Raw genomic sequence first — 123,781 nt, 5'->3', positions numbered from 1 at the left:
GTTTTTTGGTTAAAATGTGTAAATTTTTTCATACGTCGAGGAGTCTCATGCAACGTGCAAACTAGATAATTTTGATATCTGATTTTTTTTTTTTAAGAAAATAAATGTCATCTATGGAGAATAGACATTATCCAAAAGAATCTTAATTATTGTAGAGTTAAGAAAAGTTAAAATAGACGTTATCTATAAGAATATTAATCTTAAACTATTTCATATTACTCTATGCACATGTATAAATAGGCATATATTCATTATATAAAAGATATGTCTCTAATATTGGCTTAAATACGACTTTCATAATTTTTAATATATGATTTAAGTATTAGAGTGTTTGCGAGGGGATTTTCCCATACCTTCTGATTGTTTTCTTTCTTGCAGATTCTGACAGTTTGACAACAATATTCCCAGTAAATAAATTTATTATTGTATATTGACGACAATAACAATAGAATTTGTTTGGTTTGATTTTTTAATAATTTTGTTCAGTCTTTAATCAAAAAATTAGACTCAATAGAAATCGATACGATTCTTAATTTAAGCTTTTAGGTCCATAAATTTGACTCGAACTAAAGCGATAAATATATATATGAATAAATTAAAAATATCTAATATAAATACATAAATATTCAATTTTTTATTAAGTAAGAGTACATTAATAGAAAAATCACAAAACTGTCTACAATTAACCATGGGCACACACCATGCAAAACACAAAGACAACAAAACCAACAACTAGAAACACCCACAAAAAAACCAAACTATAAAATACCATGTTCAACAAATTAAAACAAAACGCATATTATAATTAAGAATAAACTTGAAACTCTTAACCTCACGTTAGATTGACCACTAAACCGGTAGAGTCCTATGTTGCTCTCTCAATGGTATTGTTCTTCTTTCGCTCTTTCTTCAACTAAAACTTGAATTTTATAAGAATATATCTAGAACTTGAACTTTCTATTATATTTGATATAGAATTCTTCTTCTTTTCACGATCTCTTTTTGTGAATTTAACATTCAATATTATTGGTCATATTTTGTTAATTTATTAACAATTTATTTAAAGTAAATTGTTAATTGTTATACAATGTGCTTAGATATAAATTATTTATTGAACATCATATTATTTTATTTTCAAGATTTATGTAAAAATTTTAAAATTAATAAATTATCATATATATTAATTGGAACCAAAGACAAACCACATTATTTTTATTAGATTAAATTGATTCGATTCTAAGTCTAATATTTTTTTTAACCCACTCATTTGCACCTCTACCTATGCGATCATTTAAACAAATTAAGTTGAAATTATGCTATCATTTTAAAAAACTACATGAAAAGACAAAGAAACCGTGTGAAATCATTGGTTGCCACTGTGGCCCAATGTGATTGAATGATGCCATTAACGCAATAATTAGACCTTGTAATATCATAGAAGTTTTATTGCCATAAACCTATTTGCATTTCATCAATGCTATACTCACGACTTGACAAATTGACGCGAAAGACTTATCGAGGGACGGGTGTTTAGAAAGATTAAAATGTCATTACTTATTTTGTAAATTTGTAAAGTGAGCCATTACTTTTCTCTTTCCCCTCTCATTTCCTATGGTCGATCGCCCTTCGCCTTGCTGTTATCTCCTCGTTATCTCGCTACCATTGTTTCGTTGTCTCATCTTGCCAATCGTCAATGCATCATTCAATTGTCGGCGAGGCGAAGGGCGGTCGGCAATCACATTGCAGCCACGGGAAGGGAGGAAGGAAAAAGTAGGGCAGTGACCCACTTTGCAAAGTAGACGAGGGTATTTTAGTTTTTTAACCCCTATTGGGTAGCCCTTTCTGTCCACCTGTCTGGTTCTATAGAAGAACCCTTATCGTGAATTTATATATGTCACATCAATTTGTGAAAATTATTTATTAAACTTATTTATGAATTTAACATTTTTCTATCCAGATCAAGCAACTAATCATTATAATAAATATATTTTATTTTTATATAATGTATATTTATTATATCTTATTTTTAACGTTTGAATAATTTTATTAGTTAATAATAAATATATTATATTTTAAATTATTTAAAAATAAAATATATTTATTACGAATTAACCATTGGGACAACATTACCCACAAAACTTTGAATGAGATTGAGATTGTGGGGGGTTGATGATCATATTGGAGCTGATTTACTGTTTTAGTCAAAATGATAGAATCTTAATGATAACTTTGCTATTTTCTTTCATTTCCCATTGTGAGAAGGGCAAAGTTTACTTTCTTCCAAACGCCTGTGTTGTACGGTCATTGCTCCAAGTTAGGGGAAAAGATGAGACAAAGGAACAATAAGAAGAAAGTCAAAAAGAAAAGAAGAGAGAAAAATTTCAACTTGCTAGTTAACTTTGAGTTGTAAGGTAATGATAACACAAGTATCATCATCATCATCATCATCATCATCAATCAGATGGTTGCATCCTGCGGTGAAAATCCCTTCCCCTTGCTATGAATATGCATATTGCTGCTACAATCGCGTCGTTTTCAGTGTACGAACCTCTTTCATTAAAAACGTTGCTTTTACATGCAATATTTTCGTTAATTGCAGTATAAATGAACTATGTTAGATGCATGTCATTTTTGTACATCTTGGACTACATAAAAAAATATTATAACTAAAATATCCCTCGTCTCATATGCGCCTCATGAATAATTTTTTTGTCATTGATACACCTTTATGTAGCCTAAGATGTACACAAAGGTATACCAATAGCATTTTTCTTTATAAATAAATCGTTTTCAAAGTTTTTGTATATTGTGCCTTCAACAATCCACAATTACAAAGTTTTTTTTTTTTTTTATTTGTTGTGTGTGTTCTTTTAGTTAATTTGAATTATGTTATTGTTTGAAGACAATAATAAATTTAGTTAATAAAAACGTCGTCATCAAACTACTTAAATTCTATAAGAAAAATAATGATAAGAGGGTGTAGAGCAATTTCGCGCAAGCATTTTGATGTTTAAGGTAAACACTAGTAAACTTCACAAAAGATAAAGATTTGAATATAATGTTGAAATTAGAATAAAAGTGTATTTCTTTCTTTTTTTTAAATAAGGGGTATTCTATTTATAGAAGAGTATAGGACATTGTGATAAGTATTCTTGATATTCCAAGATCTGTTAGGATTCTCACAAATAATATTTATCCCAATATTCTAAAATTTACTAGGATTAGGATTCTTATAAATAATGTCTATCATAACTTTTTGAAGGAATTTTAGATATCAAAATTATTTTATTTGTGTTTTATTTAAGACCCTCTCAATCAAGGAAAAATTTACTAAACAAGATACAGACCAAAACTTGATTGTGGTCCAAGGTTGTTATAATTGTAAAATCACGAGAGGGTTTTCGACATATAAAATCGTAAAATCGAATGCAATTCAATTTTAAAATCGTAAAATCAAGTGCAATTCAATTTCAAAATCATAAAATCATAAAAATTTTCAATACAAAAAATTATAAAATCGTACTCGTAAAATCAAGAGTTTAATAATCATGTTATGGTCTCTTGAGAGACAATAATAGTTCCTCAATATAAGTCTTTAAAAGATCGTAATGATCTTCCAATCTTCTAATATAATGGTTTCAAAAGACCATAATAGTCTTTTGGGTTTCAATATCTGAGAAACCATCACGATGTCCTAATCTTCTAAAAATATACACATTTCACGTGATATTATTTTTAACCTAAAATATTACTTTAAAATTTTTTAATCTTTTAACGAATTTTTACTTATAACATATCATATTCTTTTTCTCGCATTTAGCAGTTAATAGTTATAATTACATTTAAAATTATAATTTCTAGAGTAGTTATCTTTTATCATAATTATTTCTAACATTTGTTGATATGGTTCCTTCATATACATATGTGGTGGGGTAGCTGTGCATAATCCAAAACCAGCTTGAGAATACGAGAACCGAAGGAAACGGACAAACGCCAAAAATGATTGAATTTTCCTTTATTTTCCCGAGAAAATGATCGCAAAGGAAACAGATAGAGGCCAAAAATGACTGAATTTTCCTTTATTTTCCCGAGAAAATGATCGCATTTTCTAACCTGCGAACGCTTCTTCCATTTCCATTCAAGATCTGGAAAGCATGTGGTGAGGCCAATCCCAGCCCTCTTTTTAAGGCCACAAAATTAATTAAACCCTTAAAGCTTCTCTCGCTCACATTCCTCTCAATTATTCTCACCCAACGTTGATCGAGGGATAATGCACAGTAATTAATTAATCCAACTCAACACGTGGCTCCCATTCCTTGGCCAAACATGGCATTATGCACAAGGATTAGCACATGCCATGTGCAACTTGATTGGTTCATAATTTATTATTATTATATTACTCATACAAAAACAAATAAAACATAATATTACAAACTATCTTGTTTATCCACAATTAAAGGTGACTAAAATTTTGATTTAATCAAAATAATTAAATTAAATTAATTAAAATAGTCGATTCAATTATTTCGATTTTAACATTTTAGCTAGTTCGATAATTAAACTGACAGAATATATTCACTACTATTCACAATTATGAATGATTGTGTATTGTGAAAATTGTTTTCAAATAAATAGTCTCAAAACAAATAGAAAAAATAAAAGTTGTAACTTGTCACTTGTGATCACATACTCCATGACCTATTGTATTTCATGTCATGTCACAGGGATTTTTCTGTCAATTTTTTTTTAAAAACAAATCTATTAACTCATGAAGCGTAACCATTTTAATTGTGTTTGTTATACGTTATTCTTAATAGACAACATTCACTACAACAAATTTTGAATTAAGAGATATTTAAAAATGTTTTAATAGATAGTTTATTGGGGCATTTTAATTATTAGGGTATTAATAATAATGCCTCGTGTAACTGTGCCCCAAAAACGTATTAAGGCACTTACAAATGCTTCAAAAATAACTATAAATTTAAGTTTGTTGCGACACTTAAAAATACCTCAAAAATCACTATAAATTTATTTTTCATATCCCCCACAAGGCCATCTCTTAACTCTAACTTACTTCTCCCTCAACTTGAACCCTGAACATTTCCTTTTTCTTACACACGCGTGACCACTTAATCTACACATTATCTTATTAATATATGTGCCTATGTTTATTTTATAGTATATCTAAGTTTCATTAGAATTATTTTATTTGGGCACTTAAGATTTGTCTATTATGGCACTTTGTTATAGTGTCTTGTTAGAATTATTTTAATGGGGCATTTCAAAAATTCTACCCTATTAGATTTATCTATTAAGACACTTATATTTGTCTATTAGGGCATTTCATTGTCGTGCCTCATTAGAGTTATTTTATTGGGACACTTATTTAAATTTTGCCTTAAAATGATATTTTATAGGGCACTTAATTGTTGTGCTTTATTAAAGTTATTGTATTGGGACACTTTCTTAGATTATGCCTTAAAATAGTATTTTAGAGGACACTTTTTAAAAAATGCCCTAAAAAAAATGTCTCAACAAATCATTTTTGTTATAGTGATTGATTCTTATGATTATGTGTTGATTATAACATCCTTATATCACTTATTCTTTGGAGTTCATTGTAAACTTGAAGATTAATTCAAACTAAAGGATTAATTCAATTTTGATTATTTTGTTTTGTTCTCTTGGACCTAATGGAAAATATATTGGCTTTGGGTGAAATTATTTAAATATCTCTTCTTAAAACTGTTTAGAAGTGACATATGTCTCAAGTCACTCATGTTTGGGTCAAGCAAAATGAATACTCGAAATTATTGATTTAAGTCATGATCTAACTTAAATATATTAAATTCGAGTAAAAGACTTGACCCAAATAACTAGATTCAAATCTCAATTCGAGTCCAAATCTCCACCATCTCTTGTCATGAGCTAACTCATGGGTTGAGATCATGTTATCCACGTTGCGTGATCATGGCCCTCCACAACTCTAAAATACGCCTATACAAGAGCACAAAGTCTAAGAAGCAAATATATCACTTATTATATATCATTATTTTTTTTTCGCATCTAATGCCAACTTGATTGTTGGAGGAGGACACTTGAACTAAGCCCCATCCTTACAAGTTAATCAAGTCTTAAACAATTTCGAAGTTGAGGAACAACTACCGAAGGCGTTTAACTTTAAACAAACTCGATGGTGATCGGCTCACACTATGGTTAAAAACCTAATTGAGCCCTATTGTTTGTTAATATGTTTTTGTGTTATGCAGCTTGAATTATAAATTTGTAATTGTTATTTTATTCAAAGTTTAAATGGGTTTTTATAAATCTTAATATATGTATATATTTTGGTTTATTATATGTTTTAAATTATAAAATTTTATTATAATTATATAAATCTTGAAATCGACACTCAATCCAATCAAACTCAAATTAAATTAGGTTAAATTGATTCCATGAATGCAAATGCTATTATGACATTTATTCGTGATATTTTTATAATTTAATATATTGTATTTGATGAAATATTATAAAAAAAGGTAAAACTATTAATCATTATTGAAAATCAACCAATCTCATATTGTCACGTGTCTTTATTTACAAATAACAAAGAGATAACATGTCTCATTTCATCCAATTCAAATTTAAACAATAATATTGACAAAAAATATTTCTCGAATCATAATCTCGAAGGATTCGACCCTTATCGACATAACACAGAATAATCAAACTTGAAAACCTCAAAGGTAATTTTGGCTTGAAAGATTTACTGACAGTTCAAATATTTAAACTCGAGAACCTTTGAGATAATTGAAGAATTTAACTTCTATTAGTTAAGTTCAATACTATTTTTATCTAATCCAATGAATTAATTGTCACCTCAAAATAATCGAACCTAAAAATATTTGAAATAATTTTAAATATTTTAGCTCATGTAACCTATATAGAGAATGAACCCCCAAAAATAAATTAACATACTCAATATTTATTATATATTTATTGTTCATTTATTTTATTAACTCATAGTAAGAGAATTAATTAGCTCTTTATAAGTGCTCGCATGAAGACACAATAGTCGTCGTCGGTCTCAAGTATCATAATAAATATTAAAAATAATTGTCCAAACAAAATAGACGTGTCAGAATCGTCCCTATGCATTTGTTTCAGTGACAACTCGTCCATTATTCCTGCGTGTCAAACTCATCCCCTCCCGCCCAAAACAAAAGCCGCCTTAATAATGCAACAGAGACCCCTAACAGTAACAGTAGGCCCATTAATCATTCCAAATTATTTTGGGTTACAAAATAATAAAATCTGAGTAACAAATTTTATTGGTAATGTGTCTTTTGGTGTATTTGTATTATGGAAATGTTTTTCGAATGTTGAAATTATTTAGTTTGCGCGTTGTGCATGAGCCCCGACTAGAGAAAAATTACACCTTTTTAGTTTAAAAAATTATTTTGACATTTTAAACTTTTTAGTCTTTTAATGAGGTTTTATTTATGACATAATAGTACTTGTATTTTATTTTTGATTCATATACTTATCGAAAAAAATTTATACTAAGAAGAGAAAAGAAAATTGATGTGATAAAATTTCTTTGGGCCTATTAATGTCGACCGTTTCGCCACGTTATTGTGGAGAAGAGGAAGGTCAAAACTTGGATCGAATCCCCTTGTCTTTCAAAGAAATAAATACGTTGACTGTATTGGAAAGATGTTTTGAGTACTTAGAAAATAACCCTTCCATTATGCTATTTAAGAAGTCTTTTGTTATTTCGAGCTCACTTACAACATAAAGTTGGAAGATAATTTCTAATATATTCAAAATATACGAAATTCTTATCAAATCCATAATCTCATCTCAAATTATGGAAAAGAGTTGTATTGAAATTTAATTCAAATAGATAATTGTATCACAAATCATAATCATTATCTTAACTGATTATGATTATCACAAGTTTATATAAGGGAATCCATAGTTCTCTTGATAAATCAACCAACAAGGAGGCATCGACGACTCGAGCAATTCATTATAAAACCTCATTATAATAGATGTAAAACTAACTAGTAAATATCAACATTTTACTCTTAACATTCATTTTTCTTGATAAGTTCCTAACTTAAGTATTAAAGAATATTTTTAAGAATGTTATCGAATAATCTTAATGATTGTTTATGAAGAACTTTCACTCTATCGACATAATTCGTAAATTGATGTACAAAATATACATATTTATTTAATGCAAATTCTAACCCATCAAACCCCAAAAAAAATTTGAAGATTGGGTTTGGTGCAACAAGTCTAGAAGGCAGGGCATGTGGATGTGGGCAGTCCAATATGAAATGTCAGAGTCTAAAGTAATTGGGTAGGAGACATGCAGCCCTAGACGTTACATTTGAAATGAATCTCTGATGGGACAAATTGTCCAGCCACTGGCTGATGGGGGTGGATTACTATTGCAAGGATAGAGATGATTTCACCCTTGCTAGAGGAAGGGTGAAAGTGAATTTTCATCAATTTGGTTGGTTAGTTTAAGTGAAAAATTAAATTTATAATTAATGTTAATTGAGTCCACCCACTAGAATAAAATGTCACTTTCACCCTCTTTTTGTCAAAGGTGAAAGTGAGGGTTTAAATTTATTTATTAACAAATGTTTAGATTTAGAAATCAGTTGAAGGATGTGATCTTGATATGGGTAATGCCAAATCCATTCATTGCAAATCATAAATCATATATTATTGTGAAAAAAAAAAATTATTATTATTATTATTATTATTATTATTACTATTGTATTTATTGACATGTGACTCAAAATGTATTGGCCAGTCAAGTATAGTTGGGTTTGTTAATTTGAAGCCTAAGCCCCAGTTTCTTGCTATTGTATTTTATTTCCAACCGTATCTCTTGTCCTTTGTATATAAGGTTTGTATTTGACATTCCAAGAGTCACTGTTCAATGTGTGTAAAACCCTAAAACAAATAAAGAGAGATCGAGCAAGAAAGGAGAAGAAGAATTGTGCACACGCAAAGCTCAAATCGGCAATTAACGATAAGAACAGACAAAGAACCGTAAGGCGTTTTCGATCTCTATTTTTCACGATAAATGTGTATCACTTGAGGCTTTTCTTTGTGAGAGAGATTAGTAAGGTATGAGTGCTGGGTTGCTCGGGCTTTGGAGCATTGTACTCTGTATAGTTGTCTTGTTTTGTTTTGGTTTCTCATGTTCGAAGGTCGTGTCGATCTTGTGCATGTATTCTGTAAATCCGTTGTTCATTTATCTTTTAGTAGATTGTCTAGAGGAGAAACGCTTGTCGTGAGTAAAATTTAATTTGGATCCGAACATATATATCTCTTGTTCTTGTGTGTGTTGTGGATGTTTTTTATTTTATGTTTCGTATTCGATATTGGTACTTCTCTTAGTGTTAGTTGTGTGACTATGTGATTGGTTGACATGTATTATCAACAGTATCTTATAATTTATTTTGAAAGTATAGATATTTATTGTCATTTAACTTTAATTGTTTTACCATTTTATATTTAAACAAAATAACGTTACACATACTCTATTATGTTTTATTTTTCTCAAACAAAATCATATTTTCAGATTACTTTTCTTACTCTCACATTATGTTCCGTTGTATATTAATCTTAATACTACTCGATCTCAATTTTTCTAAGCCACTAGAATCCCAATCGACCATTAATGACAATATGACAAGTATCATCGTCTTAAACATTGATTTATGAATAACAAGTTCTAATCTTTATTTTAAACAAACATATACGATGTACAAAAACATCTTGGGAGCACCATTTTGATGTTTTCAAAACGTTTTCGTTTTCGAAATGTCAAAAAATATTTTTGGATTAATTTTACAAATTTAAAAAAGTTTTGGTATTGTTTCATAATATTAGGAAAATATTAAAAACGCATTCTGGTTTTTGTCCACAAAGAGGTTAAAAACGAAAAAAAATTATCTCTAACTCAAAATTTTTAAAAAAATTATTTATTTTTAAAGATGTGAGTAAAATTTTAAATTTATTATTTATATTATGTTTATTATTTTTTTAATTAATAAGTCATAGTTTATGGTTGATGGAGCTCATGTTTATATTTATTTGAATATATTATAAAATTTATATTTATTTTTTTATTAAATAACTATTTTTATATTTACAATTATTTTTATTTTTATTTTTTAAAAATATCATCTTCCATTTTCATTTCATACCGGATTTGTTTCGTTCTCGTTCAATCTAGACGAACAGTTAGACTATGTACATAAAACTTATAATATTTCATATTTATTAATGTAAAGCTCGCAGCCCCATTTTTAAAATCTAAGATTTGAAATTCTGAATTGAGCTGAAGGATGCAGTTCCTGCTGATGTATGATTATGGTTGGGCAGTTAAGTTAGTTAAGAATATATAATAGATTCCATGTCCATCAATAGATCAGAATCCTATGTCACATTTGATCACCATATCCCAGAAAGTAAGCAATCTCAACCACCTCAAGCAACTCCATGCTCAGATCATCCGCAGCCACCTTCACGGCCGCAGCCTCTGGGCGGCGCAACTCATCGGCCACTGCGCGCGCCTCCGCGCGCCGCCGCCTTTCACCCGTCTCATCTTCGACTCCGTCCAGCCCCCCAATGCCGTTGTATTCACCACAATGCTCAAATTTTACTCCCAAATGGGTGCCCACGATGATGTGGTCGCCCTCTTTGCTCAGATGCAAAAATGTGGTGTGACGCCGGATGTGTCTGTGTACCCCATCCTGATCAAATCGGTGGGTAAGGCGGCCATTGAGTTCCATGCTCATTTGCTGAAAATGGGTTATGGTTATGATTTTTGTGTCCGGAATGCAATCATGGATATGTATGCAAAATATGGTGCCGTCGAGGTTGCACGTGAACTGTTCGATGAAATCTCCGACAAGAGTGTTGCTGATTGGAATTCGATGATTTCTGGGTACTGGAAGTGGGGAAATGAAATGGAAGCTTGCAGGCTGTTTGATTTGATGCCCCAGAGGAACGTCATCTCTTGGACCACAATGGTGAGTGGGTATTCAAAGATGAAAGACTCGAAGAGTGCAAGGAAGTATTTTGATAAAATGCCTGAGAAGAGCGTTGTCTCGTGGAATGCCATGATCTCTGGTTATGCTCAAAACGGGCTGGCAGAAGAGGCTATGAAGCTGTTCAATGAGATGGTGGATTTTGGGGTTCGGCCAGATGAGACAACTTGGGTTGCTGTCATTTCATCGTGTTCGTCGCGCGGTGATCCTTGCCTTGCAGAATCGCTTGTCAAAATGCTGGACAAGAAGCACGTCCGGATGAACTATTTTGTCAAGACAGCCCTTCTTGACATGCACGCAAAGTGTGGAAATTTTGAGAGTGCAAGAAAAATTTTCTTCGCCCTGGGAGTGCATAAGAACTCTGTCGCTTGGAATGCGATGATTTCAGCATGTACACGCATTGGTGATTTAACTTCGGCTAGGGAGCTCTTCGACAGGATGCCTGACAGGAACATCGTGTCGTGGAACGCAATGATCGCTGGCTATGCTCAGAATGGACAATCAGCTATGGCAGTTGAACTCTTCCAAGAAATGGTCAGAAGAGAGGACTTAAAACCAGATGAGGTAACTATGCTTAGTGTCATCTCTGCCTGTGGACATCTTGGGGCTTTAGAGTTAGGCAATTGGGTTGTGAACCTCCTTACCAATAACCAAATAAGGTTAAGCATCTCAGGATATAATTCCTTGATTTTCATGTACTCCAAGTGTGGGAGAATGGAAGATGCCAGAAAAGTTTTCAATGGAATGGAGAAGAAGGATGTTTTTTCCTACAATACATTGATCACAGGGTTTGCAGCCCATGGCCATGGCACTGAAGCCATACAGCTAATGTTGAGGATGAAAGATGAAGGTCTTGACCCAGATCGCGTGACCTATATTGGCGTCCTGACAGCATGCAGCCATGCAGGGTTATTAGATGAAGGCTGGGAAGTCTTTAAATCGATCAAAAATCCAGAAGTAGATCACTATGCATGCATGGTCGATTTGTTGGGTCGGGTGGGGAAACTGGATGAAGCAAAGACACTGATTGAAAGGATGCCGATGGAGGCTCATGCAGGAGTCTATGGAGCCCTTTTAAATGGCAGCCGAATTCACAAACGAGTGGACCTCGGGGAGCTTGCTGCACGCAAACTTTTTGAGCTGGAACCAGGAAATTCAGGGAACTATGTTTTGCTTTCAAACATATATGCTTCTAAAGGAAGGTGGGAAGATGTTGAAACAATCAGAAGAGCAATGAGAGAAGGGGGGATTGGGAAGACAACTGGATGGAGCTGGGTGGAGTATGGTGGTAAGATGCACAAGTTCATAGTTGGAGATCGATCGCACAAGAGATCGGATGAAATTTACCAGTTACTGGCTGAGTTGAGGAAGAAGACGAGGGCTGTTGGATATGTGGCTGATAAGAGCTGTGCGCTTAGAGATGTTGAGGAGGAAGAGAAGGAAGAGATGGTGGGCACTCACAGTGAGAAATTGGCCATTGCTTTTGCTCTGCTTGTTAGTGAAGCCAACACAGTGATCAGGGTAATGAAGAACCTGAGAGTTTGCTGGGATTGCCATATGGCTATAAAGATGATCTCCAAATTAGAGGGAAGAGAGATTATTGTTAGGGACAATAACAGGTTTCACTATTTTAGTAATGGGCTATGCTCCTGCAATGACTACTGGTGAGGTTAGGTGTCTGATTTTGATGTTTTGCCTTTCTTTTATAGTTTTATACAGTTCTGAATCCACCCATTATACAGAGGAAATTGAATTATTACTCATTCTGGATCATTTCTAATTCTGATTGGCAACTTACTGGAGATTCTGCAAAGAAGACTATAATCATGAAGGGTAACATCAACAATTAACTAGCAATATTCCTAATAAGAGAGCTACATGATCACAGGCTAATACAATATAAGACTGAAGAAACTAACAGAGGAATGCATGTCCAATCTTGATTGGGGGGTTGGGGGGGGGGGGGGGGGGGGGGGGGGGGGGTGCAAAAGGGCATGTTCAAAAGCTCTGAAACAAAAACACCAATCCCTATAAAATGTCTTGCCAGCAGCTGTTTAAAGCACAATGCCCAACAAACACTGGACAACACAGCTAACATAAAAGACTAACACAAACTAGGACCCAACAACGGATAGTCTAGTATATAATTAGCCTTGGGGACGGGTCATCTTCTTGCCTTGTTTCAACTTGACATGGTGAAGAAGAGTTCTGAACTTTGTCCTGTGGTTTGATTGATATTGTTCTCCACCCTTCGGGGCCTAGATTCTTAAACTCTCGCCCTCTTGCTACTGCAGCTGGGGCACTTATACTGCTTGATATGCTCGGCTTTTGCAGGTGTAATCTTCACACATTTGCCATGGAACCATCTCTCACACACATCACAGCAGATCCAGAATTCATCGTTTGCATAATTATCCCCACAAGCACCACAGAGTGTTGCTCCCTGTTCATCATCTTCTTCTTCCTCCTCCACGCTGTCATTTTCTTCTTTAGGTGGAGGAGATATCTTTACTCCCTTAGGCTGTGATTCAGACCGAGACTGCTGAATAGAAGAAGCCAAAAAGCCACAGATGAAAACTTAAACCCAAAGAACAGGAACACATAGAAGGAATTGCCCTTTTCTTTTTTGTCAGGGAGGGGGATAAATAGAGTACTTACTGTCTTCCCACTTGATTTGCTTTTGCTACTGTTGTGAGCACCAGATTGCTCTTTTGGCTGCTTAACATTTCCTGACACAACTTCAAATACGGTCGGAAGATCATTTATCATCTGGAAAAGCCTCTTCCTGTTAATGCCAATGCCAACAAAGATCAGAAACAATTCAGTTGTGAAAAACCTTTCCTTGATTTTATTTAAAACATACCCAAATTGCATGTTACTTTGTCCTAAATAATGCCACGGTTAGTTCCTCTGGGGTTGAAAATATCTATGCCTCAAAAGTTACCAACCAGCTGGTTTCTATTTTAGGATCTACCAGATTACCAGTAAATGCAATTGCAAAATTTCACCCACTGCTTGTAAACATAAGCACATGTGAAGTCTGTAGTCTTGTGAATTTCAGAAAGTAACACGATAACTTCCGCACTCGATAATCAGCCTAACTTGAGAGAGAGAGAGAGAGAGAGAGGGGGGGGGGGGGGGGGGAATTCATATTGAAGTGAGGTATCTTGTACAGCTAGGGTTCTTATTTCAGACTTCTAAATGAATTCATATTCATATCTTTTCTATAGACATCATCTTACATCATTATGTACTCTTTGTTAATACAATAAGCAATACTCCTCTATCAGGCTCTATCCAAGTCGAAGTACTTAACAAAAAGCTTCTGGTATACATTGATTCCATTAAGAAAAGGACCCTCTTTTGGGATCTCATTTAGAAGAAGCATGGGCCATAAGAAAGTTGGGTCATTTGGAGCAGGATTCTGGAGCAAGACGTGCTAATCAACATGGTCCAGATGTTTAAAAGGAAGAATCAGGAACCATATCAATCCGCTAATTGCAAGCTCAACTTAGTTTATTTTGAACTGTTTGCTAAAGGGCCTGTTTGTTAATAAATCATCAGATCAGAGAAACCGACAAGGCAACGATAGTTGGCAATATGATACACATCTAATTAACATATATTGCACTTCCACGTGCATTATTATTCATAAAACTAAAATAGCCACTTCAAGCTAACTTTTATACATCAGAATTGAATAATTCACAGAGATAACACTAGTTGTCTCCCTGCCCAGTCTGAGAAACAAAATTGAAATTCTATTTCTTTTCTGTAAGGCCATACCACTGGAAGATATGCAGATGGAATCCAACACATGTTCAAGGAATGTACACTGAACGAAATTGCATACATTTACATCAAATGCATAAACAACCCAAATCAAACCCACCAGAAAGAAGGAAAATATTTATCACTCAACATTAGCATCAAATCCCATCGTAAAGTAATTGAACTTGGAGCAAATTTCTTTTTTAATCACGCTTTTATAGGGGACTCAAATTTTACAAATGCAGTTCCATCAAAGATATTAAATAGCACTACATGGTACAGTGTGCCAATGTCACCATTAATCCAATCCTAAACTCAACAGCAGAAAATTTTTGTCTACTAAGGCTGCAAAAAAGTATGAAGTATCTATTCAAGGCTATGTCAAGACCCTAGGGTTTCAGCAGAGAATTAGCGCCAATTTTAGGAAGAATTAGGGCAGAATTTGAGAAAGAGAAGGGAAAACAGAAAGAGGTGGAAGAAACAGGGAGATTGAGAGGGGGAATAGAGGAAGAATGAGAGGGAATCGGAAGGGAGAAAGAGAGGAAGAGAAGCTGGGGATTTGAGAAAAAGAAGGGAAAACAGAAAGAGGCGGAAGAAACAGGGAGATCAAAGGGGAGAATAGAGGAAGAATGAGAGGGAATCAGAAGGGAGAAAGAGAGGAAGAGAAGCTGGGGAAGGAACAGACAGATCAGAGAGAAAGAGAGTTTGGAGAGAGGAAAACAGAAGAATTCAATTGATATTTCTGGATATCCAACTACAACAGCCCTAGTAGCTTTATATAGCTTCTTCAACAGCTTAACAGAAGTAAAATAATTACCCTAATAACTCAATAGAATTAACTACTCCTCCTGAGGGATATTCTGCTACACTCAACCCTACAGTAATCTCTTATACATCCTAGGGTCATGACAGGCTATTTACAAAAAGTAAAACAAAAGGAATAGACGCCCACAAGGAGCTGAACTCTAGCAAACGAGGAAATCACCAATCTCACAAACAAGGGATAAAAAAAATAATTGAACCAAAACACTCAGATGCTAATCAATGAATTCAACAAGCCAAAAATCTAGACACCTGGGGCAGCCAATGTTGGGAAAAACGAGCTTAATATGCTTTTGACTAGAAATCTGCAGAAAGTAAATATTTTTTACTAGAAATCCACATTTAGTCAAATCACATCCACCCACAATGGAGGCATATCATCAAAGCCAAGTACATAAAGAGGCAGTTGACTGCCAAGCTAAAAAAAATGGCGACTTCAAAAACACCACAGAACTGAATGAAGAGAGAGAGAGAGAGAGAGTCTTTTCATATTTCTTTACATTCCTAAATAACAAACTTCTGAAAATAAAACCACTGAATATGAACTGTAGGTGCTTCAATAACATCATTTCATGGAATTCACCAATTAAAGTGCTCGCACAGTTCAGTACTGTTTTATCAACTGTATCTTGATTAACAACCTTTTCATACAAATTACAAGCATTACTTCACTGCACAAGTAATTTAACAGCTGATGAGGCTAAAGTAAATTAAAAATCAAGTACCAGAAGAGACTGAAGCAGTTTTTTATTTTATTTTTTCCCCGGGGGGTGGAGGTATCAAGAGACAACTAAGATTTGTAGAGACGGTTAATAACTAGAATAAACAACAACATATTCTCCATATGTTGTTCCCTCACCCTTGCAAAATAACAGTAGAGAAAGGTGCAACTATCAAATCAATTGTGTGATACATCCATATGATTAAGAAAGTAACTACATGTACATGAGCTTGCTAGAAGTAGAAAGCTGTTGAAAGCTATTGAGGACATCTGAACAATTTAGCTTACTTTAAATAAGTTAGAAGTAGTCTCAGCCTCTAACAAGTGCATATATAAAGAATTAATGAAGATGAAGAGGAGATCTGAGTGTGATGAAACTCTATAAGGGCTATATTCAAGGGTGGATATTTAGGGAAACAGACAACGGACAATGTATTAACTAAAAGTCTGTCTACCTGACAAATGAGGATCCAAAATTTGCATAAGATATAAAATTAAAAATATCCTGTTCACTCCCAGATTAGAAAAGGTATTACCTTTCATTCTTACCAAAACCAAAGCGTGCACCAAAATAAAAGGCAACAGCAAGCAACCATGAATCACTGTGAACTGCAACAAGTGATAACCAATCCTTCTCTTGCATTCCATCCCTAGCAAAGTTTATACCTAAAGCTGGCTCAGGAAGCTCAGGAGGTACCTCCTCAACAGGCAGGTTGACCTCCCATGTCTCATTTGGAAGTCCATACAAACACAGATTCTCTTTTTCTGCAAGAAAAGTATGACATTTCAAGGAGAAAAACAAGTGATAAACCCTTCCTCTAAATATGGAACAACAAAGAACATACTATAACCATATGATGCATCAATGGAAATTCTCAACTTCAATTCTTCAAGCACCATTTTGAGAAATGCCATCAAATAAACACAACCAAACATGACACTAAAGACATAGTACTCAAATGCTGATATAATTCCGTTGTTAATTTTCAATGTTGAAACATAGACATAACATAAAAAGGGAAAATAAATTATAGTGCAGGCAAAATAACCCCAGGGATATTTATATAATAAGAAAAATTTCAGGAAAGTAAAACTCATACCTTTACCATAGGCATCACACTTGTCCTAGCTCTCATATCTGGAAATTTTCTTTGTCACAATAATTACAAAAACACACACACACACACATATATATCTTAATAAAGCTAAAATTGCCAAAGTAGTACGCCTCCTCACCTATGGCCTAATAACAAGATATGTTAGATCCTGACGCATTTGTGCCAAATTTGTGAAAAAAATATATAATAACTTCTTCTTCTCTTTTTTTTTGGTATTTTTATAGAATTTATACCTTACTAGTAAGTAACAAGAGTCAAAATGCATGCTGCTACTAAGATTGTTACCACTGTAGTTCAGAATTACAACTAGTCAATGCCAGTATGTGATTCAGAAACATCCAAGTGTCAAATATATATACATATATGAATCTCAGATAACTGAATTCTCCATTTCAAACATGCACTTTCTGCTAGAATGATAACGGATCATTGAGCAGCTGTAACTACGAGCATGGGCGGAACCATATACTGATATAAATTTAGAATAAAGGTAAGTGTTATGCTTTCCACAGGATAACGGTGAAAATTCAACTGTTTAAATAATTGCTAACCATAAATGAGTGTGGTAAATGATTCGGGTAAATCACACTAAAGGTCACAAAACTTTAGTGTCTTTTGCAATTTGATCACTAAACTTCAATTCTTTGCAAAGTGATCATAAATCTTTAAAATATTTTGCAATATGGTCACTAAAGTGATTTTTTGACAATTTCTTACCAAAAATGCTGATGTGGCAATGGCCACATCATCACCACGTCAGCGCCACATCATCGCTACGTCAGCAATTTGAACTAAGAACCATCAAAAAATCACTTTAGTGATCACATTGCAAAACATTTTAAAGTTTTGTTATCACTTTGCAAGAAATTGAAGTTTAGTGATCAAATTGAAAAGAACACCAAAGTTTTGTGACCTTTAGTGTGATTTACCCTAAATGATTCTGTTCTGAATGTTTCATTTGTTATTGTATAATGTGGATGCTTCTTTGTTTCCCAAATTGACACTCATTTATGGTTAATAATTATTAAAACAGTTGACTTTTCACCTGTATCCCATGGAAAGTGTAACACTTACCTTTATTCTAAATGTATATCAGTATATGGTTCCACCCATGCTCTTAGTTACAGCTGCTCAATGGTCCGTTATCATTCTAGCAGAAAACACATGTTTGAAATGGAGAATTCAGTTATCTGAGATTAATATATGTATATATATTTGACACTTTGATGTTTCTGAATCACATTACGGCGTTGACTAGTTGTAATTCTGAACTACAGTGGTAACCGGCAATCTTAGTAGCAGCATGCATTTTGACTCTTGTTACTTTGTCTTGATTGTTTCAAATATAGTTACTAGTAAGGTATAAATTATATAAAAAAACGAAAAAATATTATTTACCACCCATTAAAAGAACATGGGAATACCGGTCTAAACACAACCAAAATAAGCAGTTAAAATCAAATATCCTACAATATGTTAGCAAATACCAGACATTAACAAGGTTGTCTGATCCCTTCCACTAGTGCCCCCTAGTAAGCACCGAGTAAAGAACAAGAAGCATACAACAACCGCAATTTACTTGTACAAAAAAAATCAGGAAATGGTCCACAGGACAGAAAAGCAGAGCGAGATAGAGTGAGGGCAAAATCTACAAGTACGCGTTTCAACACTTCCCAGCCCAGAGTAAAATATAATCGTAATCTGAATACAACATAAAAACCCAAAATCCCATATTTAACAATATAAAATCACGGTTAATACTCAGAATACACTAATTCAACGTTTCTCATACATAAAATGATACACAGACATAGCGCGTATAGACAGAAATAAGTGATAACCCCGAAGATGGAAAAAATGGAAAAGGATTCTCACCGGGATCGCACTGCTGGTAGAACTTCTCAACTTCTGCACACCACAGCCAGTGAAACCAAGTCCTTGTGATACGATAGAAAGAAAGGAAGATATAATCCAAAAAACAAAGAACAAATCTATAAGTTCAGAGAAGTGGAAAAGAAAACACGAACCAGTAGTGAGAGCCTTGATCAAACCAGCGCGTCTGCCTTTGAAGTCGTTGAACACCTCCTCCACACTCCTCGGTATCGGATGCGGTATGCCCTCCATCTCTCCCCTCTCCTCCCGAATTCAAGCTCGTCCTACCCGTGTACGCCTAGAATAACACAAACCCCTCAAAAACCGGCGCCCAATTTGGCGAATTGCCCGCGAAATCTGACTAAAACGGCCCAATTAGGGTTTCCGAAACCTAGGGCTCCTCCTCCATGCTGCTCCTATCTGTGTGCGCATGTACGCCTAGACACGAACAACAAATTTTCTCGAGAAAGGGTGGGAAAATAAGAGAGAAAATCGAGTGAATTGGGAGCAAGATTAGAAAGAGGGTTTTAGCTGAGCGGTTGCCGCTTTCAGGGCTCGCCTGCCTGCGTCTTTGATTTCTCAATGCCCACGAAGTAGTCTGCATATATACCACCGTCGAGATACAGGCCGTGCGGTGAGCTGACGTGGCTGCACCCTATTGGCCCGTTACAGAATTATTATATTTTAAGTGGGGCTGATTGCGACGGGGTTGCCATGTCGTTCATTTCAAAGCGTCATTGTCTTCTTGTTTGGGTATATTTAATTAATATTTGATTACCCATTAGATTAGGACTAAACGGGGTAATCAAGATACACCTGCTATTTATACATAAAAGGCTACGTAGTGCGTTATTGAAATATAATAAAATAATAAAAATACCTTCACACAAATTACAAAATTATTTCTTTTTGCTTTTAGTCATCTCATCACTCTTCTTCTTCTCGTGGCCCATTCTAACAATCGTTGGTCGTTGTCTGGCATCGTCTCGTATTGATTATTGCTATATTTTCTTTTTCTGCGATCGAAACGAGATAAGACAATTATTAAGATGAGGTGAAGGTGGCGACCAGTCGCCATGAAAAAAAAATAAAAATAAATAAAATAAGAGACGACAAAAGGCATAAAAGTAATTTTATAATTAGTGTAAGGATATTTTAATTATTTATACAAATATATATAAATTAAGGTGTAACCCTCGGTGTATATAAGTAACATTTTTCATTTAAATGTGATCAATTCATTCTTGGACTCCATAGATGTCCAAGTCTATGGGTTAATCTTTTTATTTAACTAGACTGTTTGTAATATGTTTTAATAGTTTTTTAATAATATAGTTTTTTATTATTATAATTTAAGTATCAATAAACTTTTATATTTTTATATAATATTTGTATTCTGAGTTGTTATATACAATTATAAGTAAATCATTAACTTTAATGTTCAAGGTTAATTAACTTTTTCTCCTTTTAGTGATAAGATTATATTACTAAATATATTTAGTATAAATTACATTTATATCTCTTAATATTATGTGAAATCCAATAACCATTCCATTAATTTTAAGAAATTACAAAGACATTTTGTGAAATTAAAATAGAGTATTTGACAATGTTTTTTTTTTTTATCAATCTATAATTTTGTTGTTGTACTTTCATTCATTTTTTATGTGATTATTTAATTTTTTTATTATTTCAATTATACTCACGAACCTAATTTTTGAATCAATTTAATTTATATATTTTGATTTTTTTTATGTGACAAATTAATTTTTTTCGTAATTTTAATTATATCCATGAATCTGTATTTTTAAATTAATTTAATTTTATACATTTTTTATGTATAAAAAAATATAAAGTGAAATGATAAAATATGTATAAAATTTTATTCATGTCAAAGTACAAATGTCAAATTGACTCGAAAATGCAAGTCAATAAATATAATTGAATAATGAAAAATTCGAGTTATTATATGAAAAAAATAAAAATATAATGATTTAATTAATTAAAAAATATAAGTTCAAAAATCTAATTAAATTAACTAAAAAGCTAAAAGGACATAGTGTAAAAATACAAGAATAGAAATATAAGTTTGACCAATGTGTCTCACACAAGGGACAAGATTGTCAACGAATAATGGATTTACTTTGTTCAATTGACTTTTTTTATCAAACAATATACGACACTCTTCTATAATGTAATAATTGACATAAAAAATAAAATCTTATCTCACAAATGATATAGACAATGACAAATCGATAATTTTAATAATAATAAACTTAATTAAATTATCATGATTATAACATTATCATTATTGAATTATCAATGATGAATAGTAACTGGACGATGATCGACCATTAATAATTTTTTTTAATTTTATGTTATTAAAATAATAACAAATAAAAAGATAAATTTGTCAATTCACAATTTGAAGGACAAATATAAATTTATTAAAATTAAAAGCATCATTTTTAATTTACCTATATATTTAAAAAAACTTAAAATTTTAATGACTATTGACGAGATTAACCCATTTTTTCTGCTAACGAGAGAGCCTTGCAGGCAAAACATATTCTCGCCCTGACGGCCGGAGCGGCTCAGCTTCGAAGACCGAAAAGCCCTAAACCCCTTCCCGCTGACAACCGCCACAAAAGTCGATCAACGCCACCACCCGCCGCCGCCGCCGCAACAATTTGATTCTGCTAGTTGATCTTCCCTTGCTCCAATTCAACATCGCGCTCACTTATACGGACACGCGCATTGCGCTCGTTCTATTTCTTTATCTTTTTTACATCTTTCCTGGTGGAGTATAGCCTCAACAAGCAGAAGAAGGTTAACATATGTAGATATCGACTTTAATAACAGCCAGTAGTGAGATGTTTTGTTCATGGATTCGAGCCCTTTCCGCCGTAAAGAGCCGCCCTGGGTTTGGTCTTCGTTCGGGCATCATTACACAACACAGACATGCCAATTATGCAACTGCTCGATTCTACAAAGTCAGAGTATCCCCCAAGTCATCCCTAAATCACGGTCAGTAAATTTACAAATCCCAGTATATTTTTCTTGATAGTTTTAGAAAATGTGTTAAACTGTACGGCGAAATTTTTGGACGTGGTGTTTCATATTTAATTTTTATGATTCTTTAATGTTTAATTTTAGAGAGTGTTGCTGTAAATAACATTGGAAGATCACTTTCGTACTGGGATTATTGCAAGTTGATCTCATGCCGGCAGTATTTCATGATTCAAAATACTGGCGGGTTTTCCACCTTGCCTGCCCAAGAATCTGAAGATGCATCTGGAATGGACAATAAAGGTGGAAGTGATTTGGAAGAATTCTACGTTGATTCAGATGCTGCTGCTTGTAGTGATAAGCCAAAAGTGAGAGGCAACTTTAAGAAGCCTGTTGATTTCACGAAAGTTGATCTCAACTTGCTTCCAACAGTTGTTATTATAGGGCGCCCAAATGTTGGCAAGTCAGCTCTGTTTAATCGGTTAGTTTTTATTCTAGATGGTGCATTTACTAAATTGTTAAAGTTCCCAGTGATTGTTATAGTGATATTAATTTACATGGATTTTTGAGCTTTTATGCTTGGTTGTTGAATAATTTTTGAGGTTCCATATAGCCGTTAAATCACTTGATTTAGGTTTATGATGGTGTAGTTTAATTCGACGGAGAGAGGCTCTTGTGTTCAACACTCCTTCAGATCATGTTACACGGGATATACGAGAAGGCGTAGCCAAATTGAGTGATTTACGATTCAGAGTGTTGGACTCAGCTGGCTTAGAAGCAGAGGCATCTTCTGGTTCAGTTCTCAACAGAACAGCAGAAATGACTGGAAAAGTGTTAGCAAGGTCCCAACTTGTGCTATTCCTCATAGATGCAAGGTAAATTTTATGGTCCTGTTCTAGCTTTTGTGTGATATTATTATTATTATTATTTTTTCATCTTGACCATATAAAAATTAAGGTGCAGTCAACAATTATGCAACGTGAATGGTTAATATTTAAATTCACACAAGCTATCTATTCTCGATTACCCATTGAAGAATGTGGTCCTTTATAGGAATTCTTTCATAGCTTTGCCCTAGCTTCATGGATGAGCATAGTTTTGACATGCTAGCATGCTCAGTTCTTTTGACCCTGTAATGATCCTTTTTCTTGGTCTTTATCATGCCCAGAGATGGGCTGCAGCCCATGGATTTGGATGTTGGGAAGTGGTTGCGCAGACATGCTTCTGGTATGAAGATTATAGTAGTGATGAATAAATCTGAATCACTCGATGATGGTGCTGGATCTCTTGCTGCTGCGGCCGGTGAAGCACACATGTTAGGGTTTGGGGAGCCTATTGCTCTATCTGCTGAGACTGGACTGGGAATGACAGATCTTTACGAAGCTCTAAGGCCATTGCTGGAGGACTATATGCTCCAGGTTCTAAATGGTGAGATACTATCCCAGATAACTCTCCTCACACATGACAAATGTCCATTCTCAATATAAAAGTTTCTGGACACATGTTCTGATCCTCTGTATACTTTCTGGAGTCCTAGTTGGTTTCTCGCTTCTTATTTTTACAGGTGGAACTTATTGTTTATATGAAACTTCACAAAATACAGTATTTTTCATTTCAAATGTTGATTCTTATCCATTGACTTCCTGACATGTCTATGCATATTTGTTAGACAAGGGCAATATACTCATTCTATATGGCCTCAACAGCCTTGGATATATGGTAACATATTTAACATTCCCATATGGGCTAGTGGGATTGCATCCCAACCCTACTAATTACTGGGACTTCTGTGACTATGTAGAAGTCTTGATCTTTTACGGTCACTTCCTAGGAAGCTATTAAGAGTTCCATTATGTAGGTGGTTACAATTGATACTATTCTTTCTGGATGGGTGGCTTACCAGCAGAACTCATGATGTTGTTTTCAGTTGAGGGTTGCCACTGACTAAGTATCATTAGATTGTTGTTGGCTCAGTCTGTGTAAATTTATCTTCACTGGCTGAGACATGAACAAGGTACAAAATGCAATGGCTTGGTTGTGCATGGTCACTGTGCCTACCATGTTTTTTTGCATTGATTGGTTCGTGATTCCTCATCAGAGCGCTAGTCAGTCATCTACAGTATGAAGTCATCAGAAAAGGTGTCAAGAAATTTCATCCTAAGGTTTTTAAGTATTCTATCTATGTGTGCCTCAGAAGATATCAACCATTGGTCTGCCTAGGAAAACCAACCACCTCTACGCTTATAGTGCTCAACAAGTCACCATCACCACTAGCCAGTGGGAATGACAATGAACCGGATATGGACTGGATGCACCTTCACCTATATCCGTACCTATACCCTTTGGGTAATATACTTAGACCCCCATCCCCATCCATATTGGATAATGGTTATCAATTGAATACTCATACTTGCTCAATTTAAATTAAAAGAAAAAGACCATTTATTCATTTATTGTTTGGATTTCTCAAATAAAATTTAGGGTATTGTTGAATGTTGATTTCTAATTTAGCTTAGTAGATATTTTCTGTGAGCCATCCAACACGAGTAGGTGTCGGTTTAGCCAATAGCCAATAATCTTGGCTTAGGTAGGTCGCTTGGGCTTGGCCTTGTATGCATAATGCGCCAGCACTATGCTAAATAAAATAAAAAAAATATATTGATTAATGCAGTTTTGTTTTGAAGATTTACTCCTTTGATTACCATGCCAACTACTGCAATTTTGTTATGTTAAATTATGACATTTCGATGCTTCATCAGCTGAAATTTTTTTGATTAGTTTGATGATGAATGAAACCGAGTATTTCTATCTCACTCTTATTTATAAAACTTGTTTTACTTCTCCTATCTTTGTAGACGGAGATAATCATCAAAATAGCACCTGTGAGGATGAAGAGTCTAAGTTGCCATTACAGTTGGCAATTGTAGGGCGGCCCAATGTTGGGAAGTCAACATTGATGAACACATTATTACAAGAAGAACGTGTTCTAGTGGGACCAGAAGCAGGTTTAACAAGAGATTCAATCAGAGCTCAATTTCAGTATCGAGGGAGAACTGTATACTTGGTAAATATTTCTCTGTTGCTTAATGCTAACATGATTATTTCTGATTGTTGTTCTCCCAGAGCTTACTCAAGTGTACTGACATTCATCTAAGTTGTCTGGATAGATTTAGTGCATTCAAAAGTGCCTAAGTGGAAATTTATGGGGTCTTTCTTCATAAAATGACTGCAACATAGTTCTTGTAGCTGCCTATCTGCAATTGCTTTCCTCCTTTCACCAGGCTTGGACTGTGTATGTGGACTTACCTAAAGCTTTGCAAAATTAGCGGAGCTCTGGGCCTCCTAATGCATTTTTGGAAGTATTATTATTGTTTGTATGAACTTAAAATCTTCAGTCCTTGTCTTGGAGGCCGCAAAGGTTGTGAGGATTCAGTATGAAACAATTAAAGCCTTTTCTTAGCTTTTACTGTTTCCTAAAGTCTGCATCTATTCCTCATTTTTCAGCCTGTTTCTTGATTTGTTATCTGTATTCTCTTTTGAATTTGTTCAAATAATTCGAATAGTCCCATAGTGTTTTAATTCTGTTTCCATTGTTATGTCTGTTCCAGTGACTTGCTGAGTGCAGAGTAGGATGTCACAACCCCAAGGATCCCCAAGGCTATCATGGTCATTATAATAGTAGTTAGTTACATGTATTGCTATATTGTACTCTGGGTTGCTGATAATAATTGTACTTCTCAATTAGATAGGTTGGAACAGCCTATAAATAGGCTGAGGTCGTTAGAGAATGTATGCTTTTGAATTGATAATTGAATCCAGCTTTCCTTCTCCTCAATTTCCCTCTGAACTCCCTCTCGTTTCCCTCTGCTTTCTTCCTAATCTCTCCCCCTCTGTTCTTCTGCAACTCTCCCTCATTTCTGTCCAATTCTCCCTCCAATCCTTCTGTTCTTGGTCTTAATTCTATTGGATCCTTCCTAATTCCAATCCAAACCCTAGGCTAAACCTGAGGTACACGACATAGGATTGACATTTTATGAAGTATCATCTCTCTTTTTCCCTCCCTTGTTGATCCTGGCAATAACTGACAACTAGCTGATTAAAAGGCTGAGATTCCATAATATGTTTAATTCTTTTTTTTTTTTTTATAAAAAAAAAAAATTGAAGTTGTCCTATCAGCTACTTATAACCTCCCCAATATCTAATTAATACATCTACTATTTATTGTTGTTGGCATTTCATGATCAGGTGGACACTGCTGGTTGGCTGGAAAGGACAAAGCAGGAAAAAGGACCATCATCCTTGAGTATTGTGCAATCAAGAAAAAATCTTATGCGGGCCCATGTGGTTGCTCTGGTCCTTGATGCTGAAGAGGTGTGCCATGTCTCTTTTCTTTATTTTTTTGGCTACTTATTGCAATCTAAACTGCAAAATACTTAGCATCAGTAAGTTCATTTTGCTCAAACATGTTTCAGTTATGCAAGTCCACTAAAAACTATAATGGTAGTTGTTCCAGACTTCCAGTTAAACATCAAGCTAACACAGGTATAATTCTATAGTTTCAAAGCTGCAAAAATTATAGAGGGATCAATTTAATGAGCTACACCGTGAAACTTCAAGAGACGGTGATTGACTAAAGATAAAGGAGAGAAACAAAGGCCTCTGAAAATCAATTAGGTTTTATGCTTGATAGATCAACAGTGGCAGCTATCTATTTACTGAGACACTTAAAAGGGAAGGTCCTGAGATAAACAAAAAGATTTGCATTTGACAGAGTTCCTAGAGAAGTCTTGTGGAAGGTGTTGGGAAGAAAGGAGTTTTAATTGGTTATATACAGGTTATTAAGGATAAGAATCATCTAGCTGTAACATGTGTTATTAAGGAGTTTGACTTGTGGTGGAGATACTGAGGCTTTGCCCTCATACAATCTTAAAAAAAGGAGGGGAACAATGGCTTTGCCCCAACTCATACACATATAGCACCGCTAAACAAGGATTTTCCCCCTCTTCCTCAAATTCTCAATGGTTGATATTGTGTCTTGTGCCCTGCACTGAGCAAAAAGATAAAAATTCTTTAATATTGAATCCTAAGTAGTCATCTTAACTGTGCCTTTGTCCATCATCATCTCACAAAGATTTCCAACAGCCTGGATATCGTGCTAGAAGTTTACTCTTTGTTCACTAAGCACCTTAAAAAGGTTGAGTTGGATAATTCTCCCATAATTCCATAGTAGTCTACATATGCTTTGCTCTGCTGCTTGATCTTGCTGTCCTCTTCCTTTGTGTCTTCTACCTTGCAAAACAATTACAATGGACTTGAATAAGCTCATATTTGGCCTTGCCAGGTCTCTTCTTCCTGTGCCAATTCTCCTTTGTTTGCATTCCAGAATGTTTTTTTCTAAGTTGCTCACTTAGTTTTATTCTATTTTTGAACATGGATAGGATTTTCTTTTAATGCAATGCATTTTTTATTTTTCCTACACATGGAATATCAAGTATTAAATTGGTAAAATATATTAATGCTTTTAACTATGGGTTGATGTGTTATACATGCCAAGAATTCACTTTCATGTGAACATAGCTGCTAAGTGGATAAAGTTGTATTCTGGCAGTTATTAGTTAACTGGCAGATTGTATCATCCCTTTGCCCTTTTTTTGTGGTATTGCATATTATACCATAGGAGATATACAATTTTAATATCTAGTAGTTTTTTCCTTTTTTTATTCTCCCGTTTATTGATTAGATTGCAAAAGCTAGGAGGAGTATGAAGCATGCTGAAGTAGTTATAGCCAGACGGGCTGTGGAAGAAGGACGTGGGTTGGTTGTGATTGTAAACAAGATGGATCTTCTAAAAGGGAAGTTACATGAAAATGTAGTTAATGCTGTTCCTGAAGAAGTGCAGAAAGTTATACCACAGGTTTGTTGTTTCCAAAATTCTTATGGGTACTACATACACATCTATCAGTCACATGCATAGCTTTGTTTTGAGCGAGTTGAATCTGTAGTTGTTCAATTTTGATCTACTTCCTTTCTGCCATCTCCAGAGGGAAATTCTTGTTATAATCTTAGTGATCACAGTGCTATCACCTTCTAACAAACATATAAACTACTTTTAATGCCATCTTTTTCTTCTTAATGTGTAATTATTTTACCGTTGAAACTTGTTAGTGGACTGCAATGTGAAAACGGTTTGGAGGATGAGTTGATTTAACTGGGTTTAATGATTAAACTAAAACAGTTCAAGAGCCTCCTTTGGATCACGAGATAGTTTTAATTTCTGAAACTTCTTTTCAGCCATTGATTATGTGATCACCTAGCCTCATAGTTTTGTTTGTATGATTTCTTATACCATCCAGTCTCTATTCTTGTATGGAAACATCAACCTTGTAGTTTTTACATTTCCATTCTCTTTTGCTTTTGTATGTATTCGTGAATATGCAATGAGACAACAGTAATAAAAAAAGAAGAAGTAGGCCCTTAAGGGTTCTGATAGTCGGAATTACCTCTGTTCCGGGCTTCCAGAATCGTATTCTTTATTATCCTGCTGGAGATAAGGTTACTGTTTTGAAATTGTATCCAACTACTCTCTCTCTTTCTCTCTCTCTGACCATTTATATACAACCAATTGAGGAAGTGCAGATTGCCGATTGGTTGTGATGCAAATAATGCAGCCAAATAGCAAAAATGTTAAAAGTCATTTGATTTTTCTTCCTAGGAAGTTCAAACTAGCACCAGTATAAAGCTGTCAATTTTTGTGGGCAAATTACTGTGAACTGATAATAAAGGATGGTATGATTTTTTCTTAACACGGTAATGTATTATGATTAACATTTCATTCACCACAGTTTCAAATTAGGGATCTTCATCTTAATAACCATTACTAGGTGACATACCGTTGGATACTGAGTGGAGCCTTTGCCCAAGAGGGCTGGATTTAAATTGTTAAGCAAATCAAGTTCCCATCGGTTATTGAAGACAAATTCTCCTTGGAGTTCAGCTCCCCGTATCCAATTTGAAGTTATGAGAGAGTAAGCATGACTTCTTGATCCATGTGTTCTTGGACTATGTTTAGAATTTAATTATTTGAAATTAAGGTTTCCATGTATAATAAGATGAACTTGATCTGAGAAGACAATCAACTCCAGAAATCCCGGAGCTTGATTCTAGTCAAGCTTATTTTGAAAGCAATTTGATTGGAAATTGGCTTTGTTAGGTTAACATTTTCTTAGGAAAAAGTATTTAGCGTCACCAGAGCTGGACATATTATTCTTTATATCTACCGTTCTGTCCTCCTCCTTTTCTCCTCTTCCTGACAGTGAAGTAAGCTGATCCAGCGCTGATGCAACTTCTTTTAGGTGACTGGCATTCCAGTTGTTTTTGTGTCAGCGTTAGAGGGAAGGGGTCAAACAGATGTGATGCGTGAAGTAATCAACACCTATGAGAAATGGTGTTTGAGATTGCCAACTGCTCGTCTCAACCGCTGGTTACTCAAGGTTAGTACCACCGACCCTACACTTTTTCCCTGAACCATAACATCTCAAATTGATGCATTGGCTATTGGTGTGGCGTTGCTTGACTCAGGTTATGAGCAGGCATTCCTGGAAAGATCAGGCTGCTCAACCAAAGATCAAATACTTCACTCAGGTGAAGGCTCGGCCACCTACTTTTGTTGCCTTTGTCAGAGGAAAGACACAGCTCTCGGATACAGACCTCAGGTTCTTAACAAAGTCTTTAAAGGAAGATTTCGATTTGGGAGGGATACCCGTCAGGATTATACAGCGGTCTGTTCTTAGAAGTCCCCAAGGCAGCAGCTGTAACAGCAAGAGCAGCCATTCTTCTGGTAAAGTGGCTGACAGGATGGCGTCCGACAAGAGAAGTGCCCTCTGTTAAGAAGGCAACAGCACCAACTCAAAAGGATGCTGACATTATGTTCTATGATACTGTGTTCTTGAATGTTTCTCTGTTTTATATAGCCTTAGGTCTCCGGCATGATATTTTGACAAAAATGTATTCCATTTACATACATTATTTTTAGCAAAATGACGATGCTATTTATATATGATTGAGGAGTATCTATTTGGAGAATGTAACACTTAACTTGTGGTGGTACTTCTTTATGATGTACAAAAACGTTTTGGGAGTGTTATTTCAGCATTTTTCAAATGTGTTTTATACGGAAATGTCAAGAAATATCAAAAAAAAAAAAAAATTGGGCCCTCTTTTGATAATTTTGAAAAAGTTTTGGGACTATTTTTTAATATTAAAAATTAAAAATATAATTTTCATTTAAAAATGTATTTTTGTCCGCAAGAGAATATTGACAAAAAATCAAAAAAAATCCCTTACATTATATAATATAAAAATATAGGGACATTTTTATATTATAATATATAATATGTAAGATATAAATTATATTATATATTAATTTTTATATTAAAAATTATATTTATAAACAAACTTTAATATTTTTTTTTTTACTTATACATTCTCTTTCATTCTTATTTTTATTTTCTTAAAAAATATTATTTCTCTGTTTTCATTTTGTATTATATTCATTTTTCATTTTTATTTTTCTACAATCTAGGTATTTTTTGAGTTTTACATTGAATTTGCGCATCATCACAGTACATAGATAGGAATCAATGAATTTAGGTATTTCTTGAGTTTTGCATTGGATTTGCACACCATCTTGGTACATAGATAGGAATCAATGAATTTGGATGATATTCTTGTGGCTGTTCTTCTGGAACTATTGAGTTTTCTTTTCTTTTTTGAATGTCACCATACCGAGGAAGGCAGCATGTTCTGAATCACACAAATGGATTCAACCAGTATTGATAATTATATTATTTTAATGTAATAAAGTGCTAATATAATTAGTTAAATGCTTAATGAGTGAGTGGGAAAAATATTCTATCGACGAAATGAGTCATTAAATGGTATTATGTTTTTTTATTTGTTTAAAATGAGAAAACACACTAAGCAACACGATAACTGCTCTTATTTTATTAACATATTTTAGTATCTTTTTATTTTTAATAAGATTTTTAGACCAATTTTTTTTATAATTTATTACTATAAAAACTTTATTTTTATATTTGAAAAGTTATTTGTGTCATTATAAGATATTATTTATCGAAGAGTTATTGAGAATTTTTTTTTATTAGTGATTTTAATTGATTGATCTTAACTTGACCTATTAATTATTTTTTTAAACTCTTTTGAATCTAGAATTGAGGAATTTTTAAAAAATGACAAAAATGTTATTCTCTTGATTTCATATAATATTAGAATATATTATGAAACTGAAAAAAAAAGAAAGAAAGAAAGAAAAAGTGACAAATTCAATTGGGGCCAACAGGTTATTTTGGGCCGATATGCAACAACGGGATGGGTTGAGCTTGGCCCATTTCAACTGAGCATGGCCCATTAAATTCAGCTGGCTCAAGCCCAAACATTTGATCGTCTGGCGTACTTGCGCAACACACGGCAGCGGCTCTGCTCTTTCTTCTTCGTAGTGGGATTTAGGGTTTAGATTGCCGAGAGATCGAGAGAAAGAGATGGCATTTGCAGCTTTTGCTTCTAAATCGTCTCGCGGTATGTTGACTCTATACACTATATCCATTGCTTTCAAATGGTTATTAGTATCATTATTTTTTGTATGAATTTAGTAAGGTGATGCGAAACCTGTACATGGATTCGTCTTCGGTAGTAATATTTCAGCTGCATAGCTGTTCTCTTGCGTTTTTTTTGCATAGGAGTAATGGTATTTTCTGTGAAATGTTTGTTTATCGGCCTCAATGGGGTTCGAAGTTGATTGCCTATGGAGAGAGAGAGAGAGAGAGAGAGAGAGAGAGAGAGAGAGAGTGACAGTGTGTTGACTAGTTGAATAGTAAAGCGAGCGACCACCACTTTGTGTAGAGCTTCCACCGGGCCGGGTGAGGGCACGGGTTTGAATTTGGGAGTAGTCGATGTGTAAAAAAAAAAAAAAAAGCTTAGGCTGTCCTTTCTGGATTTCACCCGTCTTGTTAGTCATTGCGGTTGGTTTTATTTCAGTGATAAAACGGCATAAATCTGTCTTGATTTACCGCCTTGTTAGTAGTCATGGTGAATCCGCCGGTTTTCAGGTTGGTTTTTATTTCAGCAATAAAACAACATAATGTTATATCTCTTTTTGGATCAGGATAATGCCAAGCATTGGAAAGAATGATAAAATGAAATGCGGTAATTGGTGGCTTGTAAATGAACCGAGCTGATCAACCTTCATTGGCCCGAGCTCAGTGCGTCTTTTTGTCTGCTAAAGTTTAGGTCTAAGCTCTGTACTTTATTAAGTTTGAGATTGCTTTTTTGGTCTAAGCTAACTGTTGATTAACCTATAGTCAATAAAGAGGCCTGCACAGGAACCTGATTAAGAGTGTGCATTGATGTAGGATTCTTCATCTATTAATTTTTGAGTATATAGAATTGTTCATTTCATTCAAGTATTCCCAAATTCCTTTATTTAGGGAGTGGTGATGCCTGCTGCTCCGAGATGCCTATGTCACCACTTTCTAAGACACCTAGGATATATTAACAAATCATTGGTCGAAACATGTGCACAATATCTCAGAGGTTTAGGCTACATTTACTTGCACCTTCCCCTGCTGAGAAACAGAAGAAAAGGAAAGAAAAAGTGAAATTAACTAAACAGAAGAGTGGGTTGTTGGGCTTATTGGCCAGATGTTCTGATTAAATACAGAAGGCTGTTAATGTAACAATGGTAGTGCATTAAGTTTCCAAAAATTGGTGATGATAAGTTGGACGTAAGCAATTCTGTGATTGATTTAAGCAGTTCACAAATTCAATAAGTCAAAATTTCAATTTTTTGTGTGCATGCGGTTGCCTTTGCAACTATTCAGGGTAGGGTTGTGAATATAACATAGCAACCTACATTGTATTCCATTTTCTATGGGATTGTAAGAACTGTTGCTCCCTTGGATGTTGGCATATTATTGAACCATGTTATACTATGTATTTACATTTTCAATTGCTTCTATATTTTCTCACAATTGCACAAACTGTCCTCTAGAATTTTGTAAGAATTTTCATTTTTTTAAAAAAATATTTATCATGGTATGTTATTCTCTGTTATATAGCATCTGCAAAATATGTTGTTGTGAAACGATTATGATCAGAAATGATTTGTTATACTTGACATTTTTTGTGATCTATATTTTTTCCCAGAACTTTGTGAAATTAAACTACTTGTGCAGTCAGGCTATGGGATTTTTTTTTTGGCATGCATCTTTATATGCCATATAAGAATATTCTGAAAATGGATTCAGGACATTGATAGCATATGTGTCATTATGATTGATGTTGAGATGATGTGGGCACTTCATTTAAATTAAGCAAATTTATGGACTTGGACAGGCAGTTATAATCAAGCTGTGACTACAACTTACCTAATAGTATGAAATTAATGCTGGCCACATTGTGATGTAATTCTAGGGTCTGTTCTTGGTTACGTAATGTTTGGAGTGCAGCTAAAATGCAAATCTGTCAGCCAGATCTTCAGTCAGTTGAAATGTGCTGTTGTTTCTTTTAGCTCGAACAGCATAGGGTCTTATTCCCCCTTTCTCTTTTATTGCACTTTTTCCCTGTTTCCTAATTAACTGATGTTGTTTTGTTCAATTTATTCAACATAAAAATCAGGTGCTCGTTCATTGTTAAGCAGCCTCAACAGCTATACTATTGGTTTACAGAGACCTTCACAGGAGATCACGTGCAGCAGTATATTGTCCCAGGTTAGTGTTTTGGGCTAGTGTGGCTTTCCTCTTTCAATTTTCAATCTCTGTCACATCTCAACGGAAACTGCTAAAACGTCATTAGTATTCTTTTTGCCCCTAGTGTTAACTCACTTTGACACTCCTCAGCTTCAGTTGCAGGCATTCTACTAATGTTTGTTCTGGATTTAACTAACGATGAAAAATTTGCCAGTTTGAGAGTGAGTGGAAACTATGTCATTAAATTGCTATACAACTTTGGAAATTCACTTCCTATCTTATTGTAGAAGTAAGGTTGTTGCCACATGTATAGTTTCTGCAAGTAAATTCCTGGCCAGTTATGAGGTCCTTCTTCATCATTTCTATCCTTAATGCTTTTAATGGTTTGGGCTGTCCAGGCTCGTGTTTAAATTGGATTCGATACTTATTTAGATTCTCTAAATTCTTAAATTGTTACTGCTGAGCAAAGATTTCATGATAAAATTCAGACTATCTTGACCCTGGGCTTACCTTGCCTGGTCAATGAAGGATTAGAGAATCTTTTCCAACAAAGCATGCTCCTTTCTAGCTTTATTTTGAGTTGGACGTTTTAAGCGGTGGACAGCATTTGCAGATACCCATGTTTTGTTTTGAATGTTTACACAATTAAATTTTAAATGAATGATTGATATGCTTGCCACATTTCCTTGTATGTTTCAGATGAAGTCAGTAACACAACTATTATGCTGAAATCACAATAGAACCGAATCTGAATGCCACTTATCAAGCTTCAGAGTCAGACTAGTCATTTTCACTTAAAAGGATGTGAACTGAATTATCTTAGAACATCATATTTTTATGTGAAATTGACAAAGCAGTTCAAAACCGATTTGTTATGAGTTAATTTGGTCTGTAATACTTGAGATATTTTCCAATTGCATTCCCGCAGCAGCAAAGGACTTTCATACAGATGAGGACCAACCTCAAAGTGGTGGACAATTCGGGGGCCAAGCGCATAATGTGCATACAAGCATTGAAGGGGAAGAAGGGAGCGAGGTTAGGCGACATGATTGTTGCATCAGTCAAGGAATCCCAACCAGGCGGCAAAGTGAAAAAAGGCGACGTTGTTTATGCTGTTGTTGTGCGTGCTGCGATGCAGCGGGGCCGTTGTGATGGCAGCGAGGTTAAGTTTGATGACAACGCTGCAGTACTTGTCAACAAGCAAGGCGAACCGATTGGAACTAGAGTATTTGGGCCTGTTCCCCATGAGCTGAGGAAGAAAAAACATGTGAAGATTCTGAGTCTTGCAGAGCATATTGCTTGAGGTATGTAATGTACTTCGTCGTCCTCTTGTTGTTTGGTGCACTTCTTGCTCTCACATTGCCATTCCATTATCGTTTGTACTTGTCAAAGGAGAGAAAGAAGCTTCATGCAGGGTTTGATGGCAATATTCAGCTGAATTTCACAAGCCAAATCTTAGAGGTCGTTTGATTTTGTAGTCAGTTTTCACTTGTTCGTTTTCATACTTTTGTCTTCAGTTTCAGTCCCAAGAATGGGAACTGAACTTTGATTCTTGCTGTCTTAACTGTCAGAAAACATGTAAATTAAAACTAAAAATACTGTTTGATTTTTGATTTTTGACTTTAGATAATAAGAAAAGAGACTCTGTAGATACTTCAGATCTAGTGGTGTCGCCATGGGTATGAGACAAGATAGCCGAACCAAATTGAACCGACTAATTTTGATTAATTTAGTTTGGATTTTTGTTTTATTAAACTTGGTTCGGTTTAGTTTTGATTTTAAAGAATTTGATATTTGGTTCGATTTTTTGAGTTTAGTATTTCAATTTTTAATCGATTATTCTACAAAAAGGACCCCTAGGGTTTATGCTACTTACAGAATTATAATTTTGTTAGTTTATACTCGTATTGTAAATGAAAACCCAAATAGCAAGAACCCAATTGAGTTCACATATGGGAACTCAACCCGAAATAGGTAGTTAAAATGGAAATGGGCTTGGGCTTTAGGAACTTGAGCCCAAGTTTGAATTCTTGCTTAAAACAAAATGTTTGGGCTTTATCTTATCCCCAACCCAAATTAAACCCAATTAGCTAATTCCAACTTTAACCATTCCACCAACTTAGAAACTCTTTGGTTTTTTTAGGTTGCAAAATTAGAAACTAATTTACACTGAATGTAGGATTAAAAGTTAAGGAACAAATCAAGCGGAAAAAGAATTGAAACAGTGTCGGGCACATACAAGACAAAATTTACGAACGTTTATGTCTATGGGTCACATTAGATGTTTCTTATTATTTTTTTTTTGAAAAATTATAATTAAAAGAATTGTGTTCATATATTTATGAACGAAGATTAGAGTAAATAAAACTTCTAAATCGAATTAGGCTCTCCGACATGTTATAAATTGAATCAGACTCTTATATCTTTATGATATGAGATTTCGAATCTCAAATTCATTGTTTGGAAAAATGTAATAATATACATCTATATAAACATATGTGCTTTTGTATGTATATACATATATAAATATACGTGGGTATATGTAAAGAAACATGTATATGATAGGTATAGATACATATATATAATAAGTATACATATACATATACATATATATATGAAAAATATGTATATGTACAATAATGTCATTTCAAATAATTAATAGAATTTGAAATACAAGCATTGTAAATTCTGAATTTAGAATGATATCATTTAAAATTATTCCATCCAAACGCAACCTTAAGGTTATTGCAAAATTTATACTAATTACAAATTCTGTTAGTTACTTGAATTCCACGATTATGTATATATATATTTGAGAAGTTTAAATTACAAAATTAGGTTTAGGAATATAGCAATAATCAACTTGGAAAATTAGAAGCTAATATTGAAATTTCAAACCCATTTAATAGTTACTATTCTTCTAATTTAGGTTCTTCCGGACATACTTAATTCTTTGATTATGTAATTATTTTTTTTATAAATAAGAATTTCATTGAAATTAATTAGAAGAACGTTCATCGCTTGAAGTTAGGGCGTACCCCGAGCCTTACAACAAAATGATCATTAGTATAGATGTAAAGTTGTTTGAGAAATTAATTACTATTTAGGATTATGAGTTTAAATTTTATTAGTGTAGTTAATTTTTATTTTTTAATTAATATACATAGTGAGTATTTTTAAAAAATATTTTATTAATAATATTTCATACCAGCAACAATGGGTGTTTGCTTATATAACAGTATAGATGTTGATGTACACATAACCTACAAAAATTTCAAAAACTTCATTTAAAAGGAACAAAAATGGAGAAATAAATATTATTTTTTTTTATAACGTGAAAAAATTCGAGGGTTCTCTAATATACAGATGGCTTTCAGTCCGAACTATTCTACTTTTTTATAAAACTCACAGTATATTTAGATCTGATGTAAGTGTATAGATAATTTCATCACAACCTGAGACTCGGGGTTTAACCCCTCGGATAGACACATGCGATTATATAGTCTCGCACGGAGACTGAGTCAAACCTATGACCTTGTGATATTTCAAACTCTTGACAGGGGTAGCAGACTGCCTGCACTATCCTAAGGTATTGAAATAAGTATTATGTTAAGCGACAATTCTGCATATGTCGACGAGGTACATATATGTATTTGTAATTAGTTATTCAAATTTTATTTATTTGTTTTTATAGAAAAAACTCATGGATTATTATGTTGCACTTCAATTGGAGTATCTCGTTAGAATCTCATTTCTAAACAATTAAAAGGTAGATGTTAGTTGTTGGTGCACTACATACTTCTATAATTAACAAGGTGTGTTTTCTTAGGATTATATTTGACTGTTTAAGATTTTTTTTTTATAACCCAAGTGTCAAAACTTGCGCTCCACTATTCTTAGGGGAGGTGGGTCTCACCCTAATTCACTTCTACGTAAATTATGGTTTAATTTTCATATAATGTCTTCAGGAAATTTTAAATTTGAAATCTCAGGCATATCCATCATCTACTCTTGTCATTGAAACCACCCGATGTGACTGTTTGGGACTTTTGTAACATGATCATGTATCCGCTCCTAAATGGTCCTAAAGATTTAGATGTAGATTGATTATTTTTGATTTCTTTAATTTCGTATAATACATTATATGTTATCATAAATTAATATATTTTGAGACTCAATACACCTCGATACAACTTACAATACTATTAGGAGATAGTGAAGTGATAGGTCCAACCATAAAAATATAGCAATAAAAAAAAAAGAAGCAATTTGACATGCACGTTCAATGGAGCATAAATCATCATACGCAGTTTAAGTACGTAAGTGTGATTAGGGTTTTAGTGATGTATGATTAACTATATACAGTCAACTATTAGTGTCTTTATTTGTAGTTTTTGAGATCAATAAGCAAACTGCAACATGAATTCAGAGGCAAACATCTACACACACACACACATATATGTATATAGCTGCATTGGATGCTGAAGATGGCAATTGATTCCAGTTGCATGCCAACAGCATAGAAAACAATTAGAAGAGAATTAATGTAATTAGTACTTGAAGGGTAAAGATCACCCAGAATTATATAAGAAATTCTAAACATTAATTATCCACTGATAGTAAAGAAAATCTCCATGTTTGTAACCAGAAGTCATTTCTCTCTCTTTATACATACATATATATATATATGTATATATTCTATTTGAACAATTGAATTTCACACTTATATATAGGTACTTTATATTAAAGTCTAGTAATTTATGATATAAGCCAACAATAATGACATCCTAGAAGTCTTAGGCTTTAACTCCCACGTCTAGCTCAGATCCCAAGGAGAATGTAGCTGCATCTATAGATATAGAGAGAGACGATTGATGTGTGCTCATAATTAATAATCATTCATAAATTAAAAAAAAAAACTGTAAATTTAATTCATTACCTCCTAGGTGCTGTTAATTTCCTAGATATCATTATTTTTGTAATTTAATTTGATGATTCAACACATGCAGTGACAAATTAAAAGGCACTTGCTGGTATTGGTGGCTTGCGGGGGGTTAGTTAGTCCCTAGCTAGCTTGGCTGGTAGGCCAACTAAATAAGCAAAAATGGGACAAGATCTTCTCTGGGTGTCTCTTGTGAATGTTGGCTTTTCTGATGATGGGTCCAACACTCTCTCTGAGGTACCCTTATTTTGTCTCTTTGGGATCAATCATGCCCCGATCATCATTCTCACTCTACTACCAGTTTAAACCCAGACAAATTAATATATATATATATATATCAGTCAGTTTTCCTGTGGATTTTTAATTACTTTTCGACAGATTAATTAATGAGTAAAAAATATGCTTACTAAAGTACTAATTATGTTTTCTGCACCCAAAGGTTTAGTTGTGGAGTGTTTAAATATTGATATGATTCATCAGCAAAGTTGAAGAGGGCTCCATTAAATATTGGTTAATTTGAAGCCTAATTTGAATCCTGAAACGTTGACATTAATTAATTGAAACGAAGCAGCAAGTTCTCATAAACAGTATAGCAGACCCATTGATTAAGAACTAATTAAGCTGGAGAGCAAGACTTACTCATCAGCCCACCAAAATCCTAAACCCTAATACAGCAACAAATTATTAATCTGCAATACCAATGACTGGAAGACCAGCTTCTTAACAACAATACCAGGGTAGAAAAGAGCTTAACTAAATCAGCATTAATCAGATAAATAAATATATATATGCATCTAATTAGTATGTCATATATATATATATCCACTTCATATATCTAGCTAGCTAGATATATATATATATATATAATTACTTGAAAGGGCTGGTGTAGTCTTTGTTACCCTCATCGATCGCGCTCCAGTCCCATAATCGACTGTCCAAGAAGGCAGCCTGAAGCGCGCCTTGCGGCAGTGGCTGTGGCTGTGGCTGTGGCTGCAGAGTGGAGAACTGGGAGCTGGGATTGTAGTAGAAATGCTGCTGCTGCTGCTGATGATGATAATGATGGTGGATTGAGTTACCTTGCTGCTGATGGTAGCTTACCAGCCTGTGGAGCTCATCCACAGAGTTGTAGTTATAATTCTGTGGCACCAAATTGAAATTAGGGTTTGTTCCAGTAAACACTGTGGTGCAATTGGGGATCAGTAATTGCTTGGATTGTTGCTCCATGGAAGCCATTGGTGCCATTTCCATGTAAGAATTATAATTGTGCTTGGAGAGCCCAACATCTGTGCTGCTGCTTCCACTCGTTTCACTCATTTTCTCAGTCGACCGATCATCGGCCACCTGAGAGTTATTAGGCCCTCCAAGAGCTTGGAATGATCTTTCCATGGTGGCTTGGCTGGTCGCAGCATTCTTCATCTTGTCCATCTGGGTGGTCTTGGATGACGATGCCCTCGTCAGGAGCGAGCGAGGCAGCGACAGATGATGATGATCCTCCACCCCTGGTCTCTTGTAGACTCGACACAGCGAAATTTCTGCCTAAAAACAACACAACAACAACAACGAAAACGTATCAAGAATTCAGTCCTTTACTAAGCTTAGTTGGGATTTATTGGAGGCAGCCTTAGGATAATTGAATTGATATCGATCGAATTCAAGATTGTTCTTGTTCTCTTTCGGGTTCTACATAAGATATCATGGAGCTCTAGCTAGGTCTAGAGAAACACTCAAAAATTTCTTTCTTCAAAACCCTTGTGATGAAGTTTATACAAAAAGGGTAATCAAGGGTATACCTTCTGTAATCTTTCGGTTTCATGGTGCGGGAGGCGATATTCGTTCATGATCCAGCTGGTCCGGATGCCTTTGGGAGCCTTGCCGGAGTAGAAAACAAGGGTCTTCTTCAGCCCAATTGACCTTGAATTCTCGCCCCTTATCGTCCTATCAGCTCCGGTTGCCTTCCAGTACCCGGACGTCGTCACCCGGTTCGGCCGATCCCCGTTTCGATACTTCCTGTCTCTGGGCACGTAGAAGAACCACTCCTTCTCCCCAATTGCCGCCATGGCTGATCAAACAATATGAACAATTCATCCAATTCAGGAAAACCCAAAAAATAAGGACTCACTTAGAAGTGGCTTTTGCTCACACAAACAAAAACCTGGTAACTTATAGATTCCTGTAACTCACTATATATAGAGAAAGAAGCAATTGAGAGAGAGAGAGAGAGAGAGAGAGAGAATATGTGTATATATGTGCATATAAGTATATATAGATACCGGGAAGTTCCCAAGGGTCATAGCGATAGAGGTCGAGGAAAGTGATGAGTTCAACGTTGAATCGCTTGCCCTCTACCTTACGGCGAAGGTAGAAGTCGATGAGTTCTTCCTCAGTGGGATGGAATCGAAAGCCGGGCATCACCGTGTCGTGCTCATGCTGATCAATAACATCATCATCTTTACTGAGGCTGGGATCATCTTGCTGGCTGCTGCTGCTCATTGTTGCTGCAATTGCCATACACCTCCTCCTACCTAGCTTCCTTGCAATTATAATTCACCAAGAAACTTACTTTCATTAATTTCTACTGCCTGCCGCACCCCCCCTCCCCCCTCCTCTCTCTCTCTCTCTCTCTAGCTAGGTTTTGGAAAAGATTATAATTATGATGATGATGAGGAGAGGAAGAAGAAGAAGAAGAAGAAGAATAAGAAGACCAAGAAGAAGAAGAAGAAGAGAAAGATCTACATAGTTTTCAGGCCCTACAGGGGAGAAGAGGGTATGCTATGAGATATATGAAGGTGTTTAAGATGAGAAAGAGACGTCTCAAAAATAGGACAGAGTGGCCACAGCCACCCTTACCCTTAGCGGTGGATTTGGAGCTTTCTTAATTCTACCATAACTCTCTCTCTCTCTCTCTCTCTCTCTCATCATTTTCTTTTCCATTTCTATATATTTTCTTGGATCATCTAATTTTCCTTCAAATTTCACCTCACCACCCACTCCAACAATATATATTATAAGATTAAGATTTGCACTTCCAATTAGCCCCATAATTAATTAAGATGCCCTCTCATATTAATTAGTCTCAAATATTAATTAAATAGCGGATATTGATATATATATATAGATGTAGAAAATCGAATGTAACTGTAGTTTTCGTCCATCGATAAGTAAATAAGCTCTCTTTCTTACTTCTGTCTGTTTATGGGCACAGCTAATATTGTGTGAGATTGGATGCTTTGTAATTAACTGCATCTGCATGTGTATCAAGAAGTTTGTGTTCCACAGCTCCCTTCATCCATCGATCCATGATCCCACCAATTAATACATATTCTCAGATTCATCTCTAATTCCATCTCGATCTAAACTGGTTAATTTAGGGACAGAGAAGTGATCAAGTAGAGGTTCGTAAAGTAAACACATCAGCTTGGGGCACCAATTTCAAACAATAGGGATTATTAGACTTAGGATGGCATTTAGAAAATTTTGTAATTAGGGAGACTTGTGATTGTGCACCCGCTAATTTTATTTCTTTTTGTTTTAATGCTAAATAAACTACAAGGGTCGACATGAGATAATTGTCATAATTATGATCATTGGCACCTCTAATATTACACAATTAACATCCACTAATGCATATACTTTGTGTATTGTTAGAGTGATTAGTGGAGGCTAATTAACTTACAACATAATTATATATATATATATGCTTAGAGAGCTTAATTAATTTATTTGTGGTGGTAAATACTAACCCTATACGTATAAGTAATGATTTAATGATGATCTAATTTAGATTGTAATGAAACATAAACTAAAAATAAATACAATACGAAACGAAAATAGGAAAACGTGATTTTTCAAAGAAGTAGGAAACTGAAATGCGTAAGAAAAAAATATAGGGGTATTTTTGTAAATATAATTTTTAATATAAAAAATAATTATTCAATTTAAAAATAAACATAGATTCCATAATGCATTCAAATAAATTTTATAAATAAATTCTAAAAAAAGTAAAATTTTTGACTTAAAGACGAAAAAAATTCAATATTTAACCTCTTCGTAAACGGAGACACATTTTCGATATTGTTTTAATATTATGAAACGGTTCCGAAATGTTTTTTAGGCTTTTTGAGCATTTTGAAAATAAAAACATTTAGAAAACGTTGAAACGGTGTTGTCGAGATGTTTCCGTGCATCATAAGATCTAACAATATTCTTAATAATTGTAATTATTATTATTATTAAAAGCCACATTTGTGGAGAAAAATATTTATGTTTTAGTTTTATAAAATTCTATTAATAACTTTTATGTATCTTGTTTAAAAAATAAAACTAAATCATGTTAACAAAATTTAAATTCATGATCTTTAAATACTAATTAATTTTTCAAATAACTTTAACACTACACCAAGATTGAATATTTTATTTAAAACTTTGCTTAAAAAAAATTGTAATATCAAATGTCACCTAATAAAATTTTAGTTAGAATTTTTATTTTTTTGCATGTCCATTTCAACCGTTACCCTATGATATTTATGTGTATGTGTATTAGGAAAAGGGTAAAATTGATTATTTAAAAGACATGTCGAAAATTAGATCGACTCTACCCATCTCACGACCTCACTTAAGACGTTAGGTATAATGTAGTTGAGAATCTTATTAATGATTCATAGAGTCGAGCTCTCTCAAATTATCATTCAAAAATTTTAGTGTCATTAACTCTTTCATTCTCTAAACTCGACTTAACACGATAAATGACTACACATTTAAGAAAACGTATACTAATTTGACATTAAGGGAGTGTTTGTTAAAATGAGTAAGATAATGTTAGAATACATTCCGGATCAAGATAAGGTTGGAAAACATTTCAAAATTTTTATCAAACTGTTTGTTAAATTTTTTAAAATGAACTGGAGGACACAAATATCTTTTTTTTTTTTTTTCTTATCTATAAAAATTAAGATATACTTATTTTGAGGAGGAGAGATAAGTATATCTTAAAAAGTCAAGATAAGCTTAACAAACATATTAGAAATAATAGAAATATGAGATATATCCCATATCTTAATTTTTTTATCTTATATTTTGATTAACAAATGCAAATTCGAACTCGATGCATAAAACTTTTCATATATATATATAATATACGTGTCTGTATATATGTATAGCTCGGGTAGGGGTGGGGGTGAGGATGAGATTGGAATCCAGTGCATGGATGCGTGTGATTTGGGTGTGCGTCTGTGAGACTATACTGCAGTGCAGAGTGCAGGCATAGTCAAGAGAACCCCGTGACTTCTCTCTCTCTCTCTCTCTCTCTCTATATATATATATATATTGTGTCATAATATATATAGAGATATGTATATATCTCTCTATGAAATTTCACTCATTTTTTATTTAGTCTCTGTATAATTTCAGGGTAAATTGCATTTATTTATATTTTGTAATAAAATAATTAATATATTTTAATTTTTGTTGTCACAATCACTAATTTTTTATTTTTGTTACAAATTAATGCCTCTTTTTAATTTTTAATTAAATTTTGTTATCTAAAACTAACACAACATGTATTAATATGAATATCAATATTTCTTGATAGTGGGGCTTACGTTACTCTTGAACAATTAAAAATTTGATGAACAATTAAAAAAACTAAATTATAATAAAATTTAAAATATAATAATTATGATGATAAACATTAAAATACAATAATAATTTATTTCAAAATGTAACGATAAAGAAATAATAATATAATTTGGCCAAAAATACTTTTTGCCCCTGACGTTTTACGTTTTTTTAATAAAATTTTAAATTTTTCATGATTTTAAATATGTTCCTAAATCGTACAAAATTACTTAATAAGTGATATGCATGCATGTTAACATACGGTGTCTCCTCAGTTTTCTCTCACTCTCTTTCTCTAACGTCTCAACAAAAAGAAGAATTACGTAGATACTAAAAAATTTTCATATCAACACTCATGCGTACCTTGACGCAAGTAAAAATATGCTTTTGGCAATATAATTTACACTATTTTGTATATGTTATTATACACACATACATATATATATATGTATGTATGTATGTACGTAAATTAAGCCACCGCCGCACAAGCTTTAATTTTGAGAGTAGCTTTTTGCATTTATGAATCACCACCACCTTTGAGCGCTCGCTTTCCCCAATTCCTCCTCTCTTTGACCATCTCCATCCATATACATATATATAAATATATATGCATCATCCAGTCACTATTTACCTATACTTTTTTTTCTTTTATAATCTAGGTATCCAGTCTTCCCCCGCCTAATCTTGGAAGAGATTGGCCTTCTCCTCTGATTCAATTTCCAAGTAAATTAGACGTGATCGCAAACTTATACTCTCAAACAAATATCTAACCAATGTTCACTAAATGAAACATTTATACCATCATTAAAAATTGATCCCTCGCCCCTCAAAAAATTTTGAGAATTTTTCCACTTACACATCTCGGAACACCATACCCCTCTCTTTGGTATAGGAAAGGTTGTTGCTCAAAATCAAGAAAAAGCCAAACCATGTCTCCTTAATTATATGTCTATATATACATGCCTTAAAAAAGTGGTTCGGTATAGGAAAGGTTGTTGCTCAAAATCAAGAAAAAGCCAAACCATGTCTCCTTAATTATATGTCTATATATACATGCCTTAAAAAAGTGGTTCGTGGATGTATAAAGAAAGTTAAGTCGAAATTAATGGGTAAATTCATATATTTGTATATGTTTTTTTGTGATTATTTTATTTTTTTATTATTTTAATTACATTCTTATATTTGAATTTTTTAGTTAATTTAATTTTTATACTTTAAATTTTTTTTGTGTGGTAATTAAAATTTTTAATTATTTCAATTACATTCATGTACTTATATTTTCGAATCAATTTAACCCTTATATTTTGTCATGTAAAAAAAAAAAAATGAGATGAGTGAATTTAATTCTTTTTTTTTTTTACACATTAAAGTATAGTGATTAAATTGACTCGATCATGTAAGTATAATGGTATAATTGAAATAACGAAAAGTTCGAGTTGGTACACAAAAAAAATATTAAAGTATATAGGTTGCATTGACTCAGAAATACAAATATAATGGTGTAATCAAAACAATAAAAAATTTAAGTGACCACACAAAATAAAAAAAATGAAACTACAAGGATAAAAATATAGATTTGGCCCAAAATTTATTGACGGCATTTGATAATTATAGTATTAATTATAACGACAAAGTTGTTTTAGGAATCAATTATCATTTTGAAATCGTGAGTTCAAATCTTATTAATATAGTCAATTTTTGTTTAAGCAAAATATATAAAGAGTGGTTTAGGAAAATACATTATGAATAAAGTTTAATAACACTAAAATATAATATGGCATTTACTTATATAATAATAGAGGAAGATATATTACATGCACGAATATTTTGGATTTATGTGGACTTTGTGGAGAAAATCAAACCAAGCTTAAAAAAACATGAAATCTTATACTTACAAATATAATATTTATAAATTGACGTGACATATATAAAATTTATAATAATTTTACTCAAAATTAATAGTAATTATAATTGTGAGCAAATTTGTTGTTAATTTTATATAGAATTATTATGAATTTTATCAATATATGAGAATTATATATCAAATTTGTTTATCAAAATAGCATTTCCATAGAAAAATGGAGTCCTCAATTGTCTAAGTTGTACAAAAACGAAAATGAAAATAGGAAATGAGAAACTAATATGATATGAAATAAAAACGAAAAAATAACACTTCTTTTAAAAAGTAGAAAACTAAATACAAAAAATAATTTTTTTTTATAAATATAACTTTTGATATAAAAAATTATAAAAAATATTTATTCAATTTAAAAATAAACATAAATTCTATAATGCATTCAAATAAATTCCATAAATAAATTTTAAAAAAATTTAAATTTTGAGTTAGAGAATGAAAATTCCGTCTCTAACCTTATCATGAATAGAAACATGTTTTTAAATCAGAAATATATTTTTGATATTTTTTAATAAATATATTTTTGAAATATATCAACGTTTCGATTTAGAAAATGTTTTGAAAATACCAAAACGACACTCTCGAGACATTTCTATATATCATACTCACTTGTAGACCAGCCTTGTAGAAAAAAAAATATCAAGTATTCAATTTTTTTGTTTTTTTAATATAAATAAATTAAAATAAATTATATAGGAAAAGGGAAGAAATAAATGTTCCAAAAATATCAGCTTGACTTGGCAAGACTGCATCAGATATAAGACAAAGGAGAGAATTTTTGTCCTCTTGAGTTGCCCTAGTGATCAGTAAGAAGTAGTGGACAGCCTGAATTTCCATGTTCGAATTCATTTTCTGCGTAGTTATTATGGATTAGATTTAAATTTATCTTTTTTACCAAAAATTGTATGACTGAATGACGGGAGCCCTACAAGAGAGGGCATCCCAAGGAGGGAGAACTTTCGATGAGAACAACTTCCCTTCCTATTACCATTCCATCCCCAATTTTCAGCCTCTTGTACTTTCTAATTATTGTCTAATTGTTATACATATTAAACATATAATTAACCATTCTATAATTAAATTATTTGATTAAACTATTCATTTGTGTCCAAATGTGATGATTTTATGATATTTCATATTTTAATTAATTTTTTATAGAAAATAATATAATTCTCTTATTTTACTCTTAAAATTTTGTTTGTCGCGTATCTTCAATATTTATTCTTAGAGTGAATGGTCGATGACGATGTCACTAATAATTTAACAATTATTTCACTTAGTGCTTGAGGTAAATATATTCTTAATCTTTGCATCAATTAGCTTTCAGAATGTCTAACTTTAAGGATGTGAGATGAATTAGAGAAGAACGATAACTTGAATTATGAGTATGTTTATGCACCAGAAGTGATCATCTTGATGAGTATTTTGGATTGTCGATACAACTATTAATTTTAAACAATCAAAGTCAACATACTCTTTAAAAAAGTTAAATGGATTCATAAAATAACACTAATAAGGATCTCCCCTAACATATATATATATATATATATTCTCTTCATATGAAGAGAACTGTATATGGTTATTGTATATGTCTATTCGTTTGTTTAAATTTTTTAATTTAATTTTTTATTATGAGACTCGGAGTATACCTTATTTGTGGTTGGGGGATATTGAAAAAGGAAAATTACTTGAAGGGAAACCCTAGAAGTCAAGAGAGAGATGAATGTGAATTGAGGGCTGTCCCACTAATTATAAGATTTGGTTCAATTAAGTGTAATTAGGTAGTGTGCTTTACCCAGGGATGATGAGAGTTAGGCGCCTGATTTTCACCAACTTTCTATTTATATTATATATTATTACTAGTGGATAACCCATGCGATGCATGGATATTGTAAAAAAAAAAAAATCGTTAAAGCGAAAATTGTATAATTTAGTAGTTACAATAAATAAAAATTATAATAAAAAAGTAAAAATTAAATAAAATAATCATGTTACAATCATGAGAATACAATAAAAGAATTACAAATTTTAAAAGATTTCCTTATATACATTCAAGGGTAGACGAACAATAAAAAGCACATAACTCTATCCCGAAATCATGTAAAAAATAAACCTAAATTAACATGTAATACAATAAGCAATGCGTAAAAAAATACAAAAATTACACGATAACAGAAAAAAAAAAAAGAATAAATGATAATTAACCTCTTTATTCTAAAATATGTATTCAAGGGTAGACGTTTTTATTTTTAATTTTCACATGTATTTCTCTCATATGTGCGTACCACACGAACCCTTAAGGCCTAATTTTTTCTAGTTGCATTCATATCACTTACTTGACATAATAGTGGTGCCATGTTACATCAGAAGACCAAACTGGATAAAAAAAAAAGGTTAAAATTTACTAAATAAAAATAAAGAATAAGAGAAAATTTAAGAAGAAGAATTGAGAAAGTAGAAGAGAAGAAATGGAAGTGTTGAACGGGAATAAAGAGGAAGAAGAGACAAATATTTGTTTTTTTTTATTAATTTTTCTTCCTTCAAATTCTCCAATTTCTCTCAATTTATCAAATCACATGTCACCATTAAGTTTTCCTTTTTTTCCTACGCTTTGCTACACAATCTGAATCTTACTTAACATAATTTTCAAAACATAAATTTAATTTGTATTTAATTTCCCCAAGTCCAACATATAGCACATCTTCGGAGTAGACCAATGGGAAAAAGGAAAATTAAATAAATGACAATAAACAATTAAGTTGAAAAATAAAATTATGACATTTAAAATTATAAAAAATAAATTTAAATTAATTAAATTGTATGTAAAATAAAAATAATTTAAATAATCAATTAATTATATAAATAATAATAATCAAATTTTCAAAATTGATTAACAATACATGACTTTATATATTTCTCCTAATAATTAATTACCATATTTAAGATAGGTCAAATTTTGAAAGAAGTAAAAACAAAAAAGTTAAAAAATAAAATTATAACATTTAAGTAATATTTAAAATTATAAGAAAATAAATTTAAATTAATTAAACTATATATAAAATAAAGATAATTTAAATAATCAATTAATTATATAAATGGTAATAGTCAAATTTTCAAAATTAATTATCCATGACTTTACATGTTTCTCCTACAATCAATTACCACATTTAAGATAGATCAAATTTTAAGAAAGTAATAAAAAATATAAAGTTAAAAAGTAAATTATAATATTAAAATTATAATATTTAAAAATATAAAAAATAAATTTAAATTAATTAAACTATATATAAAATAAGAATAATTTAAATAATTAATTAATTATATAAATAATAATAATCAAATTTTTAAAATTGATTATCCATATATGACTTTACATATTTCTCCTGACAATTAATTACCACATTTAAGACAGATCAAATTTGTAAGAAAACAACAAAAAAAATAAAGTAAAAAAATAAAATTATAATATTTAAGTTATATATAATATTATAACATTTAAAATTATAAGAAAATAAATTTAAATTAATTAAACTATATAAAATAAAGATAATTTAAATAATTAATTAACTATATAAATGATAATAATCAAAATTTTAAAATTAATTATACATACATTATTTTACATATTTCTCCTAGCAATCAATTACCACATTTAAGACATGCTACATTTTTAAGAAAGCAACAAATAAAAATAAAGTTAAAGAATAAAATTATAACATTTAAGTTATATATAAAATTATAACATTTAAAATTATAAAAAAATAAATTTAAAATAATTAAACTATATATAAAATAAAAATAATTTAAATAATCAATTAATTATATAAATAATAATAATTAAAATTTTAAAATTAATTATCCATGCATGACTTTACATATTCCCTCTAGCAATCAATTATCACATTTAAGACATGTCACATTTTTAAGAAAATAATAAAAAAAATAAAGTTAAAAAATGAAATTATAACATTTAAGTTATATATAAAATTATAACATTTAAAATTATAAAAAAATAAATTTAAATTAATTAAACTATATATATAATTAAATTAAAATAAAAAATTTAATTGGCATTCGGTATTCAATGGTATTACCTGATATCTCAAGAGTTCTCCGGATTTAAAAAAATCTCATTTTTCTGTAATTTATTTCAATTAAAATTTTATGTTAATATTTAAAAATTAATAATATGAATTAAATTTTGTCTCTTCATATATCAACATATTTACACATTCTCCAAACACTATTTAACAATAAAAAAATATATTTACGTGTTTCAAGAACTACACGATTTTCACAAATTTAGACTTAATTAATGACTTATAAAAATTCCATTTTGGGTAAGAAAAAAAATTAAAAAATATAATAAAATATCTAAATAGTAGTTGGAAATGGGCGGGAAAAATTTTGACTGCTGTTTTGTTATAATATATATATAGATTATTGTTATTATAAACAATAATTGGCATACCATGTCATAATATTGATGACATATATATATATATATCTGAAAGTAATTACTCAGGAAGATAAACTTTATTTAATAAATTCACTTTCAATTAAACTTTTTTTTATTAATTTTACATAAATTTATTTAAATCATTTTTAATCTAATTAAAATATTACTTCCATGTTATATATCCATTATTTCTATATATACTTTGATTTTTTTTATTTTTATCATTTCATATGATCCAACCAATCATTTTCATTGGACCCACGTCACGGACCGCCCATGCTGGCCTCCTAAATCTGACGTGGCAATGGGCCATTTATGAAGCTTCTTTCAAACCCCATAAAAATAATATAATTGAGGCTGCGTTTCAATGGAAGAATTTTAAAATTTATTTATTTATTTTCAGGCCGAATTCACAAAAGAAGTGTCTTCGTATCGTATTGGAGTCCCGTCTCCAAATTGGGAAGAACGTAGAACGTATTCTAGTTCGTATCTTCTAGTTATTGTTGAGTTCTAGTCTCAATACATATCTTAACTATTTTATATTTAGCTCTTAATTGGTGTGTAATTTTCAACAACAAGAAGAAAAGGAAAAAAAAATTCAAAGTCCATTACGTCACATTTTTTTCTAAATGAATAATGCATTCGATAGAAATAGCAATAATGCACACGATAAAAATTAGAATATATCTCGAACTGAACATAATATCAAATCAAAACTAAAAAGGGTTCGACCATTCTTCCCCCCCCCCCTCCCCCGGTCGTTCAAATCAAAACTAAAAAAGGTTCGACCACTCCTCCCCCGCCTAAAAAAAAAAAGAAAATTAGAAATAAGAAAACTTTGAGAGCATTCAACCTTGTTCACACTACATCATAAGTTTAATGAACTAATTAATTGCATCTCCTTTTACTCTTTGTCAGAAAAACATCGATTATTTTGTTCCTACTAAACTAATGTTTATTAATCAATATATGAGTTGGAAAAAGTGAGATCGATGTGAAAATCATTTAAAACAAAAGTATTTTTTATTTTATTTATTAAATTTATTTAATAATATTTAAAAAAAAAGTCACGTAACTTTTTATTTAGAATTATTGTGATAAATTTATCTCTCCCCCTCTAATTAAATTTATTTTAAACCTTAAGAATAAGAAAAAATAATATATATGTCCCCAATGCATTTCAAAAAATATAACAAATAATCTGATAAAAATCTTATAATATTTTTTATCCTTATCTTGACCATTTTATATTTTGATACGAAAAATATTTTAATATTATCTTAATATAATTTTATCTTACTCATTTTATTAAACACTATTCAAAAAAAAATAAACCATAGCATAAACAACAAAAGTGATGAACAATTTGTGATGGATGTTGCCACTCCATTTCAGAGCCGACCACAACCCCCAAGAGAGACCTGCTCCCAAACAAATTTACATCACTTTTTAACCTACCAAGATCTATACAATTAATCGTCACTAATAATTGCTTGGATAGAGCAATTATTAGTAAAAGGGTCATATATTATATCTAGAAGTTAGTTGATTTCAGTGGTCATTTTGGGGATTAAATTAATTAGATTAGTTTAGATGAGAGGGGAAGTGGACACTTCTTAATTCCCACATTTGTAACTACATGACTTGAATATTGAAAAACTCTTTATTACCGTTTTACATTTTTTATAAAGCATCTATTAACATTTAAGGTAGCGTAAACGGTCTATTGCATGCATTCAGGAGATTGGGATATCGTGATGTCTTGGATTCGAATTTGTTTCTCTACGAAATTGTACAATTGTTTGTGTCTATTTGAAGGATCAAGACCTTGAGCTTCGGTTTGAAACAAACTTGTCTGTTCACTTGGGGTTGTAGAATAGATGGAGTGTAAATTTTAAAGAGGGTGAGATAGATCTGGATCGAAGACTGTATGTGATCAAGAAGTCGCTCGAGTTTCTCAAGTTACCAAAAAAATAACATTTACTTAAAATACAAATTGTAATTTGCCAAAAAAAAAAAGAAGTGAGACCTATCAATTGATCACATGTAGACAATCGAAAGAGAGGTTTGGCAGATTAGTAATGGTGAGCTGTCGAAGAGTGGAGCTTCCTGATCAGATGTTGACGAGAACTAAGGGTTTGGTCAAGAATAGGGATATCCAGTTTTCTCTATTTCCCTATTCATGTTATGGTTCTTGTCTAAGTTGATGTTAGCCGACTCTTTATTATTTATTATTTTTATATGTGGTTGAATATGATTGTTTTCAAACCTTATTTAGGGATTAAATTTTTGAAGCTATTAATTGGCGTCACTGCAAACCCATTTAGTCAATCCCTCAAACCGCCTTTAGAAAGCTTCCAAATTTCCACAAATCACAAATCATTGTTTCTCTTGTTTGAGCAATACATTGTGCATTACAATATCTTGGTCTCTCAAGTTCATATTAATATATATATATATATATAGAGAGAGAGAGAGAGAGTTTGTTTTGTGTCATTTGTCGTGGTTCATTTCCCACTTAATTTTCAAGTTAACTTTCTGGAGAAAATAAATGGATTATTCATGGTCAAGCTAGCTAGCTAGCTAGAAAGATGTTATCTTTTTTGCTCTTTCTATAAATATAAACTAATTCGATCGAGCAAAGTCAAGCTAAAGGTTACAAAGTTGTTAGACACAGGGAAAATTAGGTCATCAAGAAGAAACTAAACAATTTGTTTTGTGTGTGCGTGTGTGTGTCTATATACATATATATATATATATTAAATCACCTCAACATCCATGAGATTGAAAGTTTGCCAGACAATTAAACATTAAACAATCTTTGTCGACTTTGGTGTCGACATCCAAAATCCTTGAAGGAGATATATAGAGTGGAGATAGATATTTAAACCTCTAGCTAAAGTGATAACATGACATGGCAATGTAACATTATCAAAATATTTTTTTTAAGAAAGCCAATCCAAATTTGTTCTATATATGTTTAAGTCTCAAGTCTTTTAGGGAATGACACGTGCTGTTTCTCCGAGCAAATTCAAGAGATAAATTTTAGTTCTAGAAATAAGACATGTGTCAATGTTAGGATGAAGATTTTGGGCAAATGGGGAGAATCCTATCCCATCCTCATCAAGTCTAAGAAATTCTCTTGAAATCCACGGGATACGAGCTGGGAGATCTTGAAGTCTATTTCAAGTACCTCACCTCCAATCACTTTATCAAAGGTAGAAACCCCTTCCCCTCCCCATACAATACTTCTAACATCTCTAGTTTACTTTTGATCTTTCTTTTATAGAGTTAGTACTTTTTCTTTATTAATTTGAGTGTCAAAAACCAAACCGAGGAACATAGTCTCTTCTCATTCCCTTGCAAGTATAGTTTCCAAGGTTGAAATCTAAAGATGGTATATTTTTTCTTTATAGGTATAGTCCTTGAGGTGCGAATGCTAAAACGGCATGCGACAATCAATCATAGAACCATCATCATTTTTCAACTAATTTTTTCATTTATTGAGATTCAAAAAAAAAAAAAAACACAACAGATAATTAAATGAAATATATTTTTAATCTAATTTAATTAAAAATGCTAGTGGGAAACCAATTTGATACATATATAATTCATATAGAATGAAGTCAAAAGTCCAGAGTTATATCCTTATCACATATATAGCTACCTAGCTAGGCCTTGTCCATTTCTAGCTCGACAAGCCATTAAAGCACCCTAATAGAATAAAATAGCTTGGTTAGGGGCAATTAATAATTGATTTCTCCAAACAAGGTCTAATCCTAATTTGTCATGAAATTCTTATTTATAAAAATATATTTGATAGTTGTATTCGTTGTTTAGAAATACTTGGACTCTCACATGCACCATTTTTAATATACTCAATGCATTTGTATTGTTGTGATATAAAACACAACACATTAGTACATAAATATTGCAAATATTGTACAACGAAAGTGTTACTTGAACACTTATTAATTTTGACACTTGAGGTGATATTTTTCATTAATATATTATACATCTAAATTGATACCACATATAGTACAATACAATACATCAAGATTAAATATTTAATTAACATTTTTAGTTTTATAAATAAATGTCCAGATAACATTTTTTTAGGTAGCATTTATTAAAATGAGTAAGATAAGATTATATCAAGATAAAATTAGAATGTTTTCCGAACCAAGATATAGAATAGTTAAGATAAGCTTGTGAAGCATTTCAAGAATTTTATCAAACTGTTTGTTAATTTTTTTTTAAATGCACTAGAAGACACAGACGTCATTTTTTTTATATCTATAAAAATCAAGATAAATTTATCTGAATAGGGAAGAAACAAATTTATTTATTTGAAAAAACCTTAATAAGAAGTTACGTGACTGCTTTTTTAAAAGTCAGTAGATAATTTAACAAATACAATAAAAAATATTTTATATATATATATTTTATCTATCTCTTAATTAATAAATACTAACTTAAAAAATAATTATAGAAGCTGGTGGACCTATAAGCCCTTTAATGGCTGTGAACAAGTTGAATATCTTCTTGCCTTTGCCATTAAAACTAGGGCGGCATTGTGGGTTGAGAGCTTAATTCTTGGGTATGTGTGTGTGTGTGTGTGTGTTGCTTTGATGATGGCATTCAAAGCGCCTGCAACCAAATGTCAACTAGAATTTCGTGGAAGAATCGTCAACACAATCACATGCCTTATTAATTAATATATATTCTTATATTTGTAACCACTTATCAAAGTTTTTAAGAAAGTGCTGTCCTTTATTTTTCCAACTAGAAATATTATTTAAACACTTCAATTTAATATTATAATTGACATTCTACATTAATCTCTTACATGTCTTTATAAATAGAACTGTGTTACATGTACCGAGAATATGTATAAACTCGATGATTAAATCGGACTTCATCCGATGATGATGAATCCCGACCGGGCTTAATCCGATCGAGCTTGATTCATAAAGCCCAATAGGGTTTCATCCACAAATTAAGCTCGATTAGGCTTGATTCATAAAGCTTAATAGGGTTTCATCCAAAGGCGACAGCAAAAAGGCGATGAGATGGTGCAACGGTGATCGATGCTAGGCGCTATGGCGAGGCGACAACAGGATGCAGTGGTGTTCACGTGAGATGCTGCAACGGGGCGATGACAGGATGCATCAACGATCGGCGAGGCGTGTCGCAAGGCAACACAGAGAGAGGTGAAGACAACGAGATGTGTCGCGAGACGACGTGAAGGCGAAGAAATGAAATGAGGCGGAACTTGCTCGAAGCGGCCATGGCTAAGGAAAGATAAGACAACCAATGGCAAGAATGATGAATTGGTAAATTGGGTGAAGGCATTTTTGTGATTTGACGCCTTTGGCCATTCTCTTGGTAATCTACTTATTTGTACAAATAATATTTTTCTTATGAATATGACACAAAAAATACTACATCAATCTAAAAAATCGCTACAAATATTAAGTTTAAACGTCTAAATAATATTTTTATTTTTAAATATAAATACCAAAGATTGGTGCAATGTAAAAATAAGAAACAAGTTGTGTAACATAATTCAAAAAGGTACGCACTTTACTTTGTAAAAATAGATATCGAAACTCGCAAATATAGTTATATCTTTTATAAGATGATTTGAAACTCATAGAATGTCAAGTACATTTTATTATGGGTTATTATAGCATAAAATAAAAATAGTTATTACAGCCCCTAAGGCGTAGATCAATTGGCAAATGAATAATTATTGGGGTGTTGCTTTTTGAGCCCTCAGATTTCATATTCGAGTCATGATCAAGAGATAGTTTAGTAGACAATGACCAACCATGAAAAATAAAAAATACTTACTACCTTCACATTTGGCGTTGTACTAGGGGTTGAAACCTGCCTACTGGGTTCCTTGATTTATCTCTCATGCTGAAATGGTGGAGCCGAACAGCGATGGGCACTCATGATGGTGCGTTAACAAAAAAAAAAATAATTATTACAACAAAATAGTTGCCATTGTCTTAATTATTTTTATTTTTCAACAAAAAAAAAACTTTCCTAATATATATAATTCTTTTGGGGTGCTTTAGTAATAAAACAAAAGTAAGAAGGTATTATAGCTAAATAATAAAAATAGTTGAGATAATTTTGAATTTTAAAATTATTTTTAAATATCAATAACTAACTATTTTTATTCATAGTAGTGACCTATAATTAACACAATATATCAATACCTTATCATGATATATTTTGCTATAACAATTTTTACACCTAGGGGAAATTAATGTAATTTTCAAAATATTAGGAGCACACGTGTAATTTAGTAAAATTTTAGGATGAACAAATGTAGTTTCCTTTAAAAAAAAAAATTGTGGAAGATTTTCTAGCGCACATATATATGGACGTAAACGAGTCTTCAATACATCTCAATTATTTGTACTTAATATTAAAATAAATATAAAAATAAAGATAGAGATATAATATTTTTTAAAAATTCATTAAAATAGATATTTAAATAGGATGAATCAAGTCTCATTTGCATCTCAACATCTATTTCCTTTATGATCACTTATTCTTAGGCTGATGATAAAAAAAGGTCGAGAGACATAAAACTCTGTTACATAAAAGACTTCGTTTTTTAATCCAACCGATACAATTTAATAAAGTAACAATACTTGATTAAGCTATTTATCTTATGTAAATAATACCATATTTTGGTGTCATAAAACTTTGTCAATAAAGCGTTTTCCTAAGATACATAAAGGTATCGTGCCTAAAAAATAAAAAGTTAGCTACACTCTTATAATTTTTAAATAATAACTAATTTTTCAAACAACTTAATCACTATCTCATTTTATTTACATTTTTGCTTAAAAATAAAATAAAATATAATTATCAAATGCTATCTAATATATTTTTATTTAAAATTATTTATTTAGTTTTTAAGTATATATGCACGCATCTATATATATAGACAATATAGAGAGAGAAGGGGGGATGCAAATTGACAAAAGAAGGGCACAAAAATTGGGAAATAAAAGGAGTAAAATCCAAAAGAAGACAAGATGATGAGTGAGATGGGCCCAACAAACAAGTTGGGTTAGGGCCCATCACCGACCAATGGACTGCGTCAGGGGCCGGGGGGGGGTTGAGGGCTTCGTCACAAAACCGCCCGACCAATGGTTTCTCGACGACGTAAACCACTCGACCGTCCTTTCTGCACCACTCGGCCGTCCTTTCTGCATCACTTCTCCCAACCAAACCCTAATTCTCTTCTCTCTCTCTTTTTTTTATTTTTAATTTTTATTCTTATCATAATTAATATCAACTTTTTAAAAGTTACCTCAGTAAAGTGAATCCCAGTTGACGCATTTGATTCAAACTGCGCTCTAAAACTATCTTTCCACTATATAATTTTCTCGGTTGTCGCCGGAGTTAGGTTTGATTCACATTCAGCATCACTCTCTGAAATGTATTTAGTAGTATTTTGTAGATTCTACGTTTCTTGCTTTTCAAGATGCAGAGTCCTAGTGTCTAAATCTTGTACGTGGTAACTTTTCTCTATTATTTGTATCGTGCTCGAGATATGTCTTAATATTATTTCTGTACAGTTCTGTTTTTTATTTAATATATTTTTAATTATAGAAAAAAGTTAAAATTTTAAAATATTATTTCTATGTTTATTTAAAATATAAAAATAAAATTTAATTACTGAGAAAAAATATAAAAACTAAATGGCAACTACCAATTACCGACATATATATATGTATGTATGTGTATGTATATGTGTGTATATATGTATACATGCTTGTATATATGTGTAAGTGTTGGTCAAATGTTTGGTGGGTTGAGAGCATTTATCTTCTTGGCGGTAGTCAAAGGAAGTTAGGTTTAACATTCAGATATTCATTAAATGATGCTATGGAGGAGCATGTAGATAGATTTAATGTCCAAACCAACCTTAGATGTGGGCTATCCATTGCCCTGCAATACTTTAATTCATCGGGTTAGTTTGGGTTTTATATTAGTTTCGAGTTTATCGTTAGGTTCGTGTGTGTATGGACCCAAACGATTTAATTAAAAAATAAAATTAAACTAAATTAGCCTAATTAATTTGGGTTAAGTAAAATTGGATTTCTTTTTGGGAGATTAGGCATTAGCGTCCAAATTTTATTAAAATTAATTAAAAAATGTTTTAACGTAGAATAATGATAACAATGATTGATTGTTATTTGTGAACAAATTGATTTCTATTTAGCTTTTAGTATTTTAATAAAATAATATTTTGTAAACTATAATAGTTAGATTTGGTTGTGAGAAACGAAAACGGAGAAATGGTATTTAAAAAAAAAGAAATGGAAATATTGGGAAAAGGGTAAGAAAAAATATAAGATTTTTTTTTAAATAAATTTTGTCATTTATTCAAACAAATATAAACACAACTTATTTTTGTCTCTAAGGTGATTGTTTGGACAATAGAGATAAAATTGATTTCGTCTTTCACGTCGTTGTGGAACAAAAGCATGTTCTCAATATTTTTTCAATATTGTGAAACGATTCTAAAATTACATAAACGACAAAAAAAATATTTTTTAGTGTTTTTTGGCCTTTCGGGGTAAGAAACGTTTTGAAATGCCAAACGACACTATTCTAGTGTTTCCGTGCATAAAAAATTGTTGGAAATTACACTCAAAATTAAAATGAATTTATATATATATATAATCAAAAAATCAAACTACAATTAGTGCATGAGTTTGAATTTTCTACATGGAATAAATAGGAAGGGACAAGAATGAACTTAAGAAGCATATAAAAAAGGGCATTGTGAGCTGACAGGCCAGTGAGCAATCACCTCTCATCATATATCATCACCATGATCAATTTAAGGATAATAATTCACAATTTGACCCAATCCTAAGTTTGAGATATACATAAAATATTTATTTTACTAATTAATATTTTAAGCTATAAATAAACGAGTTATTAGGTTGATATAACCCACTTAAAGTGATTTTAATTAAATTTTTAAATTTAAGTTCATCTCAATATTTAATTATGTGTGATATAAAAATGCGAAGCGAAGCGTCGACAAGTTATTAGGTCTTTTAATTGAAGGGCCCATTAAAAACCCTTACGACTAGGTCACTCTCTTCTATCTAGATTATAATTTTTCATAAAATAAGCTATAATTGTTTGCTCTATTAAGAACTACTATACCAATATTAGAAAGGGAGAAGGAGAGAAAATAATTAATTAGAATGTATGAATTTTCTTGTATTGATCCGATTTATATATTAATACTTGCCAGCAATTAATTCGTCAAAGGAAAGATTCAAATAATTATAAATTTTGGTATTTTTTAAATTTTTTAATTATATATTCTATTTTTAGTATTAAATAACAAATTACACTAAATACGACCGCCTTAAACTTAAGGGTGAATTCTAGCATAAGGGGTACCCATAACTCCCTCTTATATTTATAACATACCCTTTTCATATTATATGGCAATTCTCTTCTTTTTGGACAGTACACAAAAAGTATATAACCCTGTGAGCCCTCAAAATCTAAAAGGACAAAAGCATTTTTTTGAAGTTTGAGGGTTAAAATGTAAAAGTTTATGAATAAAAAAAATGTAAAACTTAAGGGTGAATTCTAGCATAAGGGTACCCATATCCCATATCCCCCTCTTATATTTACACCATACCCTTCTCATATTATATGGCAATAATTCTCTCATTTTGGGGCAGTACCCTAAAAGTATGTGATAAACCCTGAAAATCTAAGTAGAGAAGAATGGCCGTGATGACCGGCGGCAGGGGATGTGGCCATGCATGCATTGAATTCACGATGATGAGGAGGAGGAGGAGGAGGAGGAGGACCATGCATGGGCCATGCATGGATGTGGATGATGATGAGTTGACAACCCTCTGACTGAAGACCAGGAAGTTCTATAATATTTGACTCACCAGACTCTGTGTGTAATAACTAGCCCGAAGAAGACGACACCTTTCTGGCTTGTCTCAGTGATCAGTACTTTGGGGGTCATGTGGCCATTCTCATTCATTATGCCACCGCTCATTCATGCCGTGGATCCATGTTAATTATATACATTCTTGACTGTCAGACTGCATGCAGACTTGATCAGACTTCCATATATATATATATATATATACACATCCATTAATACTGTCCCCCCAATTAATGGTTTTTGATTCTTCTGTCTGCAAAGTATAGTTATCTTCTTCTCTCTCGTTAATATAAAGGTTGGATGTAAAGGTGATACGAATTACGAGCTTAACGGGATCATAAAAGTCTATAAAATATATATATATATATATATATTATAAAGAAAGTTGTAGACTTAGAGACCGTTAAGTATTTAGATTAAATTTCTAGTTCTGAGATATATTTTAGAAGAAATTAAAATCCCAATTGAAGAGAGAGAGATACAGAAAAAAAAAATGTATGCGATTGAAAAGGTGAGTTATGGATCTAAAAGTTCCGGCAAAGTGATTAAGGACCCAACTTGATGCAAGTGGTCTCCAACACGTTTTTTTCTGTATGAATATGATGTGAGAAAAGTCTTTTTTTTTTTTTTTTTTTTGTGTTCTTATTTTAATTTTCTTCGTACTTGCTCGAGATATACCCAAATTTAAATTATTGACGTTTTATAGTTTTGTTCTATACGATATCTTTACTTATAAAAAAAAAATCTATATATATAGACATGTAGGCATACCATTTTAAGTAGTCGATACATTTATCTTCTCAAATGAAAATTAAATTATCCCACTCAATTAATCATAACTTTGAGATTTTTTTTATTTTTTAATGAGCCAAAAAATAGGGTGTTAATATTCTATTATACAAAAAATTTTATCGAATTAAATATGATTTTCTTAACTTTACCAATCATTTTCGTTGCCGGTCTAATTAGATTCTATAAGATCCTTTATTACAAATACAATATTTATTCGATTCCATTCACTCTTGTCCCAAGAACTTCTTTTCGATGAGACTAAATTAACTTAATTGTGTAAGTGTGAGAAAGTTCAATAAACAAGGAAAGAGTGTCACGTGAAGCATACGACTTTGCTGCCTCACCTCTAATATATGTACAAAAATGGTTTGGCTTGGGGTGGGTTGACTCTCTGAGTCACACGTACGTACTGATGGAACAATATTAATTCTTATTTTATCATTATCGTTATTATTATAATATAATATTAATTAATACCACACCATGAAAGGGTACTTCAATCATTAGACCTTGCATCTAGACAATACTACAAGGGATGATGGCCCAGATAGGTTAAAAGAAAATTTGAGCTAGATCTGGGCCACAAGGCCCGCAATTGTTGCAGAAACAACTTGGGCTTTTCTCCAAACTGTTGTGGTATACCAACTAATAAGAGGGGCGCCCTGTGACACAAGGCTGGAGATGCCCTTGCTGAGGACACCGATACCATTGTGATACCTTAGAATTGTCCAGTGATAGCACTAAGATACAAACGATCTGGGAAACTTATAATGATAGCACAATATACAAAGAGTCTTTAAACATACTCTTCTGCTAGTAGTATGGAAACTTTTCCATGATCAGTCAGTAACAAGGGTTCTTATTTTGCCCAAGGCTTTCTGGTTTCATATATATATATATATATGCAGATGGTAGATGCAATGTCAATATCGTGGTCAGGGAATGGAGCCATTGCAGCATGAAGTCCTTAATCGAGAAACCCGAAAAATATAAATTGCACATATCAAGTATCAATCTAGAAAACAGCTATATGCATTACAACTAAAGTAAATCATTAGTAGTTAAAACTGGCTATGCGATCCCCAAATAAGATCAGATCAAGATTAAGTGTAGGCGAATAATAGATGTCTGGATATTTCTTTGCATTTTAGCACAAACAAAGCATATGATTTAGCTGAAGAACCTGGTGAGCTACTTTGCCTCGTTTTCAGATAGCTTCTTCCTAAGATCCTTGAGAGCATCTACAACCTCTGAATCAAGATTGTGCTTTAACAGCTTACCTTGCATGGAAGATGATCTGGAAAGGCAAAGAAACTGATTAGAACATGTAATATCTAGTTGCCAAAGGCTCGTCGGGTACTGTAAGTTCTAAACCCTGTTTCCTCTGAGAAGCTGGTCCAGAAAAATTTGAGCACTTTGAAACAATTTCATCACTCCAGACTCAATCAACTAAGCTCAAATATGCAACATGCAGCATGCAATAATTATATATTTCTTTTCATATACTTTTACTTGGGAAGGAAAAAATGGAATGGAAAAAAGGCACTACACAAATACCTGTGTTCTTGAAGCATCCTGTCAACCTCCTTGTGTGAAGCTTTAATCTACACTTGAAAACAAGAAGTTGAAAAGAGGCATATGAAAAAATCATAGTAACAAGCCAAAAAACCAAAAAGAGCAAAAATAAAAAAATAAAAAATCATAAAAAATAATTTCGACAACACGAACTCGTTATTCAGATGACCTTTTTTTTTTTTTTTATAACAAGGATCTTTTCACTATTGCTTGCTTTGACACATGCTAACGGTAATTGCACAAGTTATTGACAGTAGGTCAAATTGTAGAATAACCACTAGACCTAATATATGCTCACCAAAATATGTTAGAATCACCGTGATAGTGACTTTTGTAAAGTGAGTGAAACCAACTTAATAAGATCATACTTTAAATAAGCACTACTTTGTAGGAGCAAGAACCTTGTTGTCATATCTAATCGCTCATGACAAGGTAGAGATTGAAAAGAATAGTGCCATGTAGCAGTTTTGCAAGATCTAAGAGTCTTTGAACTCCAACTTCATAACTGAGCAAAAGAAAGGAAAGAACTCAAACTTCATAGATCTGAAAGCTAAGGAACTCAAGTGAGTAAAGTAAGATTGTCCATATTAAGGGTGTCAACATAGAAGACTAAATTGACTTTAGTCTGGTAATGCACCAGACTAAAGTCAATTTAGGATTAAATCCTGGCAGCTGAACCCAAATAGTTAACAAGACTCTTGGAGTTTTCTGAGCTGGAAGCTCATGTTTAAGCAGAAAGAACATATGAAAGTAGGATTAAAACCCGTACCTCAGAAACTAAGGCCTTAGAACTCCAAACAAATGCTCCCTGGAAATATTGACATATTAACGAACAGTAATTTATAACTGAACCAAGATGGAGCAGGCTGCTTATGTAAAAGTTCTATAATAACATATATCACTGAATTCAGTTATGGAACATAAATGTAAGACTACCACTGCCTGTGAACCATACATGTCATGTCACTAAAACCACCAAACAAGATATTAATTTCAAGAGAAATGGAGCATAGGTTAAAATTAAACTCAAGGAATGGAACTGGAGAGCCATTTGGGCAGACAAAACTAATACTTAGAACTGAAAATCATATTGTCTAGTGAATACAAAAGTCTGCTATGTCAAAGCTAGCTGCCAATGACACCCTGTCAGCATCATTTTAATTGTAAGATTTGATTTGATTTTTTTTTTTTTTTTTTTTTTGGGGGGGGGGCGGCTAGGCTAAGAGATTTGATCTTAAACATTCTTTCCATACTTAGGCTGTCTTGTAGTTATTACATGCTTTAGATTGGCCTAATGCTAACTAGACTTTGTATTCTATATAATGATGAGAAATAAGTCAATCAGAGATCCATAATTTTCCAGCAAACTCTTAGTTTTGACATGATGTGATAGCAGGTCATGTTTTTTCATGTTTCTCCGGTCTTCAGTAGTTTGTAAATTACAAGATTGGTTCTATAATTTCTTCAAACATCAGACGTGCGCTTTCTACTTTCGGTGCATTTTGGATAGTTAAGTTGCATTTCATATACTTAGGTCTAGTCCTACTTAGCTCAAACCATTTTGGTTCAAAAGTCCTAACTTAGCTTTTACCCTTTCCTTTTTTCTATCCACTAAGAAAACTTGCCAGCAAATATCAGCATACCATCACAGGCTTAAATTTACTGATCTCTCTAGTGCAGTACTTAGACCACCTTTCCATCTCTTAAGTAGCTAAGTCATTTCCCGCCCTCAAGGCACAGGTCAAGTGGTTGGACCATAATAAGCTGGGATTCGTACTAGTAAGTCATAGGTTCGACTCCTTGCCCTACGTAGTGAGACAAAGCCTCTATCTATAATTTATCTCCTCTGTCAAAATCGAGGGCACGAGCGGCAAGGGACCGCACAAGGGCGGTAATCCCAAGTAGCTAAGTCCTTTCCCTCACTTGAACTTAGAAGAAAAAACAAGAGAGCTTGGAGGCAGAGAGAATGAGAAACTCATTTGTGGAACTCTTAAATTTCATGGATACAAATGAGAGGAAATGGACTTCCTACAATTACAATACATTTGCTAGCATGGCCAAAGAAAAATTTATTCTTCATGCTGGTCCTAGCTACAGAAAAGATATCTACACTTTGTGCTTATCGTTCTCTACAAATATACTCTAGATTAGTATCGAGTGATCCATGCCACATGAGGAGCAGCACCTATCTATGTGGGTGTCCATGTAGAATAGTTCTTGATGTGCAAACAACACCCTCAGAGCTAATGAATTTTAAGAGCCAATGGCAAGGCTCAGACGCATTGAGCAAATCCAATATGCATTATCAGACATTTTTGTTGAATCAGCATAATGACCAACAAAAACATCATCAACATGCATGCACCGTAATTCATCATGGAACTAGTATATTAACTGAAATACGTACTGCTCCATGTGCTGCTTGCTGCTGACAATTATCAGATGTCACAACCCAAACTTTTGGGCATCCATCCTCCTTCAAAGCCACAACCTGTTTGTGAAAAAGTACCATGGTACAACTTCAGAAAGGAAAATAAACAATTGACGGTATCTACAGCTACTAAAAACCAGACATGAAAGGATAAACTGAAACCATGATCGACATGGCATAAAGCAATACTATTTACATCTGACTATGCTGAAGTATACTTTACACAATGTGCAGAGCATCTAATAAAAATATTCAGAAACATTTATATGTACCAGGTGAAAAGGCTGAAGATTCAAGGAATTCTTCTGTCACAGTTTTTTGCTGCAACTGATTCTCTTGAGTTATTATAGGGAGGGGTGACGATGGATCAGATTTTGATTAGTTGCTGCAGGAAAAATATGTTAAACTTCTCTTGTTGCAGAAAGAGAATAAGCTACGAACAAGGTGGTGACCTAATGGAAAAGGTGGGGAGGATCAACTCTGGACTCATGAGTTCGACCCATCATGGTTATGGAGTTGATCTTATTTTTGATAGGTCTTCTATACCCAGACACAGTGAGATAGGACATCTATTCAACTAGCATCCTTAATATGGATAGGTATACAACTATGGGTCATCCTGATCTAGTCAGGTCTTGGCAGAGATAACAGTTGTTAAGGTCACATCCTGGAAGGAGACACGTTAGTTGGCCCCTCCTTATCCCTTGTCTTTTTTCTTTTCTTTTCTTTTTTTTTTTTTTTTTGGGGGGGGGGGGGGGGGGGTGTGGGGGTGGGGGGGTTGTGGATCACATAATAAGATTAGAAAAGAGATGGAAAAATAAACGAAAAAGAGAATCATACTCCCTTTCAATTGATCTGGAAGCATGAACTTGAGGTAAATAAATGACTTGAAGAAGCCAATATTATAGAAGCTAAGGAGTATACCAACAAACATCAAAGCTTACAATCCTGACCCTTCGCCTAAGTCTCCCTTAATCACTTTTTCACTTTGGTAATTTAGCAGTAAACTTCCATTTTTCAATTGAAAACTAAAATGCAGAGGTTCACTTAATAGAATATGGTGCAGATTGATGAGCAAAGCTAGAAGAGAATAAAAGTCAAGTATCAGTCCCAAAAGAGATGAAGCATTATATTATCTAATAAACCATTAACATATGGAACAGAAATATCCTAGTGCTTATATCATGCATAACATAGGTTAACTCTGGTAAAAAAGTGAACAATTTTGCATAACGCAGCCTAGCAGGCATCAAGGTTGTTGAAAAGAAACCAGGTTTCTAGTTTATTGGTTTTCATGTACTTTTCAGAAATGACTAGAAATCTAAGGATCGCAATCAAAATTTAAGGCCTGCCTTTAGTTAATAAGGGAGAAGCTTAAGAGAAAGAATGAAGACCGTTATCTGGACCAGAATCGCCTGGCATTGAAACCACCGCCACTTATTTACCCAATGCTACTAAACAACCAGCCAGTGGATTGAAATATTAAAACTTTTCTGCCACGGCCTTTAGTTCAACTATCATGAGTTTGCTAGCACCAAAAAACAAGTGGAATACCAAGCTTAACATATTAGCAAACTATTTTGGGGGGAAAACACTTATTGTGCACATGATCAGCAGAAATTATTCATAAAGCAGATTAGCAGTAATGTGGATCTCCAGGATACTTGTTTATATATAAAAGGATAATGAAACCTCATTTCAGACATAAACAAGAAATGCTCAAGGTTTGGTATTTGAGATTCCAGGTATTATATGTTGTTTAGAAGGTATCATGAATTCAATTTGATGTGTCAGCTTGAAATTGGTTCTCACTTCTCACCTCTTTCTCGATCCATGCATCAGCACATGTCTCACTCGAGTAAACTACATCAACCCTGCAACATTCAAGCATTTCACATCAGGATTATTGAATTTATCATCAAGAAGATTTTATGAAATGAGAGAAACTAAAATCACCTCCCAACATTTTTATGCATGCGGTTGAGGTAATTCAATATAGTTTTCGGTTCACATAATCATCACAATTATGTAAAACCAAGTTGCATTAAGCTACATTGTAAAAACTTATTATCCAATCACATCTTTTTATCTTTGTACAAGCTTTTATAGTGTCAAAGCCATTCAACTAAATTTTACACATAAAAATAAAGTTGTATTATTAGTGATGCTAGGTTAAATGAGCAAAAAAATATTTATGTCCTAAGGCAGTCTGAAGCAAGAAATTTCAGAGACAAATAGCCAGTCTTGAATACCTCAAAAGGTAGATATACCAGGACTTAAAGAAAAGCTATCAAAAGATCAATTAATATGTTGAATAGCATATAATCAACCAAACTAAATGACAGAATGAAGATGCTGCTTTAAATCACATCCACTTTAGAAAATAGCACTCTTAAAAATATGTATACTGTGTTGACACCAAAAGTGTGTTGTGTTTCCATATTGTACTTGTTGGTTTCACCATGTCAACTAAGTGATGGAACACAATTATATCAATTATCTTCATTCACCACCATCTCATGAAACTTCTTCATATGAAGATGGTGTTGAAACTTCATTTCATCATTATTCCGCCAGGGGATATTATTCACTACCGGTCCCAAGCCCGGATAAAAGAGGAGGGTTGCGTTAGGTAGCCGACAACCAGCGTAAAACCTAGTCGGATCCAAATATAAATTCTAGACAAACTATCTGTTGGGATGTAACCAACATAGAAATCTAGAATTCATGTAGCCAACTCCACATAGTGGGATAACGACTGGATATGTTGTTGTTGTTGTTGACACCAAAAGAAGTTAGGAATTCCATCATTGAAAACAAATGGTTCCACATGTGTTCAAGTGCATGGAATGACAGAGCATAATATTTATATTGACGTCTGCTAGAACCATTCTCATCCACTCTGATAATTAATGCTACAACTTAGTAAGTGTCAGTCACCCTAAACACACATAAACCTCAATTAGCACTTCAACACATGTCAGAATCAAAATCAAAATTTATGGCATCTCATCTTAAATCTAATCCTAACCACAAGTCTACAACAACAACATACCAAGCCTTTATTCCACTATGTGGATAAATCCAATCCTAACTAAAGCAAATAAATCAAATAACCCCAAGCCTAGTGAAATTTTTTAAGTATAAACTGCAAGAACAGGAAAATTAGCAAAGGGAGATTAGCAACCTACATATGTCCTCTCAAGTGTAAGGTTTTGTGTGCATGGAGTTAAATGTGTATGGAAAGCAGATATGAGTATGTAAGCAACAGATCACGATAGGAAATAGATACTATGCCACTTATTTGTAAATCAGCGGTCAAACCTCATTGAATCAGCATAACACATGTATCGTATATATAATATTGAATTGGCAAAAGCTCTTAATAATATCTATAAATAAGTCAATTAAGCAACTCAGATTTATATATAAGAGAAAATGCAGTTTAGGTTTACAAAACAATACCCAGCAAAATCTTCCTTGTGTGTTGGAAGTCCAGACATCATGGCATCAAATACAACTACCACTTTCACCTCTGTAAATTTTTCAAGAATAATTGAGTGAGGTATCATCAACATATAGATAACAAGGCAATGAGTTCCTCCATTTTACATCACTTAATGCGAATCAAGTTTGGAGCAAGAAATACAATTGCATTAAAGTTGTAAAAATCTTAAAAAAGAAAGAAAGAAAGAAAGAAAGTACTAAATTACGAATTGAAATGAGGTGCATCGCATATAATTGGAACTTGGAAATCTAAACCTGAAAACATGCCATCTGCAAGCAATAAAGTATACCTTAATATGTCAAGCATTTGATGGATAACCAGATAGCATTCAGTTTTAAATGAATAAAGGACAAGCTATTTTTTATCCGACAATTTAAGTTTTTCTTGTATAAAAAAATCAGTTGAAGATTAAGTAGTGAACAATATAACATGGAATAATAGATAAGGCACAATAATGGCTTTCAGCATCTAGCATAAACAAGGAAGTTATAAAAGAAAATCCGCAACAGAAGTGAAATTGGAAAATAGTAAAAAGTTGTATAACCACCTATGCAAAAAAGTATCTCAAAAGCCCAGATTCAATAGCGACACCATTAGATGACATGGGAACTCTCACAGTACAAAGTCAGCAAAACGTTCCTCTAGTACATTAAGCATATTTCTTATTTCCTACAAAAACACTCCTACCTCCAAAATTGGGGCCTGAACACCATCTCAGCTAATATTTTGACCAGCTACCTATTCATACCAAAACCATATATGTTTGACAAGATTGAAACTAGAATTTTTCTTTAATTAGCTTCAGTTAATTTTTCCAACCAAATCATCAGTGTTGTTCCTTATAGTACTAATGATATGTCAAAAGCATATATCTTTATCCAAGAACATTCATACTCCTTCATTCAAATCAGGACACCACGTGATACACTTATTTATTAACAATTATAGCTGAAAAGGACTGCTGGAGAATGAATTAATCAATAAAGCAACACGGTGCCAGAGCCCAGCTGCAGCTTGCTTTGGCCGTGCAACATGACCTCCTTAACTGGGAGCTTGGCAAATATGTTGCACAACTAAGCAAGAGTGCACCTAGTTTATTACTTGAAATGGGTTTGCCAAAGCATTTTGAATTGTCATATAAGAAAGCTTGATTAGAGAAGCAAAGCACAGACCTCTTAACAAACTGAAAGTCACTAATTCATCAATAAGCTTTTGGCGAGCAATATCAAGTCTTCCGTTCATAAAATGTTTCTTCAGCTTCAACCAATACCCACAAACATTATAACCATCAACGAGCAAGACAGGGACTGCCGTGTCTATACCTTGGTTTGTGCTGTAAAAGAAATTAGCAAATGACATATGCTACTTCTCTAAATAGATATATGGTATATAAAAAAATACAAGAAAGCCTTAAAAGCATCTGACTAGTAAAGTGTCAAAGTAGGATCACGGTAGAGCTCTGATTCTTCTGGAAGGTCTTCCTTCTCCACCTTCTTTCTGCGGTAACTAGTTGCTGGCTTAGGTGTGCCAGACTTTCTCTTTTGGAACTCCTACAAAACCCTATTTTATCATGAGAGAGGATTTTAACAATATTCTCACATAACTCAGTTAATAACCTACCTTCCATAACCTCAAAAATTGCAAATTTTGCTTTACATTTGATGTAATCCTAGGGGGGGCTGCATCAGAACCCTATCACAGAAAAAGAAAAAAAAAAAATCATCATCATCATAACTGCACCTTATGGTAACAAGTTAGGGTCAATGGCATAGCAATCATAATGTCAATTGACACCTAAAAATCATATTGACAATAAAAATCCACAGAAAATATCAATTTGGCAAAATTTTACACCAAAAGCCCTTCCTCATGCAACCCTCTAGTGAGGGAATGATGAGATAAAGTTCTAAACCATCTTCGTATGAAAAAGTTTCATGAGATGGCGGAAAATGAGGATAATTGATATTGTGAAACTAACTTGTACAACATGGAAACACAATTGTTCACAGGAAAAAGAATAATCAAATCAAAATGAAATTTAAAAAAAGAAAAAAGAAAAACATAACTTCAAAAGGAGGGGGGAAAGAGCCTAACAAGAAAAAAAAAAAAAAAATCAGTTTTCAACTTTTCTCCAAATTTCTCAACATGTTTTCTGTTTTCAGACATGAATAAACTAGGTATAGCTTTCCAAGTCTTGTTTTAGTGTCCTGTTTTCAAATTTCTGAAAACACTCATCTCACCTGGTAACAAAAGCAGAACAGGTAACCTGATGTGGCCTGAACAACTTACAGACCCATACATATTAAAGGTCTGCCCATTTTGGTTAAATAAACAAATAGCGAAGCTCTTCCCAGTGGCAGAGCCACATATAGCCAAGTGTGGGCCATTGCCCACCCTGAATTTCTCAACAAATTTTAATTAGTTAAAATTAATTATTAAAAAAAATTAAGAAATAAGGCGATAGATTAAAGAAAATTTGGGAGGAAAATTTGGAGAGAGCAGGATTGGAATTGGAATCAACAAGCCAAGCCCCACACAAGGCCAAGTCACCACAATTGAAGACACAAAGAAGCCAGCAGCAAGTGTTGCACGCAAGGATTGGCCCCAGCAGTCTGACGCAAAGCGCAAGGCGGCATACGTGGCTTGTGTAGGGGAGGCTTGTGTAGAAGGATCCGATTCTAGATATTCAAAAGTCTTTAGTCTCCATCTCTTTGACTTCCTTGGTCTCTCATCATTCTCTTTCACCATCGCCGATCAAGCAAATTTGGCCGTTGGACGCTAGTCGGCGATAGTGTTTTCTCCTTCTTTAGCATCTCTTTTTTTATTTTGGATGTTTTGAAGAGATTTAGGACTCAATTTCAGGGTTTTTTAAAAGGATTTAGGGGCTCAAGGTTGAGGCTTTTTTTGAAAAATTTAGGAACTGAATTTTGGGGCTTTTTTGAAGGATTTAGCGACTAAATTTTGGCGCTATTTTGAAGGATTTATGGATTGATTTTTTTGAAGTATTTAGGGACTAATTTTTGTGGCATTTTTAATAATTTTAGAATTGCAATTTGAAGGATCCTTAAAACATATATTATTGAAGGATTTTGAAGGATTACGGGACCTTAGTGATCTTGCATAGAAGTTGGTAGCAACGAAGAAAAAAATGTGTATCCATTAATTTACATACTTATGACATTAGTATTAATTCTTCTTGTTGATACTGCTACAATAGAAAGAGTATTTTCTGCCATGAAGTTTATCAAAGCCCGGCTACACAATCGAGATAGAGATCAATGGTTGAATGACAGTTTAATTGTGTATATTAAAAATGATATATTTAATGAAATTAATAATGATGTCATTATGTGACGTTATCAAAATATAAAAACGAATCAAGAATAATTATAGTAATTTATTGATATATTTTTTTTAGTATTATGTAATTTCAAATATTTTGTTGCTATTTTTATTTTTGCCCACCCAGCTAAAAAATTCTGGCTCCGCCACTAGCTCTTCCCATTTTGGAAATTTGCACCAAGAAACGATTTGAAGCCCCCAGATTCCAATTGGGAGTTGTTTGGATAACCATTTGCAAGCAATAGCCATTTTGCAAGTAAAAAAGGAATTAGTATTTCATTACCATGGCTTGAATATACGTTACGTTGTATTGTTATATACAAATGTTAATTGGAGTTTTTGTTATGCTGTCATCTGCAAATGTCTGCTGGATTCTCAGTTACACAGTTCATCTGGATAATAGTTCAATCAACTGATATAATGGGAACAAAAACTGTAATGATAATTACGAGTAAACAAGAAGACAGAGAAAGTACCTGAGAGGAAGTCGAATGGGACTTACTGCTCTTCTTGGCCAGAATCTTGGAAGAGCAATTGCAATAGCCATGGCCATGACAAGATCCGAGAACACCACTACTCCGACAAGCCGATGCAAAGAAGGCTGGTGTCAACGGCGAGATGGTTTTCATGTGACTGCGATACTGAGACGAGGGTTGCAAATTCGATTCTTCACCTCTTCCCCCTAGGCGTGGAATTCCATACAATTCATCTCTCTTTCCCCATTCTCTTTTGGCTCGCCTCCATAGAACATTGATCTTTCTCACTCTCCTTTCAACTTCTAGGGTCTGTATTCCAGTCGGGCGTTCCGCTTGTCAATCTCGCTTGGCTTGAGCGCCCATGGCCATCTCTCTCTCTCTCTCTCTCTCTCTCTCCCTCCTCTCTCTGTGGCCTCCACCAGGCCACGCATTATAATTTTAAATTTTAAAAAAATATGCATTATATATTTTTATATATCATCCAAATAAAAAAATTCATATAAAAAATATAAACAATTATCAAGCAAATTACACTTTAATAATATATTATAGGTATATTATATTATTATTATTTTATTATTAATAGATAATATTATTTATTTTTTACTAATTTTGATATTAAACTCATTACCAACAAAAAAATGTACTAAATATCGATTGAAATTAAAAAATAGACTGTTCTTAAATCAAACCAATTTTTATTAAAATCGTAATTTAAGCACTTTTAAGTGTGACCCATTTACATCCCTACTATGTCTTTTAATTTTTTTTAGGATAAATGTTCTTATATTTATTTATTTAGATAGTATTTATTAATTAATATATAGTTTAAAAAATAAAATATAAAATATATTTTAAATAAAATTATTTTTTATTATATTTATTAAATTTATCGCGCATCCCCTTAAAAAATAAGTCATATAAATATTAGATTATTTAGATAAATTTATCTTTCTCCACTTTAAATAATTTTATTTTAAATTTTATAAATAAAAAAATGACTCATATATTCCTCAATACATTTCAAAAAATTTAATAAAAAGTCTGATAAAAAATTTCAAATACTTCACAATTTTGTCTTAACTATTTCATATCTCGATCTATAAATCATTTTAATCTTATCTTATTTATTTTAACAAATGTTATAGATCGTGATATTTATGTTAATTTTAAAATTTATATTATTGCATGTCATGTTAGTTATTGTTAATAAAATTTAATAAAAAATCAAAATAAAGAATAGGCTGTCACATAAATTAAAGTTTAGTGATTGTGGTAATAAAAATTAAAATATGATAACTAATTTGTTATAAATTGCAAAATCTAAGGATTATCATCAATCTAATTTATTTTTAAACATTAAATATTATTAATTGATTTTAAAACTTAAGATAAAATGTTTAATTCTAAATTTATAATAGTTTGTTCAATATTATTGATCACTTGCTCATATATTTAAATATATTAAATCTTATTAGATTTTATATACCCTAAAAGGCATTGAATTGACGGTAATTAAAAAATGGTTTTGCTACTAAGCGGTCCTTAAAGCACTTATTAAGGCTTATTAGGCAATTTTGTCAGGGGCATTTAATCTTGAATTATTTTTTATTAAACCTCTCAATCCTGTTTTTTTAATGAATAATCCCATAAAGCATTATCCTACATTCTAATTAATTAAACCTTTTAATCCTAATTCCTGAAGATTAATGTTTTGAATAATAGTTCGTGAAGATTAATGTTTTGAATCCTAATTTTTAAAAAATTAATGTTAGATTCTAATTAAATAAAACTTTCAAAATCTAGTTATTCACAATTGAGATTCAGAATCCCACTAAAAAAATTATTAATTTCCTCTATATATTCAAACTCATAAAATTAAGTTTATTAATATATTTAATTCATCATTAACATTCTACATCAAGTTTTGTTCATCCAAATGGAGGAAAATATATTGGATATAAAAAATTCATGTGATTCCTCAAACGTCGAGGAAAACGAAGAGTTAAACATTGAAATGACAAGAGTTAAGATGAGACTTTGGAGTTTCCAATTCTACAGTGTCGAGGAAGAAATAGAGGAACAGCAACTGGGCGTCTCAACGAAGCTAAAGCTCTTCGAGGATCCATGGCAAATAAAAAAAGTTCTGCATGAAAGTGATGTGAACAATCTTTGTAGGCTAATGCTATCAAAAAGATCAATCGAGAACCATATTTTACCGTTGTGGGAGGTTAAAAGAGTAACAAGTATTGAAATTGAATAGGGTGGACGTAGGGTTACTATTTGGGACATGGATACTGATTATACCCATGAAAATGGAGATTGAACAAGAGTTACATGTTTACTAATAATTGGATGACGAAATTTGTAAGGCGGATGGACTTGAAAAGGGGTGAAAAGATTGGGTTGTTCTCAACATTATAAGATCAAGATTTTGTTTTCGAGTTCTTGCTCGAGCTATGTATTAGTAAGAAATAAATAATTTTTTTTTATGATTGGTATAGTTTTTAATTATTATTAATTGTTTCTATTTAAATCGGATCATGCTACAAAATGTCAAACTAAATTGATTTTTTTCTTTTTCTTGTTATTTAATGACATGAAATTTGATATCAGTGTTAGTTTTAAAAAATTTAAAAAATAAAACCTAAATAATTTATTTCGTATAAAAAAATAATTTTAAGAGTGAGTAATAAATTAAATAATAGACCTTAATTGAATATTAGTCAAATAATTTTGTGTTTATGTTCACTAAATTTTGAAAACCAAAACAAAAGAGTAAGAGTAATAATTAATACATGCACAGCCGCGTAGTGCGTGGGCGCGTACAGAAAACCCGACACAGCATGCGCGTGGAGCTGCAGCTTCATGTAATATTTGACTCCCCTGTTATTAATTGAAAATAATTAATAACAGGGGCTTAATCTATCGGGCCCTTCCCAGTCAATTATTGCCACGTGTCCACATTCGTTCCACTGGATCCTTGCCTGTGATTCAATTAATTAATTACCACGTACGGTGGATACGGAATATATTACTCGTAATAGATAATTCTTACCCAGCGCGTGGCACTCAACCCCCTCTTAATAGTGTTTATTAATTAAGATATAATTTTAAAAAATAAAAAATAATTAAAAAATAAATCACATAATTTTTTATATTGAATTGTTTCGATAAATTTATTTTTTTCTTATTCTATATAAATTTATATTAAATTTTATAAATAAAAATATAATTGCTCATATATCTTCTAAGAATAATGTTATTGGTACACCTTTGTATACACCTTAGGCTACACAAATATGTACCAATGAAAAAAATGTCCCTCATGAGGCACATGAAAGCGAGGAATATTTTGGTCATAATATCCCTTTGTGTAGTTCAAGATGTACATCTAACATGATTCTTCTTCTAATGCATTCTAAAAAAATTAACAAATAATTTAATAAAAATATAAAAATAATTTTCAACCTTATCTTAATAATTTTATATTTTGATCCAACAAATATTATAACTTTATCTTGATATAATTTTATTTTTTTTATTTTTAACAAACGTTAGCTTAATTTTGACATCACTATTAGTTTTAAAAAATATATAAAAATAAAACCTAAACAATTTGTTCTGCATAAAAAATCAAATTGAGAGCGGCTAACAAGTCAAAATAATATACAATATTGAATGTTTTAAACTATACACGATTACCATGTTCCAATCACTAAAAACAGTAATTCTACAAAATTTACACATTAATTATTATATTAATCGTATTAGATAGTATTTGTTAACTAAGATATAGAATAAAAAAAGTGAGATATGTAAAATATTATAGACAAAAATACCTTCCATTGTATTTGTTAAATGTATATGGTGACCATTGAAAAAAAAGTTATATGACTTCTTATAGATAAAAAGTAATGTAACTGTTTATCTATAAATAGTAAAATTTATCTCTCCCCGATAAATTTATCTTGGTCCTTATAGATAAAAAAAAAATGACGTGTGTGTTATCCAATGCATTTAAATTTTTTTTAAAAATAATTTGATAAAAATATTAAAATATTTTTCACCTTTATTTTGACAATTCCATATATTGGTTTGAAAAATATTTTAATTTTATCTTAATATATATTTATCTTACTCATTTTAACAAATGTTACCTTAGGATAAACGGTCTTATGCATATCTATTTAGGAAGTGTTTTTTAACCAATATATGAGTTGAGAAAAGTGATATAGGAAAAATATTAAAGATAAAAGTATTTTTCATTATATTTGTTAAATTTACCTGATAATCATTGAAAAAAAGTCACGTGATTTCTTATTTATAATTATTCAAATAAATTTATCTCTCCTCCCTCTCCATAAAAATTTATATTGGATCTTAAAGATAAGAAAAAAATGATATATATACCCCTCATGTATTCTAAAAAATTTAATAGTCAGTATAATAAAAATATTGAAATACTTCTTATCTTTATATTGATTATTTTATATATTAGTTTGGAAAATATTTTAATATTATCTTGTTCATTTTAACAAACGATACCTTATTTTATAAAAAAAACAAATACTATATATGTATATATATTAGGTAATATTTAAGGGTCGTTTTATGGTATTTATATTTTGTTAATGAAATTAATTCTACCCCAAATTGAAACCTAACCCACAAAATAAAATTTAAATCAAAATTCCAACCACATGTCACACACTTTGTTATTGTGTTCCTTACGTTCCATTTATATAGGGTTATTCAATCGTAAATAACTCCATAATATGGTTATTTGGCCATTTCGAAAATTATGAGTGCCAAATTACTTAAAGTATAAGAATTATTTTAATATTCTTGTCAAAAAATAAAATAGCATTTTAATTATTTTCAAAATATATTATACTAAATATCTTTGAGATTTGGTGATAGAATATAAGATAATCTTAACTTTCAAAAAAGATCAACCAATTAATCGAGAAAGCTTAAGAGAAAATGAAGAAGTAGAGTAAGGGGGAAGCCATTAAATTGAAGGCTTTGCTCGCTCATTTTAACACTCGTTTAAGGGATATTTGTTAAAATAAGTAAAATAAGAGGTATTAATATAAATTTGGAATGCATTCCGGATCAAGATATAGAATGATCAAAATAAGGCTAAAAAGCATTCCAATATTTATATCAGAGGCGTTTGTTAAATTTTTTAGAATCCATTAATAATTATATTTTTTCTTTTTATGTGTTTATTAATGCATATGATAAGTACCAAGATAAGAGTTTTTTTTATCAAAATATCCATATTATTAAATTTATGATTAAAATACTATTTTATGATTAATATAATTGTCAAAAAAAATATATTTTCTAAATTCATGTTAAAAATAAATTTAAAAGGAGTTGAAAAGTATAAATAATTATTATTAGAATTACAATAATTCTACCTAGATAATTAAAAATGGCCAAAACATATTTTCATAATAGATAATAAAATATAAAATTAAATAAAATAATTTAAAAAATTGGTGAAATGATTTATATTTGTAAGCACCCCTGCCCGGATATCCCAAGCACCCGGTCTATCCGAACGGAAGCGCCTACGGAAGGGAAAAAAAAAAATAATGAAACACGAGACAAAGACCACCTCGGCATGCATACACAAAAATAAGAACAGCGGAAGCAAAGCTCAAGACATGCATGCACTACGGGTAACCCCGCTAACACAGCGGTCACAACATAAGTACAAGAATACAAACTCCTGTGCCGACACACACGAGACTCGAGAAAAGACCTGGCACAGTACGAAATAATAGAGTAAATTTTACTTAGACATCAGAGTGGATAGGGATTGACGAGACTGCCTGTACACCACATCGACTCTGTCGTTAAGGCTGACTCCCTTGCCATGGCTCACGCCGCCACTACCTGGAATGATGGAAAGCAAGGTGAGTCGAGAGACTCAGCAAGCATAAGGAAGAAAAAACTGAAGGCTACACAAAATCAGAAATCTCACCCCAGAATAAACCCCCAGGTACACACAAGCCATGAGACGCTACAACACAACAGCTCAATAGCATAACAAAATAAAAGCACATACCGGTCCTTGGGGCCCACATAAGACACTTGGCACCCAAATCCCATACCAACCTGCCGCTGTCCTGAAAGGTAACAAATATCTGCAACAAACATGCGCGCGCAATCCCGGGTCGGTACTCCCGTCACCCGTATCCGTCGGTACTCCCGACAACCGAGCCATAGGATCCATCGGAACGGTACTCCCGTCCGAGAACTAAATACTACCAGTATCCATGCAATGCACATAGAAATACAATGGCATAGTGAGCGTCAACGTGATACAAGGCGCCCATACATCCAGGCATCAGGCCATGCTCCGCCAACATAGTAAACCACACGCCATGCATATGCCGCGTTGGATGCAACCTAACCAAGCTAGAATGTTCGTGTCCAAGCATACTCAATAAATGAATATCCCAACATGCATCCCATGTGCATATCAAATCATGAACAGTAATACAAGATATCTAATCATGCAGTAAATCACATACCGGCAGAGCTAGTCAGCAGTGCCCGGCACCGGTCAACGGCCAGTGACTAGGGGTGTCCACCCGACGGTCCACATCAGGGCCGTATAATAGTCTACCCTAACGTCACCAAACGGTTGACCCCTGCCCCACTGCTCAATAGCTCTAACCAAATCATAAGTAAATCCGAGAAAAATCGTAAATAAAACCCGCACGACTAGGAACCTAGTTCCCCAACTGGGTTCAGCATCATTCCGAAAGGAATGGGGGCGGTACAAACCTCTGTAGGCTCACAACGAATAAAATTATAGAAGTCTCGGATTTAATTTAAATTAAAACAAATGAATAATAGTTCAACCAATAAGGCAAGGTGCCGAATTAAAGTAAGGGAGGTGATAAAATACAGGAAATCATTGGGTCTTCCACGGGAATTAAAGATCAGGAAGAGATGGTTAAGAGCTTGCCTTTACACGGCCGTTTCTTGCTTTTCTTGCACACCCGCTGCGAAGTAAAATGCTCACTGACAATAAATAAAATCGCAGTTTTAGTTAAATAAATCTACTGTGTAATATAATTAATTTAGCCGTTTAAAATCTCACGTAAGCACACCACAATTAAAATCTCAACGAGTCTCATATTTATTTTAAATTAAATCACGCTAATAAAATTCTCGAAGCCAGCTTGATAAATTAAATTTAAATCAAACGACTCCAAATTCCATAATTAATAAACGAGCCGAAACAGACGAAGGGAGGGTATAAAATACGAGAAATCACAGGGTTTCTCACGGGAATTAAAGATCAAGATATGAGGGTTGAGAACTTGCCTGAAATCAGCTAATTCCGACCTCCCTCGAGCTCCCGATGCAAATTAAATCATTTCCTAGAAAATAACACAATCGGGAGCCAAATTAATTAATTTTAATTGCGTAAAATTTATAATTTAAACATATAATGCTTCTACTAATTTTTACCCACGTACCTGATCACTTCCCTTGTCGAAAAATCCCAAAAATCCTATTATTTTTTCCTATTTTTCTTTTCTTCTCATTTTCTTCTTCTTCTTCTTCCCTTCTTCTCCCGCGCACTGCTCTGCGCGCCTTCTTCTTCTCTTCCTTCTTCTTCCTCTTCCTTTCTCTTTCTTCCTTCTTTCTTCTTCTCCTTCTTCTTCCTTTCTTCCCCCCGTTCTTCTCCCAGTGGCCGAACCAGCACCGTCGCGGCCACTCGCGCGCAGCTGCCCGCCATGGACGGCCCTTGCTACTCCAGCCGCTGCAACCTCCGGTCAGCAGCACTGTTGGTCCACCCCGCTACCGGTACCGCCTCCCACGGCCGCACGCCACTGCGGCCCGCTGCTGCTCTTCGTCGCTACCATGGCCGAGCAAAGCTCGGCCAGCTCCTATGGCTGCCAGCCACTCCCTCCTTCTATCTCTCTCTCTCTCACCTGATCTCTCAGCCACCAGCTAGCTGCCATGGTCGATTCGGCCATCTCCCTCATTCCTCTGTTTCTCTATTCGGCCAGAAGCTTCAAGAAGCTTCAATAAGAGACACATTTGATGTTTAGCACACCAACACACGCGCACCGCCTCAAATTTTAACACAAATTAATTAATTTAAATTAATTAACTAATTTTAGTTTACACTTTTATTATTTTCATTATTATTATTATTATTATTATTATTATTGGGATATTACAATATTAGTTAATAATATATATATATATACATAGAGAGAGAGAAATTTAAATTTTAAAAATTAATGAAATGAATAATGTTATTTAAATTTTAAAAATTATCAAAACATATAACAATTTAAAAATGTATTAAATAATATTAATTATAAGACTTAAATAAATAATTTTTTTAATAAATTTAAATATTTAAAATGCATTAAATGATATTAACTATTTTACAAGAGGTAGATAAGTAATTGAGTCTTATCTTGAAAGAGCTAGATAAATTTATCTGAGGGGAAAGATCAGATAAATTTATATTGAAATGGAGAGATATGAGGTCACGTGAAATCTTTTTAAAAAATGGTCAAATAAGTTTAACAAACACGTTGTAAAGACCAAACATTCTAAATACTTCTCATATCTGATATTTTCTCTCTCTTATCTTGATTAACAAACACCCATTTATAAATAGTTGAAACTTCTTCCTTCACTCTCGTTATGATCGCGTAATTGATAAAAGAGTTGTACAACTTTATCAACAATTTTATATGAGACTAATAATAAATATAATAATAGGTAATATATTTTTTTAATAGGTAATGGTAATTATTATTATAATTAATATAACTTATTTTCTCAAAAAAATATTTATTATATTTTACTTTTAACATTTAAATAGTTTTATGATTAAATTATTTAAATACGATACATTTATAATCGATTAATAAAATTATCAAAAAATTAAAATTAAAATTAAAATATAATAAATATATCTTATTTAAAAATAAAAAGTATTTATTAGTGATTGTTAGGAAAACAGAATAAAACCCGGTTTTAGCGGCGTGTATATATACGCGGAAACCGCAACTGATCATGCGATTTGGCGCAGAGCTCAGGCACTGAAAATGGCGGAAGAGGGAACAAATCAGAAGCAGCCGGTGTGCGTCACCGGCGCCAACGGCTTCATCGGCACGTGGCTTGTCCGGACGCTTCTCGACCGCGGCTACGCCACCATCCACGCCTCCGTCTTCCCCGGCTCCGATGTTTCCCACCTCCTCGGCCTCCCCGGCGCCGCCGGCCGGGTGGTGGTCCACGAGGCCGACCTCCTCGACGCCGCTGCCGTGTCGATGGCCGTAGAGCCGTGCGAGGGAGGCGGCGTTTTCCACGTTGCATCGCCCTGTACCTTAGAGGATCCCGAGGATCCGCAGAAGGAGCTGGTGATGCCGGCCGTGCAGGGCACGCTCAACGTGCTAGCGGCGGCCAAGATGTTTGGCGTCAAGCGCGTGGTGGTGACCTCATCGATCTCCGCCCTGGTTCCGAACCCTAATTGGCCACGCGACAAGGCTTTCGACGAATCGTCATGGACCGACCTCGATTACTGCAAATCTCGCAGGGTATTTCCCCTCCTTTGCCTGGTTATCAAAATATACATGCATAAACACACGCCTCATTTGAGAACAATGCGATTTTGCTTGATGAGAATAATATGCACAGTGAATGACTTTTTCTCAGATCGAATCCACTGGCTTATAATTGTAGGTCCACAGCACTACACGACAGGTATACTGTGGGAACTGAGGGAATTCAAGTATAGGATTCATAATCAAGGTTAGGTTATAGTTAAAACTTCAAAGGTTATTATTACACATGGATATATGGTTGGGGAATGTTTCGGTATGATACTTTCACAAAGACTGCAGAGGCCCCCTCTTGTAATTGGTGAATTGGTAGCATGTTTGTCTGTATGATAATAGTATTGAAACTTTATTGGTTTGTTTTTGAAATTACAAATAACTAATATAAACAAATTAGAGAGGAATTTTTAGCATTGAGAATATGGTTGATTTTTTTGTTAATAATTTTAATGGTTCTTTAATTAGCTACATTAGTTATTGTAATTTAAATTATTTAAGTTGGTGCCTATGTAGTATTTATGTGAAATTTCTAATGTTGTGAGAGTCACTTTTGCAAGACTAATTTTCTTCATTGTTTGGATGTCTTGTAAGTTGAGAAAAAAGTGCTTTTGTGTAAATAAACATGCCTTTTTGAATTTTTTTCCAATAGCAAAAAGTGTGTTGTATGACAATATAAGTTATTTTTCTACTGGAGAAGTAGCATAAGCAAAAAATATGTATATCTTCATATCAATAGTGCTTTTTGCAGAAGTAACAAATAGAAATTCCAAGTAATAGTAAGCGAACACTTGATTGATCAGGAAATAATTTTATTTTTTACTTTTTCATTTCCACGGTAAAGCTCTAAGTTCTTTTTTCTCTGTCAGTAGAAAATAAACTTATGTTATCATACAAAAACTGTTCACAGCAACTGGCCAAACAACACAAAAAGTACAAGAAAACATTTTTTCCCACTTATTCTGCTAACCCACAGCACAACCAATAGACCGTTAATTGAGTGTTCAGTTTCTAATTGCTCTTAATATAATTGCTGGGGCCATTTTAGAAAACTTTCAACTGGTTTTGCGTATTCCTCTGGACTTTTTAAAAGTCCAAAACTTTCAACTCTTTTGTGACTAAAGCTTCTAAAATACACGGCAGGTTTTTTTTTTGGCGATAATTCTCTATTAACGATGAATGTGAACTAAATAGAATATAAACTTTTTTAATTTAAATAAAATAAAAATGTAATTACGATATTCATGTGCACAAAACTACATTTATTGCTAAGGACAATTCCATTTCTTGTTTTTATATGTTTATTATAAAATTTTGAAAATGATAATAGGAAATAGCGTTCAATCACTTGTTCTCATTTCAAAAACTAAAACAAAAAGTCAAAAACTTTGAAATTTCTTTTCCTTCCCCCGCTCAGTTGATTGAACTTCCCCCTCTCTCTTTAGTCGACTCTCTTCCCTTCCCTTCCCATATCTGGCCTTGTCAAAGAAGAAGAAATACCCTTCAGCCAACCCCAAATTTTAGTTATGTGGTTCATCAATAAGGACAGAAAAGTAAAAAGGAAAAAACTAGTCAAGGGCCTTTTTGTCTATATCAAATTAATTGTTACTTCTTTTTAGTCACTAGAGAAAATAAATAAAATGCTTTCAAACAGAGTTAGCAAGCTATGTGTTAAGATTTCATCTTTTTAACCAAAAATGAAAATAAGCAAAAAATGAAAAATTAAAACCAAAAATTGAAAATGAAATAAACTGAAAACTTTGTAAAATGGTGCTTGATGTATCATATTTTTTGAAAATTGCCTTGTTGTGCGTTTCAAAGTCCTCTTAGTCCTCGAGTCATTACCTATTTCAGTGAAGTGGATAAGCATTGATACCAATTTCGGTAAATTCTTCTTGAGCTTCTTTTTTGGGCCTCTTAACTAGGAAGGGTGGAAAAGGAATTGAATTTCCTTGGCAAAAAAAAAAAAAAAAAAAGGAAAGAAAAGAAATAGTATTGGCAGTTGTAAGAGGAATGTTCTGAAGGCTTACAGTCATAATTTGCATTTTTACTTCGTAATGACAAATAATTTCCTCTACATTCATAAACTATATCATGCTCTGCTGAATACTTGGGAAAACATGTATTACAACAGTGTTGTACTTTATTCCTAGTCACTGGCTACACTTATCTTCTTCACCAGATGCAACTGCTGCATGGTTCCACATACTATAATGCTGAGAAGTCATTAAAAAGCAGAGAAATATAATGTTACTTTGAATTTCAGTGATGTTCCTTTGAAACTGGTATCTGATTTGGCAGTAAGATCTAATAACAATTTAAAATGACTCATTAAAATAGATCTAGTTAGCTGAAAGTTTATTAAAATAGATCTAGTTAGCTGAAAGTTTATTAAAATAGATCTAGTTAACTGAAAGTGTTTTACTTATAAGAGTTTTTGTATATGATAGAGATGGTACCCAGTCTCAAAGACACTGGCTGAGAAAGCTACTTGGCAATTTAAAGAGAAGCATGGATTGGATGTGGTGGCAATCCATCCGGCAACTTGTCTTGGCCCTCTCTTGCAACCTGGTTTGAATGCAAGCTGTGCTGTCCTGCAACAGCTTTTGCAGGGATCAAAAGACACACAAGAATACCATTGGTTGGGGGCTGTGCATGTCAAGGATGTGGCGGAGGCACAAGTATTACTTTTTGAGACCCCAGCTGCTTCTGGAAGATATCTTTGCACCAATGGAATCTATCAGTTTGGTGATTTTGCTGAAAGAGTTTCCCAACAGTTTCCCGAGTTTCCAGTTTACAGGTCTATATTTCTACTGATCCTTTTCCCAAAGCTCTTTCTAGATGGTGACAAATTATCCTCTCTGATATTTATTGGGAAGAATGGTAAGCGTTGTTTAAGTGCATACTATATTAATCCAAATGAATCAAAAAAATGCTACTATCTACTAGCTTGCGCACAAACTCCCTCCTCTCACCCCTCCCCCAGCAGCCTGCATGTAAGCCTGTGGGACAGGGAGTTGGGGGTATGAGAACTAGAACTATTCTTTCTGCTGCTTCAGTTCTCATAAACCTTTTCTTTTGGGTGGCTTGCCCATCTGAAAATATAAACTTTCAAGAAAATCATTCCATCGTTTGAACATTGAGGAACTTAACCTGTTAAAATGAATATATTGTGAATGCAATTAAGTGAAATTTGAAAAATATAAAATATGGAGAAAAATTCTTTCATCACTAGAGGTGAATAATTTGATGTTTCGGGACTGACCATGGTTGAAGTGGTAACAACTTCAGAAATGGAGATTTAGACAACCCTGCTTTTTTTTATCAATCATGCTCCGTGCATTAAAGTTTCCCATCACAATAATTTCAAGATTCTTACTCCTTTGCTTTTTTTCATGTTACCTTATCCACATCCTAATTGTTATTGTAGTGGTGCCACATTGAAAGGGGTGGCAACTTCTTCTTCTTCTTTCTTTCTCTTTTTTTTTTGTTTGTTTGTGTGAATTTCTAAAGAACAACTCTGATGTCTTGAGCATGTCTGTTCTTATCAAGCTTCTCTTGCCTTTATTTGGGGCCCTGGCAACTCCATTTAGTACTCCGCAATAACAGGAGAATGGGGATTTCTTGTCAGTATTATTGTTTATCTTATATGCTTTCTGGTAGTATGCACCACTTTTTTCCTTCACCTTTTTTTTTTTCTCCAATTTCCTTTTATTTATTTGATCTACTGGTCCCCTTATTTGGCTTTCCTAAAGCTTTATGGTTCAGATGCTCCCATGGTGTCCTGTTGAAGCATCTTATCTGTGTGGTTAAGGTTAGCTTGTAGCAATTTCAAGTTTATCTGAAGGAAGTGAAAAGAAAGATGACTCCAAAAGAAAAAGGAACATGAAGCTCAATTTTCATTTAAACTCCATCGCAGGAAAAAAAAAAAAGAAAAGGAAAAAAGAAAGAGGGCATGAGGTATTTTTATAACACTTGTTATGTTCTTTAGTGCAAGTTAAAGTAAAAAATTGTGATTGAATTTATTGGCTCAAATATTATCATGTTTCATTATTTGTTTATATCTGCTTTGTAGAAAAATTGAATAATTTTCTCATGATAATGGTGATTCTGCTTCAGTTGGGCTTTGGAAAACTACCGGCGCTCAAATTGTTGTTCTTTTCCTTTCTTAAAGAAAGCATATTTGGAATTTACTGATGAACGTGAGCAAGATGAAGTTGTTAGTAATTACTTTCTTTGTCCAAAGTTGATGGGAGAGCCTGAAGGTAAATCGGGCCATTTATTTGACAACCCATCCTATCTGACGTTTGATCATTAAAGGATTTGGGATAACTTATTTCAACCATGTGAAGATGGTGGATAATTTTCTTTTTGATTAATTTGATGGTGAGATAAGGCTTGGTATGACATCCAGTGGCTGAATGTTGCTGGGACAGCCTTATATCATCTTTAATTGTATCCCAGGTTCCCAAACAATACAAATAGTCCTGAGATTGGATGTTTAAAGGACTGGGTCTTGAAGATTCAGTTCCCCCTGCCCAAACTGTGCTGAGAATGTAGCCACTGCAGTTAGGCATCATATCTGGGCTTTGAAGGGCAAAAAAGTATGTGCGCGGATATGAATGGTTCCCTTTTCTCTGTGCCAGTGGGCCTGTTTGAAAGTTCACCCAAATGCAGAGAATAGGAAATAAGTAGGTCAACTATGTATTTCATGCATTCTTCCATGCCCTCAAAACAAAATCCCAAGTTAGTTTCAATATTAATGATTCTGTTATGTTCTCTCCGGTTTCATTTTAACATGATCTGTTGATTGGTAGAACGTGTTATAAGAAAATAGGACATTTTATTTGATTAGTTCATCCTTTTAGTGCTTGATGTTGTTGCATATATAAATATATATACACTTTTTTAGGGTTAGGTAAATGAGTTATTAATCATTTTTTAGCTAAACTTCTTGTTTAATGTGTAATTGTCCTATATTTTGCAATCTCTAAACTTCTACCTGTAACAGGTTTGAAGGGGAAACACAACCAGGTCTTGTTGCGGTCAAAGATGCTGCAAAGAGATTGATTGATCTGGGATTAGTTTTTACACCAATTGAAGATGCTGTCAAGGATACAGTGGAAAGCCTCAAAGAAAAGGGCTTCCTGCGGCAAGAACAGTCACAATCTTAGATATTTCATGCAGCTACAATTTCCACTGTTCCATATTTATTCTTTGTTTAATTTGGAAAATAATGCCGCATGACAAGAAGATTCATCTCTTATAGGTGTTTGTTCAGTCCAGTTTGTTTCTTTCCTCTTTTTTTTGTTTTTTTTTTTTCTTAGGCAAACAAGTTGAAGATTACTGTCAATTTTATTATGGAAGAAAATTTGTTTTCTTATATTTTGAAGACGATTGCCACTTCTATTTCTTATTGCTTGGTTGCAATAATTTTAATGTGGGCTTGCTACCTTTACAACACCATGCCCCTGGATTTGAGCGAAAACCAAGAGAATCAATCCAAAACCCAGCTCGCAAATGCAGGAAAAATGCATAAATTATCTTTCTCAAAGTAGTACATGCAACAATGTTTTGAAAATCAGACTGGATCGATTCCGGCATGACTATTGACCCTTGAATCCTTCCATTTTGAGTTTTAACCCGTTTGATCATTGACCTTTCTCGCTTTGTTGGATTTGGTATCTGGTTCAATTTTTATTTGAGCATCAGTATGTAAGCCCTTTTTTTTTTATTTTGTTTGTTTTATTTTGTTTAGTTTTTAATAATGTGAAGAGAGAGCATGGATGAATGATGGGGAGAAAGTACAGCCACTCATGCTTCCAAATGAGCAGCCAAACCAATAGATTATGACAAGGTTTGTCCATTCTTGCAGTTTGGCATGCTAAATTAGCTTATGTAGGCACGTGATTAGGAGACAGTATTGGGGTGCTCTTTGTCACCGATAACCAGGCAAATTTAGGTGAACCATAAATGAGGTTTGTAACTCTTATTCGTTTGCCTTTAGTTTTGTTTTGGTCCTTTTCTCACTGCCCTTTCTCTAAGATAAAAGAGATTCTTTCCTTCTAAAAGAGAGCTCCATGGCTCAAGGGTGGGGAAGATGATGCACATGGTGTGTTGGTGGCTTTCTTTCTTATGTGTGTGAGAGAGATAGAGATAGAGATAATAGAGGTCAGTTCTAATCATGGACTTGCCTCTGGCATTCCATGTGCTTCAATCACCTCTGCCACTTCATATTATTCTACTGTTCCCATCCTCCTAAAACCCTTCTCTCTCTCTCTCTCTCTCTCTCTCTCTCTCTTATATATCTGCTTCCAATCGTCCTCTTTCCTTGCAGTGACAAGAGTATTTGGAAGCAGCTGACACAACAGAGAGATGAGCAATAGCCCAGCTGCACCTTGCTCTAGATCCTGGTAATGACACTGTTACATTCACTGTTTTTGATCTCTGGCAATTGGGTTTTCTTGTTTCTCTGTGTTCTTATTGCTTTTTCTCTGGGTTGCTCTTAAAGGTCCATCAGCGAGGATTCCCTGAGAAGGTATGTGTTCTTTGCAAGTGAGAACTGCATTCAGGAGCTGTTGTCTGCTTCAGACTCCAACAGGGTTGGATATGGCAACGATGGCTGGAAGATTGTCACTCTTGACAATGGAGTTGAGATCTCCAAGCGCAGGTCTGGCTCTCTTCACACTTTCCGCAGCCGCTGGCTCCTCAGATCAGTCTCTCCCCAACAGTTCATCACTGTGGCCAATGCAATCGATGCTGCAAAGGTAGCATAATCTTCAACCTTTCCTCACCATAATCATCAAGAACATCAGTACTCTGTTAAATGATTGGATCTTTATTTGATCGTAGAATCTTACTTTCTATCTTCAATATGGAAAAAAAAACAAACATAGAAATTCATCATCTTCCATGGAAGTCCAATTAATGTATTTGTTTTGCATTACTGGGGCAGCAATGGGACTCTGATTTGGTGGAAGCAAGGTACATCAAAGATCTTGAAGATAACCTCAGTATCATCCGGCTGAGGTTCGGGGAGAACTCGAAGCCTCTATTCAGGAACAGAGAGTTCATAGTTTATGAGCGACGCGAATGCATGGATGATGGCACTCTGGTAAGCAGTCCAAAACTTAAGAAACTTTAATATATCATGCCTTTATCCCATTACACGAGGTTTAGTTCTTTCAGGATGGTATCTTCTGTGAGGCCAGATTTGCTGTTTTTTAGTATTGAGAGTTAGGAATTGTGTGTGTGCAGGTGGTAGCAGTTGCTTCACTGCCCAAAGAAATAGCAGCTGGACTCCACCCAAAGCAAAACAATGCCATTAGAGGACTCCTGCTTCAGTCAGGCTGGGTAGTTGAGAAGCTTGATGATGACTCCTGCATGGTCACCTATGTTGTTCAGGTAAATTATTTGGTCCCCATTCCTGTGTTTCTAATTCTTTTATTTTTGTTATTTTCAAAACTAAAATCTTCTCCATTTTCTTATAAAAGATAATGTTGTAGATAGACATAAAGTTAGAATTCTAACATTACCCACGTAATAGGATAAGGGTAAATTACAATCACTGCTCTTGATATTTGATAAAAGGACATATACACCTCATGTCATGAGAATACTTTGTATTTACTTTTCTCTCACTATTACTTTATAAATGTTAAAAATTTTGTTATTACAAAGTACGGTCACATTTTCTCTTCCCATCTCTTCTCCTCATTTGAAAAATAGCTAGAATTCGATTGCTTGTTTGTCAGTTTCTCTCCTAAACTATCAGATTCTGACTAATTCTAAATAAATAAAATAAAAGGTGAAAAAAAATGTGAGAGTATTTTTGTTATAATAATAATACTTTTAACAATGATAAAGTGGAAACCATAATTAGAATTGTAAAGTAAGGAAATGTTATTGTTATTTCTTAAATGTTTGAAATTTATCTTTTTATCAAATTTTAAAGGTTTTAAGTGTAATTTATCATAGAATAAAGACTTGATATATTTTTTAAAAAAATATATAGTTTTTTTTTTTCTATAACTGAAAAATTAATAACACAGCAAAAAGAGAAATTTTACACAAACAACATCAAATGAGCCTTTTACAAATGGGTTCTCTAATAGACCAAAAATCAAATGAAATTGCATCTCAATGTCTACTTTCATAAGCTAAACAAGCTCTGATAGCTCTTCCCATTTTGGAAAACATTTGCAGTTGGATCCTGCAGGGTGGCTGCCAAAGTGCTTTGTCAATCGTCTCAACACTAAACTGGTCATGATCATTGAGAACCTCAGGAAATTAGTGCAAGCTTGTCCAACTAGCAATGGGGACCCATGATTATGATTGTTTATTTGCGGCGATTACTATGATCGCTATTATTATTAAAAATATTATAATTAAATGTCACATCACTTCTCATATGTAATTACAGCATCAATTAAAAATTATGTTCATAATCATTGTACTTGATCTTGCTTTTCCCTCTCCTATCCAAATGGGGGACAAAATATCCAACTTTTGAACTTTGACACACATTTTCCCATGATTTCACCTACGCCAATATGTTAATAAATAGGTGAAATGATGGACAAGATAGGCATAATTTATAATGTATATATTTATATATATATAATATTTTTTATTTGATATATAAATTACAAGAGCCTACACTTTATGAGACTGTATAAAATAACTTTCACAACAACATAAATAATGTTTTACTTTGCCCATCAGATTAAGCTTATCAAAAGGGTCAAAAAGATCTAAATCTCATTGCCCAGCCTTTGCCTAATTCCTCTTTTCCTTTTCTCAAGGTCATGCGATCTCTAACCGCCAACATTGTTGCCTTCGTTTTGTGCCATCGCATCGTCGTCTCGCTGTCATTGTCTCGTTGGATGCAACGATAGGTTGCAAGGCGACAGTGTTGATAGTCGTACGGCCTTGGAAAAAGAGAGAGATGAGAGAGGCGAGGCTGGACAGTGACATTCCTTACATATTTGTATTTTGGGCAAAAATATTTTGATCTTTTCGACCATATTCTATAAACCTCTCGGTGAAGTTTTTTAATCCTATAGTAGAATTCAGTTTGTCATATGTATTCAACAGTTTGGTACATGATTCATCTGTTAATCCACTTAAAATGAAGGCGTGATGGATTATAGATTTTAGAGAGAGTAGGATAATTCTGATTAAATATTATGTGTTAACTAGAATATTTTCAAAATTTTTAGGTTAAAACTAAAAAAGGACATGATAATGTAATTTACTATTTCTACGATGGTGATCAAAACTTTTAAGAGTGAGGGATTATTAAAAGCAGCCTGGGATCTTGGCTTTTGTTAAAGTTAAGAGAAAAGGGTGATCCAACCAAGGTGGGTTATTTGATTAAAGTTGCATCCCTATTGCACTTGCAAAACAAACAAAATGGGCCACAAATGTCAATTTTGTCCCTCCCATGTTTCTTGTTTAAAGGTTGATGCCCAAACAGATTCTTCTATTTATTATTTCGAACCAGTTATTGTTGGATGTAATCTGTTATTTAATATAAAAATAATAAAAAAAGATTCAGAATATCAAATTTTATAATTATCTAAGTTTTTTTGTTTTAAATGAAGTGTCGGACAATTCGAAAAAAATTATGTATTCTAATTAAATGTGTTAAATACATATTTTAATTTATGTACTTGCACGTTATTTTTATTTAAATATTTAAACTTTTTATTGATTCAAATACACCACTATACTATACAATCTCGAGTTAATTGAATTTCTAAATTTTTTGTTATTTCAATTACACCATTGAACTACACAATTTCGAATCAATTTCACATTGTGCCAAATTTGTTGAGAACAATGGATTCACGGGTATAATTAAAATGATAAAACATTTAAATATACAATTGACTCAAAATTGCAAGTTAATGAGTGTTTTTAAAATAATAAAAAATTTGAGTGTCTAAATGAAAAAAAAAATATAATAGTTAAAACATATATTTTGCCAGTTAGGTGCTCTCTCTATCTTTTAAAAAATGTTTTCTTAAATGAATTGTTAGTGGGTACTAATATATCAAAACAATCCAAAAATATTTATGTATTTTAATTAGTTTCTCTTTCTTTTAAAAAAAATATATTTTGGATAGAAGAGAATGACATATTATCCCTACAATTTTGTTAATGAACACTTTTTTTAAGTGACTCAATAACTTATGTAGGGTGAGCAACATTTTGATTAAATACGAATAATTGAATTGAACTGGTCGAAGTTATTTTTAAGCTGTAGATCAATTCAATTTGATTTTTAAGTTTAGTAATTTCAATTATCTTGATTCAGTTCAATTTTCGTATTGAAAAAAATTAAAATAACTAAATTAATTGAAATATAAAAAAATGATGCATTTTTAATCAAAATTTTGGTTTTTTTCGATTAGTTTGATTTTTTTCAATTATTTAGTTTGAGCATATATTTGATCAATTTTAATCCATTCAATTTGAACAATTTAGCTAATTCGATAACTAAACCAATTGGACACTCACCCCCCTAAACTTAGAACTCTCCAAGGCCAACTTAAAGAGTTGGTGAAGCCCTAGGCGACAATAACGCAACCAATAGTAGCTTTTCCTCTCTTTTTCTTTTTCTCTTTTTCCCGTTGTCCTACATGAGCACTGAGCAATGTCGCCCCCCCCCCTAACCGACAACCATGCATTTGACGTCTCTTGCTTTTGGTCTCCTTTCTCCCCCCAGTGACCACATCTCTTGGTCTCCCGACTTTCGTTGGCGTTTGTTGTCTCCTTTCATCAACGTCTGCAATCTCATTCCTCTTGTGTTTTTTTCTCTCCAACGTCTTCATATCTCTTTATATCACATATAAATAAATATTGAAGTAGATTTATACTCAAAAATTTAATTGAATCACTTTAAGTATACTTTATCGATTAAATTAATTTTTAATATAAAATTTCAATTAATGATGATCTTTTTTCTTTAAAAAAAAATAAATGTGTAACATAATGATCAATCTCATGATAAAGCAAGCGATGGGTGATAGAGAAATCACATCTGACAGGGAAAGATCATTAACCAGCATGAAGGGCCAGATGACTTTTTATTAGATGCTTGAAACAATGATTTAATCCCAACCTAATAGCATTGACTTTACCAATTGAGATTTGATCCCAACCGTTGAGATAAAGCACATGATTTATGGCAATGGCTTTAGTTTCAATTTCACAAGATGATACAATGATTGTAATTAGATTCTCTTTAATTTTGATTTTTTTTTTTGCACGACTCTCAATGTTCGTGTCTTGATTATATTATAAGAAATAAATCACAGATTAAGCATTTAATCTTTATGGAGGACAAATATCGAATTCACAATCCACTAGATTGATACCAACATATTGTTTATCTAATCGCTTGATCTGAGAAGTGATTACTTTTTACTTAATCATTAACATTTGTCACATTTTTAATTTGAAATTTTGGTTTTTATTTTAAAATACAAAAAATATTTAAAATATAATATTATAATTTTGATAGGAATTAGCAAATTGATGACGGGCATCTCGACTCTAAGAAAAATATATATATATATATATGAGATAACATTTAAGTCTATCAATTTAGATTTAATTGAAAAGTCCAATAAGATTAAACTTGAAGAGTCGAATCTAAATCTAAAATATGTTTAAATATTAACTCAAAGTTATCCAAATCAAGAAGACAAAAAAAGGATCAGGCCCAAGCCCATTCCCATGTGGCAATGTGGGTTCTCCAAGTTAATTGAGGGGATTAAATTTGATCATCCACGTGATTTATTTTCATTCCTTTATTGATTTCTTAATAAGTTTATATAAGGGTATGATTTTTAAGAAATTACGTATTCTATTAATTACTCATTAATTGTATTGCTGTTGTATTATTTAATATTGAGTATAGTGATTGACTTGAGTATCGAAGAATTTGTCGATAAACTAAAACCCTATTTTCATTTACAAGTTGAGCAAGTTTAGACAAATTTAAACTCGAGATCACTAGGGATACCTTGGATTCGAGAAACATTAATTGAGAGCATATTCATTATTTGGATTTGGTGGTGATCCACCCCAAAACCCTCTTTACAAATTACTATAAATTTTTTATATTGATTATCAATTTTAACTAATACAGTTCATTTGACAAACCATGACTTGATGCTGATGTAAAAAAAAAAATTAAAATAATTTAAAACATGTATTATTTTTAAATATATTTGGACAGGTAGTATTTAAAAAAAATCTTCAAAATATTGGCAAAAACTACACGAAAAATGCATAAAAATTGCTTTCCCATGCTCGGCCTCCCAAACAGGCCCTTAGTTTACCCATCCATTTTGACCGCCACGGTAACGCCGCCGTTTCAAACCTGCCGTTACCAAGCAAGGGTTACCAAATGGGGACGCCAATAGCCACCGCAGGCGGCGGGGGCTGCCGCCACGTGGTGGTGGAGCTGCCGTTAGGGAATGCGGCTGCGACGTTTGATCTCGAGAAGGCGGTGTGCAGCCACGGGCTGTTCATGATGGCCCCCAACCAGTGGGACTCCCAATCGAAAACCCTAACGCGCCCGCTTCGACTCGATCCTGGTGACTATTGCGGCAATGGCGGCTCCGTTCTCGTACGCATCTCTCAGCCATCTCAGTCCCCTCGTTCTGTCCTTCATCTCAGTGTTCTGGACGCCGATTCTCTCTCACTTCAGCACCAACAATCGTTACTGGTATGTATGCACACTTGTGTAAGGGATAATTACACAAACACGACCCCTAAACCTATTGAGGTTTCGCATAATATTCACTCTCCATAAATTTTCTGTTTACAGAAATGTAGTTAGATTATCTTCAACCTAACAATGATACATAAGTTTTCATAAAAGAAAGATCAGGGAAAATAGTCAACACCTTTACAGAAGATGTTGACAAAGTTACAAGTTTAAAGAAAATATTATTTGAGGGGTATCCAAAATTATCCTTCAAAGTTGACTTTTTGATGCCTAAAACTTCTTATTTTTTTTGGATTTGTAATTCTGCAAACATTTTCTCTACATTTGGAAGGTGTGTTGACAATTTTTGCAGAATTTTTCTGCCTAATGATCTAGATCTTAGGGAGATATTTGTTAGATTAAAAACAATTCAGGTAAGTTTTTTGTAGCAATAGTAAGAAGTTTAATGGAAAGTAAATATTATGTCAAATTTCAGATAGGTTTCTCTAATTATCACTACATATATAGATGTAAATCTGTTTTGCTCCCGGTTTGGTTGATGTGGATTGGTAGGCTCAAGTGAGGCGAATGCTGAGGTTGTCGGAGATGGAAGAGGAGATTGTTAAGGAGTTTCAGGAGATGCATGGAGAGGCTAAGGAAAGAGGCTTCGGGAGAGTGTTTAGGTCTCCAACATTGTTCGAGGACATGGTCAAGTGCATCCTACTCTGCAACTGCCAGTAATCTCTCTCTCATTACTGCTGTCAATCTTGCTGTATAATCTTTGGAAAGAGAAAGTCCACTGATGAATCAGAATCAAACATAGCCTAAGGGAAAGTCAAAATTTTGCCCACAAATGGGTAAAAGTTATTTGCTCCATTATCAGCTGCTCATTGCAGGTTTGTGGAAGTCTTGTTGTACTGGAACTGTCCTTAGTCATTGGGTTGTTTACAAATGGAAGCATAAGGTGGTAGTTGAGATGAGTAATGAGTAAAATCCACACACCAATCCATAATTTTGGCCTAGGAGCAAAATCTTTTTCTTTCATCTCCACATAGCACTTTTTTTCATTGGACCATCTCCAATAACAAGAGCCATGAATTTAGGGGTGAACATTAATTTCCATCTGATTTATACATGGTATTATTGTCAGCCATAAAGCCCACATCTCTCATGGTATCTTATGGAATGTTCCAGAAAAGTGAGAAGGCGTCTATGGAAATGGAAAAATTGATTTGCTTTCTTTTGAATATCATTCCATTATTGTTGCCTGGATATCTTTCATACTTATTGATGCGGTCACCAATCAAGACTCGGCTCAAGGCCGACCCAACCAAACCAGAACAGTATCACCAAAATAGTAGTGCCATAATGTTATTTTAATACTTCTTAGGTTTTAGAATTCTACTTGATTTAGGATTTTACTTTATATTTCTACTTGATTTAGGATTCTATTTCTTGTTTCTACTTGATTTAGGATTCTATTTCGTGTTTGATTAGGATTTTATTTTTATTAGGATTCTAGTTAACTTTTATTTATGATTTATTTTTATTATGATTCTAGTTGGATTTTGTTTTCCAAATATTAGATGGATTTGGATTAGCTAAATACTATAAATATGCCTAGGATCTAGAGTTTGTAATCAAGTTTTAATCAATCAAATTTCAGTAACCTATTTGGGTTTTCTTAGCAAAACAATCTTGTTTTTGCGTCTTCTTGAAAGCCAAGCTTCGGCCATTGAAGTTTGCTCTTTCAAGGGTTTATTTTGGTGTATTTTTTCACACACACGCTACACGCTGCGTCAGGTGGTATCAGAGAGGTTAATCAACCAATCCGATGGCCAATCTTGAAGGTAATGGTAGCAACCAGCCTCGTGACGGTGATCAAGGGTTGTCCGCAGTTTGGAGAGCAATCGAAGAACAGCGGGAAGTAACTCGTACTATCCAGCAGCGATTGGAGCAACATAGCAACCAATTGGGTACCTTACTACGAGTTGATGATGACAGGAACCTAAATAATGGGGTGAATCAAGCCGGAGCGGGAAGATCACCCATTAATCATGTCCTTGTTAATCCTAGAAGACCAGTGATTGAAGATAGCGATGAAGATGATGATTTTGGTCGAGCAATAGCTAACCCTGGTGGTAGAGGGGTTAGGAGGAATACGCATCAGCACAACCACTGGGGCAACGATGAGTATAAACTAAAAGTTGATATTCCTACATTTAATGGAGATCTTGATATTGAGGGGTTCCTGGATTGGATCATTGAGATTGACCGTTTTTTCGAATACATGGAGATCCCAGATGAACGACAAGTAAAGTTAGTGGCTTACAGGTTGAAAGCCGGTGCATCTGTTTGGTGGGAGCGATTAAGAGAAACGAGATTGAGGGAAGGCTGACTGCCAGTTCAGACATGGAGACGAATGAAGCAGCTGTTAAGAGGTAGATTTTTTCCCCTTGACTATGAACAATATATGTTTGAAGCTTATCAAAGATGTGCACAGGGAATGAAGAGTGTGAATGAATATACCTCTGAGTTTCTGCGATTGGCGGAGAGAAACCAATTGTCAGAAAGTGACAATCAACAATCAGCTCGTTACTTGAATGGATTGAAGCCTACTATTCGTGATAAAATTGGGGTTCAAATGGTTCTGAGTGTGCAAGAAGCAAGGAACTTAGCTTTAAAGGCTGAGTTAATGTTGAGTGAGAGATCTCGTAATGACAACTATCATCGGTATAGTGGGAATGAAAATAAACAACCAGCTTTTGATAAAGGCAAGTCGGTTCAAGGAGCGCAACCCTCCAATCCACCCCATACAGTCAACCCTAATAAGGCTACAACGGGGGAAAACATTCGAGGTACTACTTCTAATCTTCCAAAATCCCCTAATCCTTATGCAAAGCCTATTATTTTAAAATGTTTCAAGTGCAATGAGGTTGGGCATCGATCTAGTGATTGTCCAAGGAGGAAAACAATTAACATTGTAGAAAAGGAAGAGGAAGATGTTGCTGAAGAGGAAGTATATTGCGGGGCCTGATAGGGAGGATGACGAAGAAAATTATGGACATGGGCAATATACCTGTGTAGTGAGAAAGTTAATGCTATCTCAAAAGAATGGAGATACTACTCAACGACATAAGCTTTTTCGCACGAGATGTACGGTGAAAGGAAAAATCTTTGAGTTGATTATTAATAGTGGAAGTCAGGAGAACATCATAGGAAGAGACGTGGTGGCAAAGATGCAGTTAACTCCTGAAAAACATCCAAGCCCTTACATGATTGGATGGATCAAAGAAGTTGGTGGCATACATGTGGATGAACGTTGCAGGGTGCCTTTCTCTATTGGTAAGTACTCCGATGAAGTCTATTGTGATATTGTTGATATGGATGCTTGCCATATTTTATTTGGGAGGCCTTGGCAATTTGATGTGGATGTTAAGCACTCGGGTAGGAAGAACACATATCAGCTTGAGAAATAAGGTGTGCGTTATTCTTTGTTACCCATAGTGGAAAAGAATCAAACCAAAGCTTCTAAAGTGGAGCTTGATTTCGAAGATTATGTTGTCCCATCAACCTCAACGTTTGCAAACTCAGGTCTGATTTATGCTGCTAACATGACAGAAATTCCAAGGTTCTTGACTCATATTGGGGTATTTTCCAGTCCCGATGGCTCAAGCATTGCCTCGTAACCCAAGGATGGTGGTGTTTCTTCTGATCGACTTGCGACTGTAAAGGAGATGGAGGTCATGGTAGCAAATCCTTCTACAGTTTATTCAAGCTTTGGCATGGTTGAATCTAAGGCAATAAGAACATATTACCTTTGCAATTGCAAAAGCAAAATGGTCACATGGGTCTCTTTGTGGATAGGGGTGTTGGATCTCCTATGCTAGTTAACTCAACTGCTGCTATAGCTGATCAAGTGCTTAGACCAAAGGAGGATTCAAGCATCAATATTTTAAGTGATGGAGAGACTGCTGGTAGTCATGGAATAAGCTTTTGTTCGAAACAATTGCAAAATAATACTTCTCCAGGCAAGAAAAATCCACAGATGAATTCGGAAGCTGTTGAGGAGTCAAAATCAAGAAAGCTGATGAAAAGAGAAGGACCTATGATAAAATTTACCATATTAGAAAAGCACTTAAGATGTAATGTTCAACGTCCTCAATCTAACAGTAATAATACAGTGGAGGCAGATGGAAACAAACATGGCGATGGTTGGACCCATGCCAACCCAGATATGGCTAAGAAGGGGAGGAATGTCTTTGCTCATATTCCCTTAGCAAAAAAGTTCAAACGGTTTAGGAAAATATCGAGCAACGGTTGCACAAATAAGAAGTACAAGGCGACAGCTGAAAAGCATATGAAGCACAAGTTATTTGAGGTTGAAGATGAAGTCATGATATTCTTTAAGAAGGAACGGATTCCAATAGGAAAGCAAAACAAGTTCAAATCAAAGAAATATGGTCATTACAAGATTACGAAGAAGACCAATGATAATGCTTATGTTGTGGATTTACCTAATCATATGAGTATTTTCAAACATTCAATGTGGCTAATCTCTCTTCGTACTTACCGGATGTGGATTTGTCCAAACATAATCAAAATTCGAGGTCGAATTTTTTCTCAAGTGAAGGTGAATGATGCGGTCACCAATCAAGACTCGGCCCAAGGCCGACCCAACCAAACCGGAACAGTATCACCAAAATAGTAGTGCCATAATATTATTTTAATACTTCTTAGGTTTTAGAATTCTACTTGATTTAGGATTCTACTTTATATTTCTACTTGATTTAGGATTCTACTTCATGTTTGATTAGGATTTTATTTTTATTAGGATTCTAGTTAACTTTTATTTATGATTTATTTCTATTATGATTCTAGTTGGATTTTGTTTTTCAAATATTAGATGGATTTGGATTAGCTAAATACTATAAATATGCCTAGGATCTAGAGTTTGTAATAAAGTTTTAATCAATCAAATTTCAGCAACCTATATGGGTTTTCTTAGCAAAAAAATCTTGTTTTTGCATCTTCTTGAAAGCCAAGCTTCGGCCATTGAAGTTTGCTTTTTCAAGGGTTTATTTTGGTGTATTTTTTCACACACACGTTACACGCTGCGTCACTTATGCTATTTTTGTTGGTTACCAGGGGCTATGATTTTGCACCTGGTAGTTGTGTGGTTGAACATTGATGGTATAGTCTGTTGCACAGATCCAATGGAAGTATTGAAATTGTCATGTGTACTGTCATTCTGTGTAGGGCTTTGAACTACTTCTTTTGTTTGATGTTCTATGAGCCGAAAAGATAATTTGGCATAGCTTAATATCTGCTTGATTTTTCTAGATGGTCTCGGACATTGAGCATGGCGAGAGATCTTTGTGAGCTTCAATTGGAACTGCAGTGCCCAGCATTTGGTGTATCATTTGATAAAGTTGATGATGGTGCAAATTTGAGAAACCCAACAGTTGTGACTGAGCATTTTACTCCAAAGACACCTGCAGGAAAAGACTCAAAGAAGAAGATTGGAGGAAAAAGGCACCCCTCTAATTTAGTCACCAGGTTCTGGAACACCAGAGCACAAATGGAAGTAGAAAACGAGACAAATACAGGGTCTGCAGATTGCTCACAAGAAACTGCAAAATTATCTCCATCCAGTGCAGAAGAGGACTTGCCTCATTGCTGCAATGCTCATCAGACTACTTCTGAAATTTGTAAAGCTTATTCAACTGAAATAGATAGACCTAATTCGTGTTTGCTTTCTGATCTTCAGTCCTCTGAAGGCGTAGATTCTCTCTCCTCCACTAGGATTGGGAATTTCCCTAGTCCAAGGGAACTAGCTAGCCTTGATGAGAAGTTTCTGGCTAAGCGCTGCAGTCTTGGTTATAGAGCAGGTCGCATATTGAAGCTTGCACAGGGTATTGTTGAAGGCAGAGTTCAACTGAGACAACTTGAAGAAGCTTGTGGTGAAACAAGCTTGTCGAATTACAGCAAGCTGGATGAGCAACTAAAACAAATTGATGGATTTGGCCCTTTTACGTGTGCCAATGTGCTCATGTGCATGGGATTTTACCATGTGATCCCAGTTGATTCTGAAACTATTCGGCACTTAAAACAGGTTCTTTTTTTGAAAGTGTTTTGCTCACTCACTGCCCCCTGCTTGAAGTTTGCATAATAATTTTGAATGTTTATTAGTACAGGTTCATGTGAGAAATTCTACCCCTCAAAAAGTTCAAAGAGATATTGATAAAATATATGGGAAGTACAAACCTTTTCAGTTCTTGGCATACTGGTATGTTTGTACTGCACATCCTGCTTTTTTCCATTTAGTGTTCTTCAATGGTTAAACTTGTTTTTATGATCTTCTCATTTTTCAGGTCAGAAGTATGGCATTTCTACGAGGAATGGTTTGGAAAGCTAAGTGAAATGCCCCCTGCTAATTATAAACTTATTACTGCTGCTAATATGAAGCGTAGAACACCCAAGTCAAAAGAAAAAAGAAACAAAATGAGGCACGGAAACAGTGCCCAAACTAAGAGGACCAAGTATCTCAATAGAGAGTCTCCTATTTAAACAAGTTCTCTTGTAGGATTTTGCAACGATCAGGTCAGAGCCCAAGGTGAATGGTGAGTGAAACGCCTCTCTCGTCTCCACATTAACTTGACATGGAAAAGGAGTGGGGCAATGTCTTGCTTATTCCTCATTAACTGTACAAACATTCCTGGCATTCTGCCAAACTAATTTAATGCTACACATATTTTAGATATTGCCAAATGTATGTGCATGCCATAGAATATGTCTCAAATATGTTGACTAGTCATGGTGTGCACTACTTGTGCTAGTGAGGTTTTTGTGGCATGCTTTCCGTAAAAGGAAGGATTCATGTTTAGTGCTCTTTTAACCAGGTTACTCTAAGTGTGACTTGTTGACCAATGCTCTCTCTTTGGATTGAACAGACAAGACACTAATTCCTTTTGAGACAAGGTTAGTTTTCTCTCCGCACTTGGCACACTATTTCAAAAATTCTTAGATCTTCTAGTTTACTAGCTTATCATGATGGTGCCAATATTGATCTATTGTTGTCTCCCTTAGGGCCAATTTGTCTTTCTTGTATATCTAAATAGATGCATGTCCTACGAGGGGAAGACCCTTGAAAGATAGATACATGCCTTTCATGTTTATTGGTTTATTATATCCTGCCCTTTAAATTTCAGAGCATAACCTTGAAATTATGCCATTAAACTCTTGAATCTGAAGCATATTCTTAGGATTGATTTTATCAATCATAGAATTAATTAGAGCATAAGACTGACTGTAAATGGTCTGATCATAGCAGCATAAGGATGCTCATACATATATGTGGTAGAGTTAAGTAGCATTTGACATTTGACATTTGACATTCGACATTCGACAATGGAACAATTACATAGGATTCAACGAAGATGTTGAACCAACTGGAGGACACTTTTGGGGGGGTTTATTCCATTCCACAATGCCACAGTCAGCTAGCCATTGTGACAGCTCTGCCCGGACTTTTGACAGCCCATTCTCTGATCCAAATATTCAAACCAAAAGTAGAAAGATTCAGTATAGAATAATGATATTTCGACCTACTTTCTATTTCGAATTGTGATCCTCACAATTAATTTCCGAACATATTTGATATTTTGCTGGATAAAACTATCAATTTAGTGTCAAAAGTGTTGAAGGAGGATTTTAGGGGTGTCAACGGTTAGGATTGGTTCGGTTCTATAAAAATTCAATAATCAAACCATTTTTAATGGTTCCGAAAAAATAAGAACCGTAATCAAACCATTATATGTATAAAATCAAACCATGATCAATTCGTTATATCGGACCGGTTTTAGTTCTATTTCGATTCTATTCAATTAACATTTAGCTTCTAAATATTTTTGTAAAATATAAAATTACAAATAAATTTGTTAATTAAAATAAATTCATAACTTCATTAATGCTTTAAGTTTTGAAATAAAAGTAGACCAAAATAATTCATAGATTACCTCATCAAATGAGATTACATCGACCATTTAGTATAGCAATAGCGCATAAAAATCTAAAAATAAAAAAGTTCATGAATCTTGTTAATTTTCTAAGAAGTGATACTATTTATACGTGTATATATATATATACTAAAAAAATTATAATATATTTATAAGTATAATATCAGTTCTTCTTTGGTTCGAATTATGGTTTGTGATGCGGTCACCAATCAAGACCCGGTCCAAGGCCGACCCGATCAAATCGAAACAGTATCACCAAAATAGTAGTGTCGGAACAATATTTTAATACTTCTTAAGTTTTAGAATTTTACTTGATTTAGGATTCTACTTCATGTTTCTACTTGATTTAGGATTTTACTTCATGATTCTATTTGATTTAAGATTCTACTTCATGATTTTACTTGATTTAGGATTCTATTTCATGTTTGATTAGGGTTTTATTTTTATTAAGATTTCAGTTAACTTTTATTTATGATTTATTTCTATTAGCATTATAGTTGAATTTTATTTACAAATATTAGATGGATTTGGATTAGTCAAATACTATAAATATGCTTAGAATTTAGAGTTTGTAATCAAGTTTTTTCAATCAAATTTCAGCAACTTATTTGGGTTTTCTTAACAAAACAGTCTTATTTTTGCGTTTTCTTGAAAACTAAGTTTTGGCCACCGAAATTTGTTCTTTCAATGGTTTATTTTGGTTTTTTTTTTTCACACATGCGCTACGTAATGCGTCAGTTTGAAAAAAAAAAAAAAACCAAACCAAATATATCGATTCTTAATTTTTTAGGACCAGAATCTAATAATTAAATCATAGAATTAATTCAAAAGTCATGATTCGGTTCGATTTAATCCAATTCACCGATTTTTAGATATTTTTCTGACACCATTAGAGGATTTTGGTTGGATATATTAGAAGGTCGAAGGGTCTTACCTCAGTAACAAGGCTAAGATTGAAGTGGGATATCCGGCAAAGCATCCTTGAAGGCTGGATGCTTCTCATATGCCTCCTTAAGCCTAGACAAAAGTGGGTATTGCATCTGTCCCACAAAAAAAAAATTAAAAAAATAGTAATAATAATAATAATAATAACTTAATTCAAGTCGGATTAATTTAGTTTTATTTTGTGTTAATTGAGTTCACACATTGATCATTCAAGAAGAGGTTCTATAACTTATAATAATGTACAAACACTAATAAAATTACCATGTCAACATTGAACCTTTTGATGGCTGCATTGACCTGTGGTGCTAGAAACAAGTCGGCCTGCAACCATTTTACAAAATAAAAATATGATGAGGGTACTAAAAAGTTTAAATTTGAAAGATAAATCAAGAGACTCAATAGTGTTCATGCACATTCATTGTTTATTTGTTATGCTGGCTTTGAGCGCTTACAAATGTTTACATCAAAATAAAATTGTAATCGATCCCAGATACTACCATCATCAAAACATAAGAATATTAAAATGTATGCAAATTAATTGGAAGGAAACAAACCAGACAGACTTCATCTCCAGTGGCATATTTCCCAGCATGATCATGCAACAGCTTCTCCAAAGCTGCAACACGAATATTAAATTCAAAATCATTTCTATCTATATTCATATTATCTTCTCCTGATCTATATACCCTAGCTCTTGCTATCTTAGACTTACCCACGAAGCCTTTTTTAATATGGTACTTTGCCCAAATAACCTTCACTTCACGATTGACATTGTCTCCCGTATATTTCTATAAACCAAAAGGCAACAAGAATTGGGAAAAAAAAAAAAAGAGTCAAATAGCAAATGTTTGACTTAGTTATAAGCTTCTTACAAGGATAAGATTATAAATAAAATCGACTGAATGGCTAAAATTTATAAAACCAACCATTATATAAAGACTTACGGCACTTTTGGTTCAACAATTATTTTATAATTAAATTAATGGTCGAATAGATTGGTGATGTGAGTGTAGATTTATTTATATTGGGTACATGAAAGGATAATAATAACATTCAAATAAATTTAATTCTTCAATATACTGACCCCTTTTAGGGATATTTTACTAATAATTGATGGTTTCCATCTAGAATTATGATTCTTAGAAGGTGGTGGGAATAAATAAATATATATATTTATATTTATAATTGAAAACATATAAAACAGAATTGTACATATGTAACGTTAGGGAATATTAATAATTGATGTTGTCGGTAGTGTTCGGATAATATTTTATTTTATTGTGCAACTTGTAATTACAAAAATATCATAGTAGAGGGAATATTAATAATTTGTATTTGAATGGAGTACTCACCGCTATAGCCAGATTCTGGAAAGGTTGAATGCTTGTTGCAACAATATTTGCAGCCTGTCACGCATATTGCAGGTAGCATTTTCAGGATTGGAAGAAGGAAAAATAAAATAAAACTAGCAATAATTCTCTTTTTATTAATTAATATTATGTTACTCGGATCTCGAAATAGAAAGTAATCCACAAATACAAGACTCCAGCTCGAAATCTTTTTTTTTTTTTTATAATTCTAAAAATTTGTACAAACACGACTATAAAAAAAAGATACTTGCGAAGCATAATAATATCAGATGAAAATGCTATTTGAACACTCGAGTTTGACATCTTTATTTATATTCTATATTGATGTTGGGTATATTTGAATTAATATAACACGAAATATAAAATATCACTATAATTGCCAACATTAAATATACAAATACCTGAATATTGATAGCTCTTTTGTCAATATCACGAGGGAGTAGTGGATGTTGAGGATATGTGTCGTCGAGGTACTGCACATTGTTGAATGAAAATTGTTATTTTTATATTTCTATGCGATTTATGTTTTTAAATTTTTTAATCTTTAAAGAGTTGTAGTTGTACGTAATTTTTTTATACTTTTATTTATAAAGAAGTTATTCCTATAACTCTGCTTCATCGCAAACTCATTTTGTTTAAAAAAAAATAAAAAATAAATTATTATTATAAAATATCACCCAATAATTTGAGCTAATAATTTAAATAGGTACAATAAATTATAAATCTACGACTCACCGTTATGATAGCCAAGGAATCGGAAATGATAGTGTCTCCATCAACCAACACCGGCACATAACCAATGGGATTGAGCTTTTTAAACTCTACGGTAATTCAATACACAACTAATTACATGTACTTTTCATGTCAAATTTTGCAACTAATGGCTATATATATGTACACACACATGTTTGTGTCCCACTCACCAGGGCTTAGTTGCTCTCCTTCTGACAAGTTCACAAATTGGTACTCGCATTCCAAACCTGTTTTCTTATCAAGCCACCATTAAACTCACACCCCGAAAAGCAACAAAATTGACTTAATGTAATCTATGAGAATATTTAACCTACGAACAACATTATTGATAATGCAAGAGAATGGACCTTTCAAGTTGAGGGCAATCTGAACTCGGTTCGAGCACGAGCTTAGATGGTTGTAATACAACTTGAGCTTCTTCTTTTCTTCTTTCTTTTCCCAAGGGGACAAAGATAAAGATTATAAACATAAAAGATAAGGATGATAGATGGGAAGAAGAAAAAAATTGGAGCAGAGAGAAAGCACAAACCATGGGTGGCTGAAACATACAATGAATGGAACTGCAAATAAACGTTGTGGCCCTTATAAATAGACGGACAGCGTGGGAGTGGGGTAGAATGTGATATATTGTTCAAAACTTCATGCCAAAAGTGCAATACTAGGTAATCGTGAGTCAACATCATGGACCTCTTCAAACGGAATTAAAAATAAAAAAAGAAACATGTTGGCCACGTGTGAATAATTTATTTGTTCAGTATTTTCTAGGGAATATTTTAATATAAAAATAACATGATTTGGGGCCCCCCATGATCTGTTTACCATGAAAGTCAACCCACGATCTATTTACCATCTTTTTTTAGTTATATTAAAAAACAAAAATGCTATCTACACAAAAAAAATATATATTTTTTTTAATTAAAAAATTTATAAGACAAAAAAATATTATATACAAGCATCGATAGGACATATCCCAAGAAAAAAAAAACTAACAATACAGCTCTAAGGGTTTAATTACAAATTATTTAAGACAACTTGAAAAAAATATGTCATAATTGAAAAAAATATATTTATATTACATTAAGATTATATTTGATTGGACAAAATAAAATTAGACAAAATAGTGTAATTTTGAGTCAATATCATAGATCTCTTCAATAAAAATTAAAAAATCAAATTAGACAATAAGTTTGATTAATTTAATTATTTTAATTAAAAAATCAAATCAAAAATTAAAAATCAAACTTTTTTAAAAAAAAAAAAATAGAGAACAAAATATAAGATCAAGCACAAGATGACAAGACTGCAAATACTGTCAGGCCACGTTTTTTATTGATCAATCAATTGTCAGATGCCGGATGCAGATTCACGTGCCGAGTTTTGCTCTCCCCCCCCCCTCCTCTCTCTCTCTCTCTCTCTCTCACCGAAGCATGAACCCACCATCCCAGAAATCGGAACCCTCACTGGCTTCATCTCCTACTGCCGCCGGCGACAATCTGACATTTTCGGGCCGCAGATCGGGCGCACCTAGAGGCTCGTACAGCTCCGGCGCGCATCCCCAACACCTCCGGCGTGAATCTCCTTCTGCCGTCGTCGGTCCTCACCAACAGCGGCGCTGGTAGCGTCTCTCGCTCTCTCTCTCTCTTCTGGAACTTCCCGCTGCTGCCGGCGACGATCCCCTGATTTTTGCAACTTATTTGATTTTGGGAGATAGCAATAATGGATAATAAATTTGTTAAGTATAAATTATAGATAGTATTTTTTTTAATATTAAATTTACACACTCAAATAATAAAATTTGATGGATAATATCTAATTTTCAAATAATAAATTTACATACTCAAATAACAAAATTTGAGTATGTAACGAGCACGGGGGCAAGCCGCAGAGAGAGAAGTGAGGGAGAAGCATGTAATTTGTGTGGCAGTTACAGGGTATTTTCGTCATTTCTCTCTTCCGTGCCTACAGGTAGCAAAATAAAATGGTGGGCTTTATAACATAAAATAATATATTATTATAAAAAAAGGTGTTGTATAATTATTATTATTATTATTATTATTATTATTATTATGTGGACTTTATTGTGGAATTATTGCATAAAAAATGTCCCGTCGATGAGTCCTCTTGTTGTGTCGCAGCCGTCCCCTGCTAGTTGAATCCGAGAGCGATTTTGTTCACCCTCTTTAACGAGGTGACCATCACTCCCGTTCCGTTATTTTTTACCCTCACAGCTTGTGTGAGGGTGATGGTCACCTCCATGTACCATTTCGTTATTTTTCACCCTCACAGTTTTTGTGAGGGTGATGATCACCTCCGTTAATAGGGGTGAACAAAATCGCACTCGTTGAATTCGTCTTTGCGCTGCCCTCTCTGTCATTCTACGTCTCTGTCTGTCGACTCCCACCTTTATTGGTGAGTGCATTCTTGTAAAACTTACAAGTTAATTCGTACAAGTCTTCTAGTTGTGAGCCTCTACATGAATCAATTTGTCTATAAAATCAAATTTTAATTGAATCAAAGTTGAATAAAGAGTGAACTCGTTAAGCTTTAACTGTCCTCTTATCAGTGTTTTCCCTTAGTGTCCGATTGCTTGGTGTTTGTGTCTTAATGTTATATTTAAACGTTATCTAATTTGAGTATTAAGTCTGATGATATAATCTTATTTGTTATTTAAATGGTCATATCTTTATTTATAACTCTCTATTTATATATGAATAAGTCTCTAAATATTATGATGGTCTTTAGTCTTAACTTGTTAAGAATATGTGATAAAAATTTATAACACATAATTTCTTAAATATGTTCTTAATTCTAAGATTTTTCTGAAAGATATTAAAATTAATCGATGAACGAGGATATGGGCTAACCTTTCATTGATATGAAATACTAATGATAAAGAGTAGTGAGTTACATGCTATAATACATGAGATGCAAATTGTAGAAATATGGGTGGGTGGTGGGTGGGTGTTCATTGAACATCTGTTGAATGTGATGTCTGTAACGAATCACATGACTAGGAAGATTAATGATCTGTTGCTAACTTTCGATTGTGTATCTGGTCATTTGACCAGAAATAACAGAGTTATTTTGTACATTGGTGTTAGAGATTTACTATTGAGTAGAATCATTCAGTGTGAGAAGTGGGAATGTTTTCTGTGTTGTCTCTGTGTAGTGATATATGGAGACAGATGTTCGCTAACAAAATCTATTATCTTCTATCAAATGAGGGTAAACATCTTATGCGATCTCAGTTGGTTGGTGATTATAAAAATCTTTGGCTAAAGTATGCACAATCAGAAAGATGTCAAAAAAAGAGTTTCGGTGTGTCATCTCAATCACCACAGATTGGATTTTGCACAGTTACCAAATTCTTTGAGTTTATTCTATCATTGGCTCTCACTTAGTTAGAATGTTAGTGAATGAATTATAGTGCACGAACCGCAAGGTTTTTTGGGAGTGTGGTTTGACACGGTTTGAGAAATTTTCAAACTGTGTGGTTTGCGGTTTGCAATTTTTTTAGTTCAGTTAAAATTGAACGGGCCAAGTAGTGTATTAGTAAGAAAATTAAAAATATCTAATAATTAAAAAATTAAAAATATATGCTTGCTTGACCATGAATTATATTGTAGATTTTTGTGTTATTTTTATATTATTATGGACATGTGATTATGTCGTAAATTTTAAACTTTTAAGTTTATAATTTTTATTAAATTGTAATTTATTTTACTTTTAAATTCAAAGATATTATAAAAATTTAAAAATTATGATTTTATACATTTATTTTTATGTTTTAATTAAAAAATTACAAGTTAGTAGAGGAAACACTAAATGAAGTAATAAAAAAACACTAAATCATGGAAATTGCACAGAACTAAGCACCGCAAAATGCGGTGCAATTTGGTGTGGTTTGTGCACACTAAACTAAACGACACAGCTTAGTTTAATGTTAAATCATACATATAATTTCATGTATTAAATCTCCTTTAAACCGTTCAAACCGCAATATGCACACCCTAGAAAACATCTCCTTTGCATGTTGAGGTCCACAAATATAACATTTGTTGCATCCGGATAAAAAGTAGAACAAATCTATTATTATTAATTATGATAAAGAGGTACAACCCCCCCCCCCCCCCCCCCCCACCACCAAAAGAGTGCGCCCCAGTCTCTCCCTTTCTTCCTTCTTCTCCATTCCGCTTCCTGTGCTTCGTGCGGCCGGCGTCTGATATGTATATAGATATATATTATATACGCGGCAGCCGTCCATCTCTCCCTTAATCTCTCTCGGCTTCTTCCATATAAATATATATGCGATATATATATATATAAAGGGATATGGTGGGCGTTGAAGCCAGTGCGTCCGAGGGCTTGTTCTTCTTCTTTATTTGCCTTGATGCCATCTGTGTATATACATATATATGATATATTATATGTAGTGTGTGTGGTTGGGCGTTATGTGATTGAAGGAGGAGATTGCAAGGCGCTGCAATCACACGGCTCTCTCTCGTACGCAGTTTCTTGGAGAAGCGTTGATGGACGGAAGCGTCGCGGGAAATTAAAACCCAGAAAATGGACAGTGGTGTAGATCCGGCGAAGGAGTTCGTCGTGGCCATTGCAAAAGACCAACACGGGCAGCCAGTGACCAGCATCTCCAGTGCGGCAAGAGTTGCCGTCGGCCGGCAACGGGCTGTTGCAGGCAACTAGCGGCGGTCTTCGTTCGTTATCCAACAGTTTCAGCTGCTGTGACGGCAAGAGTTGCCAGCGGTGACAGCGATTGTGGTTTCCGACAAGCCTCCGTTATATCCCTCTTAAGGTTCATGAGATGAGTAGCCCTTTGGAAGAACGATCCCAGCTTCTATTCACCTTCGTATGGTCCTACCAGGAGTCCAATTAAGGCCGTCTAGGCACTCTAGGGGTGGACTAACTTGATCCCCTACCCTCGTGGGGATGGTTTGGTTAACAAAGAGCAGGTACCGAAGCTGGTACGTGAGCTCAACAAGGAGACCGAAATGTTCGAGTCAAACGCGCAACATAAGCAACCAACATGTTCTTTTGAGTTTAAGGTAAAAATTATTATTTATTGCATTTTCATATTGTATAGCTGCATATGACTGTGTATCATTGTGTATTGCAAGAAACAAGATGTTTTCACTACTTATTTATTTGATTTTTGAAAAAAAAATTAAAAAATGAGTTTGTCTTCTTACATCTATTGCTAAGTATTAAGGTGTGCAATCGTTATATCCTTTCAACTTGGTATCACCATCAATTCATAACTCCGATTGCTTGGTGTTGTTGTCAATTTACAAATACAAATTGTAAGTTGAGCCACCACTAGTTTACAAATATGAATTGACGTTTTCATACTCACCTGCTTAGTGCTGTCATTTCCATGCAACACAAATTGATTCAGAGCTCTAATTACTTGGTGCCGCTATCGATTCAGCTTAAAGGGGCATGTTATTACTTTGTCTATTTCTTTTTTTTATCTGTTTCTTGGTTTGATATCTGTGCACCGCTAATTCTTGTCTATTTCTTCATTGATACACATATTTATCTATTTCTTTTTCGTCTACTTTCATTAATTTGATTATTGTTAGTTTCTTTAATTTAAAAGTGAATTATTGTTGATTTTATCAAAGAGCTCATCGATGAACTTATTTTGAAATAGGTACACCTGTAATATTCTAGTATTTTGAGAATAATAATAATTAATTTTGTATTTAAAATATTTTTTGACATCAATTAGAAATTATAATTGAGAAAACTAATGGGTTTAGAGTTAGTAGGCTAACTTGAAAAATGAAATGTTAAGTAAATGGGCTTAGAGTTAGTAGGTTAAGTTAAAAAAAAAAAAGAAAGAAATGTTAAGTAAATAAGCTTAGAATTAGTAGGCTAAATTGAAAAGAAAAAAAAAGGGTAAGAAAATTGGCTTATAATTAGTGGGTTAAGTTGAGAAATGAAAGGCTAAGTAAGTGGGCTTAGAGTTAGTAGAATGGGCTTAAATTTATGTACTAAATGAAAGAATAGTCCATTCAAAATAAGATTTAGTTGAAAAATAATTAAAGTAAAAAATAATTAAAGATAGTGGGTAAAATAATGGAGAAATGTGGAGACAAAGTAGAGTGTGGACAAATAATCAAAGATAATTGGTGAATTAATAGAGAATGTGAGAGACAAAATATGATGTGGACAAATAATCAAAGATAAATGATGAATTAATGGAGAAATGTGAGAGACAAAGTAGAGTCTGGCCAAATAATCAAAGATAATGGGTGAATTAATAGAGAAATGTGAAAGATAAATTAGTGTATGAACAAATAATTAAAGATTATAAGTAAGATTTAGTGAAAAATAATTTTTTAAAAAATGATAAAATAATAAAAAATAGTGGATTACTACAATTATACTAAACTTAATTCAACCTATATAAATAGAGGAAACTTGAAAGGTTTGAGGACTTAAATTAGAAAGAGAAAAGTTGTAAGAAAGAAGGATTTGAGAGTAAGAGAGAGATTTGAGAAAGAGAAATAAAAAATATAGAGAAAAATACCAAAAATTTCTAGAAATATCCTATAGGTTGAGTTTAATAGTTCGTGTGAAAATTTGTGGCAAAAAGTGTTGTTGGATACGTAAACCGAGACTTCATCGCAGTATAGAAGAATACCGAATCACTCCGCGGGAAGGTAAGTTATCTTCAAACATTTCTTTAAAAATTCCAGAAATATTAGAATCATATTCTAGAATTTTTGATGGTGAAATTGGAAGAGAAATGCATGATTAGTATTTATTATGGATTTTTGAGGCAATAGATGCTTGAAAATCAAAGGGAAAATGAGAAATAAATAGAACATGGATTTTATAATTATGAGAAAATTTCTAGGGCTTAAGAATATTGTTTTAGGAATTATTGTGAAGAGAAATTAAGAAAATTTTATTAGAAAATATTTATTTCATAATCTTGAGGAAATAATAGGAGGAAATTGGAGAAATTAGAAAAATTAGAGAAAAATTAGAAATCTGATTTTCTTAAGTAATTATGATGCCAGGGTACCTCAAGGTTCATAATTGAGTATAATTGGAAGTCCGATGCAAATTTTGAAGCAAAATTACGCTAGGGGCAAAAATTATCTTTTTACAAGGTAAGTGGTACTTCCCAACTATGTTTAGTTTTATGAAAAGGGTTGGTTCGTAAGTGATTTTCCCAAAACCCAATTTTATGTAAATGGTTTTATCATGTTGTCATGTCTTGATGTGAATATGTTCATATAGATTGCATTTACATGTATTGATGATGAGATATGCATATGAACACGACGATATTATTGGTCCTGAATCGCATAAGGGTTTGAGAGTACGGGCCAGGACCGCTGCTCTACCAAGAGTGCACCTATACACCTCGACCTGGTAAGGAGACTGTGAAAATGGGGTGTAGCAATAAGGTACGATCGGCTCAAACCAAAAGAATAGAAAAGGACATTTTGCATTTTACATTTATGCACGGAATATGTTTATTGTTCACTTACTTAGATGATTTATCATCTAATTTGAGTTTTATCCTTGGAATATTCAAAAGTTCAAGATGGAGATTGTAGCAGAAATGAGGATGAATGAGGCATGAAATGGCACTTAGCAAAGTGCATGATGAATTGTATGATGAGTTGAATGTATGTTATGTAGCCCATGAGTTTAAGTTCTGCCACTTTGAAATTCTGAACGTTTGAAAAATGATGATGTAAAACTCTATTTAGGGTTAATGTTAGTTGAAAACTTATGTTATGTATTAAGTCATGTTGAGAAATTTATGTTCTTGTGATGTAAGCACTGAATTATGATTAATGTTATGATGTTATGTTCGATTCTAGTTTCCGCATTTGATATTTATGATGATTCTCCTTAGAGATAAATGAATTGAGCTTTTGGGATTTATTTAAAGAGTGATATGATTTAGCAATAGTTTTAAGAAAAAAAAAATTATCCCAAAATTGTCCTGCGATTTAACGCACTCGGGAAACGGGGCGTTACAACACCCGTAGATGTATTACATTCATAAGGAATAGTGTTGTAATAATCATGTTATTAAGCAATATTAATTTATTTTTTTATAAAATTATATCATTATAAACATATATTTACATACATTAAAATTAAAAGATATTTTTAATTATTTCTAAAATCTTACAATTTTATTATTCAATTTTATGATTTGATTTCATGGATCTTCCTTCAATCCCACTATAAAATCTCGAATTTAACAACCTTTGGTGACTGCTAGTTCACAAATATGAATTGACGTTTTCATACTCACCCGCTCAATGCTGTCATTTGCGTGTAACACAAATTGATTCAAAGCTTTTGATTACTTGGTGCCGCTGTCGATTCAGCTTAAAGGGGCATGTTATTACTTTGTCTATTTCTTTTTTTGTCTATTTCTTCATTGATTCACATATTTATCTATTTCTTCTTCGTCTACTTTCATTAATTTGATTATTGTTAGTTTCTAGAATTTAAAAGTGGATTATTGTTGATTTTATCAAAGAGCTCATAGATGAACTTATTTTGAAACAAGTACACTCGTGTATGTATTTCATTCGTAAGGAATAAGGTTGTAATAATCATGCTATTAAGTAATTTTAATTTATTTTTTTATAAAATTATATCATTATAAACATATATTTTCATACATTAAAATTAAAATATATTTTTAATTATCTCTAAAATTTTACAATTTTATTATTCAAGTTTATGATTCGATTTTATGGATCTTCCTTCAATTCCACTGTAAAATCTCGAATTTAACAACATTTGCTTGCCATCTTCGACCATATCCAACTCTCTAGGTCGCCATCTTCGTCCTCCTGCGTCCAGATCTACCTTTCTACATCACTATCTTCGCCTCTATCCTTCTCCACTTAAGTCGTCATCGTCCTATCTGCTTGCATCGTTGTTTGCCCTTTGTTTGGTATACTCTCTTTCTTTCCTTCTCTATTATTCAATCATAGTTAAATTTATGCATTTGGTGCTCTATTATTCATGTTGTTCTTCACTGATATGTTTGTTCAACATTATGGTTTATAATCTAGTATTTATGTTATTGTGAGTTGGTGATCTATAATTTTTTCAGAATTCATTATTGATTGTTGTTGTTGATGATGATGATGATCTATATAATTTATGATGTAGATTTTAATCGCACTAATAATATATTTATTCTCAAATACCACCTAATTCATTAATTAATTACTCACTTTTTCCTTTTAGCATACACATAAAATTGTTTATAATTATTTACATTAAAAATAAAAAATATCTAAAAATCAATTCTATTAAACATGCAAACGCGGTATTAATTATTTACATGAAGAGGTTGATCCCTTTTCCATGGGGAGAAAATATAATCTTCCCTAATAGAGATAATTCTTGGGATATTGAAAGATATCATTGATTGACTTAATCTTCTTCTTTATCTCTTTCCAGTTCAAAATCATAATAAAGATTATAAAGATAAGCGGAGCTCCTAAGTCTTGACACGTGGCGATTGCATATTGGTCTTTACTAGCACACATGGCTCCGAGTTAATGGTAACCTCCCAAAGGTAGTACAGTAAAATTGTCCCTCTGTAAATATTCCCTCATCACTTAGTATCTGGTGATTGACATCACAAATGATAATACTCAAATAAAACGGTACTTTAAACTATGAGTATGTTTATGCAATCTAAGTGATTATTTTGGTAAGTATATTGGGGTTATTGGTACAACTATTAATCTTAGAATCTTAAAACCAACATAATCTTTAGAGAATTTGGATGGTTGTAGAATATGATTTTGAAGAAGATCTCCTCGATATTTTTATTTTAGTGTTAGGAGAAATATATATATATATATTTATATTTATTGATTGTTTTGATCTTTAAATTTAATTTTTTAATATAAAACTTGGAATATGCCCTAACTTAACATGGTAGACGTGTTTTAGTTTTTTTTTTAATAAAATTCTTATTTATTTAAAAGAATTATAATAAATTCATGAAAAATTTTGGCAGTAAACGAAAGTTTAGTTCGTTTAAAATTTTATTTAAAATATAAAAATTAAATTATAATCAAATATCACACAATAAATTTTTATTTTTTAATTTATACGTGCATAACGTGGACGAAAATTTTAATTTATTTATATTTATATTTATAAAACTTTATTTATTTCTTGCTACCTAATGTCTGTGTATATATTATGTATGTATATATTCCTTGCTGACACTTGAAGATTACTTGTCATTTTCCCTCTCCACCATATGATTGTAAGTACCAACTTTTGCCTTTCCTTTTCCTTTGGATTGGATGTGACCTTTGAATAGGTCTGGCCAGTGATAGTGATAGTGATAGGATAGGTAAGTGTAAATAATAATTTATCGATTGATATTTTACGGATATAATTTATTTTTTATTTTTTTGATAAAATTTGAATGAAAAGAATATTAGTATTGTGGTAAAATTGTTTGAAAAATTAGTTTTATTTAAAGACAACGAGATTAAGTCTTGTTAACGTAATAAATTTTTATTGGGTAAATAGCAAACAAAATTTTAATCTTCTCGTGAGTTTATAAATTATCTAAATATTTTAATTTTAGTAATTATATTTCAATGGACTCAATTGTATATAATTATCTAAATATTTATAAAATTAATTTAAATAAGCGTATTCATGACTTGACATTTTAAATATATAATAATAATATTATCATATAAAAAATATAAAAGTAAAAGATAAAAATATAAAATAATTTCCCGCCAATTGCCCACCTTTTCTTTTTTATTCCAAAACAATGACATATAAAATAGAGCAGTGGGGTCCACAAGCACATATGGTTTCTGTCGGCGCGACAGGAAAGCAAGCAAACAGGCAAATATTCGTGGAAACATTCGACGCGTCTAGAAGATCGATTAGCCGTTGGGTTGTCTGCAGTGCGAACGAAGCTAGGCCGGAGTGGATGGGTAAAGCGATCTTCCAGCTCCAAACCGTAACCGATACATTTTCCCGGGAAAGGAAACGAAGGAAAATCCACAAGCAACGTAGAAAATTGAGATTGAGCAGAGCGTTAGACAGTCTGTCTTTGTCAACTAGTAGGTCGTCACCGTCAGAACCCAACTCATAAATCAAAAGAAATAGAAAATTTGGGCAATCCAACACCGCCCCCCCCCCCCCCCCCCCCCCCCACATGATCCGTTGTTGGGCGCTTCTTGGATCGAAACCCACATGCCATTGATGCCAAAGTTCCACGCTACTTCTTTTTCCAGATCCCTGTGAGGATTGTTAATCTGAATCTCTATCGCCATTGTTGAGTTGGGAAAGCGGCGAATTGGAAGATGAGTATGTACGGGGATCCGTGGGGAGGGGCGCTGGAGATAAACGCGGAGGATTCCGGCAAGGAAGACGACCGGAGCGAGTACGACCGGGCGGCGCTATCGCGGCCGCTGGGCGAGACGCAGCAGAGCTGGCTGCTGGGCCCGGCGGAGCAGAAGAAGAAGAAGTACGTGGATCTGGGCTGCATCATAGTGAGCCGGAAGATCTTCGTCTGGACGCTGGGCACCGCCCTCGCTGCCGGATTGTTGACCGGATTCATCATCCTCATCGTCAAGACCGTGCACGCCCACCGCCACCACCACCAGCAGGAGGACAACTACACAGCTGCACTGCACAAGGCCCTCATGTTCTTCAATGCCCAGCGATGTAAGTAAAATGTACATGTGCTGTGTTTTTATGTGTTAGATAGCTCCTCGGATTTAAGTGTAGAACGCAATCTGATTGTGAAACAGGGTATGTCGATAGATATAGGAGACCTAATCCGCTTGTAAACGGGCACCCCTAGTTCAATTAGTAAATTATCCCACTAAGGTATGATTGAGGCCGATCCAAGTTAAATTGTTTGTGTCTTCTTTTCTCTTAATTTCTATATGGGATGTGAGTGACCCGATCGTAACCTTACACGTGATGTGTTGATTCTATGCATTCAGATAACAGTTTTTCTGACTGATGATTATGTGTTAGTTATTAGCATTTCATCTTCAAGCTTACAAGTTAAAAGTTATTGTCCGTTGACTTGTTTAGGAATTTGTTTACTACAAGTTAAACTTGTTACTCTGTTCTTATTTCTGTCTAAATTTAGATTTGGGTATGTATTTGTATTTCTGCATATACACACATGATCTGGCTTTCATATAATGAACACTAGAGATTTGTTTTCTCTTGTTTGATTCCTTTGAATTTCATATTCAAAGTTGCACTCAAATCTATTCATTAAGAAGAATCAGTTCAATACGTTCTTTCTTATGTGGCCATAGGTGCTATACTGGATAGAAATTCAAGAATCCATCTATGTGATGTAGGAAAAGGATACAAAATGGTGGAAAATGTAGAAATCTTTCTTCTTTTTCATTGGATTATTTTGTTCACGATGATTTGCCATTGCTAAGAGGGGGGAACAAGCAAACTTGGAGAGAAGTGGCTTTGAAACACTATTTGGGGTATTTGTAGCAATTGGATTGTCGTCGTTGTCTTAATCAAGGGCAAGACCAAAGACAACAACTAGCCAATCATTTTAACTATCCATGTAGAAGATAGATGAGACAGCAGCCTGAAGTTTTGAAGAATGATTCTTACAGCTATTTATGCACACTTGATTCCATTCCTTCATCTATTAGCTTGGTGTTTTTTGCGTATAACCATTTGATTCTTATCCTTAAATGCTTAAAATTGCAGCTGGAAAGCTCCCAAAGCACAATAATGTCTCTTGGAGAGGAAACTCTTGTATGGATGATGGGAAGGGTGATTCGTCATCTGTAATTACGGATCTTGTGGGTGGCTATTATGATGCCGGGGATGCAATCAAGTTCAACTTCCCTGCATCTTTTGCCATGACCATGTTAAGTTGGAGCGTAATTGAATACAGCGCAAAATATGAAGCTGCTGGAGAACTCAAGCATGTTAAGGAAATTATCAAGTGGGGGGCTGATTACTTTCTCAAAACCTTCAATTCCTCAGCTGATATCATAGACCGGGTGGCTGCACAGGTAAATTTCTGCATGGTTTATGCCATATTTCAGAGCTCTAAAATAATTTATCGGTTTCCTTTGTTCTCTTTTCTACTGTTACATGAATAAATTTACATATTACTCGCCTGCAATCCTTTTGAGTAGATTTTCATGTTTATTTTTGCAGTGCTTGTTGCTAAATGGCATGATTCTAGTGCATACTAGGGTTGTTATTTTTGCAACCTTTAGTACATGCAGCCTGATCTTCCTCGTTCATTTCCCTATTTGTGTGACAGGTTGGGGTGGGGGATACCTCTGGAGGGCCGAGTCCTAACGACCACTACTGTTGGATGCGCCCTGAAGACATTGACTACAAGCGGCCTGTATTTGAATGCACTAGTTGCTCAGACCTTGCTGCAGAGATGGCTGCTGCTTTAGCCTCTGCGTCGATTGTTTTCAAAGATAACAAGGCCTACTCGCAGAAACTTGTCCACGGTGCAAGCACCCTTTTTAAGTTTTCCAGGGAGCAGCGTGGCCGATACAGTGCAGGCACTGCAGATGCTGCAATTTTCTACAATTCTAGTAGTTACTGGGATGAGTTTGTCTGGGGTGCCGCTTGGATTTATTATGCTACTGGTAACTCATCCTATCTTCAGCTTGCTACTAGTCCCGGCATTGCCAAACATGCAGGTGCCTTCTGGGGAGGCCCCGATTATGGTGTTCTTAGCTGGGACAACAAGCTTGTTGGAGCTCAAGTAAGTTGAGATTCTTATTATAATTCATTGATTGCAACACATAATTTCATTTTAGAAGTTGCGCTAATGACCTATTTTGAAGGGTGAGATTGAAGACATCACTAAATTAGAAGCTCCCCCCCCCCGCCCCCCCCCCCCCCCCACACACACACATTCACAAGATGATCTTGGATCTTTCTTGCATTTTCTACTTTTTATAAGAATCTCTTAAAATGGATCCATCTTATTTGCGATTTCTTCTCCTTCACATTCATCCCGCTTTTTTCTTTTTCCTCCCTCTGCATTGGTTTGTTTCTATCAGTCGTGAATCATGATCTTTTTATATGTCAATGGCCTTACTAAAATTTCCATTCTGATTTTCATCAATCAATGAACACTAGGATTGTAAGTTTGAGAGGACTAATTGCTATTGCCTTCTGATATTAATGTGTTTAGGTGCTTTTGAGCCGTTTGAGATTGTTCTTGAGCCCTGGCTATCCATATGAAGAAATTCTAAGGACATTCCATAACCAGACCAGCATAGTTATGTGTTCATACCTGCCATATTTTAAGAGCTTTAACAGAACAAAAGGTATGCCGATTCATCGACCTCATTTCATAGGTGTGGGATTTAGCGTTTAGGGTTTAGTTAGGTGTAATTTCAATGGGTTCTCAATCAAACACCCGGTGGCGTTTTGCAGGAGGCTTGATTCAATTAAACCATGGCAACCCTCAGCCTCTTCAATATGTTGTCAATGCAGCCTTCTTGGCTACTCTTTACGCTGATTATCTCGCTACTGCCGACACCCCTGGATGGTACTGCGGGCCTAATTTTTTCTCGACAGACGAGCTGCGCAAATTTGCAGAGAAACAGGTTTCTAATGCTCCACCCCAGTTCCTTTCTTTTGCATCAATGGATGGCAACCGACATATCATGTGGATTTCTTTGTTTACGCGTTCTTCTTTATGTGCGACTTAGGTAGCTAGCACTCTGTTGCTTTGCAGATTGACTACATCCTTGGCAAAAATCCCAGAGGGATGAGTTATGTTGTGGGCTTTGGCAATCGCTATCCCAAACACGTCCACCATCGCGGCGCATCGATCCCCAAGAACAGGATCAGGTATGACTGCAAAGGAGGATGGAAATGGAGAGACACCTCCAAACCCAACCCAAACACAATTGTTGGAGCCATGGTTGCGGGCCCTGACAGGCGCGATGGTTTCCACGATGTGCGTACTAACTACAACTACACAGAGCCTACTCTTGCAGGCAATGCCGGCTTAGTTGCTGCTCTGGTGGCTCTTTCCGGTGACAAGTCTGCCGGGATTGACAAGAACACCATCTTCTCTGCAGTTCCTCCAATGTTTCCCACTCCCCCGCCGCCACCGGCCCCTTGGAAACCATAAGAGATGCCAATGCCAATGCCGCCTGCTGTCAGCATCGTTTTCTCCTCGACGTGTGACACCACCTGGTTAGATGATTTTGCTGAAAACAGTAGTCTTTTGGGCTTTCTTCAACATTGCTATAGTGAAAGTAATACAAAGAATGAGAGAAACACAGTGATCATAAGCTCTAAAGATGGCCGGCCGGGCTGAGCTAAAGAATGAGAGAGTATAGCTGCAAGTTTGAGCTTGTTTTTTCATTTGTAATCTGTGATATATATATATATAGCATGTATCTACACAGATCGATCATGTACTCTTTCAGGTACTTTAATTTGCAATTTGTTCGAAATAAAAAGCTTCACCTTTTGCCCAATGATGGGTAACCTTTCCTTTCCCTGATATGCATGTAGAACGTCTAACTGGCTACCACCATCTATGTAGAATGAGTCAGGCAGGCTATTTGTACAAAAAGGTGGATTACAGAATCATTTAGAGTATAATGAAATATCTATTTTGCTCCCTACAATAAATGACCCAAATGACCAATTTTGCCCCTGTAATACCATCTCTCTCTTCCTTTATCTCTCTCTTACTCTCCCTCTCACACCATCGGCCCTTGCAGCAAGGCGACAAGGCAAGAGCAGGCGAGGCGGCTCAAGCGAAAAACGGCGACAGGTGGTCGGTTACAGTAGCGGCGGGTGGTCGATTGATGTCAAAATATTGCGATATATCACTCCTGTAAAGCATTCTGTAAGAATGCTTCTGTACAAATAGCATTTTCCATGTAGCATTTATGACTTCATTGGATTGTGGGGGTGCGGGGATGGGGAATTATGGATAAGTCTTTTAAGGCAGTTTTTTTCTATAAATTGTTATTATTTTTTTTATAATTTCTCTAGATAATATTTATTAATCAATATATAGATCGAAAAAATTAAGATCGAATAATATTTTAAACTTTTGTCATTTTCAATAAATTTGTTAAACTTATCTGATGACCTTTAAGAAAAAAGTCACGTGACTTATTATTTGAATTTTTTTTTTATATGCATATCTCTCTCTCCTCTCAATATAAACATATTTTGGTTCTCACATATAACAAAAAATGACGTTTGTGTCTTGCAGTACATTTAAAAAAAAATTAACAAACAGTTTGATACAAATATTAAAATACTTTTCAGGTTATTTAATCATTTTTATGTCTTGTTCTGAAAAGTATTATAATTTTATTTTAATTATTTTAACAAACGCTACCTTAGCGATAAGAGAACGAGTAGTCAGGTGTGTCAAGAATTTATGTGTTTGAGAGTTCTAAACAATTATATTGTTTCAATTTGTTCACAGTAAACATTATTAGGTATGTAAATCATATGTTATGATCAAACCAGATATATCCTATGTTTTGTTTTTATTTTTGTGCTCGATTTCACATTGTTTTCCGTGACAAGTTGTTTAGCCATGTTGTAGATTATCTTTGATATACAATTTTTTCTGTTTTTTGAGAGGGCTTGTAAGTGATTTTTTTTTTTTTTGGATTTATGTAACTATATCCTTATTTTGCAAATAAATTGTTTTTATAACTCAAACTCTAAATGCTCTAGTCATGTATGAGCATCTGACCTGCATATTTACACACTTTTAATTTATGAATTGGTCCCCCGATGTATCTATATTGAAAATATCCATTATTTTAAAAACTATATTGAATTCATTGGTCAAATCATTTGAGCGAGTAAGCAACCAAATATTCAATCTGATTAATTGTGAATCATTAACAAAAAGATTAATAAATTTTTTATATAAGTTTAAGGTGATTTTTAAGGCATAGACTAAGACTACTATAGTTTATGCCTTGGACAGTCAAAATATAAGGGGCATAAGAAAATGACATACTTGAAGAGATTGATCACTTAGCAAGACACATTAATAGGTTGATGGTGTGTGTCAAAAGGATGTGGACGTCGGCAATAAATACGTGATCGCCGATCAAGTGATGATGCTGCTCAACTTAAGTGTTCATGTTGCAGGACGAT

General features: G+C 33.3%; 11 protein-coding genes across 21 annotated transcripts; 7 read left to right on the top strand and 4 right to left on the bottom strand.

Moving 5' to 3' along the window:
- The first annotated feature begins 10,296 nt into the window (after positions 1 to 10,296).
- LOC127801681 (pentatricopeptide repeat-containing protein At1g14470) lies at positions 10,297 to 12,857 on the top strand. The gene has a single exon (XM_052337014.1). The coding sequence runs from the start codon at positions 10,473 to 10,475 to the stop codon at positions 12,750 to 12,752; it is 2,280 nt and encodes a 759-aa protein (XP_052192974.1). The 5' UTR covers positions 10,297 to 10,472; the 3' UTR covers positions 12,753 to 12,857.
- Positions 12,858 to 12,903: 46 nt separating this feature from the next.
- LOC127801682 (PHD finger protein ALFIN-LIKE 7-like) lies at positions 12,904 to 19,963 on the bottom strand. Of its 2 annotated transcripts, none has more exons than XM_052337015.1 (5): positions 19,544 to 19,963; positions 19,392 to 19,424; positions 16,935 to 17,163; positions 13,743 to 13,869; positions 12,904 to 13,626 (listed from the first exon to the last, which is right to left on the bottom strand). In XM_052337015.1, the coding sequence occupies exons 1-5, from the start codon at positions 19,638 to 19,640 to the stop codon at positions 13,351 to 13,353; spliced, it is 762 nt and encodes a 253-aa protein (XP_052192975.1). In that variant the 5' UTR covers positions 19,641 to 19,963; the 3' UTR covers positions 12,904 to 13,350. The 2 variants fall into 2 exon arrangements, with proteins under 2 accessions (XP_052192975.1, XP_052192977.1); XM_052337017.1 differs by having other exon boundaries at positions 12,904 to 13,623.
- Positions 19,964 to 21,922: 1,959 nt separating this feature from the next.
- Positions 21,923 to 30,484, top strand: LOC127802624 (uncharacterized). Its single transcript, XM_052338540.1, has 9 exons — positions 21,923 to 22,415; positions 22,545 to 22,878; positions 23,048 to 23,272; positions 23,566 to 23,825; positions 25,253 to 25,461; positions 26,643 to 26,768; positions 28,138 to 28,311; positions 29,750 to 29,887; positions 29,976 to 30,484. Exons 1-9 carry the CDS (start codon positions 22,262 to 22,264, stop codon positions 30,282 to 30,284), a joined length of 1,929 nt encoding a protein of 642 aa, XP_052194500.1. The 5' UTR covers positions 21,923 to 22,261; the 3' UTR covers positions 30,285 to 30,484.
- A 1,376-nt stretch (positions 30,485 to 31,860) lies between these two features.
- Positions 31,861 to 35,823, top strand: LOC127801157 (50S ribosomal protein HLP, mitochondrial). 3 transcript variants are annotated; one of them, XM_052336032.1, is made up of 4 exons: positions 31,861 to 31,991; positions 34,089 to 34,180; positions 35,088 to 35,463; positions 35,555 to 35,823. In XM_052336032.1, the coding sequence occupies exons 1-3, from the start codon at positions 31,955 to 31,957 to the stop codon at positions 35,460 to 35,462; spliced, it is 504 nt and encodes a 167-aa protein (XP_052191992.1). In that variant the 5' UTR covers positions 31,861 to 31,954; the 3' UTR covers position 35,463; positions 35,555 to 35,823. The 3 variants fall into 3 exon arrangements, with proteins under 3 accessions (XP_052191992.1, XP_052191991.1, XP_052191994.1); XM_052336031.1 differs by having other exon boundaries at positions 35,552 to 35,823; XM_052336034.1 differs by having other exon boundaries at positions 35,091 to 35,823.
- Positions 35,824 to 39,619: 3,796 nt separating this feature from the next.
- Positions 39,620 to 41,835, bottom strand: LOC127802415 (NAC domain-containing protein 35-like). Its single transcript, XM_052338207.1, has 3 exons — positions 41,372 to 41,835; positions 40,892 to 41,160; positions 39,620 to 40,637 (listed from the first exon to the last, which is right to left on the bottom strand). The coding sequence occupies exons 1-3, from the start codon at positions 41,607 to 41,609 to the stop codon at positions 39,969 to 39,971; spliced, it is 1,176 nt and encodes a 391-aa protein (XP_052194167.1). The 5' UTR covers positions 41,610 to 41,835; the 3' UTR covers positions 39,620 to 39,968.
- Positions 41,836 to 62,808: 20,973 nt separating this feature from the next.
- On the bottom strand, positions 62,809 to 73,591 carry LOC127802628 (uncharacterized). 2 transcript variants are annotated; one of them, XR_008023313.1, is made up of 11 exons: positions 73,180 to 73,591; positions 70,982 to 71,053; positions 70,787 to 70,911; positions 70,534 to 70,694; positions 69,319 to 69,388; positions 67,673 to 67,727; positions 65,830 to 65,913; positions 64,192 to 64,230; positions 63,824 to 63,927; positions 63,405 to 63,451; positions 63,046 to 63,144 (listed from the first exon to the last, which is right to left on the bottom strand). XR_008023313.1 is itself a non-coding variant. In XM_052338543.1 (10 exons), the coding sequence occupies exons 1-10, from the start codon at positions 73,330 to 73,332 to the stop codon at positions 63,039 to 63,041; spliced, it is 912 nt and encodes a 303-aa protein (XP_052194503.1). In that variant the 5' UTR covers positions 73,333 to 73,591; the 3' UTR covers positions 62,809 to 63,038. The 2 variants fall into 2 exon arrangements, 1 of the variants encoding a protein (XP_052194503.1); XM_052338543.1 differs by lacking the exon at positions 63,824 to 63,927 and having other exon boundaries at positions 62,809 to 63,144.
- Positions 73,592 to 82,240: 8,649 nt separating this feature from the next.
- On the top strand, positions 82,241 to 88,173 carry LOC127802599 (phenylacetaldehyde reductase). 5 transcript variants are annotated; one of them, XM_052338497.1, is made up of 4 exons: positions 82,241 to 82,772; positions 85,241 to 85,590; positions 86,910 to 87,055; positions 87,802 to 88,173. In XM_052338497.1, exons 1-4 carry the CDS (start codon positions 82,284 to 82,286, stop codon positions 87,858 to 87,860), a joined length of 1,044 nt encoding a protein of 347 aa, XP_052194457.1. In that variant the 5' UTR covers positions 82,241 to 82,283; the 3' UTR covers positions 87,861 to 88,173. The 5 variants fall into 5 exon arrangements, 3 of the variants coding, with proteins under 3 accessions (XP_052194457.1, XP_052194458.1, XP_052194459.1); XR_008023310.1 differs by lacking the exon at positions 87,802 to 88,173 and adding an exon at positions 86,559 to 86,750 and having other exon boundaries at positions 82,242 to 82,772; XR_008023309.1 differs by lacking the exon at positions 87,802 to 88,173 and adding an exon at positions 86,559 to 86,750 and having other exon boundaries at positions 82,242 to 82,772; positions 86,866 to 87,048.
- A 154-nt stretch (positions 88,174 to 88,327) lies between these two features.
- Positions 88,328 to 91,206, top strand: LOC127802600 (uncharacterized). Of its 2 annotated transcripts, none has more exons than XM_052338501.1 (6): positions 88,328 to 88,647; positions 89,128 to 89,203; positions 89,302 to 89,557; positions 89,746 to 89,904; positions 90,048 to 90,194; positions 90,996 to 91,206. In XM_052338501.1, exons 2-6 carry the CDS (start codon positions 89,166 to 89,168, stop codon positions 91,116 to 91,118), a joined length of 723 nt encoding a protein of 240 aa, XP_052194461.1. In that variant the 5' UTR covers positions 88,328 to 88,647; positions 89,128 to 89,165; the 3' UTR covers positions 91,119 to 91,206. The 2 variants fall into 2 exon arrangements, with proteins under 2 accessions (XP_052194461.1, XP_052194460.1); XM_052338500.1 differs by having other exon boundaries at positions 88,328 to 88,961.
- A 3,919-nt stretch (positions 91,207 to 95,125) lies between these two features.
- Positions 95,126 to 102,697, top strand: LOC127802706 (uncharacterized). 2 transcript variants are annotated; one of them, XR_008023335.1, is made up of 6 exons: positions 95,126 to 95,532; positions 96,088 to 96,251; positions 100,858 to 101,629; positions 101,712 to 101,803; positions 101,889 to 102,137; positions 102,417 to 102,697. XR_008023335.1 is itself a non-coding variant. In XM_052338684.1 (5 exons), exons 1-5 carry the CDS (start codon positions 95,212 to 95,214, stop codon positions 102,082 to 102,084), a joined length of 1,545 nt encoding a protein of 514 aa, XP_052194644.1. In that variant the 5' UTR covers positions 95,126 to 95,211; the 3' UTR covers positions 102,085 to 102,273. The 2 variants fall into 2 exon arrangements, 1 of the variants encoding a protein (XP_052194644.1); XM_052338684.1 differs by lacking the exon at positions 102,417 to 102,697 and having other exon boundaries at positions 101,889 to 102,273.
- A 126-nt stretch (positions 102,698 to 102,823) lies between these two features.
- LOC127801475 (glutathione S-transferase zeta class-like) lies at positions 102,824 to 107,041 on the bottom strand (the record flags this gene model as incomplete). The annotated part of the gene is made up of 10 exons (XM_052336676.1): positions 102,824 to 103,061; positions 104,467 to 104,572; positions 104,739 to 104,798; positions 105,032 to 105,093; positions 105,190 to 105,265; positions 105,830 to 105,883; positions 106,249 to 106,320; positions 106,583 to 106,668; positions 106,771 to 106,827; positions 106,948 to 107,041. Coding segments are annotated over 9 exons (654 nt in total), but the record flags the coding sequence as incomplete, so codon positions are not given.
- A 10,518-nt stretch (positions 107,042 to 117,559) lies between these two features.
- On the top strand, positions 117,560 to 122,131 carry LOC127802778 (endoglucanase 25-like). Its single transcript, XM_052338798.1, has 6 exons — positions 117,560 to 118,327; positions 119,357 to 119,667; positions 119,925 to 120,383; positions 120,819 to 120,954; positions 121,064 to 121,236; positions 121,368 to 122,131. The coding sequence occupies exons 1-6, from the start codon at positions 117,964 to 117,966 to the stop codon at positions 121,767 to 121,769; spliced, it is 1,845 nt and encodes a 614-aa protein (XP_052194758.1). The 5' UTR covers positions 117,560 to 117,963; the 3' UTR covers positions 121,770 to 122,131.
- Positions 122,132 to 123,781: the final 1,650 nt, after the last annotated feature.

Source organism: Diospyros lotus, chromosome 5, assembly GCF_014633365.1.
Source record: "Diospyros lotus cultivar Yz01 chromosome 5, ASM1463336v1, whole genome shotgun sequence".
Classification (NCBI taxonomy): domain Eukaryota; kingdom Viridiplantae; phylum Streptophyta; class Magnoliopsida; order Ericales; family Ebenaceae; genus Diospyros; species Diospyros lotus.
This window is presented reverse-complemented; position numbering and strand designations above follow the sequence as displayed.

Coding starts and splice junctions, on each gene's coding strand:
- LOC127801681 (XM_052337014.1), top strand. CDS start 10,473: ATGTCACATTTGATCACCATATCCCAGAAAGTAAGCAATCTCAACCAC.
- LOC127801682 (XM_052337015.1), bottom strand. CDS start 19,640: ATGGAGGGCATACCGCATCCGATACCGAGGAGTGTGGAGGAGGTGTTC. Junction 19,425..19,543: donor GATCAAGGCTCTCACTACTG/GTTCGTGTTTTC, acceptor TGTGGTGTGCAG/AAGTTGAGAAGTTCTACCAG. Junction 13,627..13,742: donor GCAAATCAAGTGGGAAGACA/GTAAGTACTCTA, acceptor TCTTCTATTCAG/CAGTCTCGGTCTGAATCACA.
- LOC127802624 (XM_052338540.1), top strand. CDS start 22,262: ATGTTTTGTTCATGGATTCGAGCCCTTTCCGCCGTAAAGAGCCGCCCT. Junction 22,879..23,047: donor AAGTCAGCTCTGTTTAATCG/GTTAGTTTTTAT, acceptor ATGATGGTGTAG/TTTAATTCGACGGAGAGAGG. Junction 29,888..29,975: donor TCAACCGCTGGTTACTCAAG/GTTAGTACCACC, acceptor TGCTTGACTCAG/GTTATGAGCAGGCATTCCTG.
- LOC127801157 (XM_052336032.1), top strand. CDS start 31,955: ATGGCATTTGCAGCTTTTGCTTCTAAATCGTCTCGCG. Junction 31,992..34,088: donor TGCTTCTAAATCGTCTCGCG/GTATGTTGACTC, acceptor CATAAAAATCAG/GTGCTCGTTCATTGTTAAGC. Junction 34,181..35,087: donor GCAGCAGTATATTGTCCCAG/GTTAGTGTTTTG, acceptor GCATTCCCGCAG/CAGCAAAGGACTTTCATACA.
- LOC127802415 (XM_052338207.1), bottom strand. CDS start 41,609: ATGGCAATTGCAGCAACAATGAGCAGCAGCAGCCAGCAAGATGATCCC. Junction 41,161..41,371: donor TGACCCTTGGGAACTTCCCG/GTATCTATATAT, acceptor TTGTTTGATCAG/CCATGGCGGCAATTGGGGAG. Junction 40,638..40,891: donor AAACCGAAAGATTACAGAAG/GTATACCCTTGA, acceptor TGTTGTTTTTAG/GCAGAAATTTCGCTGTGTCG.
- LOC127802628 (XM_052338543.1), bottom strand. CDS start 73,332: ATGAAAACCATCTCGCCGTTGACACCAGCCTTCTTTGCATCGGCTTGT. Junction 70,695..70,786: donor CCTACTTTGACACTTTACTA/GTCAGATGCTTT, acceptor TTTCTTTTACAG/CACAAACCAAGGTATAGACA. Junction 67,728..69,318: donor CACAAGGAAGATTTTGCTGG/GTATTGTTTTGT, acceptor TGAATGTTGCAG/GGTTGATGTAGTTTACTCGA.
- LOC127802599 (XM_052338497.1), top strand. CDS start 82,284: ATGGCGGAAGAGGGAACAAATCAGAAGCAGCCGGTGTGCGTCACCGGC. Junction 82,773..85,240: donor ATTACTGCAAATCTCGCAGG/GTATTTCCCCTC, acceptor TGTATATGATAG/AGATGGTACCCAGTCTCAAA. Junction 87,056..87,801: donor GTTGATGGGAGAGCCTGAAG/GTAAATCGGGCC, acceptor TACCTGTAACAG/GTTTGAAGGGGAAACACAAC.
- LOC127802600 (XM_052338501.1), top strand. CDS start 89,166: ATGAGCAATAGCCCAGCTGCACCTTGCTCTAGATCCTG. Junction 89,204..89,301: donor GCACCTTGCTCTAGATCCTG/GTAATGACACTG, acceptor TTGCTCTTAAAG/GTCCATCAGCGAGGATTCCC. Junction 89,558..89,745: donor ATGCAATCGATGCTGCAAAG/GTAGCATAATCT, acceptor TTACTGGGGCAG/CAATGGGACTCTGATTTGGT.
- LOC127802706 (XM_052338684.1), top strand. CDS start 95,212: ATGGGGACGCCAATAGCCACCGCAGGCGGCGGGGGCTGCCGCCACGTG. Junction 95,533..96,087: donor AGCACCAACAATCGTTACTG/GTATGTATGCAC, acceptor GTGGATTGGTAG/GCTCAAGTGAGGCGAATGCT. Junction 96,252..100,857: donor ATCCTACTCTGCAACTGCCA/GTAATCTCTCTC, acceptor TGATTTTTCTAG/ATGGTCTCGGACATTGAGCA.
- LOC127802778 (XM_052338798.1), top strand. CDS start 117,964: ATGAGTATGTACGGGGATCCGTGGGGAGGGGCGCTGGAGATAAACGCG. Junction 118,328..119,356: donor GTTCTTCAATGCCCAGCGAT/GTAAGTAAAATG, acceptor TTAAAATTGCAG/CTGGAAAGCTCCCAAAGCAC. Junction 119,668..119,924: donor TAGACCGGGTGGCTGCACAG/GTAAATTTCTGC, acceptor TTTGTGTGACAG/GTTGGGGTGGGGGATACCTC.